This window comes from Anomaloglossus baeobatrachus, chromosome 5 (genome assembly GCF_048569485.1).
Source record: "Anomaloglossus baeobatrachus isolate aAnoBae1 chromosome 5, aAnoBae1.hap1, whole genome shotgun sequence".
NCBI classification, from domain to species: domain Eukaryota; kingdom Metazoa; phylum Chordata; class Amphibia; order Anura; family Aromobatidae; genus Anomaloglossus; species Anomaloglossus baeobatrachus.
Window position 1 is genome coordinate 216,943,871 of NC_134357.1, and position 144,179 is coordinate 217,088,049.

The window sequence follows — 144,179 nt, forward strand, 5'->3', positions numbered from 1 at the left end:
GATGTGCCCTCTGAGCATGCTCAGGCAGATAGTCTGAGCCTGTTGTCCAGGTTACTGAGCATGCTCAGGCACTTGGTATATCAGCGGCTAGGTCCAGTAAGGACCTCACTGAACATGTCCGTGAGGTGGCAGACCCTGATAGGCAGAGGGTGTCGGGTGTCCTGATGACTTGGCCACTCCGGAGTGGCTCGCAGAGGCCTGCCCCTATGATCTGGCACCTCACCATTGGTTGTCAGACAATGACTGGTGAGGTGTTTGGGGCGTGGCTGCCATGAGGTCATCAATGACGTGGCGGTTACGGATAGGCCGCTAGTGACTTCGCTGATGACATGGCACTTTGCTATTGGACCTTGGTGGTTCCATCCTGGGTGCGCAGTCTTCACTTAGAGTTAAAGGTGGCATAAGCTTTGTTGGAAGCGGTAGGTAGGGCTAGGTGAACGGTGCCTGTCACGCCAAGATTCGTGGCTCAGGACATAAGAGTCAGGCGCCGTGCTTCCCTGCTGCCGTTCCAGTTGTGCTATAGCAGTCCAATGGCGTTAACTAGGCTGCGGCTGTTGCGTTACTTGACCGGTTGTGTCATCTACGCACACGGACAGCATACCTACTGCGTCATCTGTCCGAGAGTGCCCTCTAGGCGCACGGACAGCGTATCCCAGAACCCCTGTGAAGTTAACAGGGTGTTCCTGGATTGGGTGTGTGAACCCTATTATCCTCCTTGGCTTCCCAGTCAAATTCTACTGGTGTGACTACCTGGTCTGACGTGTCCTTCACACACCTGGCCAGTCGAGTGGTGACCAGAAACGTTAATCGGAGGACCACTCGGCCTGACGTGTCTTACACACGTGGCCGACAGGGCGATGTCGCAGTGGTCTTCACGGTCAACGCTAACTGGTTACCATCTGGCCTGAAGTGTTCCCTACACACGTGGTCGGAGTAGCATCCACTCCACTGAAACGCTAACTGGGTTGTCGTCCGGTCTGACGTGTCCCTACACACGTGACCGGTTCCCAGGTCTCCCGTGTTATCTCTGAGTCATCAGCTCTATAGTCTCCGCCCAACCCACAGAGTGCCAGCAGCTCCATTGCCATCTGGAGCATGGTGGGCCCCGACTGGCGATTGGGATATATACCCCCTGGTCCTAATCTGCCGGTCCCCCCCCGTAGCAGTTGCAGAGTGAGTGCTCCACCTCTAAGGACGGGCCCGGTGATGCGGCCGGGTCTGGTCGGCCCGGTGTCGGGGTGACCGCTATCGTGACCTGGTTCTGCAGCTGCTTCTTCATAAACGAGGGCTGACTGTTCCGCTGCCATGGTGAAACCAGGCAGCTCTGCGTCGGACGGGGTTGGTGGCGGTGGAGTGATTTCCGGGAGTGGGGGCGGTCCAGATCTCACAGCCGCATTGGCCGGATTAGGGTAATCAACAGGGACTGGGTAACCACTTACCCGCTCTTCACGTGGGATTTCGATCTCCCGGGCTTGCACCGCCAGGCTCCTCATCTCTTCCCTCCAGTGGTCTAATATGAACAGGAAGTGCATCCTCATCCTTCTGCAAAGCTTCTCCATCTCTTCCACAATCCAGGTCGCGGTCCTGGTTCCATTGACCAGCTCCTCTCAGCTGCCATCTTTCCTCTGCGGGGTCCAGGAACGTTAAGGCAGAGTCCTGGCGTCCCTGCTTCTCTTCCGCTGCTACGTGTCGTCACAACTCCTCGGTTTTCGCCCACCACTCATTTTTGTGCTGTTGCCCTCTGGGAACTTCCAATTCCGGCCTGACTCTCAGGATGAAGGGCAGGCTTCTGCTTTGCGCGCTTTTGTGAAGAAGATGGTGTTTTAATGCAAAAAGATGGCGGAATTGGTGGGAAACGAGACTTTTTACTTACGATTTCGACTTCTAAGGCGCATGTCACCCAGGTAAGTGGGTCCTGCTCGTATCCTGTTCATGAGGCCAGGAATTTGAGGTGTGCCGCCCCCGTGCCAGCAGCCGAGCTGCTCGGATCCGGGTTTCTCAGTGGCTCGAGGGTATCCGGACCCGGGGGTCGTGCGGCCACTCAAAGGGGGTGTATTTACAAGGGATGTATTAGAGTTATTGACGCCACCCGTGGTATGTGCTAATTAGGAGTACCACTGCTGCAGTTGGGAGTACCCAGGGGTGATGGAATGGGGCAGCCAGGTGTTGTGACCCTCCACAAGTAGGGGGATGTCCCGGGACTCGGTGAAGATAGGGGGAGTGCCATTGGATGCAAAGGGGTCACGCGTTCTCACTCAGTCCATTAAGCTGACACCGACCACTGGATAAACCTACGTTCTGGACACTGCTGCCACTGTGGGGAGCTTAGTTTGGGTCCTGTCCCCAATGGTGCTGCCTGGTGACCCGTGACCTGCCTCCTGGCACTAAGTTTACTTCTTTGATGGTCCCGGTAGTATGAAACTTGCCGCATCCCGCTTCCCACTATAGCTAGGTGTGGGAGCTTGCTCTCCGGGTTCACGCTTGGGATTTTCTGGACCATTTTGAGTGGAAAGTCCTATCCCCCTCATTGCGCTAGTACCCCGATTTTGTAGTGGTTGGGAACGGCTCTTGAAGACTGTTCTCCTCGGGTAAATTATCGGGTTGCCTGAAGCTACTCACCGACCTAGGGTCCACGTACCCCGTTGTGCCTTGGTCCCAGCCCGGTGATGGTGCAAGGCCGCTGGCTGTCCTCTTCGACAGATCCATGCCCCTTGCCATGATCCCTTGTGACCGGGGGTCCAGCTCCTCTAGGCCCAGACCATCGTCTGCTACCTAGATTGCTTCCCAGGAGCTCCGCTCCTGACCTCCTCTCATTTTCACTTCTCAGACTCGACTCTCTCCTTCTGACACTCCTGACCTCTCCTCTCCAACCCCCCAGGGGGGCGATTCTATTCCACTCTAGCCATCCACTAGTGTGTTTGGTGGGTGTGGTGCAGGGTGTATCTAGGATTTGATTAGCTGATGTAGGCAACACCATGTAGTTAGGGACCCAAAACCCAGAAGGAGGCGGATACTGCATGGGAGGGCAGATTGTGCAATACCATGTGATGATCCGATAGTCCAGGGGCATCACAAGTGGAAAACCGCTTTTAACACACCAGACACTCAAAAACACTCAGGAGCAACAAGCAGTGCGTCCAGAAAGAAAAGAAGAGTGGTAGTTATGGGCGACTCACTACTAAGAGGCACGGAGGCAACTATCTGCAGGCCGGACATAACCGCACGAGAAGTATGCTGCCTCCCGGGAGCAAAAATCAAGGATGTGGCCAACAGGATACCAACTATCCTCGGATCCAAGGACGAATACCCGTTCCTATTGATACATGTAGGAACAAACGACACGGCAAGAAATGATCTACCAACTATTTGTGAAGACTTTGAAATTCTGGGGAAGAAAATTAAGGAACGGAACGTACAGGTTGTTTTCTCATCAATCCTCCCAGTCGATGGCCATGGTGTCAGAAGATGGAATAGGATACTAGATTTGAACAACTGGCTACGACGGTGGTGCAGGCAGCAAGGATTTGGATTCTTGGACCATGGAGTGAATTACCTCTACGATGGACTTCTCGCAAGAGACGGGATACACCTCACAAAACCTGGGAAACACACGTTCGCCAGAAGGCTTGCCACACTCATCAGGAGGGCTTTAAACTAGAAGAAGAGGGGATGGGAGAAAAAACAGCAGACAAGAACATGCAACAGAAGGACAAACTAATCAAGGATACTAGATGCCGTAAAGAGGACCCAAGACAGGGTAATCAGAAGGAAGCTAAGAAAAGGGGAGCAAGACTTCTTTCCTGCATGCTGACCAATGCAAGAAGCCTGACCAATAAGATGGAGGAACTGGAGCTGGTAATGTATGAGGAGAAATACGACATAGTAGGAATAACTGAGACATGGTTAGATGATAGTTATGACTGGGCGGCTAACCTGCAAGGATATGAATTGTTTAGGAGGGATCGTAAAAAAAGGAAAGGGGATGGAGTCTGTCTATATATAAAGTCCAGTTTAAAGCCCAGACTAAGAGAAGATATTCAAGAGGGAAATGAAGAGGTGGAGTCTCTATGGTTGGAGATACAAGGAGGGAAAACTAATAAAATCCTCATAGGGGTTTGTTATAAGCCACCAAATATAACAGAAACTACTGAAAATATATTATTGAAACAAATAGACAAAGCAGCAAATCACAATGAGGTGATTATTATGGGGGACTTCAATTACCCCGATATAGACTGGGAAACTGAAACCTGCGTATCTCAGAAAGGAAACCGGTTTCTGTCACTAACTAAGGATAATTATCTGTCCCAACTTGTGCCGGGCCCAACTAGAGGGGCAGCCCTTCTGGACTTAATTTTAAGCAACAGGCCAGATAGAATAACAGACGTACGAGTGGATGGGCACCTAGGGAATAGTGACCACAATATAATACAATTCCACTTGTCCTTCAGTAAGGTGCCTTGGAGGGGGGTTACAAAAACGCTGAATTTCAGGAAAGCAAAGTTTGATCAGCTTAGAGAAGACCTTCGCCAAATTGATTGGGACAATGTCCTCAAAAATGGGAGCACAGAAAATAAGTGGGAAATGTTTAAATCGGTATTAAACACCCACTGCGAACGAGCCATACCGTACGGAAATAAAAGGGCTAGGAACAGGAGAAAACCAATGTGGCTAAATAAGGATGTAAAAGGGGCAATGAATAATAAGAAAAAGGCATTTAAAAAGCTAAAACAAGAAGGCAGCGAGGAAGCATTAAAAATATATAGAGAAAAAAATAAAATGTGTAAAAAACAAATATATTTAGCAAAAGTAGAAACTGAGAGACTCATTGCTAAGGAAAGCAAAGCAAATCCCAAACTATTCTTTAATTATATAAACAGAAAAAAGATTAAAATTGATGGTGTTGGCCCTTTAAAGAACAATGAGGGTAAAATCATAGAAAGCGATGTGGGAAAAGCAAATGTTTTAAATACTTTTTTCTCAACTGTGTTCACACAGGAAAAGCATATGCCAGGGGAAATGCAGAGTGATCATGTAAATGCCCCATTAAGTATGACCTGCCTAACCCAGGAAGAAGTGCAGAACCGACTTAGTAACATTAAAATTGACAAATCACCAGGCCCTGATGGCATTCACCCTCGGGTATTAAGGGAGTTAAGTAATGTGATAGACAGGCCTCTATTCCTTTTATTTAAAGACTCTATAGAAACTGGGTCTGTTCCACTGGATTGGCGGCTAGCAAATGTGGTACCAATATTCAAAAAAGGGTGCAAAAGGGAACCTGGAAACTATAGGCCGGTAAGCTTAACATCTGTTGTGGGTAAAATGTTTGAAGGGTTTTTAAGGGATACTATTATGGAATGTCTCAATGTTAATAACTGTTTAACTCCATATCAACATGGATTTATGAAGGATCGCTCCTGTCAAACTAACCTGATCAGCTTCTATGAGGATGTAAGCTCTCACATGGACCGAGGAGAATCATTGGATGTCATTTATCTCGACTTCGGTAAAGCATTTGACACTGTCCCACATAAAATACTGATAAGTAAAATGAGAAAGCTTGGGCTCGGGGAAAATGTGTGTAGATGGGTAGGTAGCTGGCTTAGTGGTAGAAAACAAAGAGTGGTTATTAATGGTGCATACTCAGATTGGGCCAGGGTTACTAGTGGGGTGCCACAGGGGTCTGTATTGGGCCCCCTACTATTTAATATATTTATTAATGATCTGGTGGATGGTTTACAGAGTAAAATATCAGTATTTGCAGATGATACAAAACTATGTAAGGTAGTTAACACAAAGGAGGACAGTTTGCAACTACAGATGGATTTGAGTAAATTGGAGAATTGGGCTGAAAAATGGCAAATTAGGTTTAACACAGATAAGTGTAAGGTTATGCACATGGGAAGGAGAAACAGATGCTACGATTACTTACTAAATGGGAAACTGCTGGGGAAATCAGACATGGAAAAAGACTTAGGCATCTTAGTGAATAAGAATCTAAATTGGAGTGCCCAGTGTCAGGCAGCAGCCACCAAAGCAAATAGGGTGATGGGATGCATTAGAAGAGGTCTGGGGGCACGAGATGAAAACATCATTCTCCCTCTGTACAAATCACTCGTCAGACCACACTTGGAGTATTGTGTGCAATTTTGGGCGCCGGTGCTGAAGAAAGACATTACTGAACTTGAAAGGGTTCAGAGGCGGGCTACTAAAATAATAAATGGAATGGGTGCATTACAATACACGGAAAGGTTATCAAAATTAGGTCTATTTACTCTAGAAAAGAGAAGACTTAGGGGAGACCTAATAAATATGTACAAATATATCAGAGGGCCATATAGAGATCTCTCCCATGATCTGCTTGTACCAAGGACTATGACAAGAACAAGGGGGCATTCTTTTCGATTGGAGGAAAGAAAATTCCTACATCAGCATAGAAGAGGGTTCTTCACGGTAAGAGCAGTGAGGCTCTGGAACTCTCTTCCTGAGGAAGTGGTGATGGCCAACTCACTGAATGAATTTAAGAGAGGAATGGATGCATTTCTTGTTAGCAAAAGTATAGAAGGTTATAAATAGCATAATCTTACAGGTAGATAGAAGAGCGACCAAGATTATTAGAGGAATGGGTGGGCTGCAATACCAAGACAGGTTATTAAACTTGGGGTTAGTTAGTTAGGAAAAACAAAGGCTTAGGGGGATCTAATCACAATGTATAAATATATGAGGGGACAGTACAGAGACCTTTCCAAAGATCTCTTTACACCTAGGCCTGTGACTGGAATACGGGGGCATCCGCTACGTCTTGAGGAAAGAAGGTTTAATCATAATCACAGATGAGGATTCTTTACTGTACGAGCAGTGAGACTATGGAGCTCTCTGCCATATGATGTTGTAATGAGGGATTCACTAGTAAAATTTAAGCAGAGCCTGAACGCATTTCTTGAAAAATATAATATTACCAGTTATGTATATTAGATTTTAGGACAGGGTGTTGATCCAGGGAACTAGTCTGATTGCCGTATGTGGAGTCAGGAAGGAATTTTTTTCCCCATTGGAGCTTATTTGACACATTGGGGTTTTTTTGCCTTCCTCTGGATCAACATGTTAGGCTACGGGTTGAACTAGATGGACTTAGAGTCTCCCTTCAACCTTAAAAACTATGAAAACTATGAAACTATGAAACTATGAGGGACTGTCACGAATCGGGGTACAGGGGCACCTCGTTTGTCTTCTGGAGCTGTTCCTCCCTGTACCCGAGGTCGCTCAGCCCAATCTCCTGAGCCACGGATAGAGACCAGGATATTTTGGAATTCTGACAGTGTCAAAAACAGCCTACTGAGCATGTGCAGGATTCCTATGGGTCTTTTGACACTATCTGAGCATGTCAGTAATGTGGCACGTTCCTATTGGCCACCGTGACATCATCTGTGATGTGTAAGGCTCTCATTGGCAAAGGGGGCTGGCTACATGTGGTTCCTCCATCTTGTGGGCGGTACAGAAGTGATAAAAGCCCTGACGCCCACTTGGAGGTGCACACTCGTTTTTGTGCATTCAGCATCACACATCTTTCTTAGGTAGGGATAGGCGGCGAGGTCCAACCGGACTGATTGAGGGTCAGGAGGCAGGTTAGGGTGAGGCGTCGTGGTCACATCTAGACCGAGTTAGGGTCAGAAGCTGGCTAGGCAGGATTCCATAGATATCGGGGTTGTGCCTCTAAGTGACTGGTGGTTAACCGGCTATACCCTAATTAGAGTTGAGCGCGGTTCGCGGTTCGAGGTTCTCCAGTTCTAGGCTCGAGTGATTTTGGGGCCTGTTCTAGATCGAACTAGAACTCGAGCTTTTTGCAAAAGCTCGATAGTTCTAGAAACGTTCGAGAACGGTTCTAGCAGCAAAAAAACAGCTAATTCCTAGCTGGCTTTCCGCTGTAATAGTGTAAGTCACTCTGTGACTCACACTATTATGACATTTCAGTGTATAGTGTGCGTGAACAGCGCCTTCAGATCACTGCTGTTTGTATAATGGCGATCGCCATTTTTTTTTTTTTTTCTTGTCTTCCTTCCCTAAGCGCGCGCGACTTGTGGGGCGGTCCAGCATGTCAGCCAATCCCAGACACACACACAGCTAAGTGGACTTTTAGCCAGAGAAGCAACGGCATGTGTGATAGGATGTCCATGTCACATGTCCCTGCATTATAAAAACGAGTATCTGCCCGTCCGGACGCCATTATCTCTTCTGCGTCCTTGGTGTCAGACATAACTGGCGCAGCTCCGTTCTGAGTCATATCGCCGATACTGCTGTATGCGCTCCATGCACAGCGCTGGACAGCATAGGGATAGCACTTTCCATCAGTCCTTTTTAAGGCCTCGTACGGGCAGGGTCAGAGTTAAGGTGACAGGTCCTGAAAACAGCGACAGCGTCTGTGTAGCCAAGGTCAGGGATTTCCTCCCTGCATTTCCCTATTAGGAGGGAATAGAAAGGCAGGCTTCCTTTCCTCTACCCAGAGCCCCACAATCCTGGCACTGTACCCTCCTGTCCTCTGCACACTCCAACTCATTATAACTAAGCCATTATACTAGCAAACACTCAGTGTACCTAGTGGCATCCTAAACGTGGCTATTGGACTGTTGTCTAGTCACACTAGTGCAAAGACATTTGCAGCACCTCTGCCTGCATTGCACACTCCAACTCATTATAACTAAGCCATTATACTAGCAAACACTCAGTGTACCTAGTGGCATCCTAAACGTGGCTATTGGACTGTTGTCTAGTCACACTAGTGCAAAGACATTTGCAGCACCTCTGCCTGCATTGCACACTCCAACTCATTATAACTAAGCCATTATACTAGCAAACACTCAGTGTACCTAGTGGCATCCTAAACGTGGCTATTGGACTGTTGTCTAGTCACACTAGTGCAAAGACATTTGCAGCACCTCTGCCTGCATTGCACACTCCAACTCATTATAACTAAGCCATTATACTAGCAATTTTTGCTGCCAGTTTAAGGAATGTAGTTGCATTGTCAGGGATATTTATTCTTTATTATTCTGCTGTTAATAAAGCTAGACCACCACTGCAATCTACACCACCTCTCAATTTTTACTACCACATTTTCAGTGCACAATCTTGTCGCAATCAACATGAGTGGGAAAATGACAGATGCTGGTGGAAAGGGGAAGAGGCGTGGTGGAAAAGGCAAAAAAGGTTTTGTCCGTGGGGAAGGTGGCAAAGCTCCATTATCATCTGCTGAAGATTGACCATCTACCAGCAAAAGTAAGATGTCTACTACTTACCGTGGACAATCCGATGTGCTCCCTTTTTTACGGACACGAACAACAGGAACAAAGGTAGATGATGGCCAAAAAAGGAAAATGCTTGAATGGATCTCAAGTGGTCCAACAAGTGCCCTCTCAGCCACGTCAACTACCGCATCCAAAAAACACCAGTCCTCTGAGTTGTCATCCCAATCAAACTTGATTTCTCCCAGCTCTGAAGTCTCCATCAGCCCTGCACAGTATGGTGGAACTGAGATGGCTGAGTCTGCAGAGCTGTTCAGTCACACTATAGCCTGGGAATCAGAGGTCTGCTCCCAAGCTACAGTGAGTACAGAACAGGAAATGGTCTGCAGTGATGCCCAGAACCTTTGTGACTCTGATTCAGGCCGTGAGGACCAAGTTTCTGAGCATAATGTTGACCCTTTGTCACAAACTGTAACACCTGTGGTTATAGACAATGAGGAACATACTGATGAAGATGAGACGCAGATACCCGATTGGGATGACAACTTAAATATTCGGTCAGGGCAAGAAGAGGCTCGGTCTAAAGGGGGAGGGGAGTGCAAACACAACAATTGATGATGAAGTTCTAGATCCCACCTACTGTCAACCCACAGTCAGGCACTCGAGGAGGTCAACAGAGGTGGTGGAGGAGGATGCAACTGATGACGAAGTTACCTTGCGCCTTCCTGGACACAGTCGGAGTACTGGTAGCACGTCTACAACTGCATCCTCAGCCACCACTCTGCCTCTGAGCATTATTCGGGGTGGATCAACAGGTCGCATGGCCTCTAAGCCTTGCCTAGCCTGGTACTTTTTTGACATAGAAAAAGATCGCCCAAATTATGTGATCTGTAAAATTTGTCATGGTTCTCTTAGTAGAGGTCAAAACCTCAGCAGTTTGACAACATCTTGCATGAATCGTCACATGAATAAATATCATATGGCCCGGTGAGAAGCTCACCGTGCTGCAATGCGGCCTAGCGGAGCGAACCATCCACCGCCTGCCCCTTCCAGTGCATCCGCGTGCTCTTCATCTTCTAGGACTGTGGGGACAGCTGTCACACCTGGTTTTCCACCCACAACTTCAACCACTGTAACCGCAACAGGCAGTTTGCTTGGTAGGTCGTCAGTTGGTTTGGAAGGGGAAACAAGTGAGTGTGTACAGCTCTCTCAGACATCGATAGCACCAACGTTGGATGAAGGCAACATCATGTCTCCGCCTGCACTTTCCTCACAAACCTGCATTTTTCCAGGGACACCCTACTCAACACCGTCTACACACAGCAGCCAGATCTCTGTCCCTCAGATGTGATCAAATAAAAGGCCACTTCCTGCGACCCATGACAAAGCTAAGAGGTTGACTCTATCCCTCTGTAAGCTGTTGGCTACTGAAATGCTGCCTTTCCGCCTAGTGGACACACAGGATTTTAGAGACCTTATGTCTGTCGCTGTGCCCCAGTACCAGATGCCTAGTCGCCACTACTTCTCTAAGAAAGGTGTGCCCGCGCTACACCAGCATGTCGCACACAACATCACCGCTTCCTTGAGAAACTCTGTGTGTGAACGGGTGCATTTCACCACCGACACTTGGACCAGTAAGCATGGACAGGGACGTTACATGTCGCTGACTGGGCACTGGGTAACTATGGTGATAGATGGTGAAGGGTCTGCTGCACAAGTCTTGCCGTCCCCACGACTTGTGTGTCAATCCTCTGTCTGTCCAAGTTCCGCCACTGCTTCTGCATCCTCCACCTCATCTGGGTCCTCCACCTCCGCCCCAAGCCTGCCTGGTCAGGCCACCAGCGTTCTCACTGCGCAGAAGGAATCACGCACCCCTCATTACTATGCTGGCAGCAGAGCGCAACGGCATCAGGCGGTCTTTAGCTTGACATGTCTTGGTAATAAGAGTCACACAGCTGAGGAGTTGTGGTCAGCTCTGCGGTCCGAGTTTAATAAATGGTTGTCTCCACTCAACCTGCAGCCTGGTAAGGCCGTGTGCGACAATGCTGCAAACCTGGGTGCGGCCCTTCGCCTGGGCAAGGTGACACACGTACCTTGTATGGCTCACGTGTTGAACCTTGTCGTGCAGCAATTTTTAACACACTATCCCGGCCTAGATGGCCTTCTGAACAGGGCACGAAAACTGTCTGCTCACTTCCGCCGTTCAAGCGCCGCAGCTGAGCGACTTGCATCGCTCCAGAAGTCTTTCGGCCTGCCGGTTCATCGCCTGAAATGCGATGTGGCGACACGCTGGAATTCAACTCTACACATGTTACAGCGACTGTGGCAGCACCGCCGAGCCCTGGTGCAATACATCATGACGTATAGCCTGGGCCAACGAGATGCAGAGGTGGGGCAGATCACCCTGATGGAGTGGTCTCAGATCAAGGACCTATGCACCCTTCTGCACAGTTTCGACATGGCGACGAATATGTTTAGCGCTGACAATGCCATTATCAGCATGACGATTCCAGTCATTTACATGCTGGAGCAGACGCTAAACACTATTCGGAGTCAGGGGGTGGGACACCAGGAAGGGGATGAACTACAGGAGGATTCACATGCGCAAGACACAACAACATCACCAAGGTCCAGACGTTCATCATCACCGAGGCGCCAGGCATGGGACCATGGGGGACAGGGATCAACAAGGGCGCATGGTAGCAGGCGAGATGTTGAGGAAGGTGCAGGAGGACATGAAGAAATGGAGGACGAAGTGTCCATGGACATGGAAGACTCAGCAGATGAGGGAGACCTTGGTCAAATTTCAGTTGAAAGAGGTTTGGGGGGAGATGTCAGAGGAAGAAAGAACGGTTAGCACCTCTATGCCACAAACACAGTGTGGACTTGGTCCGCATGGCTGCGCAAGACACATGAGTGCCTTCTTGTTGCACTACCTCCAACATGACCCTCGTATTGTCAAAATTAGAAGTGATGATGACTACTGGCTTGCCACACTATTAGATCCCCGGTACAAGTCCAAATTTTGTGACATAATTCCAGCCATAGAAAGGGACGCACGTATGCAGGAGTATCAGCAGAAGCTGTTACTCGATCTTAGATCGGCTTTTCCACCAAACAACCATGCAGGTGCAGGGAGTGAATCTCCCAGTTGTAACTTGACAAACATGGGACGGTCTCGTCATCTTCAACAGTCTACCCGTACCAGTAGGACCGTATCTGGTGCTGGTAACAGCAATTTTATGGAATCTTTTCATAATTTTTTTAGACCCTCCTTTGCAAGGCCACCAGAGACAACAAGTCTGACACATAGTCAACGGCTGGAGAGGATGATACAGGAGTATCTCCAAATGAACATCGATGCCATGACTTTGCAAATGGAGCCTTGCTCCTTTTGGGCTTCAAATCTAGAAAAATGGCCAGAGCTCTCCAGTTACGCCTTGGAGATTTTGTCGTGTCCAGCTGCCAGCGTTGTCTCTGAACGTGTCTTCAGTGCTGCTGGGTGTGTGCTGACAGATAAGCGCACGCGTCTGTCCAGTGACAATGTGGACAGACTGACGTTCATCAAAATGAACAAGTCATGGATCCAGAAGGAATTTACTACCCCTGTGTCATCCTGGGGAGAGTAAATGCTTGTGGATTTGGAATGTGCTTGATGCAAATCAAAACATCCTGTTTGCAACTAGGGCACAACTGCTGCCACTGATGGGGTGTGTGTGTGTGTGTGTGTGTGTGTGTGTGGCCCAATTTTTTTAAAAAAGGGAGACTCCGCTTGGAGTAACCCTTGCTTACATTGTTTTTAAAAGAAGCCAAGATGAACAAGTCGTGGTTCAGCAAAGACTTTGCTACCTACCCTGGTGTCATCCTGGGGACGGTTAATTATGGCGTATTTTTGAATGTGCTTGATGCAAATCTAGCTGTGAAGTGTACAACTGGGGCACAACTGCTGCCACTGAAGGGGTGGGTGTTTGTGGGGCCCAATTTTTGGAAAAAAGGGAGACTCCGCTTGGAGTAACCCTTGCTTGATGTGTTTTTAAAAGAAGCCAAGATGAACAGAGCTGGGATCAGGAAAGACTTTGCTACCTACCCCGGTGTCATCCTGGGGACGGATAAGAATGGCGTATTTTGGAATGTGCTTGATGCAAATCTAGCTGTGAAGTGTACAACTGGGGCACAACTGCTGCCACTGAATGGGTGGGTGTGTGTGGGGCACAATTTTTGGAAAAAAGGGAGGCTCCGCTTGGAGTAACCCTTGCTTGATGTGTTTTTAAAAGAAGCCAAGATGAACAGAGCTGGGATCAGGAAAGACTTTGCTACCTACCCCGGTGTCATCCTGGGGACGGATAAGAATGGCGTATTTTTGAATGTGCTTGATGCAAATCTAGCTGCTAAGTGTACAACTGGGGCACAACTGCTGCCACTGAAGGGGTGGGTGTTTGTGGGGCCCAATTTTTGGAAAAAAGGGAGACTCCGCTTGGAGTAACCCTTGCTTGCTGTGTTTTTTAAAAATGATCCAAGATGAACAGAGCTGGGGTCAGGAAAGACTTTGCTACCTACCCCGGTGTCATCCTGGGGACGGATAAGAATGGCGTATTTTGGAATGTGCTTGATGCAAATCTAGCTGTGAAGTGTACAACTGGGGCACAAGTGCTGCCACTGAAGGGGTGTCTGTGTGGCCCAATTTTTGGAAAAAAGGGAGACTCCGCTTGGAGTCACCTTGCAGTGTTTTACATGATTTTAGAAGGGCATGCCATGCCTATATCTGTGTCTCGTCCTCTTTTTCCTTGTAACACTGTTTTGTTTTCACATGAGAATTTGTCCTTGTCACTTTCCCATGTGTTTGTGTTGTGAGTTGTTTGTCACCTTTTGGACACCTTTGAGGGTGTTTTCTAGGTGTTTTTATGTGTTTGTGATTGCCTGCCATTGTTTCCTATGCAGTTCGAGTTCGGTTTGTCGAACGTTCGACGAACCGAACTCGAACGGGACCTCCGTTCGGCGAACCGACCTCGAGCCGAACCGGTTCGCTCATCTCTAACCCTAATACATCCCGATATCGGAGCAGTACCCTACACGCTCACTCCTGCATATACCCAGAGCATATACTAGCAGAATGCAGGTAGTATTCTGCAGGCCCATCCCTATCCATACTGTGTATGCAACATACATTAACTTCTGTGAAGTCACAGGAGAGCATTGCGCCATACCTGGTCCTGTGAGTTAACAGGTCCTGTCCTTTATATATTATTACCCGCTTCAGGCCCTGTGAGTTAACAGGGTTCCGCTATATTATGTTACAGCTTCTGTGTGGCGTAGAACATAGGGACTGCACACGCAGGTTCTGAGCACTTATTATACCTGCGTTAATGCCTGTGTGACCTGTAACACAGGCGTATATTATTACCTGGAGCTTTGTTGAATATCAGTAGAGCCTTATTCTATCAGCTGCAGTTTACCACCACTGCACGGTGGACCGTGACCACTGATATCGGTTTACTCTCATCTTTTACCATATCAGTAGGTTCATCCATAACAGTACGAGTGCGCCAAGGGTCTGGCTGAAATGTCTGATATTCAGCAATTGCACCGGTATATCCAGCAGTTGGAGGCCAGACTTCAAACTGCGGAGGAAGGCACTTCAACTGCTAACCTTGAAACAGTAGCTGCACGTGCAGCCCATCAAGCAGCAGCATTGGTTACTCCTGCAGTATGGCTCGCTCAGGCGCGCCCTAAGTTGGCTCTTCCCCATAAGTTCTCTGGGGAGAGTAAACCGTGCCGTGGTTTCATTAACCAATGTCTCAACCATTTGGTGCTGCTCGAAAAAGACTATCCCACTGAGGAGACCAAAGTGGGATTTATTCTTTCCCTATTGGAAGGAAGAGCTTTAGACTGGGCTACTCCTTTATGGGAGAGAGGATGTAGTAGTTGCCACTGCAGAATCATTTCTTGAGGCCGTAAAAGCAGTATTCATGGGTCCTTAAGTCACTCATGATTCAGCCCAACAATTACTGGAACTCTCCCAGGGGTCCTCTAGTGCCAGCCTATACGCCATTAAGTTCAGGACTTTGGCTGCTGAACTGGATTGGCCTGACAGGGTTCTTGTAGCTATTTTCTGGAAAGGATTAGGTGGGTTCATTAAAGATGCCCTATCCACAAGGGAAATTCCCACTACTCTAGAGTCGTTAATAACCATAGCTACTAGAATTGACGTCAGATGTTCTGAGCGAAAGTTAGAAGTCGCTCAGCCATGTCCTAAGGTGCGACTGGCTCCTTCTTTTTTGACTCTCATAGCTCCTCAGTCGTCTGAGTCTTCTATTACTCCTATGGAGATAGCTCGGATGGGTGCCAGATTTCATCGACAGGCTCTTCCACCTATCTGTTTTGCCTGTCGCCAGTCTGGACACTACGCTAACAGGTGTCCTTCCCGTCAGGGAAATGCTTCCATCTAGTGACCCTTAGGGGGGGTCACTAGATGTGCCTACTTCTACCTCTAAATTGACCCTCACGGGCTCTCTTTCTTTTGACACCTGTAAGATAGAGGTTGTGGCATGTGTGGACTCTGGGGCAGATGGGATTTTTCTATCCTCCCATTTTGCTCTTCAACATGCTATTCCTTTACTTCTACTCCCCAAATCTATTCCCATACGTGTTGTGAATGGTTCGGTGCTACCCGAGATGGTAATCCATAGAACCGTACCCCTTACCCTACGTATGCCTCATAACCATCAGGAGGTAATTTCATTTTTGGTATTACCAGAAGGGGTAGACACCATTCTTTTGGGACTACCATGGCTTAAACTCCATTCTCCACACATAGATTGGGCTTCTGGGAAAATGTTTGCTTGGGGTCCGACGTGCCAAGAAAGTTGCCTGGTTCATACAATAGAGACTATTTCTTCTAGTACCTCTTCTTCTTTGCTCTCTGAGTTACCATCTCAATATCATCAGTTTGCAGATGTGTTCTCCAAAAAGGGTTCTGAAGCACTACCTCCCCATCGTCCATACGATTGTGCTGTTGATCTCATACCAGGGACAGAACCACCTCGGGGTATGGTGTATCCTCTTTCCATTCCTCAGTCTGAGGCCATGTCCGCTTACATTAAGGAGAGTCTTGAGAAGGGGTTTATTAGAAAGTCTGTGTCGCCTGCTGGAGCAGGATTCTTTTTTGCGAGAAAAAAGGAGGGGGACTTGCGTCCGTGCATTGATTATCGGGGACTCAATGCCATAACCATAAAAAACAAGTATCCCTTGCCTTTAATCTGAGTTATACGAGCTCCCCTTAAGCGATTAAATATTCACGAAACTGGACCTGCGGGGGGCATATAATTTAGTACGAATCCGAGAGGGTAACGAGTGGAAAACGGCTTTTAATACTCGTGATGGCCATTATGAGTACCTCGTCATGCCTTTTGGATTGTGTAATGCCCCCGCAGTGTTTCAAGATTTCGTGAATGATGTGTTTCGCGATCTGCTGCTTACATCAGTCGTCGTTTACCTAGTCGACATCCTAATTTATTCCCCAGATCTGGAAACACACCGTCAGGATGTGGCAAGAGTCCTGACCCGTTTGCGAGCTCACTCCCTTTATGCCAAATTAGAGAAATGTGTCTTCGAGCAACTGTCTCTTCCCTTCTTAGGGTATATAGTTTCTCATAAAGGTCTAGCGATGGATCCATCAAAAACCGAGGCAGTGAAGGGCTGGGCAGAGCCAAGGTCGTTGAAAGCTATTCAACGCTTTCTTGGCTTTGTGAATTATTATAGGCAATTTATACCTCATTTCTCAACCCTGGTGGCTCCTTTTGGTGCTCCTTACCAAAAAGGGAGCTAATCCAAAAAATTGGTCACCTGAGACTACAAAGGCCTTTAATGCTATAAAGAAGAGGTTCCCAACTCCAGTCCTCAAGGCACACCAACAGTGCATGTTTTCAGGATTTCCTTAGTATTGCACAGGTGATAATTTTAATCACCTGCAAAGGTGCTGAATCCAACACCCATGCAATGCTAAAGAAATCCTGAAAACATGCACTGTTGGTGTGTCTTGAGGACTGGAGTTGGGAACCTCTGCTATAAAGGACCATTTCGTGAGTTCCCCAATCTTACATCGGCCAGATGTAGAGAAACCATTTTTGATGGAGGTGGATGCTTCTTCAGTAGGAGCTGGAGCAGTGTTATACCAGAAAGATAGCAATGGTAGGAAAAGACCTTGCTTTTTCTTTTCCAAGACGTTTTCTCCAGCTGAAAGGAACTATACAATAGGGGACAGGGAGCTTTTAGCTATGAAGTTAGCGTTTTTCGGAATGGCGTTACCTTCCTGAGTGGGCTAAGCACCCGTTTCAGGTTTTTGCGGACCATAAAAATCTGGTTTATTTGCAAACCGCTCAGAGATTAAACCCGAGACAAGCTCGTTGGTCTCTTTTTTTTTTTATTTTTTTTTTCCTCGGTTTAATTTTTCTCTCCATTTTCTTTTGGGTGAGAAAAATATTAGAGCGGATGCTCTGTCTAGGTCAGGGGTCTCAAACACGCGGCCCCCGGGCCGCATGCAGCCCGCCAGTCTGATTTATGCGGCCCGCAGACACACAGTGCAGAACACTTGATATTTGCCCTCCACTGCCTCCAGTCATTTAGCGGTCGCCAGCCGCACTTTCACATTGCAGCCGCGGCCGGCCGCACTTCCGCATTGAAGAAGCCGCCAGGGAGAAGCAATCAAAGCCGGAGTTCAATCAGATGTCAGGGTGAAGCAATCGACTGCGGCATTCAACTCGAACTCAGCAGCGCGACCCGAGCAGCGCTGACGTCAGCTGCTTTGCCGACGGGTGCAGCGGAAGGAACAAGAGCATAGGGCAAGTTAGAACGTTTGTGGTGTCTGTGTGTGTGTGTGTGTGTGTGTATATGATGATGGCTGTGTGTGTGTGTGTATGATGATGGCTGTGTTTGTGTGTGTGTGTGTGTGATGATGGCTGTGTGATGATGATGGCTGTGTGTGTGTGTGTGTGTGTGTGTGTGATGATGGCTGTGTGTGTGGATGATGATGATGATGATGGCTGTGTGTGTTGATGGTGATGATGGCTGTATGTGTGTGTGGATGATGATGATGATGGCTGTGTGTTGATGATGATGAGGATGATGATAGCGGTGGTGGCTGTGTGCGACTGATCATGATGATGGCGGTGGTGGCTGTGTGTGACTGATGATGATGATGGCGGTGGTGGCTGTGTGGGACTGATGATGATGATGATGGTGGCTGTGTGCGACTGATGATGATGATGATGATGATGGTGATGGTGGCTGTGTGCGACTGATGATGATGGCGGTAGTGGCTGTTTGTGACTGATGATGGCGGTGGTGGCTGTTTGTGACTGGTGGTGGTGGTGGTGGCTGTGTGCGACTGATGATGATGATGATGGCGGTAGTGGCTGTGTGTGACTGATGATGGTGGTGGTGACTGTGTGCAACTGATGATAATGGCGGTGGTGGCTGTGTGTGACTGATGATGATTGTGGTGGTGGCTGTTTGTGAGTGACGACGATGATGATGACGATGGCTGTGTATGATGATGATTGCCGTGTGTGTTTGTATGATGATGATGGTGGCTGTGTGTGTATGATGATGATGATGATAAAAATTATTTTGATGGTGACTGGAAGACCGGAAAATGTTACTTTCAGTCTCAGCCTTCTTGTCGGTCTGGACAGACGCTCATCTGTTCAGAGCGATGAAGCTGAGCTGACATTGACTTTGGACTACGTCAGAGGGAAGCTTTTTTTTTTTTTTTTCTAAAAAAGATGGAGTCCCTAAATGTGTTTTTTGTTTCATTTCTAATAAAAATATTTTTCTCTGTGTTGTGTTTTTTTTACTGTTTACTAAAAATTCATGGTGGTCACATCTAATTTGACATGACACCATGAATTTCGGGTTTACTACCAGCTGAGAATACAAAGCTGGTATTAACCCCATGATTACCCAGCGTGCCACTGCCACCAGGGACGCTGGAAGAGCCAGGTAAAGCACCTGGAAATAGCGCTGTGATGAATGCGCCATTTCCAGGGGCGGTTATGGGCTGCGGGGGGCCCAAAATGCTTGGGCCTTACCACGCTGAGAATCCCAGCCCTCAGCTGTCTGGTTTTACCTGGATGGTGATCAAAATATGACGGGAGCCCACGCATTTTTTTTTCCATTATTTAATTAAAAAAACAATTGGGCTTCCCTATATTTTGATTGCCAGCTAAGGTAAAGCCAGGCAGCTGGGGGTGGCAGCCCGTACCTGTCCGCTTTATCTGCTCTGAGAATCAAAAATACTGCGGAGCGCTATGTAATTTTTTTTAATGCTGTGACAGAGAATGAGTGTCTGTGCTTGGCTGTTGGAATAACCTGTAATCAAGTTATACATTTTGATGCTGATGCCAATCACAGATGCCCACTCTCTTTGACAAATAAATAATATAAAAACATGACGTTTTGCTTCACGGTATTTTTGATTCTCAGCGCATACTAATGTAGCATTGTTATAATAGTTGAAATAATTGATTAGCAATTATATTTTATTGTATTAAATTTGAAAGGAATGCGGCCCTCTGCCTTAATTTTTTTTTATGTGCGGCCCACTTACTCTGACGAGTTTGAGACCCCTGGTCTAGGTCTTGCCTTATGGCAGAAGATGAGGAACCTCGGTTCATTCTACCTCCTTGCTCCATACGTGCTGTGGCACCAGTGACCTTGGACCAGGTACCACCTGGGAAGACGTATGTCCCGCCTGACTTAATTGCGGTATTTGAGCGTCGGAGGGGAGGGGGTGTTAGAGAGGGGGGTACTGTCACGAATCTGGGTACAGGGGCTCCTCGTTTGTCTTCTGGAGCTGTTCCTCCCTGTACCCGAGGTCGCTCAGCCCAATCTCCTGAGCCACGGATGGTGACCAGGATTTTTTGGAATTCTGACACTGTGTCAAAAACAGCCTACTGAGCATGTGCGGGATTCCTATGGGTCTTTTGACACTATCTGAGCATGTCAGTGATGTGGCACGTTCCTATTGGCCACAGTGACATCATTGGTGATGTGGTATGTTCCCATTGGCTGCCGTGACATCGGTGATGTGGCACATTCCTATTGGCCGGTGATGTTATCAGTGATGTGGCACATTCTTATTGGCCACCGTGACATCATCTGTGATGTGTAAGGCTCTCATTGGCCAAAGGGGCTGGCTACACGTGGTTCCTCCATCTTGTGGGCGGTACAGAGGTGATAAAAGCCCTGACGCCCACATGGAGGTGCGCACTCGTCTCTGTTCATTCAGCATCACACATCTTTCTTAGGTAGGGATAGGCGGTGAGGTCCAACCGGACTGATTTGAGGGTCAGGAGGCAGGTTAGGGTGAGGGTCACATCTAGACCGAGTTAGGGTCAGAAGCTGGCTAGGCAGGGTTCCATAGATATCGGGGTTGTGCCGCTAAGGGACTGGTGGTTAACCGGCTATACCCTAATACATCCCGATATCGGAGCAGTACCCTACACGCTCACTCCTGCATATACCCAGAGCATATACTAGCAGAATGCGGGTAGTATTCTGCAGGCCCATCCCTATCCATACTGTGTATGCAACATACATTAACTTCTGTGAAGTCACAGGAGAGCATTGCGCCATACCTGGTCCTGTGAGTTAACAGGTCCTGTCCTTTATATATTATTACCCGCTTCAGGCCCTGTGAGTTAACAGGGTTCCGCTATATTATGTTACAGCTTCTGTGTGGCCTAGAACATAGGGACTGCACACGCAGGTTCTGAGCACTTATTATACCTGCGTTAATGCCTGTGTGACCTGTAACACAGGTGTATATTATTACCTGGAGCTTTGTTGAATATCAGTAGAGCCTTATTCTATCAGCTGCAGTTTACCACCACTGCACGGTGGACTGTGACCACTGATATCGGTTTACTCTCATCTTTTACCATATCAGTAGGTCCATCCATAACCGGGACAATGAGTATCTTGTAATGCCGTTTGGGTTAAGTAATGCGCCGGCTGTTTTTCAGAACTTTGTAAGTAATATCTTTAGCGATATTTGCGGTCAATATGTGGTGGTCTACCTGGATGACATCCTGATTTTTTTTTTTTTTTTTTTTTTTCATCTGATGTTATGTCACATGCCCTACAAGTACGCAATGTACTCCAGAGACTCAGTGATAACTCCCTTATTCGTTAAACTTGAGAAATGTGTATTTTTGGCTAATGAGATAAATTTCCTGGGGTATATCTTGTCTGCAGAAGGCTTCCGTATGGATCCCTCAAAGCTTCAGCCCATTAAGGAATGGGTGCAGCCCAGGTCACTGAAGGCTCTGCCGCATTTTCTTGGATTTGCGAATTATTACCGCAAATTCATTAGAAATTTCTTAAACATCGCCAAACCTTTCACTGATCTGACTAAGAAGGGGGTGGATGTGGTAAATTGGAAGCCGGAGGCAATTCTGGTCTTCGCTAAGCTAAAGTTTTGCCTCAGACCCTATACTGGTTCAGTCTAATCTGGAGTGGCCTTTTATTGTTGAAGTGGATGCAGCTGAAGTTGGAGTGGGAGCGGTGCTATCACAAGGTACCCCATTTCTCCCTCATCTTCGTCCGTTTGCCTTGTTCTCGCGTACATTTTCTGCCACTGAAATGAATTATGACATTGGCAACTGTGAACTGTTGGCTATTAAATGCGCCAAACATAGTCACAGTCATCACGGACCATAATAACTTGACTTATTTGGAATCAGCCAAGAAACTCAATTCTAGGCAAGCTAGATGGGCATTGTTCTTTTCTAGATTCAATTTTGTGGTAACATTCTGGCCGGGTAACAAGAACATAAGAGCAGATGCGCTTTCTCGTAGCTTCTGTCCTTCTTAGCCATACATCTCTGCACCAGTACCTATCTTAGCTGAAGGTATCATTGTATCGTCTGTTTCCTTGGGTCTAGTAGAAAAGATCCGGAATATCAAAGACCTGGCCCCTGATCATACCTTTATCCGTAAACTGTTTGTTGCTCCCCAATTTCGCCTTTGTGTATTTCAGGAGTCTCATGATTCTGTACTGGCAGGTCACACTGGGATAGAAAATACCCTCCGACTCCTCACCAGGAATTTTTGGTGGCCTAACATAGTTAAGGACTGTAAAGAGTGTGTGCTTGCTTCTGAAACTTGCGCCCGAGCCAAGACACTGCATACTCGTCCCTCTGGATTTCTCCAACCACAACCCACTCCAGAGAGTCCGTAGACCCACCTCTCCATGGACTTTATTACCGATCTCCCAGTCTCTGATGGGAAGACTTGTATCTGGATAGTGGTGGATAGATTTAGTACGCAGTGTTTTTTTTTTTTTTTTTTGTCCCCCCCCCCCCCCTGTCTGGATTGCCTAACTCAGAAACCCTAAGCAGATTATTTATTATTCATGTTGTGCGCTTACACTTGGTTCCGAAAAATATAGTCTATGACAGGGATACTCAGTTCGTTTCAAAATTTGAGAGCTTTTTGTAAAAAAAAAAAAAATAGGTATCGACTTATCATTTTCATCTGCCTAACACTGAGACCAATGGGCAGACTGAAAGTTCCAATCAAATTCTCGAGCAATACCTCCGTTGTTACGTTTCAAAACCATATGAGGTTGCAATAAATTGTTATATAAAAAGCCTAAGGTGCAACAATATAAAATCTATAATTTTATTAAAGACCAAACATAAAAACAATAAAACACTACAATGACAAGGGACCAGAGTCACGATCGAGGTATCACAATAAATAAAATGTATACAAGGATATATCATTACATAAGTGCTGCCGATGCCAAAAAAAATTAACAAATATATTATAAATATAATATGATAAATAATGAATAAATATTTTTTGTTCAAAAAGGCAATTCCCATAAGGTAAAAAATTGGCAAATACCCCATATATAGAATGACACTACAGAGTATAGTTAATCAAAATATCAAACCTAAATAATAAGATCAATAATTAAAGTCAGAAACATATTAACTAAATGTAATGTCAGACAACAACCACAAGGTGGCAGTATCAGCCCGAAGGAAAATGCAACTGAACACAATAATTTCCCAGTGTTTGGATGAAATGTAACAGCAGTGCAGTCCAAAGAGCATAATGCAGGTAGATGTTAAATATAACAAAATATAGGCAGTAGTGCTGAAAAGGCTCAAGTTTACCTCAAGAGAAAACAAGTGTCTGTGACCTTGTACCGCGAATCGTCCTTCAACCCAATTTTTCACAATTACTTCGTCAGGGGGCATGTCAAGGAGGGGAAACTACATGGTTTTTATATGAGCGAGGCCCAATGGGAAGTGTCCATGGTTGAGCTATGAACCTGAAGAAAGCCGGCGCCTAGTGGTATTGGTGACGTCACCTCCGGATTAAAAGTGACTTGCGGCGGCAGTGGAACGCAACGTGCGTACCAGCCATCTCAGTGGGAGAATACACACATCACGTACCTGGTGCATTTGTTCGGAAGTCAGTGGAAAATCACAACAGCGCAGGCGCACTCATCGGTCCCAATCCCCACAGTCATGGCATATGTAGGACTGTATGAATGAAAAATAAAGAGACAGTGAATGTGTATTGAGAATCAATTAACTGAAGACTAATTCTCAAATCTGAAAAATGTACATAGTAATAAAAGTGAAAGGTAAAAAAAAAAAAAAAAATGTAATCAAATAAAAAGGATGGTAGATAAACTACAAAAAATCAATACAACTATCCAAATGTCGATAAAGACAAGTATTCTCTATTAAGAAAAATATAATAAAGTACTACCATCCAAAATTTATGTTCATATATACCAATATAAGAACCTACTAACGCAAACGTCCATATGTACGCATGAGTACCCAGGTATAAAAATGTGAATGTGATGTAAACAGTGTAAAAAATGATTTGCTAGCAATGAATTAGTGATATATGATAAAACAACTCGCCATGAAAAATATATATGAATAGAAATGTGTACCATTGGTGCTGTAAAATTCGTGAAAATATATTTTTTAATTAAAACTTGTATATTAGACCCCCTAGAAATTACAAAACATCTCAGACATATAGATAAACTTAAGTACTAACAATAATATGTACAATGAGAAATATATAATAACATTACGTACAAAAAATTAATATTAAAAAAAATAGATTTCTTGGTTGATTAAATCAAAATCAGTCTGTCTTCAAGGAAACTTCCCACAGCCAGACTCCAAATGAAAACAGAGCTAAATGAAAAGCAAAATAACAACAGTTAAAATCAGGTTAAAAAGCATAGAAAATCAATATAAAAATGAAAACAACCCTCCCAAAGTTCAAGATAACATCAGTAAGTGTCATGTGTGTATATACATTAAAGAAAATCATTAAACTCTAGTGTCTCATTCAAACCCCCAGGAGCCAACGTACCTAACTGGTAAATCCATCGACTCTCTAATTTTGCCATTGTTTTTCCTAAATCTCCACCGCGAATGCCCAGGGAAACTTGATCAATGGCTTTCATTTTGAAAACATTGGGATTGCAATTATGAAAACTGCGAAAATGTCTGGGTATTGTTTTCAAAGAAGTCCAATCTGCTATTGTCTTAGCCTTAACATTGTCTCTACAATGTTCTCATACTAGCATCCTCAGCTCACTGGTTGTTAATCCTATATGTATTTTATTGCAAGGACATTGCGATAAAAGCTTAAATGCTTCCTAATACTGAAGCTCTTGTACCTTCTTGATTACAAAAATCTTTTGCCTTAATTAGATTCGCACAGCCCTTGCATAACTCACATGGGAAAAAACCCATGTTGGAAGCTGCCACTGTAGGATTGCGAGCAAATGGCGTAATGTAGTGACTATGCACCAAAGTGTCATGTAAATTCCGAGAATGTTTGGCTACTGTAGATGGTATCTTTGGAAGAAAATGTCTAAGAATTTCATCTGATTTGTAAGATTTACCAGTGTTTACAGATGATGTCCCTCATTTTTTACCACTGATTATGGTAAGTAGTGATGAAACATACTTGGGTATATTCTTCTTTATTACGCAATTCATTATTGAAGTGTATTGGAATTGTATTGGAAGTGTATTGGAAACCTCTCGGAATAGATCTTCGACTGTATCCACGTTCCTCAAACCGTGAAGCCAATCACAAGATTGAGTTCTAAACGAAGTTTCATCCAAACAAATTCTTTTTACCCTAAGGAATTGGCCAGTGGGAATACCTGCAATAGTTGATCTGAGATGTGAAGATTTAGTGTGAAGTAAGGTATTTGTCGCAGTACTTTTTCCTAAAAATTGAAGTTGAGAGAAAACCGTCATTCAAGGTCTCAATATGGATGGCCAAAAAGTCAACAGCTCTCTCGCTACTAAAGGTAAGTTTTAATATTTTTGGTATTGTTGTTTAGACTCTTCATTACATCCTGTAATTCCGTAATGGTGCCCTCCCAAATAAAGAGGACATCATCAATATAGCGCATCCAATTCAAAATTTGATGCGATCCTTGAGTGGTATCATTCAAAACAATGCTCCTTTCCCACGCTCCTAAAAACAAATTCGCATATGACGGGGCACAAAAGGACCCCATTGCTGTACCCTGGATTTGCAAAAAAAACCCCTGATTTTTAAAAGTAAAAACATTGTGTGACAATGCAAAATCCAATAATATTAGAAGTAGTTCAATCATAGAACTGTCAATGGTGCAAAAACCAAGATACTGCTTGCAGACAATCCGCATGGTGAATTGAGGTGTACAGTGATTCAATGTCCGCTGTCACCAAAATCATGTTAGAATTGAGTTGAAGACTGTCTAACCTCTGCAATGCAGATGTAATGTCTTTTATGTAGGATGGAAGTTCGGCCATTAGTGGTTTAAGGTGGAAGTCAATAATATCGCAAATAACTTCACACAGGCCACCATTACCTGCCACTATCGGTCTCCCGGGTAAATCTGCAATGTTCTTGTGTACTTTGGGTAGTAAATAATGCGAACAAATGAAGATCCTTCACTGTTGTGAACGTGTCTGGATAGCATGAAGGAGAAAATGATAGATCCTTTTCCAAAAGAGTAATCAGTAATTTATCAAGTACATGTTCAGATAAATTAATTACCTTAGGTGGAGCAGATGAGTTGGTTCTTTTCTCTTTTTGGAAAATGTTGTAAGTATTATTCACACCATCACGTTTTCACTTCGGATTTGTTTTGTGGTTCACTAGTGATTCTCTATCAGAGGCATTACTCTCCACCGCCGACACTTCAGAAAGAATGGAAGATCTTTTAGACCGATTGGAAAAAGGGTTGGCCCTTTCTGATTTGCCAATGAAAAATCTTGTTACTGTCAATCATTGACATTTTGTTGATATTTATGACTTTTGTCAGAGCTAAACTTGTCTACCTAATTTTCAAAATCTTTATGAAGGCTGGATAATAAACCTTGATAAGATTCGCTTGTCATATTTTTGTAGAAAGCGAAACTTGAATTTCCTGAATATCTTCCTCAATTTTTCGGAGTGACCTTTTATTTTTTTTTCCATGAGGATTTTAACCCCTTTAGCCCCAAGCCTATTTTGACCCTAAAGACCAGGACATTTTTTGCAATTTTGACCAGTGTCACTTTATGAGGTTATAACTCTGGAACGCTTCAACGGATCCCGGTGATTCTGAGATTTTCTCGTGTCATATTGGGCTTCATGTTAGTGGTAAATTTAGACCGATATTTTTTGCGTTTCTTTGTGAAAAAAACGGAAATTTTGTGAAAATTTTGTAATTTTCAAACTTTTAATTTTTATGCTCTAAAACCAACGAGACATATGACACAAAATAATTGATAAATAACAATTCCCACATGTCTACTTTTACATCAGAACAATTTTGGGGAAAAAAAATTAAGGAAGTTATAGGAGTTCAACGTTTATGAGCAATTTCTCATTTTTACAACAAAATTTACAAAGCCACTTTTTTTAGGGACCACATCACATTTGAAGCGATTTTGAAAGGTCTACATGACACAACACCCAAAAGTGACACCATTCCAAAAACGGCACCCCTCAGGCTACTAAAAACCACATTCAAGAAGGTTATTAACCCTTCAGGTGCTTCACAGTAACTAAAGCAATGTGGAAGGAAAAAATGAACATTTTACACTTTGCAACAAAAATGTTAATTTAGCCTTAAATATTGCATATTCACAAGGGTAGCAGGATTAAATGAACCCCCAAAATTTGGGCAATTTCTCCTGAGCACGCAGATACCTCATATGTGGTGAAAACACTGTTTGGGCGCACGGCAGGACTTGGAAAATTAGCTAGAATCGTTAACCGCACCATGTTGCGTTTGGAGAGCCCCTGAGGTGCTGAAACAGTGGAGCTCCCCCACATGTGACCCCATTTTGGAAACTAGACCCCCATGGCATAGAAAAAAAATAGGGCGCACGCACAAATGTTCTTCAAAAAAGGGTGGGGGACTAGGTGGGATGGAAAAAAGAAGTCCTGTCCAAAGTCGATGGATGCAGGAGCGGCAGAGGATGGGAGGGAGGGAGTGTGGGAGGTGAGATTGGGGATAGTTACCCTACAGGATGGATCTAGGCAGCAGGATCACAGGAGATGAAGGAGGCAGCAGATCGGGGAGGGTGAGAGGGTGGGAGAGGGAGCGCAGCGCAGATCACGGAGGAGACAGGTGTGCAGAGCACAGATCACGGGGGTGACAGGGGAGGGAGCACAGATCACAGGGGTGACAGGGGAGGAGGCACAGATCACGGGGGGTGAGAGGTGGGGGGTAGCGGGCAGCACATCGGGGAGGGGGCGAGCAGCACATCACGGAGGGGGCGAGCAGCACATCACGGAGGGGGCGAGCAGCACATCACGGAGGGGGCAGGCAGCACATCACGGAGGAGAGGGGGCGAGGAGCACATCACGGAGGGGGCGGGCAGCACATCACGGAGGAGAGGGGGCGGGCAGCACATAACAGAGGAGAGGGGGCGGGGCAGGGCAGCACATAAGGGAGGACAGGGGGGCGGGCAGCCGATCACGAGTGGAGGGGGCTGGCAGCACATCACGGAGGTGAGGGGGCGGGCAGCAGATCGGGGGGAGCAGTGGCACTGTGGCAGATGGAGGGCGGCAGCGGCGGATCGGGAGGCTTTTCGCCGGTTTCATACAGTGCAATGGCAGCGCAGCAACTTCCGGGTCCCATGCTCCGGTCACATAACAGCATGGGACCGGAGCTTGTCGCGTTGCCATTGCACTGTATACACTCACTGTGCTGGCGTGCTGCAGGGACCGACAAGTGAAGCTGATGGGGGGGCGGTGACCGGCAACAGGTCCACTGTGATTGGAGAGATCGGTCAGAAGGCCGATCTCTCCAATCAGAGCTATTGGAGCTGGGGGCAGCTGATCCAGTGATGTCACCCAGCTCCAGCCAATGGCTAGTGCTACAGCTGCACTGACGATGGCTGGATTTCAATGTTTCAGTCACTTTAAAAGGCTGGAATATTCTAGTGGCTGTGATTGGTTGAGCGGCGTTCGTCAGCCAATCACAGCCTCCATAGGTCCGGGGAGGAGGCACCACCCCTCCTGAGGTCAAGTACAGGTCCCCTCCTCCCCGAATCTCCAGTTTTTGTTAGCCGATCGCAGTCACCGGAGGCTCCGGTGCCGCGATTCCGCCATGACGGAAAGATCCGTCCTTGGTCGTGAAGAGGTTAATGAACTCCAATGAACATATATTTGCAGTCATAATCCATCTATTTAATTAAATCTTCATCTCCCAATTCAAATGCTGGATAAATTTGAACCCGCAAACCTCGTGGAACGATATTTTTTTTTTTTTCTAAATATTTTTCAAGGGAAGTTTGAGTCTACCAGAGTTTGGTCTTATTATACAGTGTGTTTTTATATTTTTTAATAGATTCCTGATGTGATAAAGCTGTACCACCTTGTATTGTAGTTTGTTTGTTTGTTTTTTTTGAAAAATACCTGTAGCTTTGGATTTTGGCCTCCAAAATCCATTATAGAAGAGGACAGTCTGTTAGAAAACAGAAAACACTAAGTATCAAAAAACAAATGCCCAAAATATATTAGGGGTAAATATCCAATCTCACCAAACTTCACAGGATGATTCAAAACCATATGAGAAGTCACAATAAATTCTCATAAATAAAGCATAAGGTGCAACAATATAAAATCAATAATTTTATTAAACACCAAATATAAAAACAATAAAATACTGCAATGACAATAAAGGGACCAGAGTCACGATTGAGGTATCAGAATAAAATACATACAAGGATATAAGTGCTGCCGATGCCAAATTTTTTTTTAATCAGCATATTATAAATATAATATGATAAATAATGAATAAAAAATAATTCTTTATGCAAAAAGGCAATTCCCATGAGGTAAAAAATTGGCAAAAAAATGGTATATAGAATGACACTACAGAGTATAGTTAACAATTAGGGATGATCGAATACCTTATTATTCGCTTCGACGGATATCCGGCGAATACCTCGCCTCTATTCCAGTATTCACGAATATTCGACCCCCAATGTAAGTCTATGGGAAACTCGAATAATTTTACGTCGAACCTGTCAATGACCTGTGGTGACTGAGGAAAAGGCTGAAATGGAAGGGAAAAGGCTGAAACAGTATGGGCACAGCCTGTAGAAGGTGCCTGACTGCATTTTTAGTGTCTTTGAATAACATGCTCAGAGCAGCACTCAACATTTTCGTAGTCGCCAGAACAGCTCTCGAACCAAAGTAAAAGAGGGGAAATGGGTAAGAAACAGTGTCTAGTGCCTAATAACTGTAATAAAACGTCAAATCAAGCCCCAACCTCCAAAAAAACCCAAACACTTTAGCATATGTTCACAAGTTTCGTTTTTTACATTTTTTTCCTTCTTTTTCGATTAGAAAGGGCTGTAACTTATACATTATATTGGTGTCTGTCTCACACCTCCTTTTTTGGGACAAATTTGACAGCACTTTATATAGTCAGCTACAATGTGCCCATTGGGATGTTGACCATGCCCTCCTCCTTCACCTCCACCGGCTCCAGTGACCCTCTATTCAAAAGTCCTCAAATCTCAGACTTCTTAGGGCTCTCAGTTGGGCCCTGTAACATACATTGGGGAGGGATGGCAGTCATTTGTAGTTTTCTGCGTCCCCTATATCATTATTGTGAAAGTTGGAATACGTACTCCATAACACTTTACAGTGCTATTGCCATTGTGGCCATTTGGATGTTGGCCTTGCCCTCTTCTTCCTCCTCCTCCACTAACCCCACCGGCTAAAGTGGTTCTCTATTCAAATTATATTCAAATGATTCAGTAATGTATTTTTTATGGTAAAAATGAACGTCACGCTGGGACATTGAAGCTGATGTCGTTGATGATGATTGCATCTGACCAAAAGCAGGTTGGGAGCAGGAGGCATCATCGCCTGCTTCCTAGGCTGCAGTTTGTGAAGCATGCAGCACCGTGGAAGTGGCAGTTGTTTCACTCTGGAACTCAGGCTTTATTCCACTAGCTAATACCGAGGATTTAAAAAAATTCCATTTCCCCAGAGGGGAATGGTTCAGACACTATGGAGCACTGCATCAGTACGTACTCCCAACAGTTTTTTTTTTTTTTTTTTTTTTTCTTTCAAAAAATTGGTAGGATTTGCAACCAACAGGGCATAACATGCCAAGGAGTTTAATACATCCAGTTCCCCTGGGGTGTTTATGGTTCTCCCTTTACTAAAGGGACAGGCTTTGAAGTCTTCTGGCCTTATTGTGTTGCAGTAGCATATGCAGTGGCGTACCGTCCATAGAGGCAGACCACGCCACTGCTATGGGGCCCGTGAGCTGGAGGCAGGAGGGGGGGCCTGCAGCTGACAGCCCAGGCTCCTTCCCTTTCACCCCCCCAGCTCACTGGGCTCCAGGGTGCGGGGCCGCCATCAGGGCAATAAGGGGGCCCGAGTCGCTCATAGAGAGCTGCCCTCTCTCCTACTCTGCACTGATGTATGTGATCGGTGCAGGACAGGAAATGTACTATGGAGGCTGCGGTGAAGGACCTGTCATCTAACTGATCATGTGCCTGATCACATGACCAGTGAACATCTAGGTTCTGCTATTCAGGTGCAGCAGCCTCCGTGCAAGTCCCCGTGGTTTTTCTCCTGCTCTTCACTGATCAGAAACTGCAGGATGGGGTAATGTATAGTGTGTGTAACTGTGCATGTAGTCTGTGTGTCTGGATGCCTCTCCCTCTCCCTCTCTCTCTCCCTCTCCCTCCCCCTCTCTCTCTCCCTCTCCCTCCCCCTCTCCCACAGAAGCTTCTTAAGCTAGGTTCACACATAGCGACAACGACGTCGCTGCTACGTCACCATTTTCTGTGACGTAGCAGCGACGTCCCAGCGCTGTCGCTGTGTGTGACATCCAGCAATGAGCTGGCCCCTACTGTGAGGTCGCTGCTCGTTGCTGAATGTCCTGCTTCATTTTTTGCTCGTTGCTCTCCCGCTGTGAAGCACACATCACTGTGTGTGACAGCGAGAGAGCGACTAACTGAAGCGAGCAGGGAGCCAGCTTCTGGCAGCCTGCGGTAAGCTGTAACCAAGGTAAATATCGGGTAACCAAGGGAAGCCCTTTCCTTGGTTACCCGATATTTACATTAGTTACTAGCACCGCCGCTCTCCCGCTGCCAGTGCCGGCTCCCTGCTCCCTGCACACGTAGTCGGACTACACATCGGGTAAATAAGCAAAAGTTTGCTTATTAACCCGATGTGTACTCTGGCTAGGAATGCAGGGAGCCATGTGTGCTGGTAACCAAGATAAATATCGGGTAATGGTTACCCGATATTTTCCTTAGTTACCAAGCGCAGCATCGCTTCCACGCGTCACTGCTGGCTGGGGGCTGGTCACTGGTCGCTGGTGAGATCTGCCTGTTTGACAGCTCACCAGCGACCATGTAATGACGCAGCAGCGATCCTGATAAGGTCAGGTCCCCCGTTGTGATCGCTGCTGTGTCGCTATGTGTGAACCCAGCTTTACACTAGCAATGTCCTTTGTTGCCTATAATACCCAATCACAGCTCCTATTAATGACCTCACCTACTAGCTCCATTGACTTTAATGTAAGGAATTTTTTTGGAGAGTAACTGTAAGGGCGGCACGGTGGCTCAGTGGTTAGTACTGCAGCCTTGCAGCGCTGGGGTCCTGGGTTTAAATCCTACCAAGGCCACCATCTGCAAGGAGTTTGTATGTTCTCCCCGTGTTTGCGTGGGTTTCCTCTGGGAACTCCGGTTTCCTCCCACACTCCAAAGACATACAGATAGGTACTCTAGATTGGCAACACTGTCCCCATTGGGGCTCACAATGTATGTAAAGTGCTGTGGAATTAAGGAATTAATAGCGCTATATAAATGAATAAAATTATTATTATTATTATTAATTTAATTATTAAGTTGGCTGGGACCTGTGCTGTGCCATCAATCTGTGTGTGTTGCCCCTGTGCCAATACTGTGTGTTGCCCCTGTGTTGTGCCATCAGTGTGTGTGTGTGTGTGTTGCCCCTGTGCTGTGCCATCACTGTGTGTGTTGCCCCTTTGCTGTGCCATCAGTGTGTGTGTGTGTGTGTGTATTATCCCTGTACTTTGCAGAGTTTTAATATAGATCCTAAGGCTATAAAGAGTCATAATCCTTAACATTAAATGGGGGAGACAGATGTGAAAATGTATATTTTGTGTAGTGAGGGGCACGAAGAAGGACATACTTTAGGCCAAGTTCACATATTGCAGATTTTGTAGGGATTTGTGGTGTGAACCCACTGGTCTTGGTGCAGTGGCCTTTGCTCAGTAACAGGACGGTGGTTATATTCAGACTCTATGTGGTGATATTTGGTCATGGTGTGGCGGCATTATTTTGCAATATAATAATACATTGCAAACCTTTTATATGGTGGGTGTTGTTCAGTAACACTATGTAGTAGTATGTGTTATTTCTGACTATAAGCTGCCCCCAATAATGCATGCCGACCCCCAACAACATGTATCATGATTATTATGATAATGTTTTTTTGTTTGTTTGTTTTTTATCGGTGGGGGGGGCTCTATTCAGACTTTTGCTATGGGGCCCCATGATTTCTATGTATGCCCCTGAGCATATGAGTCTGCATAAGTATAATTATTGTTCAGGCCTGGACATATTTTATAGAATTAACTGTAGCAGCTTTGACTGAGAACAACTACCAGTCTACCTGCTCTACCTGCTATTCTTGTATCTGAACCCGGTTATTTTTAACTGTGTGGTTTAGATAGGCTTCAAAATTGTGTGGAATTGTTATCAAAAATTAATAGTATTTAATAATAAAGGTTATATTTTATTGTACTGTTCACACAGCCAGTGAATTCCCAAGAGCTCCCAACAGCTTATTTAAAATATTTGGTAGGATAAGCAACAGGGCATCAGATGCCAAGGAGTTTAATACATTCAGTTCCCCTAGGGTGTAAAGGTTCAAACATCATGTAGCTAAGCATCACAAGTTGCTCCCAACAGCTTATTTAAAAAAAAAAAAAAAAAAAATGGTAGCATAAGCAACAGGGCATAATATGCCAAGAAGCTAAAAAAATTCTGGTTTTGCAGGGGGCTATGTATAATACACCGTGGAGCACAGCATCAATAAAGAACACAAATAGAGACTGCCTGACCAAGTTTTCTAGACAGTGTAGCCTTGACAATGCTTGTGTCAGTGCATAATGTACAAAGGCTTGAAAAATATTGCCCTGGGTGATTGGTCCAAACAATTACATGGCAGCAGCATAACACGTTACATTAATCATGAGGTGTCATTAGATAATAGCAGACAAAATAGTCTTGAATGAGAAACATTGGAACTTATTTGAACTTAAGAAATACAAATTTTGGGGCTACACTTATTATTGGGTCTTGTTAATAGGCGGCCTGATATACTCTGGGGCAATCCATCTATGGTTCATTTTGATCATGGTCAAACTGTCTGCGCTTTCCGTGGATAGTCGTGTGCGACTATCTGTTATTATTGACCCCGCTGAGCTTAAAACACGCTCAGCAAAACACTCGCAGCAGGGCAAGCTAGCACTTCCAAAGCACATAACGTGAGGTCTGGCCAAGTGTTGAGCTTGGAAACCCAATAGTTAAAGGGAACAGTAGACTCGGAAAGCACGCTGATACGGTCACCTACATAGTCCATCAACCTCTTACTTAACTGTTCCCTCGTTGTCATCATTCCTTCAACTGGTATCTGATTAGCAGTTGACGGTTTGTGGAAAATGGACCAGTTTTGGCACATTAGTCCCCCGCCTGTGTTGCTCCTACTATGCGTAGCCCTTTCTTGTAATCCTGTTGCGTGAGATGACACGCTACCTCTGACGCCAGCATGATCTGAGGGTAATCGTTTCATCAACTGCTCCACTACAGCCCTCTTGAATGTTTCCATAGTACAATCCTTATTTGCCTTGACAAGTAAGGAAGCGAATTTGTCTTTGTAGAGTGGGTCAAGGAAGGTATTAACCAGTATTTGTTGTCTGCCAAAATGTGGACTAGCCGACAGTCATGAGAAAGGCAGTGTGACATGAACTGTGCCGAACTGGAAACCTTTTGTGTGTCACTGCTAAGAATACATTCTGTCTCCCTAAACCTCCTCTCCTCAGTTTCTCTTTTTTTTTTCTCTCTCTTTTCTCTCACTTTTCTCTCTCTCTTCTCTCTCTCTCTTCTCTCTCTCTCTTCTCTCTCTCTCTCTTTTCTCTCTCTCTCTTTTCTCTCTCTCTCTTTTCTTAGTTTTTTTTAAGGTTGAAGGGAGACTCTAAGTCCATCTAGTTCAATCTGTAGCCTAACATGTTGATCCAGAGGAAGGCAAAAAAACCCCAATGTGTCAAATAAGCTCCAATGGGGAAAAAAATTCCTTCCTGACTCCACATACGGCAATCAGACTAGTTCCCTGGATCAACACCCTGTCATAAAATCTAATACACATAACTGGTAATATTATATTTTTCAAGAAATGCATTCAGGCTCTGCTTAAATTTTACTAGTGAATCCCTCATTACAACATCATACGGCAGAGAGCTCCATAGTCTCACTGCTCGTACAGTAAAGAATCCTCATCTGTGATTATGATTAAACATTCTTTCCTCAAGACGTAGCGGATGCCCCCGTGTTCCAGTCGCAGGCCTAGGTGTAAAGAGATCTTTGGAAAGGTCTCTGTACTGTCCCCTCATATATTTATACATTGTGATTAGATCCCCCTAAGCCTTTGTTTTTCCTAACTAACTAACCCCAAGTTTAATAACCTGTCTTGGTATTGCAGCCCACCCATTCCTCTAATAATCTTGGTCGCTCTTCTATCTACCTGTAAGATTATGCTATTTATAACCTTCTATACTTTTGCTAACAAGAAATGCATCCATTCCTCTCTTAAATTCATTCAGTGAGTTGGCCATCACCACTTCCTCAGGAAGAGAGTTCCAGAGCCTCACTGCTCTTACCGTGAAGAACCCTCTTCTATGCTGATGTAGGAATTTTCTTTCCTCCAATCGAAAAGAATGCCCCCTTGTTCTTGTCATAGTCCTTGGTACAAGCAGATCATGGGAGAGATCTCTATATGGCCCTCTGATATATTTGTACATATTTATTAGGTCTCCCCTAAGTCTTCTCTTTTCTAGAGTAAATAGACCTAATTTTGATAACCTTTCCGTGTATTGTAATGCACCCATTCCATTTATTATTTTAGTAGCCCGCCTCTGAACCCTTTCAAGTTCAGTAATGTCTTTCTTCAGCACCGGCGCCCAAAATTGCACACAATACTCCAAGTGTGGTCTGACGAGTGATTTGTACAGAGGGAGAATGATGTTTTCCTCTCGTGCCCCCAAACCTCTTCTAATGCATCCCATCACCCTATTTGCTTTAATGGCTGCTGCCTGACACTGGGCACTCCAATTTAGATTCTTATTCACTAAGATGCCTAAGTCTTTTTCCATGTCTGATTTCCCCAGCAGTTTCCCATTTAGTAAGTAATCGTAGCATCTGTTTCTCCTTCCCATGTGCATAACCTTACACTTATCTGTGTTAAACCTCATTTGCCATTTTTCAGCCCAATTCTCCAATTTACTCAAATCCATCTGTAGTTGCAAACTGTCCTCCTTTGTGTTAACTACCTTACATAGTTTTGTATCATCTGCAAAAACTGATATTTTACTCTGTAAACCATCCACCAGATCATTAATAAATATATTAAATAGTAGGGGGCCCAATACAGACCCCTGTGACACCCCACTAGTAACCCTGGCCCAATCTGAGTATGTGCCATTAATAACCACTCTTTGTTTTCTACCACTAAGCCAGCTACCTACCCATCTACACACATTTTCCCCGAGCCCAAGCTTTCTCATTTTACTTATCAGTCTTTTATGTGGGACAGTGTCAAATGCTTTACCGAAGTCGAGATAAATGACATCCAATGATTCTCCTCGGTCCATGTGAGAGCTTACATCCTCATAGAAGCTGATCAGGTTAGTTTGACAGGAGCGATCCTTCATAAATCCATGTTGATATGGAGTTAAACAGTTATTAACCTTGAGACATTCCATAATAGTATCCCTTAAAAACCCTTCAAACATTTTACCCACAACAGATGTTAAGCTTACCGGCCTATAGTTTCCAGGTTCCCTTTTGCACCCTTTTTTGAATATTGGTACCACATTTGCTAGCCGCCAATCCAGTGGAACAGACCCAGTTTCTATAGAGTCTTTAAATAAAAGGAATAGAGGCCTGTCTATCACATTACTTAACTCCCTTAATACCCGAGGGTGAATGCCATCAGGGCCTGGTGATTTGTCAATTTTAATGTTACTAAGTCGGTTCTGCACTTCTTCCTGGGTTAGGCAGGTCATACTTAATGGGGCATTTACATGATCACTCTGCATTTCCCCTGGCATATGCTTTTCCTGTGTGAACACAGTTGAGAAAAAAGTATTTAAAACATTTGCTTTTCCCACATCGCTTTCTATGATTTTACCCTCATTATTCTTTAAAGGGCCAACACCATCAATTTTAATCTTTTTTCTGTTTATATAATTAAAGAATAGTTTGGGATTTGCTTTGCTTTCATTAGCAATGAGTCTCTCAGTTTCTACTTTTGCTAAATATATTTGTTTTTTACACATTTTATTTTTTTCTCTATATATTTTTAATGCTTCCTCGCTGCCTTCTTGTTTTAGCTTTTTAAATGCCTTTTTCTTATTATTCATTGCCCCTTTTACATCCTTATTTATCCACATTGGTTTTCTCCTGTTCCTAGCCCTTTTATTTCCGTACGGTATGGCTCGCTCGCAGTGGGTGTTTAATACCGATTTAAAAATTTCCCACTTATTTTCTGTGCTCCCATTTTTGAGGACATTGTCCCAATCAATTTGGCGAAGGTCTTCTCTAAGCAGATAAAACTTTGCTTTCCTGAAATTCAGCGTTTTTGTAACCCCCCTCCAAGGCACCTTACTAAAGGACAAGTGGAATTGTATTATATTGTGGTCACTATTCCCTAGGTGCCCATCCACTCGTACGTCTGTTATTCTATCTGGCCTGTTGCTTAAAATTAAGTCCAGAAGGGCTGCCCCTCTAGTTGGGCCCGGCACAAGTTGGGACAGATAATTATCCTTAGTTACTGACAGAAACCGGTTTCCTTTCTGAGATACGCAGGTTTCAGTTTCCCAGTCTATATCGGGGTAATTGAAGTCCCCCATAATAATCACCTCATTGTGATTTGCTGCTTTGTCTATTTGTTTCAATAATATATTTTCAGTAGTTTCTGTTATATTTGGTGGCTTATAACAAACCCCTATGAGGATTTTATTAGTTTTCCCTCCTTGTATCTCCACCCATAGAGACTCCACCTCTTCATTTCCCTCTTGAATATCTTCTCTTAGTCTGGGCTTTAAACTGGACTTTATATATAGACAGACTCCACCCCCTTTCCTTTTTTTACGATCCCTCCTAAACAATTCATATCCTTGCAGGTTAGCCGCCCAGTCATAACTATCATCTAACCATGTCTCAGTTATTCCTACTATGTCGTATTTCTCCTCATACATTACCAGCTCCAGTTCTTCCATCTTATTGGTCAGGCTTCTTGCATTGGTCAGCATGCAGGAAAGAAGTTTTGCTCCCCTTTTCTTAGCTTCCTTCTGATTACTCTGTCTTGGGTCCTCTTTACGGCATCTAGTATCCTTGATTAGTTTGTCCTTCTGTTGCATGTTCTTGTCTGCTGATTTTTCTCCCATCCCCTCTTCTTCTAGTTTAAAGCCCTCCTGATGAGTGTGGCAAGCCTTCTGGCGAACGTGTGTTTCCCAGGTTTTGTGAGGTGTATCCCGTCTCTTGCGAGAAGTCCATCGTAGAGGTAATTCACTCCATGGTCCAAGAATCCAAATCCTTGCTGCCTGCACCACCGTCGTAGCCAGTTGTTCAAATCTAGTATCCTATTCCATCTTCTGACACCATGGCCATCGACTGGGAGGATTGATGAGAAAACAACCTGTACGTTCCGTTCCTTAATTTTCTTCCCCAGAATTTCAAAGTCTTCACAAATAGTTGGTAGATCATTTCTTGCCGTGTCGTTTGTTCCTACATGTATCAATAGGAACGGGTATTCGTCCTTGGATCCGAGGATAGTTGGTATCCTGTTGGCCACATCCTTGATTTTTGCTCCCGGGAGGCAGCATACTTCTCGTGCGGTTATGTCCGGCCTGCAGATAGTTGCCTCCGTGCCTCTTAGTAGTGAGTCGCCCATTACTACCACTCTTCTTTCTGGACGCACTGCTTGTTGCTCCTGAGTGTTTTTGAGTGTCTTTTGTTTCTGCTTTTGTTGACAAAGTAACTTCTTTTGATGATACTGTGTCTTCTCCAGTAGAGACGGTATCATCCTGAGCTGTGCCATTTTCCTTCGACAGCATGAGGGCTTCATATTGGTTGCTAAGCTGTGTGGGTGGTGCCGACCACTTGATCCGCTGGCTTCTTTTGGTCACATGTGTCCACTTTTCAGCCTCTGTATGTGTTCTGAAGCTTTTCTCACTTTCCATATCCTGAATTGTTGCTTCTGCCTCGTCCAAGAAGTCCTCATGTTCTTTAATTAGCTTCAAAGTTGCTATTCTTTCTTCCAGTCCCTGCACCTTTTCCTCTAAGAGGGCAACAAGTTTGCACTTTTGACAGGTGAAGTTGGATTTTTTGTGCGGCAGATCCGTAAACATGTAGCATGTGCTGCAGGTGACCATGTGGATTTTCTTCTCTTCCATAATGCTGATGTAGCGTATGACAGGCGAAAGTCGAGAGTCTCTCTCTCTTTTCTCTCTCTCTCTTTTCTCTCTCTCTCTTTTCTCTCTCTCTCTCTTTTCTCTCTCTCTCTCTTTTCTCTCTCTCTCTCTTTTCTCTCTCTCTCTCTTTTCTCTCTCTCTCTCTTTTCTCTCTCTCTCTTTTCTCTCTCTCTCTTTTCCTTCTCCATCATGCTTCTCCTCATGATGCTGAGCAAAGCTACCATTGTAAAGTCTGGATCCACAGACAACTCGAGTGCATGAACACTTTGGTCAGTCAGACTATCCAGAGAGCGTTTCAATAAACAAATAAGTGGAATGGTAATGCTGATAACAGCATGCTCACAATGTTGGTATAGTAATCAAAATTCTCCAAGACCTGACAAATCTATGCAATCCACACCCACTCAGCAGTACTTATGTCTGGCAGCTGTGTCTGACGGGCATGTTCCAGCTGGAATTGGGATACTGCCCTCTGCTGCTCATGGATCCTGGCCAACATATGATATGTTGAATTCCATCTCATAGGGATGTCACATATTAGTCTGTGACGAGGCAAGTGTAAGCGCTGCTGCAGCACTGCCAGGCCAGCAAAAGAGGGAGATGACTTGCGGAAATGTGCGCTAATACGTCGTTCCTTGGTAAGTAGGTCTAGTATCCCATGGTATTTCTTCAGAAAGTGCTGAACTACTAAATTTACAACGTGGGCCATACAAGGAATGTGTACAAGCTTTAATGCCACCACCAGATTATGACCATTATCGCATTCTACCATCCCTGGACGGAGGTCCAAAGGCTCAAGCCACTCATCTGTCTGCTTAGTTATCGCTTTCAAAAGCTCAGGTGCTGTGTGAGATTTGTCACCGATACAGATTAGCTTCAGTAGAGCGTGTTGCCGCTTAGCCGAGGCAGTGCTGCAGAGATCCCAGCTGGGGAATGATGTCGACGGTTGGACACCGGCAGATGTTGAGGAGGATGGAGAGTAGGAGGAGGGAGTTGTTGCTGTGTAGAAGGCAACTGAAACTGTGATTAAAGTGGGCCCCGCTATTCCGAGTGTGGGAATTATATGGGATGTTTCCAGTCCAGACTCTGTACCAGCCACTTCTTTTCGAACGGCTGTGGTAAGGACAACTGAACAGAACGCTGGGACATTGAAGCTGTTGTCGTTGATGATTGAGTTTGGCCAACATCAGGTTGGGAGAAGGAGGCATCAGCGCCACCTTCTTGCACACCAGTTTGGGAAGCAGGCAGCCCAGGGGAAGTGGCAGAGTTTTGAGTCTGGAAATCGCGTTTTTTTTTAATAATAATTATAATATAATATAATAATTTTATTCATTTATATAGCGCTATTAATTCCACAGCGCTTTACATACATTGGCAACACTGTCCCCATTGGGGCTCACAATCTAGAGTCCCTATCTGTATGTCTTTGGAGTGTGGGAGGAAACCGGAGAACCCGGAGGAAACCCACGCAAACACGGGGAGAACATACAAACTCCTTGCAGATAGTGTCCTTGGTGGGATTTGAACCCAGGACCCCAGCGCTGCAAGGCTGCAGTGCTAACCACTGAGCCACCGTGCCGCCCATTTTTCACCTAGAGCTGTCAACCATCTAGTGGTATGCTTGGCTAACATATGGTTTCTCATGCTGGAGGTGCCCAAGCTGGAAGTATTTTTGCCTCTGCTATGCTTGGTCTGACAGATTTGACAAATGGCAACCGTTTGGTCCGAAGGACTCTTGGGTAAAAAAAACTCCCACACAATCGTACCACAGACCCTTGGACTCTCAGATGGCTGAGGTGGTGCATGGACACTTGGACTCTGAGATGCCACAGGTGGTGGTGTCATGTGCACAGTCGATTGACCTCTGGCAGTGGTCAAAACCCTATGTCTTACAGTCTTTTTGCGGACTATGGGCACATGTTCCTCTGCACTGCTGCTCTTGCAATCCATGCCACCCGTCCATGTTGGATCAGTCACCTCATCATCGACCATGTCATCTTCAAATTCCTGAAGGTCAATATCTTCGGGAATGGAGGTTTCAGGCTGACCTGAGGGCAACTATGTCTCCTCATTAGAGATGAGTGAACCGGCCGCGGTTCGGCTCAAGCTCGGTTCGCCGAACCGAGGTCTGGTTCGAGTTCGGTTCGGCGAACCATTCGAACCCCATAGGAAACAATGGGAGGCAATCACAAACACATAAAAACGCATTATAAATGTACACGTACAGTTAATAAACATTGCCATAACACTTACCTGTCCCCGGGATGCGTCCTGCACTCTGTTTCCCGCAGCTTTTTCCATCGGTAATCGCTGCGTCCTCCGGGAACACCAGCAGTGATGCAGGACCTATCGTGATGTCAAAATAGCCATGTGACCAGTCACGTGTCTATTATCTCATTGGCTACAGACTGGTCACATGACTATGATGCGTCATGCTAAGACCTGTGATTGCATCTCTCTGTTACACGGTGCACGTTTGTGTATCGCGGTGTACCGGCGACATGATCTAGCACACGGTCGACTCCCCGCTCTGCTTCCCCGTTCCCTTAAGGTACCGTCACACTAAGCGACGCTCCAGCGATCCCACCAGCAACCTGACCTGGCAGGGATCGCTGGAGTGTCGCTACACTGGTGAGCTGTCACACAGGCAGATCTCACCAGCAACCAGTGACCAGCCCCCAGCCAGCAGCGACGCGTGGAAGCGATGCTGCGCCTGGTAACTAAGGTAAATATCGGGTAACCAACCCGATATTTACCTTGGTTACCATCGCACACCGCTTAGCGCTGGCTCCCTGCACTCCTAGCCAGAGAACACATCGGGTTAATTGAACCTGATGTGTAGTCTGGCTATGTGTGCAGGCAACGGGAAGCCGGCACTGACAGCGTGAGAGCGGCGGACGCTGGTAACGAAGGTAAACATCGGGTAACCAAGGTAAGGGCTTCTTGGTTACCCGATGTTTACCGTAGTTACCAGCGTCCGCAGAAGCCGGCTCCTGACCGGCTGACACAGCCGGTAAATAACGGATATCACCATTGCCATAGCAATGCGCTTGGTAGCGGTGACGGGGACGTCCTGCTATCAGCACGCAGCGGCATCGGAATCACGTAATCGAAGCAGCGTTGCTATGGCAACCCGTGCCACGCTTACAGCCGGGAGCCTGTGGTCACTCTCAGTGATTTCTGCACGGAGCACAGCGTCTTCCCCCATGCATTGTTGTCTGATGGAGCAGACAGAGCTGCATGTGTTGAAGAAAGAAAGAAGACAGAAGAGCATGGATCGTGGAGGGATGAGAGGGGGTAATAAAGATGGAGTCTCTAAGTGTGCCTGTGTATTTATTTCTATTAAAATATTTTTTTTCTGTGTGGTGTTTTGTTTTTTTTTTTAACCCTTTATTGGAGATTCTTAATGGCCGGGTCAAACATGCCTGACATTAAGAATCTCTGAATTAATACTAGCTAGTAAAACAAAGCCAGTATTAACTCATGATTACCCAACAAGCCACCCGGCTCCAGGGCTGTTGGAAGAGTTGGATACAGCGCCAGATGATGGCGCTTCTATGAGAGCGCCATTTTCTGGGGCGGCTGTGGACTGCAATTAGCAGCAGAGGGGCCCAGAAACTTTGGGCTAACCTGTGCTGTGGATTCCAATCCCCAGCTGCCTAGAGTTACCCGGCTGGACACAAAAATGGGGCAAAGAATATGTCGTTTTTTGTTTTTTTTTTTGTTTTTTTTTAATTATTTCATAAAATTCATGGATTAAGTAAAAAAAAGGGCTTCCCTATATTTTTAGTTCCCAGCCAGGTACAAATAGGCAGCTGGGGGTTGGGGGCAGCCGTACCTGCCTGCTGTACCTGGCTAGCATACAAAAATATGGCGAAGCGCACGTCATTTTTTTTGTAGTTTATTGGCAAAAAAAATAAATGCTTCCCTGGAATTTCCATTGCCAGTGAAGGTAACACCAAGCAGTGGGGGTTAGCAGCCAGTAGCTGCTTGGATTACCCTTAGCTAGCAATACAAAAAATGCAGCGGGAGCCCATATATTATTTTTTTTTTATTATTTATTTAAATAACTAAAAACAAAAAGGGCTTCTCTGTATTTTGATTGCCTGACATGACTGTGCTGTAAAAATAAAGCTTTAAAAAAAATGACGTAGCGCTCCGCGGTATTTTTGATTCTCAGCACAGATAAAGCAGACAGCTACGGGTTGCCACCCCCATCTGCCTGGCATTACCTTGGCTGGCAATCAAAATACAGGGAAGCCCATTAATTTTTTCTGTTTAAAAAATAGTTAAAAAAAAAAATGACGTTGGGTCCCTCCATTTTTGATAGCCAGCTAGGGTAAAGCAGACGGCTGTAGCCTGAAAACCACAGCTGGCAGATTTACCGTGGTTGGGGATCCAATGTGGAGGTCACCCAAGGCTCTTTTTTTATAATTATTTTATAAATATTAATAATTACAAAAAAAGTAGGGTCCCCCCCAAATTGGATCACCTGCCAAGGTAAAGCGGACAGCTGTGGTCTGGTATTCTCAGGGTGGGAAGGTCCATAGTTATTGGGCCTTCACAGCCTAAAAATAGCAGGCTGCAGGCACCCCAGACGTGGTGCATCCACTAGATGCGCCAATCCTGGCGCTTCACCCCAGCTCATCCCGTGCCCTGGTGCAGTGGCAAACGGGGTAATAAATGGGGTTGATACTAGCTGTAAAGTCACCTGACATCAAGCCCAGCAGTTTGTGATGTCATGGCGTCTATCAGATACCCGACATCATAAACTGTCAGTACTAACAAAAATAATCTACAAAAAAAATTTATTTGAAAAAACACTCCCCAAAACATTCCCTCTTTCACCAATTTATTGTAAGAAAAAAATAAGGGGGTCCCACGACTGTCTAGAATATGGGGGGAGACACTCAGGGAACGTATCCCCCATTTTCTAGGAGTGCAGACCCTCCATGTGAGGAGTGTGGGTGCAATGAATCTGCACTCACTCTCCCCGGGGCCACAGCAGCAGAGTCCATGTCGTAATGGTTGCTACCAAAGCTGCAATGCCCTGCTCATGAGGTAAGGGCATGCCTAATCAGGAGAACTATTCTACATTTCTAAATATTGGTATCTGCTGATATTATTGCTATTCCACCTACTATATATTGGGGATAGGATCTTGGAGATGGAATACCCCTTTAAGTCCAGTTATCCAGCTGAATGAATACTAAACAGAGCTCGCTATTTAGACATGTTTTCTTGTGGTGTATAACGGACTCTCATGTTTGGTAGTCTTTCAGCAGGGCAACTATAAAATCAAATACCTCCATTTGTAAATGTAGTATAGCTCTCCTGATTAACTATGTTCCTTACCTCATGAGCAGGGCATTGCAGTAGCTTACAGATGCATGGTTACCACCACTCACTGTGTCTGAACACAGGAATCTGAGCTGACAGCCGCTCTGTGCATGCGGCAGCGTCTATTGTGAAGGAGGGGGCCGCGGGGGGGATCAACGCTGCATAGGTACTGTTGGACACCGGGGAACACCAGTGTGGTTATAGCGGGTGACCTGGCAGGGCCTGGGGAGGCGTTTTCTGTCGCATGTTTCATGGCACATGCGACAGAAATCAGAAGAGTAGGGTGAATGCGGCCGGCGCGCTGCTCTGCGCGCGGCCATCTTGGATTTTCCGGGAGGGGGTCGGGGGGGGGGGGGTACTTTGGCGACACCGGGGGATCGGGGAGGAGATTTATCTCCCATCTGACATGTTTGTTCATGCCAGATGGGAGATAAATAATTTTTTACTGGCGCTGTCATTTACTGTAACGTGATTACCGGTATACGGTGTATACCGGTGATCACGTGAGCGGGGACCAGACAAACCGGCCTGAATCATGATCTCCAGGGTGTCAGCTACCGCTGAAACCCCGGAGATTTTCTGACGCTGGGGGGCACTATTCACTTATTTCTGCCTGCTGTTTATAAACGGCAGATCAGAATAAGGCTACATTCACACGATCGATCCGTTTTTGCGGTCCGCAAAAACTGGTCCGTTTTTGTCATGGGTGCATCCGTGTGGCATCCGTTTCCGTTCCGTATTGTTAGGTCTGGGTGGTGGATCCACTGGGCCGTGCACCCCACCTAAGGCCTGGGTGCACGATAGCCGGAGCACTAGCATGGCAGGGACTGCGTCCCACAGGGGACGGGTAGAACAGTCACTGGGGCTTCAGAGTTCCTGGAGACAGTGCAGGAATCTGGCACAGGTGCCGGGTAGGAATGTCAGGGAATAGTATTGATCACAGGACACGGCACAAGGGGGACCTGAGCACCTAGCTTTCAAGACAAGGCTTACAAGACACGTTGATCAGGCCCTGCCCACATGGAAAGGCCAGTCTTATATACCCAGCACAGCCTCATGTCATATCCTGCTGCAGCAGTGCTAGGCCCATAAGACCAGATGAGTGGGCGCGGCTCGACCCTATACAGAAGCATGAGTCAGACACATGAGACTGGGGACAGGACACAGGAAGGCACGCGCGGGAGCGGCAGCCGTGACCGTTGGACACGTGGACCGGATCAGTGGGTAAGGAGAGGTGCCGTGCAGGTGCGACCAGATCAGTGGGTCAGAAGCTGTGCCATGCAGGTGCGACCCGATCAGTGGGTAAGGAGCGGTGTCGGGATGGTGCGACCGGATCAGTGGGTAAGGAGCGGTGCCGAGGCATCGGGAGCGTGACATGTATACGGTCCGTATGTCATCCGTTTGTCATCCGTGTGCCTTCCGTTTTTTTGGTGTACTGCCAAAAAACTGAAGGAGGGAAAATACATAAATTTACCCAGGATCCATAGCTTCAACCTACATGAGGCGGTCACATGTTCACTCCAGTGCCATTTTCTACTGCTTTTCACAGTGTAGAGCGCTCTGGTGATTTTCCTGTGCCTGTACACTTAATATCAGTCTTTTCTGTCATTATAATGGCAGAAAGACACATAATGTCCCACTCTCCTGCATTTTGTAATTTTGCACCCTTTGGTGCCTTTCATGTGGCACTAAGGGGTGCTTAGCCTTGTATTTACCAAAATAAATAAATACATTTTTAAAAAAAATGACGTGGGGTTCCCCCTATTTTTGTAGCCAGCTAGGGTAAAGCAGATGGCTGCAGCCTGCAGACCACAGCTGGCAGCTTCACCTTGGCTGGTAATCCAAAACTGAGGGCACCCCATGCTGTTATTTTAAATTAAATAAATAATTAAAAAAAAACAAAACAGGGATCCCCAAAAATTGTCATATGCTTCACGATATATGTGTAGATACAGCCCAGCACTAATGTTAATTGTGGTAACAATTAAAAATTAACCTTTATTGGTTCATAGTTAAAAATATTAAACCACACAACACATACGGTTGTATAACAACCAAGTAAAAATGGAGCAAATGTAAAAAGCTCCTAATATCACCATGGAAGGACAAACCTCACACAAGGGGGGAGGATAGCGTAACCTCCCACCACGGTGATAGAGAAACAAACAACCCCAACCAGGTTGTGAAAATTACTGAATTATACACACAAGACAGTATAGTCCAAAAGACAAAATTCAAAACAAGTATGTAGAAAAATTATTTTAGTTGTCCAATATATAGAGGGGGGGGGCCAAACACAACAGCCTCACAATGCCCCTCAATTGGCAACCATCTGACCTGATGTGCTCCTAGACCTCCCAAAGCGATTCCCATGACGATCCACACTGTCCGTCAATGAAGAGCAAGATGTTCTCCATTGGCTGGATGAGCAGTGCAGTGACCTGAGCTAACATCAATAGGTCAGCCCAGGTCACTGCAGGGCATAAGTGCTGCTGTCAGCGAGGTACATTACCTTTGGTGACTATCTGCACTGCTGATACTGCACACTGACTTCTATGACCGCTGAGGCGCTGACTTCACAGCCAAGTATCGCGAGAGCCTAGGAAGTCACCGCTAGTGACAGTCTCGGGTCGCAGTGACAGATGTGAAACGGCAGCCATGGAGGACAGTGTCAGCACTGAGGTCGGGAGGGCGGGACTTCATCACCGCAGGTAAGCCGAGCGGGGTAATGCGTGCGGAGTGTGAGGTGGGCGGAGCCTAGCGGGGTAATGTGGGCGGAGTAATGTGTGCGGTGCAAGGTGGACGGAGCCTAGCGGGGTAATGGGTGCGAGGTGGGTGGAGCCTAGCGGGGTAATGTGTGCGGTGCGAGGTGGGCGGAGCTTAGCGGGGCCATGTGTGCAGGTGGCGGAGTGCGAAGTGGATGGAGCTTAGCGGGGCCATGTGGCGCTGAGGACGTCAGTGCCAGGGACTGCATGGCTGGGGACAGGTGAGGGTGAGTGTGTGTGTACATGCTGAGTGCGGGAGGGGACGGAGCCGAGCGGGTAATGTCGGCTCCCTGCACGCGTAACCAGGGTAAACATCGGGTTACTAACCAAAGCGCTTTGCTTGGATACCCGATGTTTATCTTGGTTACCAGCTTATGGCAAGCTGCCAGCGATGGCTCCCTGCACACTGTAGCTGAAAAAGCCCTGCTTTTTGCTGCTAGAACCGTTCTCGAACGTAACTCGAGCTATCGAGCTTTTAGCAAAAAGCTCGAGTTCTAGTTCGATCTAGAATACCCCCCAAAATCACTCGAACCGCGAACTGGAGAACCTCGACCCACGAACCGTTCTCAACTCTAGTAAACAGTTCCTCAGAGTAACTTGCTTTGGTGTTAATTAAAAAATGAGAAGAAGGGTGTATGCAGAGGTGCTGGAAATTGCTTTGCACATGTGGGGCACAAATGAAGTACAACAGCCACTTGTTGGATGCCACTAAGTTGCAGCATTTTTTGCTATTATTATAGCTTATTAAAAAATGAGCAGGAGGGTGTAATGCAGAGATGCTGGAAATTGCTTTGCACCTGTGGGGCACAAATGGAGTACAACAGCCACTTTTTGGATGCCACTAAGTTGCAGCATTTTTTGCTATTATTATAGCTTATTAAAAAATAAGCAGGAGGGGGTAATGCAGAGGTGCTGGAAATTGATCTGCACCTGTGGGGCACAAATGGAGTGCAACAGCCACTTGTTGGATGCCACTAAGTGGCAGCATTTTTTGCTATTATTATAGCTAATTTAAAAATGAGCAGGAGGGTGTAATGCAGAGATGCTGGAAACTGCTTTGCACCTGTGGGACACAAATGGAGTACAACAGCCACTTTTTTCATGCTACGAAGTTGCAGCATTTTTTGCTATTATTATATTATTATAGCTAATTAAAAATTAAGCAGGAGGGTGTAATGCAGGGGTGCTGGAAATTGCTTTGCACCTGTGGGGCACAAATGGAGTACAACAGCCACTTTTTGGATGCCACTAAGTTGCAGCATTTTTTGCTATTGTAGCTAAATAAAAAATGAGAAGGAGGGTGAAATGCATAGGTGCTGGAAATTGCTTTGCACCTGTGGGGCACAAATGGATTACAACAGCCACTTTTTGGATGCCACTAAGTTGCAGCATTTTTGCTATTATTATGTCTAATTAAAAAATGAGCAGGAGGGTTTAATGCAGAGGTGCTGGAAATTGCTTTGCACTTGTGGGGCACAAATGGAGTACAACAGCCACTTTTTGGATGCCACTAAGTTGCAGCATTTATTGCTATTATTATACCTAATTAAAAAATGAGCAGGAGGGTGTAATGCAGAGGTGCGTGAAATTGCTTTGCACCTGTGGGGCACAAATGGAGTACAACAGCTACTTTTTGGATGCCACTAAGTTGCAGCATTTTTTGCTATTATTATTGCTAATTAAAAAATGAGCAGGAGGGTGTAATGTAGAGGTGCTGGATATTGCTTTGCACCTGTGGGGCACAAATGGAGTACAACAGCCACTTTTTGGATGCCACTAAGTTGCAGCATTTTTTGCTATTATTACAGCTAATTAAAAAATGAGCAGGAGGGTGTAATGCAGAGGTGCTGGAAATTGCTTTGCACCTGTGGGGCACAAATGGAGTACAACAGCCACTTTTTGGATGCCACTAAGTTGCAGCATTTATTGCTATTATTATACCTAATTAAAAAATGAGCAGGGGGGTGTAATAGGAAGGTGCTGGAAATTGCATTGCACCTGTGGGGCACAAATGGAGTACAACAGCCACTTTTTGGATGCCACTAAGTTGCAGCATTTTTTGCTAATATTATAGCTTAATAAAAAATGAGCAGGAGGGTGTAATGCAGAGTTGCTGGAAATTGCATTGCACCTGTGGGGCACAAATGGAATACAACAGCTACTTTTTAGATGCCACTAAGTTGCAGCATTTTTTGCTATTATTATAGCTAATTAAAAATGAGCAGGAGGGTGTAATGCAGAGGTGCTGGAAATTGCTTTGCACCTGTGGGGCACAAATGGAGTACAACAGCCACATTTTGAATGCCACTAAGTTGCAGCGTTTTTTGCTATTATTATAGCTAATTAAAAAATGAGCAGGAGGGTGTAATGCAGAGGTGCTGGAAATTGCTTTGCACCTGTGGGGCACAAATGGAGTACAACAGACACTTTTTGGATGCCACTAAATTGCAGCATTCTTTGCTTCTATTATAGCTTATTAAAAAATGAGCAGGAGGGTGTAATGCAGAGGTGCTGGAAATTGCTTTGCACCTGTGGGGCACAAATGGAGTAAAACAGCCCCTTTTTGGATGCCACTAAGTTGCAGCATTTTTGCTATTATTATGTCTAATTAAAAAATGAGCAGGAGGGTTTAATGCAGAGGTGCTGGAAATTGCTTTGCACCTGTGGGGCACAAATGGAGTACAACAGACACTTTTTGAATGCCACTAAGTTGCAGCATTTTTTTATATTATTATAGCTAATTAAAAATGAGCCGGAGGGTGTAATGCAGAGGTGTTGGAAATTGCTTTGCACCTGTGGGGCACAAATGGAGTACAACAGACACTTTTTGGATGCCACTAAGTTGCAGCATTTTTTCTATTATTATGTCTAATTAAAAAATGAGCAGGAGGGTTTAATGCAGAGGTGCTGGAAATTGCTTTGCACCTGTGGGGAACAAATGGAGTAAAACAGCCACTTTTTGGATGCCACTAAGTTGCAGCATTTTTGCTATTATGTCTAATTAAAAAATGAGCAGGAGGGTGTAATGCAGAGATGCTGGAAATTGCTTTGCACCTGTGGGGCACAAATGGAGTACAACAGACACTTTTTGGATGCCACTAAGTTGCAGCATTTTTTGCTATTAATTTATCTAATTAAAAAATGAGCAGGAGGGTGTAATGCAGAGGTGCTGGAAATTGCTTTGCACCTGTGGGGCACAAATGGAGTACAACAGACACTTTTTGGATGCCACTAACTGGCAGCATTCTTTGCTTCTATTATAGCTAATTAAAAAATGAGCAGGAGGGTGTAATGCAGAGGTGCTGGAAATTGCTTTGCACCTGTGGGGCACAAATGGAGTAAAACAGCCACTTTTTGGATGCCACGAAGTTGCAGCATTTTTGGCTATTATTATAGCTAATTAAAACATGAGCAGGATGGTTTAATGCAGAGGTGCTGGAAATTGCTTTGCACCTGTGGGGCACAAATGGAGTACAACAGACACTTTTTGGATGCCACTAAATTGCAGCATTTTTTGCTTCTATTATAGCTTATTAAAAAATGAGCAGGAGGGTGTAATGCAGAGGTGCTGGAAATTGCTTTGCACCTGTGGGGCACAAATGGAGTAAAACAGCCACATTTTGGATGCCACTAAGTTGCAGCATTTTTGCTATTATTATGTCTAATTAAAAAATGAGCAGGAGGGTTTAATGCAAAGGTGCTGGAAATTGCTTTGCACCTGTGGGGCACAAATGGAGTACAACAGCCACATTTTGAATGCCACTAAGTTGCAGCATTTTTTGCTATTATTATAGCTAATTAAAAATGAGCAGGAGGGTGTAATGCAGAGGTGCTGGAAATTGCATTGCACCTTTGGGGCAAAAATGGAGTACAACAGCCACTTTTTGGATGCCACTAAGTTGCAGCATTTTTTGCTATTATTATAGCTAATTAAAAAATGAGCAGGAGGGTGTAATGCAGAGCTGCTGGATATTGCTTTGCACCTGTGGGGCACAAATGGAGTACAACAGCCACTTTTTGGATGCCACTAAGTTGCAGCATTTTTTGCTATTATTATAGCTAATTAAAAAATCAGCAGGAGGGTGTAATGCAGACGTACTGGAAATTGCTTTGCACCTGTGGGGCACAAATGGAGTACAACAGCCTCTTTTTGGATACCACTAAGTTGCAGCATGTTTTGCTATTATTAAAGCTTATTAAAAAATGAGCAGTAGGGTGTAATGCAAAGGTGCTGGAAATTGCTTTGCACCTCTGGGGCACAAATGGACTACAACAGCCACTTTTTGGATGCCACTAAGTTGCAGCATTTTTTGCTATTATTATAGGTAATTAAAAAATGAGCAGGAGGGTGTAATGCAGAGGTGCTGGAAATTGCTTTGCACCGGTGGGGCACAAATGGAGTACAAAAGCCACTTTTTGGATGCCATTAAGTTGCAGCATTTTTTGCTATTATAGCTAATTAAAAAATGAGCAGGAGGGTGTAATGCAAAGGTGCTGGAAATTGCATTGCACCTGTGGGGCACAAATGGAGTACAACAGACACTTTTTGGATGCCACTAAATTGCAGCATTTTTTGCTTCTATTATAGCTTATTAAAAAATGAGCAGGAGGGTGTAATGCAGAGGTGCTGGAAATTGCTTTGCACCTGTGGGGCACAAATGGAGTACAACAGCCACTTTTTGGATGCCACGAAGTTGCAGCATTTTTTGCTATTATTATATTATTATTGCTAATTAAAAAATGAGCAGGAGGGTGTAATGCAGAGGTGCTGAAAATTGCTTTGCCCCTGTGGGGCACAAATGGAGTACAACAGCCACTTTTTGGATGCCACGAAGTTGCAGCATTTTTGCTATTATTATAGCTAATTAAAAAATGAGCAGGAGGGTGTAATGCAGAGGTGCTGGAAATTGCATTGCACCTTTGGGGCACAAATGGAGTACAACAGCCACTTTTTGGATGCCACTAAGTTGCAGCATTTTTTGCTATTATTATAGCTAATTAAAAAATCAGCAGGAGGGTGTAATGCAGACGTACTGGAAATTGCTTTGCACGTGTGGGGCACAAATGGAGTACAACAGCCACTTTTTGGATACCACTAAGTTGCAGCATGTTTTGCTATTATTAAAGCTTATTAAAAAATGAGCAGGAGGGTGTAATGCAAAGGTGCTGGAAATTGCTTTGCACCTGTGGGGCACAAATGGAGTACAACAGCCACTTTTTGGATGCCACTAAGTTGCAGCATTTTTTGCTATTATTATAGCTAATTAAAAAATGAGCAGGAGGGTGTAATGCAGAGGTGCTGGAAATTGCTTTGCACCTGTGGGGCACAAATGGAGTAAAACAGCCACTTTTTGGATGCCACTAAGTTGCAGCATTTTTGCTATTATTATGTCTAATTAAAAAATGAGCAGGAGGGTTTAATGCAGAGGTGCTGGAAATTGCTTTGCACCTGTGGGGCACAAATGGAGTACAACAGCCACTTTTTGGATGCCACTAAGTTGAAGAATGTTTTGCTATTATTAAAGCTAATTAAAAAATGAGCAGGAGGGTGTAATGCAGAGGTGCTGGAAATTGCTTTGCACCTGTGGGGCACAAATGGAGTACAACAGCCACTTTTTGGATGCCACTAAGTTGCAGCATTTTTTTTTCATTATTATAGCTAATTAAAAAATGAGCAGGAGGGTGTAATGCAGAGGTGCTGGAAATTGCTTTGCACCTGTGGGGCACAAATGGAGTACAACAGACACTTTTTGGATGCCACTAAGTTGCAGCATTTTTTGCTATTAATTTATCTAATTAAAAAATGAGCAGGAGGGTTTAATGCAGAGGTGCTGGAAATTGCTTTGCACCTGTAGGGCACAAGTGGAGTACAACAGACACTTTTTGGATGCCACGAAGTTGCAGCATTTTTGGCTATTATTATAGCTAATTAAAACATGAGCAGGATGGTTTAATGCAGAGGTGCTGGAAATTGCTTTGCACCTGTGGGGCACAAATGGAGTACAACAGACACTTTTTGGATGCCACTAAATTGCAGCATTTTTTGCTTCTATTATAGCTTATTAAAAAATGAGCAGGAGGGTGTAATGCAGAGGTGCTGGAAATTGCTTTGCACCTGTGGGGCACAAATGGAGTAAAACAGCCACATTTTGGATGCCACTAAGTTGCAGCATTTTTGCTATTATTATGTCTAATTAAAAAATGAGCAGGAGGGTTTAATGCAAAGGTGCTGGAAATTGCTTTGCACCTGTGGGGCACAAATGGAGTAAAACAGCCACATTTTGGATGCCACTAAGTTGCAGCATTTTTGCTATTATTATGTCTAATTAAAAAATGAGCAGGAGGGTTTAATGCAAAGGTGCTGGAAATTGCTTTGCACCTGTGGGGCACAAATGGAGTACAACAGCCACTTTTTGGATGCCACTAAGTTGAAGAATGTTTTGCTATTATTAAAGCTAATTAAAAAATGAGCAGGAGGGTGTAATGCAGAGGTGCTGGAAATTGCTTTGCACCTGTGGGGCACAAATGGAGTACAACAGCCACTTTTTGGATGCCACTAAGTTGCAGCATTTTTTTTTCATTATTATAGCTAATTAAAAAATGAGCAGGAGGGTGTAATGCAGAGGTGCTGGAAATTGCTTTGCACCTGTGGGGCACAAATGGAGTACAACAGACACTTTTTGGATGCCACTAAGTTGCAGCATTTTTTGCTATTAATTTATCTAATTAAAAAATGAGCAGGAGGGTTTAATGCAGAGGTGCTGGAAATTGCTTTGCACCTGTAGGGCACAAGTGGAGTACAACAGACACTTTTTGGATGCCACGAAGTTGCAGCATTTTTGGCTATTATTATAGCTAATTAAAACATGAGCAGGATGGTTTAATGCAGAGGTGCTGGAAATTGCTTTGCACCTGTGGGGCACAAATGGAGTACAACAGACACTTTTTGGATGCCACTAAATTGCAGCATTTTTTGCTTCTATTATAGCTTATTAAAAAATGAGCAGGAGGGTGTAATGCAGAGGTGCTGGAAATTGCTTTGCACCTGTGGGGCACAAATGGAGTAAAACAGCCACATTTTGGATGCCACTAAGTTGCAGCATTTTTGCTATTATTATGTCTAATTAAAAAATGAGCAGGAGGGTTTAATGCAAAGGTGCTGGAAATTGCTTTGCACCTGTGGGGCACAAATGGAGTACAACAGCCACATTTTGAATGCCACTAAGTTGCAGCATTTTTTGCTATTATTATAGCTAATTAAAAAATGAGCAGGAGGGTGTAATGCAGAGCTGCTGGATATTGCTTTGCACCTGTGGGGCACAAATGGAGTACAACAGCCACTTTTTGGATGCCACTAAGTTGCAGCATTTTTTGCTTTTATTATAGCTAATTAAAAAATCAGCAGGATGGTGTAATGCAGAGGTGCTGGAAATTGCTTTGCACCTGTGGGGCACAAATGGAGTACAACAGCCACTTTTTGGATGCCACGAAGTTGCAGCATTTTTTGCTATTATTATATTATTATTGCTAATTAAAAAATGAGCAGGAGGGTGTAATGCAGAGGTGCTGAAAATTGCTTTGCACCTGTGGGGCACAAATGCAGTACAACAGCCACTTTTTGGATGCCACGAAGTTGCAGCATTTTTGCTATTATTATAGCTAATTAAAAAATGAGCAGAAGGGTGTAATGCAGAGGTGCTGGAAATTGCATTGCACCTTTGGGGCACAAATGGAGTACAACAGCCACTTTTTGGATGCCACTAAGTTGCAGCATTTTTTGCTATTATTATAGCTAATTAAAAAATCAGCAGGAGGGTGTAATGCAGATGTACTGGAAATTGCTTTGCACCTGTGGGGCACAAATGGAGTACAACAGCCACTTTTTGGATACCACTAAGTTGCAGCATGTTTTGCTATTATTAAAGCTTATTAAAAAATGAGCAGTAGGGTGTAATGCAAAGGTGCTGGAAATTGCTTTGCACCTGTGGGGCACAAATGGAGTACAACAGACACTTTTTGGATGCCACTAAGTTGCAGCATTTTTTGCTATTATTATAGCTAATTAAAAAATGAGCAGGAGGGTGTAATGCAGAGGTGCTGGAAATTGCTTTGCACCTGTGGGGCACAAATGGAGTACAACAGACACTTTTTGGATGCCATTAAATTGCAGCATTTATTGCTTCTATTATAGCTTAATAAAAAATGAGCAGGAGGGTGTAATGCAGAGGTGCTGGAAATTGCTTTGCACCTGTGGGGCACAAATGGAGTAAAACAGCCACTTTTTGGATGCCACTAAGTTGCAGCATTTTTGCTATTATTATGTCTAATTAAAAAATGAGCAGGAGGGTTTAATGCAGAGGTGCTGGAAATTGCTTTGCACCTGTGGGGCACAAATGGAGTACAACAGCCACTTTTTGGATGCCACTAAGTTGAAGAATGTTTTGCTATTATTAAAGCTAATTAAAAAATGAGCAGGAGGGTGTAATGCAGAGGTGCTGGAAATTGCTTTGCACCTGTGGGGCACAAATGGAGTACAACAGCCACTTTTTGGATGCCACTAAGTTGCAGCATTTTTTGCTATTATTATAGCTAATTAAAAAATGAGCAGGAGGGTGTAATGCAGAGGTGCTGGAAATTGCTTTGCACCTGTGGGGCACAAATGGAGTACAAAAGCCACTTTTTGGATGCCATTAAGTTGCAGCATTTTTTGCTATTATAGCTAATTAAAAAATGAGCAGGAGGGTGTAATGCAAAGGTGCTGGAAATTGCATTGCACCATTGGGGCACAAATGGAGTACAACAGACACTTTTTGGATGCCACTAAATTGCAGCATTTTTTGCTATTATTATAGCTAATTAAAAAATGAGCAGGAGGGTGTAATGCAGAGGTGCTGAAAATTGCTTTGCACCTGTGGGGCACAAATAGAGTACAACAGCCACTTTTTGGATGCCACGAAGTTGCAGCATTTTTGCTATTATTATAGCTAATTAAAAAATCAGCAGGAGGGTGTAATGCAGACGTACTGGAAATTGCTTTGCACCTGTGGGGCACAAATGGACTACAACAGCCACTTTTTGGATACCACTAAGTTGCAGCATGTTTTGCTATTATTAAAGCTTATTAAAAAATGAGCAGGAGGGTGTAATGCAGAGGTGCTGGAAATTGCTTTGCACCTGTGGGGCACAAATGGAGTTCAACAGCCACTTTTTGGATGCCACTAAGTTGCAGCATTTTTTGCTATTATTATAGCTAATTAAAAAATGAGCAGGAGGGTGTAATGCAGAGGTGCTGGAAATTGCTTTGCACCTGTGGGGCACAAATGGAGTACAACAGACACTTTTTGGATGCCATTAAATTGCAGCATTTATTGCTTCTATTATAGCTTAATAAAAAATGAGCAGGAGGGTGTAATGCAGAGGTGCTGGAAATTGCTTTGCACCTGTGGGGCACAAATGGAGTACAAAAGCCACTTTTTGGATGCCATTAAGTTGCAGCATTTTTTGCTATTATAGCTAATTAAAAAATGAGCAGGAGGGTGTAATGCAAAGGTGCTGGAAATTGCATTGCACCTGTGGGGCACAAATGGAGTTCAACAGCCACTTTTTGGATGCCACCAAGTTGCAGCATTTTTTGCTATTATTATAGCTAATTAAAAAATGAGCAGGAGGGTGTAATGCAGAGGTGCTGGAAATTGCTTTGCACCTGTAGGGCACAAATGGAGTAAAACAGCCACTTTTTGGATGCCACTAAGTTGCAGCATTTTTGCTATTATTATGTCTAATTAAAAAATGAGCAGGAGGGTTTAATGCAGAGGTGCTGGAAATTGCTTTGCACCTGTGGGGCACAAATGGAGTACAACAGCCACTTTTTGGATGCCACTAAGTTGAAGAATGTTTTGCTATTATTAAAGCTAATTAAAAAATGAGCAGGAGGGTGTAATGCAGAGGTGCTGGAAATTGCTTTGCACCTGTGGGGCACAAATGGAGTACAACAGACACTTTTTGGATGCCACTAAGTTGCAGCATTTTTTGCTATTATTATAGCTAATTAAAAAATGAGCAGGAGGGTGTAATGCAAAGGTGCTGGAAATTGCATTGCACCTGTGGGGCACAAATGGAGTACAACAGACACTTTTTGGATGCCACTAAATTGCAGCATTTTTTGCTTCTATTATAGCTTATTAAAAAATGAGCAGGAGGGTGTAATGCAGAGGTGCTGAAAATTGCTTTGCACCTGTGGGGCACAAATGGAGTACAACAGCCACTTTTTGGATGCCACGAAGTTGCAGCATTTTTTGCTATTATTATAGCTAATTAAAAAATGAGCAGGAGGGTGTAATGCAGAGGTGCTGGAAATTGCTTTGCACCTGTGGGGCACAAATGGAGTTAACCAGCCACTTTTTGGATGCCACCAAGTTGCAGCATTTTTTGCTATTATTATAGCTAATTAAAAAATGAGCAGGAGGGTGTAATGCAGACGTACTGGAAATTGCTTTGCACCTGTGGGGCACAAATGGAGTACAACAGCCACTTTTTGGATGCCACTAAGTTGAAGAATGTTTTGCTATTATTAAAGCTAATTAAAAAATGAGCAGGAGGGTGTAATGCAGAGGTGCTGGAAATTGCTTTGCACCTGTGGGGCACAAATGGAGTACAACAGACACTTTTTGGATGCCACTAAGTTGCAGCATTTTTTGCTATTATTATAGCTAATTAAAAAATGAGCAGGAGGGTGTAATGCAGAGGTGCTGGAAATTGCTTTGCACCTGTGGGGCACAAATGGAGTACAAAAGCCACTTTTTGGATGCCACTAAGTTGCAGCATTTTTTGCTATTATTATAGCTAATTAAAAAATGAGCAGGAGGGTGTAATGCAAAGGTGCTGGAAATTGCATTGCACCTGTGGGGCACAAATGGAGTACAACAGACACTTTTTGGATGCCACGAAGTTGCAGCATTTTTTGCTATTATTATAGTTAATTAAAAAATGAGCAGGAGGGTGTAATGCAGAGGTGCTGGAAATTGCTTTGCACCTGTGGGGCACAAATGGAGTTCAACAGCCACTTTTTGGATGCCACCAAGTTGCAGCATTTTTTGCTATTATTATAGCTAATTAAAAAATGAGCAGGAGGGTGTAATGCAGAGGTGCTGGAAATTGCTTTGCACCTGTAGGGCACAAATGGAGTAAAACAGCCACTTTTTGGATGCCACTAAGTTGCAGCATTTTTGCTATTATTATGTCTAATTAAAAAATGAGCAGGAGGGTTTAATGCAGAGGTGCTGGAAATTGCTTTGCACCTGTGGGGCACAAATGGAGTACAACAGCCACTTTTTGGATGCCACTAAGTTGAAGAAGGTTTTGCTATTATTATAGCTAATTAAAAAATGAGCAGGAGGGTGTAATGCAGAGGTGCTGGAAATTGCTTCGCACCTGTAGGGCACAAATGGAGTACAACAGCCACTTTTTGGATGCCACTAAGTTGCAGCATTTTTTGCTATTATTATAGCTAATTAAGAAATGAGCAGGAGGGTGTAATGCAAAGGTGCTGGAAATTGCTTTGCACCTGTAAGGCACAAATGGAGTACAAAAGCCACTTTTTGGATGCCACTAAGTTGCAGCATTTTTTGCTATTATTATAGCTAATTAAAAAATGAGCAGGAGGGTGTAATTCAAAGGTGCTGGAAATTGCTTTGCACCTGTGGGGCACAAATGGAGTACAACAGACACTTTTTGGATGCCACTAAGTTGCAGCATTTTTTGCTATTATTATAGCTAATTAAAAAATGAGCAGTAGGGTGTAATGCAGAGGTGCTGGAAATTGCTTTGCACCTGTGGGGCACAAATGGAGTTTAACAGCCACTTTTTGGATGCCACCAAGTTGCAGCATTTTTTGCTATTATTATAGCTTATTAAAAAATGAGCAGGAGGGTGTAATGCAGAGGTGCTGGAAATTGCTTTGCACCTGTGGGGCACAAATGGAGTACAACAGCCACTTTTTGGATGCCACTAAGTTGCAGCATTTTTTCCTATTTATTATAGCTTATTAAAAAATGAGCAGTAGGGTGTAATGCAAAGGTGCTGGAAATTGCTTTGCACCTGTGGGGCACAAATGGAGTACAACAGACACTTTTTGGATGCCACTAAGTTGCAGCATTTTTTGCTATTATTATAGCTAATTAAAAAATGAGCAGGAGGGTGTAATGCAAAGGTGCTGGAAATTGCATTGCACCTGTGGGGCACAAATGGAGTACAACAGACACTTTTTGGATGCCACTAAATTGCAGCATTTTTTGCTTCTATTATAGCTTATTAAAAAATGAGCAGGAGGGTGTAATGCAGAGGTGCTGAAAATTGCTTTGCACCTGTGGGGCACAAATGGAGTACAACAGCCACTTTTTGGATGCCACGAAGTTGCAGCATTTTTTGCTATTATTATAGCTAATTAAAAAATGAGCAGGAGGGTGTAATGCAGAGGTGCTGGAAATTGCTTTGCACCTGTGGGGCACAAATGGAGTTAACCAGCCACTTTTTGGATGCCACCAAGTTGCAGCATTTTTTGCTATTATTATAGCTAATTAAAAAATGAGCAGGAGGGTGTAATGCAGACGTACTGGAAATTGCTTTGCACCTGTGGGGCACAAATGGACTACAACAGCCACTTTTTGGATGCCACTAAGTTGCAGCATTTTTGCTATTATTATGTCTAATTAAAAAATGAGCAGGAGGGTTTAATGCAGAGGTGCTGGAAATTGCTTTGCACCTGTGGGGCACAAATGGAGTACAACAGCCACTTTTTGGATGCCACTAAGTTGAAGAATGTTTTGCTATTATTAAAGCTAATTAAAAAATGAGCAGGAGGGTGTAATGCAGAGGTGCTGGAAATTGCTTTGCACCTGTGGGGCACAAATGGAGTACAACAGACACTTTTTGGATGCCACTAAGTTGCAGCATTTTTTGCTATTATTATAGCTAATTAAAAAATGAGCAGGAGGGTGTAATGCAGAGGTGCTGGAAATTGCTTTGCACCTGTGGGGCACAAATGGAGTACAAAAGCCACTTTTTGGATGCCACTAAGTTGCAGCATTTTTTGCTATTATTATAGCTAATTAAAAAATGAGCAGGAGGGTGTAATGCAAAGGTGCTGGAAATTGCATTGCACCTGTGGGGCACAAATGGAGTACAACAGACACTTTTTGGATGCCACGAAGTTGCAGCATTTTTTGCTATTATTATAGTTAATTAAAAAATGAGCAGGAGGGTGTAATGCAGAGGTGCTGGAAATTGCTTTGCACCTGTGGGGCACAAATGGAGTTCAACAGCCACTTTTTGGATGCCACCAAGTTGCAGCATTTTTTGCTATTATTATAGCTAATTAAAAAATGAGCAGGAGGGTGTAATGCAGAGGTGCTGGAAATTGCTTTGCACCTGTAGGGCACAAATGGAGTAAAACAGCCACTTTTTGGATGCCACTAAGTTGCAGCATTTTTGCTATTATTATGTCTAATTAAAAAATGAGCAGGAGGGTTTAATGCAGAGGTGCTGGAAATTGCTTTGCACCTGTGGGGCACAAATGGAGTACAACAGCCACTTTTTGGATGCCACTAAGTTGAAGAAGGTTTTGCTATTATTATAGCTAATTAAAAAATGAGCAGGAGGGTGTAATGCAGAGGTGCTGGAAATTGCTTCGCACCTGTAGGGCACAAATGGAGTACAACAGCCACTTTTTGGATGCCACTAAGTTGCAGCATTTTTTGCTATTATTATAGCTAATTAAGAAATGAGCAGGAGGGTGTAATGCAAAGGTGCTGGAAATTGCTTTGCACCTGTAAGGCACAAATGGAGTACAAAAGCCACTTTTTGGATGCCACTAAGTTGCAGCATTTTTTGCTATTATTATAGCTAATTAAAAAATGAGCAGGAGGGTGTAATTCAAAGGTGCTGGAAATTGCTTTGCACCTGTGGGGCACAAATGGAGTACAACAGACACTTTTTGGATGCCACTAAATTGCAGCATTTTTTGCTATTATTATAGCTAATTAAAAAATGAGCAGTAGGGTGTAATGCAGAGGTGCTGGAAATTGCTTTGCACCTGTGGGGCACAAATGGAGTTTAACAGCCACTTTTTGGATGCCACCAAGTTGCAGCATTTTTTGCTATTATTATAGCTTATTAAAAAATGAGCAGGAGGGTGTAATGCAGAGGTGCTGGAAATTGCTTTGCACCTGTGGGGCACAAATGGAGTACAACAGCCACTTTTTGGATGCCACTAAGTTGCAGCATTTTTTCCTATTTATTATAGCTTATTAAAAAATGAGCAGTAGGGTGTAATGCAAAGGTGCTGGAAATTTCTTTGCACCTGTGGGGCACAAATGGAGTACAACAGACACTTTTTGGATGCCACTAAGTTGCAGCATTTTTTGCTATTATTATAGCTAATTAAAAAATGAGCAGGAGGGTGTAATGCAGAGGTGCTGGAAGTTGCTTTGCACCTGTGGGGCACAAATGTAGTTCAACAGCCACTTTTTGGATGCCACTAAGTTGCAGCATTTTTTGCTATTATTATAGCTAATTAAAAAATGAGCAGTAGGGTGTAATGCAAAGGTGCTGGAAATTGCTTTGCACCTGTGGGGCACAAATGGAGTACAACAGACACTTTTTGGATGCCACTAAGTTGCAGCATTTTTTGCTATTATTATTGCTAATTAAAAAATGAGCAGGAGGGTGTAATGCAGGGGTGCTGAAAATTGCTTTGCACCTGTGGGGCACAAATGGAGTACAACAGCCACTTTTTGGATGCCACGAAGTTGCAGCATTTTTTGCTATTATTATAGCTAATTAAAAAATGAGCAGGAGGGTGTAATGCAGAGGTGCTGGAAATTGCTTTGCACCTGTGGGGCACAAATGGAGTACAACAGCCACTTTTTGGATGCCACTAAGTTGCAGCATTTTTTGCTATTATTATAGCTTATTAAAAAATGAGCAGTAGGGTGTAATTCAGAGGTGCTGGAATTTGCTTTGCACCTGTGGGGCACAAATGGAGTACAACAGACACTTTTTGGATGCCACTAAGTTGCAGCATTTTTTGCTATTATTATAGCTAATTAAAAAATGAGCAGGAGGGTGTAATGCAGAGGTGCTGGAAATTGCTTTGCACCTGTGGGGCACAAATGGAGTACAACAGACACTTTTTGGATGCCACTAAATTGCAGCATTTTTTGCTTCTATTATAGCTTATTAAAAAATGAGCAGGAGGGTGTAATGCAGAGGTGCTGGAAATTGCTTTGCACCTGTGGGGCACAAATGGAGTACAACAGCCACTTTTTGGATGCCACGAAGTTGCAGCATTTTTTGCTATTATTATATTATTATTGCTAATTAAAAAATGAGCAGGAGGGTGTAATGCAGAGGTGCTGAAAATTGCTTTGCACCTGTGGGGCACAAATGGAGTACAACAGCCACTTTTTGGATGCCACGAAGTTGCAGCATTTTTGCTATTATTATAGCTAATTAAAAAATGAGCAGGAGGGTGTAATGCAGAGGTGCTGGAAATTGCATTGCACCTTTGGGGCACAAATGGAGTACAACAGCCACTTTTTGGATGCCACTAAGTTGCAGCATTTTTTGCTATTATTATAGCTAATTAAAAAATCAGCAGGAGGGTGTAATGCAGACGTACTGGAAATTGCTTTGCACCTGTGGGGCACAAATGGACTACAACAGCCACTTTTTGGATACCACTAAGTTGCAGCATGTTTTGCTATTATTAAAGCTTATTAAAAAATGAGCAGTAGGGTGTAATGCAAAGGTGCTGGAAATTGCTTTGCACCTGTGGGGCACAAATGGAGTACAACAGCCACTTTTTGGATGTCACTAAGTTGCAGCATTTTTTGCTATTATTATAGCTAATTAAAAAATGAGCAGGAGGGTGTAATGCAGTGGTGCTGGAAATTGCTTTGCACCTGTGGGGCACAAATGGAGTACAACAGACACTTTTTGGATGCCATTAAATTGCAGCATTTATTGCTTCTATTATAGCTTAATAAAAAATGAGCAGGAGGGTGTAATGCAGAGGTGCTGGAAATTGCTTTGCACCTGTGGGGCACAAATGGAGTAAAACAGCCACTTTTTGGATGCCACTAAGTTGCAGCATTTTTGCTATTATTATGTCTAATTAAAAAATGAGCAGGAGGGTTTAATGCAGAGGTGCTGGAAATTGCTTTGCACCTGTGGGGCACAAATGGAGTACAACAGCCACTTTTTGGATGCCACTAAGTTGAAGAATGTTTTGCTATTATTAAAGCTAATTAAAAAATGAGCAGGAGGGTGTAATGCAGAGGTGCTGGAAATTGCTTTGCACCTGTGGGGCACAAATGGAGTGCAACAGACACTTTTTGGATGCCACTAAGTTGCAGCATTTTTTGCTATTATTATAGCTAATTAAAAAATGAGCAGGAGGGTGTAATGCAGAGGTGCTGGAAATTGCTTTGCACCTGTGGGGCACAAATGGAGTACAAAAGCCACTTTTTGGATGCCACTAAGTTGCAGCATTTTTTGCTATTATTATAGCTAATTAAAAAATGAGCAGGAGGGTGTAATGCAAAGGTGCTGGAAATTGCATTGCACCTGTGGGGCACAAATGGAGTACAACAGACACTTTTTGGATGCCACTAAATTGCAGCATTTTTTGCTATTTTTATAGCTAATTAAAAAATGAGCAGGAGGGTGTAATGCAGAGGTGCTGGAAATTGCTTTGCACCTGTGGGGCACAAATGGAGTACAACAACCACTTTTTGGATGCCACTAAGTTGCAGCATTTTTTCCTATTTATTATAGCTTATTAAAAAATGAGCAGTAGGGTGTAATGCAAAGGTGCTGGAAATTGCTTTGCACCTGTGGGGCACAAATGGAGTACAACAGACACTTTTTGGATGCCACTAAGTTGCAGCATTTTTCGCTATTATTATAGCTAATTAAAAAATGAGCAGGAAGGTGTAATGCAGAGGTGCTGGAAATTGCTTTGCACCTGTGGGGCACAAATGGAGTTCAACAGCCACTTTTTGGATGCCACTAAGTTGCAGCATTTTTTGCTATTATTATAGCTAATTAAAAAATGAGCAGGAGGGTGTAATGCAGAGGTGCTGGAAATTGCTTTGCACCTGTGGGGCACAAATGGAGTACAACAGCCACTTTTTGGATGCCACTAAGTTGCAGCATTTTTTGCTATTATTATAGCTTATTAAAAAATGAGCAGTAGGGTGTAATTCAGAGGTGCTGGAAACTGCTTTGCACCTGTGGGGCACAAATGGAGTACAACAGACACTTTTTGGATGCCACTAAGTTGCAGCATTTTTTGCTATTATTATAGCTAATTAAAAAATGAGCAGGAGGGTGTAATGCAGAGGTGCTGGAAATTGCTTTGCACCTGTGGGGCACAAATGGAGTTCAACAGCCACTTTTTGGATGCCACCAAGTTGCAGCATTTTTTGCTATTATTATAGCTAATTAAAAAATGAGCAGGAGGGTGTAATGCAGAGGTGCTGGAAATTGCTTTGCACCTGTGGGGCACAAATGGAGTACAACAGCCACTTTTTGGATGCCACTAAGTTGCAGCATTTTTTGCTATTATTATAGCTTATTAAAAAATGAGCAGTAGGGTGTAATTCAGAGGTGCTGGAAACTGCTTTGCACCTGTGGGGCACAAATGGAGTACAACAGACACTTTTTGGATGCCACTAAGTTGCAGCATTTTTTGCTATTATTATAGCTAATTAAAAAATGAGCAGGAGGGTGTAATGCAGAGGTGCTGGAAATTGCTTTGCACCTGTAGGGCACAAATGGAGTAAAACAGCCACTTTTTGGATGCCACTAAGTTGCAGCATTTTTGCTATTATTATGTCTAATTAAAAAATGAGCAGGAAGGTTTAATGCAGAGTTGCTGGAAATTGCTTTGCACCTGTGGGGCACAAATGGAGTACAACAGCCACTTTTTGGATGCCACTAAGTTGAAGAATGTTTTGCTATTATTATAGCTAATTAAAAAATGAGCAGGAGGGTGTAATGCAGAGGTGCTGGAAATTGCTTCGCACCTGTAGGGCACAAATGGAGTACAACAGCCACTTTTTGGATGCCACTAAGTTGCAGCATTTTTTCCTATTTATTATAGCTTATTAAAAAATGAGCAGTAGGGTGTAATGCAAAGGTGCTGGAAATTGCTTTGCACCTGTGGGGCACAAATGGAGTACAACAGACACTTTTTGGATGCCACTAAGTTGCAGCATTTTTTGCTATTATTATTGCTAATTAAAAAATGAGCAGGAGGGTGTAATGCAGGGGTGCTGAAAATTGCTTTGCACCTGTGGGGCACAAATGGAGTACAACAGCCACTTTTTGGATGCCACGAAGTTGCAGCATTTTTTGCTATTATTATAGCTAATTAAAAAATGAGCAGGAGGGTGTAATGCAGAGGTGCTGGAAATTGCTTTGCACCTGTGGGGCACAAATGGAGTACAACAGCCACTTTTTGGATGCCACTAAGTTGCAGCATTTTTTGCTAATATTATAGCTTATTAAAAAATGAGCAGTAGGGTGTAATTCAGAGGTGCTGGAATTTGCTTTGCACCTGTGGGGCACAAATGGAGTACAACAGACACTTTTTGGATGCCACTAAGTTGCAGCATTTTTTGCTATTATTATAGCTAATTAAAAAATGAGCAGGAGGGTGTAATGCAGAGGTGCTGGAAATTGCTTTGCACCTGTGGGGCACAAATGGAGTTCAACAGCCACTTTTTGGATGCCACCAAGTTGCAGCATTTTTTGCTATTATTATAGCTTATTAAAAAATGAGCAGGAGGGTGTAATGCAGAGGTGCTGGAAATTGCTTTGCACCTGTGGGGCACAACTGGAGTACAATAGACACTTTTTGGATGCCACTAAGTTGCAGCATTTTTTGCTATTATAGCTAATTAAAAAATGAGCAGGAGGGTGTAATGCAGAGGTGCTGGAAATTGCTTTGCACCTGTGGGGCACAAATGGAGTACAACAGCCACTTTTTGGATGCCACTAAGTTGCAGCATTTTTTGCTATTATAGCTTATTAAAAAATGAGCAGGAGGGTGTAATGCAGAGGCGCTGGAAATTGCTTTGCACCTGTGGGGCACAAATGGAGTACAACAGCCACTTTTTGGATGCCACTAAGTTGCAGCATTTTTTGCTTTTATTATAGCTAATTAAAAAATCAGCAGGAGGGTGTAATGCAGAGGTGTTGGAAATTGCTTTGCACCTGTGGGGCACAAATGGAGTACAACAGCCACTTTTTGGATGCCACTAAGTTGCAGCATTTTTTGCTATTATTATATTATTATTGCTAATTAAAAAATGAGCAGGAGGGTGTAATGCAGAGGTGCTGAAAATTGCTTTGCACCTGTGGGGCACAAATGGAGTACAACAGCCACTTTTTGGATGCCACAAAGTTGCAGCTTTTTTTGCTATTATTATAGCTAATTAAAAAATGAGCAGGAGGGTGTAATGCAGAGGTGCTGGAAATTGCTTTGCACCTGTAGGGCACAAATGGAGTACAACAGACACTTTTTGGATGCCACTAAGTTGCAGTATTTTTTGCTATTTTTATAGCTAATTAAAAAATCAGCAGGAGGGTGTAATGCAGAGGTGCTGGAAATTGCTTTGCACCTGTGGGGCAAAAATGGAGTACAACAGCCAATTTTTGGATACCACTAAGTTGCAGCATTTTTTGCTATTATAGCTAATTAAAAAATGAGCAGGAGGGTGTAATGCAGAGGTGCTGGAAATTGCTTTGCACCTGTGGGGCACAAATGGAGTACAACAGCCACTTTTTGGATGCCACTAAGTTGCAGCATTTTTTCCTATTTATTATAGCTTATTAAAAAAATGAGCAGTAGGGTGTAATGCAAAGGTGCTGGAAATTGCCTTGCACCTGTGGGGCACAAATGGAGTACAACAGCCACTTTTTGGATGCCACTAAGTTGCAGCATTTTTTGCTATTATTATAGCTAATTAAAAAATGAGCAGGAGGATGTAATGCAGAGGTGCTGGAAATTGCTTTGCACCTGTGGGGCACAAATGGAGTACAACAGCCACTTTTTGGATGCCACTAAGTTGCAGCATTTTTTGCTATTATTATAGCTTATTAAAAAATGAGCAGGAGGGTGTAATGCAGAGGTGCTGGAAATTTCTTTGCACCTGTGGGGCACAAATGGAGTACAACAGCCACTTTTTGGATGACACTAAGTTGCAGCATTTTTTGCTATTATTATAGCTAATTAAAAGATCAGCAGGAGGGTGTAATGCAGAGGCGCTGGAAATTGCTTTGCACCTGTGGGGCACAAATGGAGTATAACAGCCACTTTTTGGATGCCACGAAGTTGCAGCATTTTTTGCTATTATTATAGCTTAATAAAAAATGAGCAGGAGGGTGTAATGCAGAGGTGCCAGAAATTTATTTGCACCTGTGGGGCACAAATCGAGTACAACAGCCATTTTTTGGATGCCACTAAGTTGCAGCATTTTTTGCTATTATTATGGCTAATTAAAAAATAAGCAGGAGGGTGTAATGCAGAGGTGCTGGAAATTGCTTTGCACCTGTGGGGCACAAATGGAGTACAACAGACACTTGTTGGATGCCAATAAGTTGCAGAATTTTTTGCTATTATTATAGCTTAATAAAAAATAAGCAGGAGGGTGTAATGCAGAGGTGCCAGAAATTTCTTTGCACCTGTGGGGCACAAATCGAGTACAACAGCCATTTTTTGGATGCCACTAAGTTGCAGCAGTTTTTGCTATTATTATAGCTAATTAAAAAATGAGCAGGAGGGTGTAATGCAGAGGTGCTGGAAATTGCTTTGCACCTGTGGGGCACAAATGGAGTACAACAGCCACTTTTTGGATGCCACTAAGTTGCAGCATTTTTTGCTATTATTATAGCTTATTAAAAAATGAGCAGGAGGGTGTAATGCAGAGGTGCTGGAAATTGCTTTGCACCTGTGGGGCACAAATGGAGTACAACCGCCACTTTTTGCATGCCACTAAGTTGCAGCATTTTTTGCTATTATTATAGCTAATTAAAAAATGAGCAGGGGGGTGTAATGCAGAGGTGCTGGAAATTGCTTTGCACCTGTGGGGCACAAATGGAGTTCAACAGCCACTTTTTGGATGCCACTAAGTTGCAGCATTTTTTGCTATTATTATAGCTTATTAAAAAATGAGCAGGAGGGTGTAATGCAGAGGTGCTGGAAATTGCTTTGCACCTGTGGGGCACAAATGGAGTACAATAGACACTTTTTGGATGCCACTAAGTTGCAGCATTTTTTGCTATTATTATAGCTAATTAAAAAATGAGCAGGAGGGTGTAATGCAGAGGTGCTGGAAATTGCTTTGCACCTGTGGGGCACAAATGGAGTACAACAGCCACTTTTTGGATGCCACGAAGTTGCAGCATTTTTTGCTATTATTATAGCTAATTAAAAAATGAGCAGGAGGGTGTAATGCAGAGGTGTTGGAAATTGCTTTGCACCTGTGGGGCACAAATGGAGTACAACAGCCACTTTTTGGATGCCACTAAGTTGCAGCATTTTTTGCTATTATTATAGCTAATTAAAAAATGAGCAGGAGGGTGTAATGCAGAGGTGCTGGAAATTGCTTTGCACCTGTGGGGCACAAATGGAGTACAACAGCCACTTTTTGGATGCCACTAAGTTGCAGCATTTTTTGCTTTTATTATAGCTAATTAAAAAATCAGCAGGAGGGTGTAATGCAGAGGTGCTGGAAATTGCTTTGCACCTGTGGGGCACAAATGGAGTACAACAGCCACTTTTTGGATGACACTAAGTTGCAGCATTTTTTGCTATTATTATAGCTAATTAAAAGATCAGCAGGAGGGTGTAATGCAGAGGCGCTGGAAATTGCTTTGCACCTGTGGGGCACAAATGGAGTATAACAGCCACTTTTTGGATGCCACGAAGTTGCAGCATTTTTTGCTATTATTATAGCTTAATAAAAAATGAGCAGTAGGGTTTAATGCAGAGGTGCCAGAAATTTATTTGCACCTGTGGGGCACAAATCGAGTACAACAGCCATTTTTTGGATGCCACTAAGTTGCAGCATTTTTTGCTATTATTATGGGTAATTAAAAAATAAGCAGGAGGGTGTAATGCAGAGGTGCTGGAAATTGCTTTGCACCTGTGGGGCACAAATGGAGTACAACAGACACTTGTTGGATGCCAATAAGTTGCAGAATTTTTTGCTATTATTATAGCTTAATAAAAATTGAGCAGGAGGGTGTAATGCAGAGGTGCCAGAAATTTCTTTGCACCTGTGGGGCACAAATCGAGTACAACAGCCATTTTTTGGATGCCACTAAGTTGCAGCAGTTTTTGCTATTATTATAGCTAATTAAAAAATGAGCAGGAGGGTGTAATGCAGAGGTGCTGGAAATTGCTTTGCACCTGTGGGGCACAAATGGAGTACAACAGCCACTTTTTGGATGCCACTAAGTTGCAGCATTTTTTGCTATTATTATAGCTTATTAAAAAATGAGCAGGAGGGTGTAATGCAGAGGTGCTGGAAATTGCTTTGCACCTGTGGGGCACAAATGGAGTTCAACAGCCACTTTTTGGATGCCACTAAGTTGCAGCATTTTTTGCTATTATTATAGCTTATTAAAAAATGAGCAGGAGGGTGTAATGCAGAGGTGCTGGAAATTGCTTTGCACCTGTGGGGCACAAATGGAGTACAATAGACACTTTTTGGATGCCACTAAGTTGCAGCATTTTTTGCTATTATTATAGCTAATTAAAAAATGAGCAGGAGGGTGTAATGCAGAGGTGCTGGAAATTGCTTTGCACCTGTGGGGCACAAATGGAGTACAACAGCCACTTTTTGGATGCCACTAAGTTGCAGCATTTTTTGCTATTATAGCTTATTAAAAAATGAGCAGGAGGGTGTAATGCAGAGGTGCTGGAAATTTCTTTGCACCTGTGGGGCACAAATGGAGTACAACAGCCACTTTTTGGATGACACTAAGTTGCAGCATTTTTTGCTATTATTATAGCTAATTAAAAAATCAGCAGGAGGGTGTAATGCAGAGGCGCTGGAAATTGCTTTGCACCTGTGGGGCACAAATGGAGTACAACAGCCACTTTTTGGATGCCACTAAGTTGCAGCATTTTTTGCTATTATTATAGCTAATTAAAAAATCAGCAGGAGGGTGTAATGCAGAGGTGCTGGAAATTGCTTTGCACCTGTGGGGCACAAATGGAGTTCAACAGCCACTTTTTGGATGCCACTAAGTTGCAGCATTTTTTGCTATTATTATAGCTTATTAAAAAATGAGCAGGAGGGTGTAATGCAGAGGTGCTGGAAATTGCTTTGCACCTGTGGGGCACAAATGGAGTACAATAGACACTTTTTGGATGCCACTAAGTTGCAGCATTTTTTGCTATTATTATAGCTAATTAAAAAATGAGCAGGAGGGTGTAATGCAGAGGTGCTGGAAATTGCTTTGCACCTGTGGGGCACAAATGGAGTACAACAGCCACTTTTTGGATGCCACTAAGTTGCAGCATTTTTTGCTATTATAGCTTATTAAAAAATTAGCAGGAGGGTGTAATGCAGAGGTGCTGGAAATTTCTTTGCACCTGTGGGGCACAAATGGAGTACAACAGCCACTTTTTGGATGACACTAAGTTGCAGCATTTTTTGCTATTATTATAGCTAATTAAAAAATCAGCAGGAGGGTGTAATGCAGAGGCGCTGGAAATTGCTTTGCACCTGTGGGGCACAAATGGAGTACAACAGCCACTTTTTGGATGCCACTAAGTTGCAGCATTTTTTGCTATTATTATAGCTAATTAAAAAATCAGCAGGAGGGTGTAATGCAGAGGTGCTGGAAATTGCTTTGCACCTGTGGGGCACAAATGGAGTACAACAGCCACTTTTTGGATGCCACGAAGTTGCAGCATTTTTTGCTATTATTATAGCTAATTAAAAAATGAGCAGGAGGGTGTAATGCAGAGGTGTTGGAAATTGCTTTGCACCTGTGGGGCACAAATGGAGTACAACAGCCACTTTTTGGATGCCACTAAGTTGCAGCATTTTTTGCTATTATTATAGCTAATTAAAAAATGAGCAGGAGGGTGTAATGCAGAGGTGCTGGAAATTGCTTTGCACCTGTGGGGCACAAATGGAGTACAACAGCCACTTTTTGGATGCCACTAAGTTGCAGCATTTTTTGCTTTTATTATAGCTAATTAAAAAATCAGCAGGAGGGTGTAATGCAGAGGTGCTGGAAATTGCTTTGCACCTGTGGGGCACAAATGGAGTACAACAGCCACTTTTTGGATGCCACGAAGTTGCAGCATTTTTTGCTATTATTATAGCTAATTAAAAAATGAGCAGGAGGGTGTAATGCAGAGGTGTTGGAAATTGCTTTGCACCTGTGGGGCACAAATGGAGTACAACAGCCACTTTTTGGATGCCACTAAGTTGCAGCATTTTTTGCTATTATTATATTATTATTGCTAATTAAAAAATGAGCAGGAGGGTGTAATGCAGAGGTGCTGAAAATTGCTTTGCACCTGTGGGGCACAAATGGAGTACAACAGCCACTTTTTGGATGCCACGAAGTTGCAGCTTTTTTTGCTATTATTATAGCTAATTAAAAAATGAGCAGGAGGGTGTAATGCAGAGGTGCTGGAAATTGCTTTGCACCTGTAGAGCACAAATGGAGTACAACAGACACTTTTTGGATGCCACTAAGTTGCAGTATTTTTTGCTATTTTTATAGCTAATTAAAAAATCAGCAGGAGGGTGTAATGCAGAGGTGCTGGAAATTGCTTTGCACCTGTGGGGCAAAAATGGAGTACAACAGCCAATTTTTGGATACCACTAAGTTGCAGCATTTTTTGCTATTATTATAGCTAATTAAAAAATGAGCAGGAGGGTGTAATGCAGAGGTGCTGGAAATTGCTTTGCACCTGTGGGGCACAAATGGAGTACAACAGCCACTTTTTGGATGCCACTAAGTTGCAGCATTTTTTCCTATTTATTATAGCTTATTAAAAAAATGAGCAGTAGGGTGTAATGCAAAGGTGCTGGAAATTGCCTTGCACCTGTGGGGCACAAATGGAGTACAACAGACACTTTTTGGATGCCACTAAGTTGCAGCATTTTTTGCTATTATTATAGCTAATTAAAAAATGAGCAGGAGGGTGTAATGCAGAGGTGCTGGAAATTGCTTTGCACCTGTGGGGCACAAATGGAGTACAACAGCCACTTTTTGGATGCCACTAAGTTGCAGCATTTTTTGCTATTATAGCTAATTAAAAAATCAGCAGGAGGGTGTAATGCAGAGGAGCTGGAAATTGCTTTGCACCTGTGGGGCACAAATGGAGTACAACAGACACTTGTTGGATGCCAATAAGTTGCAGAATTTTTTGCTATTATTATAGCTTAATAAAAAATGAGCAGGAGGGTGTAATGCAGAGGTGCCAGAAATTTCTTTGCACCTGTGGGGCACAAATCGAGTACAACAGCCATTTTTTGGATGCCACTAAGTTGCAGCAGTTTTTGCTATTATTATAGCTAATTAAAAAATGAGCAGGAGGGTGTAATGCAGAGGTGCTGGAAATTGCTTTGCACCTGTGGGGCACAAATGGAGTACAACAGCCACTTTTTGGATGCCACTAAGTTGCAGCATTTTTTGCTATTATTATAGCTTATTAAAAAATGAGCAGGAGGGTGTAATGCAGAGGTGCTGGAAATTGCTTTGCACCTGTGGGGCACAAATGGAGTACAACAGACACTTTTTGGATGCCACTAAGTTGCAGCAGTTTTTGCTATTATTATAGCTAATTAAAAAATGAGCAGGAGGGTGTAATGCAGAGGTGCTGGAAATTGCTTTGCACCTGTGGGGCACAAATGGAGTACAACAGCCACTTTTTGGATGCCACTAAGTTGCAGCATTTTTTGCTATTATTATAGCTTATTAAAAAATGAGCAGGAGGGTGTAATGCAGAGGTGCTGGAAATTTCTTTGCACCTGTGGGGCACAAATGGAGTACAACAGCCACTTTTTGGATGACACTAAGTTGCAGCATTTTTTGCTATTATTATAGCTAATTAAAAAATCAGCAGGAGGGTGTAATGCAGAGGCGCTGGAAATTGCTTTGCACCTGTGGGGCACAAATGGAGTACAACAGCCACTTTTTGGATGCCACGAAGTTGCAGCATTTTTTGCTATTATTATAGCTAATTAAAAAATGAGCAGGAGGGTGTAATGCAGAGGTGCTGGATAATTCTTTGCACTTGTTGGGCACAAATGGAGTACAACAGCCAATTTTTGGATGCCACTAAGTTGCAGCATTTTTTTGCTATTATTATAGCTTATTAAAAAATGAGCAGGAGGGTGTAATGCAGAGGTGCTGGAAATTGCTTTGCACCTGTGGGGCACAAATGGAGTACAACAGCCACTTTTTGGATGCCACTAAGTTGCAGCATTTTTTGCTATTATTATAGCTAATTAAAAAATGAGCAGGAGGGTGTAATGCAGAGGTGCTGGAAATTGCTTTGCACCTGTGGGGCACAAATGGAGTACAACAGCCACTTTTTGGATGCCACTAAGTTGCTCCATTTTTTGCTCTTATTATAGCTAATTAAAAAATGAGCAGGAAGTTGTAATGCAGAGGTGCTGGAAATTGCTTTGCACCTGTGGGGCACAAATGGAGTACAACAGCCACTTTTTGGATGCCACGAAGTTGCAGCATTTTTTGCTATTATTATAGCTAATAATAAATGAGCAGGAGGGTGTAATGCAGAGGTGCTGGAAATTGCTTTGCACCTGTGGGGCACAAATGGAGTTCAACAGCCACTTTTTGGATGCCACTAAGTTGCAGCATTTTTTGCTATTATTATAGCTTATTAAAAAATGAGCAGGAGGGTGTATTGCAGAGATGCTGGATAGAGATGAGCGAACCGGTCGTGGTTCGGCTCGAGTTCGGTTCGTCGAACGGAGGTCCCGTTCGAGTTCAGTTCGTCGAACGTTCGCAGAACCAAACTCGAACCGCATAGGAAACAATGGCAGGCATTCACAAACACATAAAAACACCTAGAGAAAGACTTCCGGTTCCGGCGCTGTGATGTGAGGATGCGGGAGACAGAGCTCCGCACGTTCCTCAGCCCCACACACCGACTACAGGAGCCCCACGGCCGGGGGAGGAGGCGGAGAAGGGGAGGCGAGGAGCTGGAGGTTACCTACCGTGCATGGAGCAGTACCTCCTCCGGAGTGGTGGCAGACAGCTGGAGCAGGGTGCTGCAGAGAAAGCAGTGCACATGGAGCGCAATATATCAGCCGTGGGCCGCGGCGGTATGCAGGGAGGTGAGCGGGGACGGATGGAGGAGGAGGAGTGGGAGCAGCTGAGAGAGCAGCAAAGAGCTCGGCAACACGTGCAACAGGCAGCCGAGCAGCACGAACAGCAGGCAGCCGAGCAGCACGAGCAGCAGACAGCCCAGCAACTCCAGCAGCAGACAGCCCAGCAACTCCAGCAGCAGACAGCCCAGCAACTCCAGCAGCAGACAGCCCAGCAACTCCAGCAGCAGACAGCCCAGCAGCACCAGCAGCAGACAGCCCAGCAGCACCAGCAGCAGACAGCCCAGCAGCACCAGCAGCAGACAGCCCAGCAGCACCAGCAGCAGACAGCCCAGCAGCAGCAGACAGCCCAGCACTATGAGCAGCAGACAGACCAGCAGCAGATAGCCCACCAGCAGCAGACAGCCCAGCAGCACGAGCAGTTCCCAGGCCTGCAAATTGATTATGACCGTCTGGCTGGAGCAGTGGCAGTGCACCTGGCAGACAAGATCAAAGACTCTCTAGAGGCTATGGTGGGGGCAGTGCTAGCACCCTTAAAGGAACAGATCGCACAGCAGGGTGCCAGGATGTCAGAGATGGAGCAAAGAATCTCTGACACAGAGGACGAGGTGGCAGCATTAAAGGGGCAGCTGCAGGAGATGGTGGAGGGATCCCAGGCCATGAGAGACAAACTAGAGGATCTGGAAAACCGCTCCAGAAGAAGCAATTTAAGGCTGGTGGGTTTGCCGGAATCTATAAGCATGCGGCACTTGGACAACATATGTGAAGCAGAGCTCCCCAAGGCGCTAGGTCTAACGCACAAATGCAGGGTGGAAAGAGCGCACAGAGTGGGCCCTGTAAGAGAGCGTCCAGGCACAGGAGGAACAAATGGGAAGGAAGACAGCACGGGAGTGACAGGACCAGCCAGGCCGCGCTAAGTGATAATAAAATACTTGGAATACAAAGACAAAGAAGAGATACTGCGAGCGTTTAGAGGAAGGAGGACCCCACTGTCTCTACAAGGGCATAAGGTGCTGATCTTCGGTGACTACTCGGCGGAGGTTACACGCAAAAGGAAAGCCTTTAGTAAGATTTGTACTGCGCTGTATCGTAAAGGCATAAAATTCCAACTGCTGTATCCTGCAATACTGAGAGTAACAAGACGTGATGGATCCCTTTTTGCGACGAAAGACTTGAGTGAGGCGGAGAGATGGATGGAGAAGATGGAGAACAGAAAGCAGACGGAGGACTTCCTGGAGAGGCAACATACTCGGCAAGGAAGAGAGAAGGAGAGCCGGGCATCGGGCCGGAACGACTGGATGGAGGGGAAGGAGATACATGCAGGAAGTCCAAAAGCAAGGAGGTCGCCGTCGCGTTGGCCTGGAGGCCAGAAGAAGGGAGCGCCATGAGAGAGGCTGCAGGGGGAAGAATCGATATTTTTGAACTGAACTGAGGGGCCCAAGAGAGAGGGGACTGACGGAATGCAGGGGATGAGTAACATCTACTGTTTATTATTGCATCTTTACTTTCTGCATCCGCTTCCTACTTCCTCTTCCGCCTCCCCTTCCGCTTCCTGCTTCCCCTTTCACTACCTCTTTCGCTTCCTACTTCCTCTTCCACTTCTCTTGCACTTCCTTTACCATCCCATCTACCTCTTCCTACTTCTTTTTCCACTTCCTCTTCTAATTCCTACTTCCTCTTCCACTTCCCACTTCCTCTTCCACCTCCTACTTCCTCTTCCACTTCCTACTTACTTCCACTTTCACCTCCTGTCCCACTTCCTCTTTCACTTCTTACTTCCTTTTCCACTTCCTACTTCCTTTCATTTCCTCTTCCACTTCCTATTTCCTCTTCCACTTCCTCTTTCACTTCCTTTTCCACTTCCTACTTCCACTTCCACTTCCTTTTCCACTTCCTTTTCCACTTCCTACTTCCTCTTCCTCTTCCACTTCCTCTTCTACTTCCTCTTCCTTTTCCACTTCCTCTTCCACTTCCTACTTCCTCTTCCACTTCCGACTTCCTTTTCAACTTCCTTTTCAACTTCCTCTTCCACTTCCTTTTCCACTTCCTACTTCCTCTTCCACTTCCTTTTCCACTTCCTACTTCCTTTTCCACTTCCTTTTCCATTTCCTACTTCCTCTTCCACTCCCTTTTCCACTTCATACTTCCTCTTCCACTTCCTTTTCCACTTTCTACTTCCTCTTCCTTCCCCCCCCCCCCTCTTGTAGGCTTTTCCTTTCTTTTCTCTTCAGTTCCCCTCGCCTCTTCAATCTATATGGACCAAGGTGCCCTGCCCCATCGGGGGTGTAGGGGATCCTAACATCTCTGGGGGACCGGGTTTCTCTCTTTTTAGTATCTACTGATAAATCGCTCTTCTGGTAGCCAGGTCACTTATGCTGATGGGAGGTGAAGTGAAATTGAGACCAGAGGTAACAAATAATAGGTATGGGCAATGAGGGAGGGAGTATTGTATGCTGGCACGGTTATTGACCAGGAAGGCCTTGCTCTGGTGTGTTAGATAACAGAACAATGGGGGACAGGCCATATGTAAATGTTAATTAGGGGGCTGAGAGGGGATTGCGGAGCCAGGAGCATCACAGAAAAAATGGAAGTGACGAGACGATTGATTGTAAAGGGCGGGACAGTTGAGGGGTTGCTAGTTGACCATAGATTTAGGTTGAATAGTTGGGTTCAGGGAAAGCAACGCTATAAGAACACCGAAAGAAAACTGAGGGCAGTTGGGGGGGGTATCCAACAGGTTTATAGTTAATGCCAAGAAGAGGACACAAGGTTGCGCCCAGGCAATACATAGTTGTCAGTACGCAGCGGAGTTAAGGCAGGGAAAAGACCAGGGAAAGGCGCCAAGACACACACAAGTTAGAACATATAGCGACATAAATGTCCCAAGATGTTGGGATAATGGTTAAATTAGTCACTTGGAACGTAAAAGGTTTGAAGTCTCCACATAAGCGCATGATGATATTACGACACCTTAAAAGACTGAAGGTAGATATTGCACTACTGCAGGAGACCCACCTGCAAAAAGGGGATTTTTTTCGTATGCAAAAATTATGGGTGGGGACGGTAGTCGGGTCAGGATCCCAGGGAAGGAAGGCAGGGGTAATGATCTTAATAAACAAACACTTTACTCACGAAATAGTGTCCCAAGACAGTGATGATGGTGGGAGGTACATACATATCAAATTAACTAGCCCGCAGGGAGAGTTTAGTATACACAATATATACGCCCCTAATACCGAACAAAAAGCCTTCTTTGACTTTATCACCAACAAATTGGGAGTGGATGTAGACCCAAATAAGATAGTGGGGGGAGATTTTAATGCAGTAGTTTCTAAAGAGGAGGATAGGAGGTATGGCAAGGAACAAGGTAGGCAGAGTAGGAATATAAAGGGTTTGATGGCCAAATTACTGGAAGACACAAATCTGCAGGACAGTTGGAGAACGCAACACCCATATGAACGTGAATTTACACACTACTCACACCCACACGAAGCATGGTCAAGGATTGACTTTGTTAGTAGACCAAAGACTCTGGCACAGGGTCAAGGATGTAGACATAGAGAACATGGTTATATCCGACCACAGCCCGGTGACCTTAGATTTAAATGACAGAATACAGAGGGGCTCGGATTATATATGGAGATTTCCATCATTCTTACTCAAAGATAAAGATTTTATTAAAACATTAAAGGAGTGGTGGAAGGAATATTGCGGCACTAACAGCGGGCACGAGGAAGAGGCAATGCTATTCTGGGAAACCGCGAAAGTAGTATTAAGGGGGAGACTGATGGGGCATGTAGCCAAAATCAGGAAACAGACGCAAAAACATTACCAGGAGGCAAGCACTAGTTTGAGAGAGAAATACACAAGGTACCTAGAAAACAAATCCCAAAAAGCAAAAGAAGAGTGGAAGGAAGCAAACCAAGAGTTTGACATGTGGGTAGGAAAATGAGAAGAACTAGTAAGGTCTCAGCAGGAGGTTGACTTGCACCGATTTGGCAATAAGGCAGGTAAACTGCTGACTAACCTGGCAAAGGGAAGACGACCGTTGACGTTGCCTTCTGGGATAAGTGAAGAGTCACCGCGAGCTCAAGGAGAACCGGGTTTTGGCCGTTACAGCCGGAAGGAAGACTTCTGAAAGCCAGGGAAGGAGTCTTGCGAGGATAATTTGCATATTCCCAGTGCCTTCTGGGATAAGTGAAGAGTCACCGCGAGCTCAAGGAGAACCGGGTTTTGGCCGTTACAGCCGGAAGGAAGACTTCTGAAAGCCAGGGAAGGAGTCTTGCGAGGATAATTTGCATATTCCCAGTGCCTTCTGGGATAAGTGAAGAGTCACCGCGAGCTCAAGGAGAACCGGGTTTTGGCCGTTACAGCCGGAAGGAAGACTTCTGAAAGCCAGGGAAGGAGTCTTGCGAGGATAATTTGCATATTCCCAGTGCCTTCTGGGATAAGTGAAGAGTCACCGCGAGCTCAAGGAGAACCGGGTTTTGGCCGTTACAGCCGGAAGGAAGACTTCTGAAAGCCAGGGAAGGAGTCTTGCGAGGATAATTTGCATATTCCCAGTGCCTTCTGGGATAAGTGAAGAGTCACCGCGAGCTCAAGGAGAACCGGGTTTTGGCCGTTACAGCCGGAAGGAAGACTTCTGAAAGCCAGGGAAGGAGTCTTGCGAGGATAATTTGCATATTCCCAGTGCCTTCTGGGATAAGTGAAGAGTCACCGCGAGCTCAAGGAGAACCGGGTTTTGGCCGTTACAGCCGGAAGGAAGACTTCTGAAAGCCAGGGAAGGAGTCTTGCGAGGATAATTTGCATATTCCCAGTGCCTTCTGGGATAAGTGAAGAGTCACCGCGAGCTCAAGGAGAACCGGGTTTTGGCCGTTACAGCCGGAAGGAAGACTTCTGAAAGCCTGTCTTCTTCATTGTGAGCGTAAGTGAGCAAAGTGTGAGCAAAAGTAAGTGTGAGTAGAATTGTTTGTATTTAGTTGTTTAATTACTTAACATTTGTTTAGTGCTATCCCCATTAGAAAATGTGCTCCACTATTGCTAATGCGATCCAGTGTACATCTTGTCTCATGTATGCAGTCCTTGAAAAGCCGTTCGAGGGTGGATACTGTTGTTCGAGATGTGCGCAAGTTGCACATTTGGAAGCCCAGATACTGGATCTAAATGAGCAGCTGGCAACTCTGAGATGCATTAGCAATATGGAAAGGAGTGTGCTGCTCACTGAGCAGCAGCTTGCTGGGTCAGATGTGGGGGAGGATCGTAGTAGGGAGCGGCAGGACGGTGAGGTAGGTAGCTGGGTGACAGTTAGAAAGGGGGGTAAAGGGAAAAGTGCTAGGGAGGCTAGTCCTGAACTGACACACCCCAATAGGTTTGCAAACTTGGCAGATGAGGGGGATGTCATTACAGGGGTAGCATTGCTGCAGCAAGGCATGACCTCTGAACGCCAGAGGAGTGTCTGCTCCAGTAAGGGGGGGAATAGGAGTGCAGGGCAGGCAAGACAGGTACTGGTAGTGGGGGACTCAATTATTAGGGGGACAGATAGGGCAATCTGTCACAAAGACAGGGATCGCCGAACAGTGTGTTGTCTTCCTGGCGCTCGAGTTCGGCACATCGCTGATCGGGTTGACAGATTACTGGGAGGGGCTGGGGAGGACCCAGCGGTCATTGTACATATTGGCACAAATGACAAAGTTAGAGGTAGGTGGAAGGTCCTTAAAGATGATTTCAGGGAATTAGGTTGTAAGCTTAAAGCATGGACCTCAAAGGTGGTATTTTCGGAAATACTACCTGTGCCACGAGCCACACCAGAGAGGCAAAGAGAGATCAGGGAGGTTAACAGGTGGCTCAAGAATTGGTGTAGGAAAGAGGGTTTTGGGTTCCTGGAGAATTGGGCCGACTTTTCAGTTGGCTACAGATTCTATGCTAGGGATGGGCTGCATCTTAATGGGGAGGGTGCAGCTCTGCTGGGGCAGAAAATGGCTAGAAGGTTGGAGGAGTGTTTAAACTAGGAATGGGGGGCGAGGGTATTCACTTTATAGAAGGGGAATGTAGTGCAGATAGTGACCAGGGCACAAGTAATGAAATTGGGGGTGGTACGGGGGGAAGGGTTAGGACAGTCAATACAGTAAGCAGGAATATAGGTACAGAGTCATACGTAACGTGCATGTACACTAATGCCCGAAGCCTCACAAATAAGGTGGAGGAATTAGAATTAATATTGTTGGAAGAAAATTATGATATAGTGGGGATATCAGAGACATGGCTGGATGAGAGCTATGACTGGGCTGTTAATTTACAGGGTTATAGCCTATTCAGGAATGACCGTACAAATAAGCGAGGGGGAGGTGTGTGTCTATATGTAAAATCATCCTTAAAACCCATCCTGCGTGACAACATATGTGAGGGTACTGAGAATGTAGAGTCCCTATGGGTGGAGATAAGGGGGGGGGAGAATGAATAATAAAATACTGATAGGGGTGTGTTATAAGACGCCGAATATTATGGAAGAGGTAGAGAATCTCCTCATAAAGCAAATTGATAAAGCAGCGAGTCTCGGAGAGGTAATTATTATGGGGGACTTTAACTATCCTGATATAAATTGGGGAACAGAAACTTGCAGTTCCAGCAAAGGAAATAGATTTTTGATAACAATGAAAGATAATTACCTTTCACAAATGGTACTGGACCCCACAAGAGGGGGAGCACTACTAGACCTTGTACTAACCAATAGGCCAGACCGCATATCAAATATACAAGTTGGGGGTTACTTGGGGAATAGTGATCACAAAATAATAAGTTTTCATGTATTCTTTAGTAAGATGTATAGTAGAGGGGCTACAAGGACACTAAACTTCAGGAAAGCAAATTTTAAACGGTTGAGAGATGATCTTAGTGCAATAAACTGGGATGATGTACTAAGTAATAAAAGTACACAAAGCAAATGGGAGACTTTTATGAGCATCCTGAATAGGGCTTGTGCAGAAAATATACCCTATGGGAACAAACATGCTAGAAATAGGAGGAAACCCCTATGGCTAAATAGAGCTGTAAGGGAAGCAATAAAAGAAAAACAGAAAGCCTTAAAAGAATTAAAGAGGGTAGGTAGTGATGAGGCATTATATAATTATAGAAAATTAAATAAAATATGTAAAAAGCAAATTAAGTTAGCTAAGTTTGAGACAGAGAGACTCATTGCGAGAGAAAGTAAAAATAATCCTAAAATATTCTTTAACTACATAAACAGTAAAAAACTGAAAAGCGATAGTGTTGGCCCCCTTAAAAATAGTCTTGGTGAAATGGTGGAAGGGGATGAGGGTAAAGCTAACCTGCTGAATGACTTTTTTTCTACGGTTTTTATACAAGAAAATGCCATGGCAGATGACATGACCAGTGATGCCATAAATTCACCCTTGAATATTACCTGCTTAACCCAGCAGGAAGTACGCCACCACCTCGAAATCACTAAGGTTGACAAATCTCCGGGCCCGGATGGCATACACCCCAGAGTACTACAGGAATTGAGTTCTGTGATAGATAGACCATTATTTTTAATCTTCTCAGATTCCTTAATAACAGGGTCGGTACCGCAGGACTGGCGCATAGCAAATGTGGTGCCAATATTCAAAAAGGGGACAAAAACTGAGCCGGGAAATTATAGGCCGGTAAGTTTAACCTCTACGGTTGGTAAAATCCTTGAGGGTTTCTTGAGAGATGCTATACTGGAGTATCTCAAGAAAAATAACCTTATGACAGAGTATCAACATGGGTTTATGAGGGATCGATCCTGTCAAACTAATTTGATCAGCTTCTATGAAGAGGTAAGTTCAAGCCTGGACCAGGGAAATGCAGTGGATGTTGTGTATATGGACTTTTCAAAAGCTTTTGATACGGTGCCACACAAAAGGTTGGTACATAAAATGAGAATAATGAGGATAGGGGAAAATATGTGTAACTGGGTTAAAAACTGGCTCAGTGATAGGAAACAAAGGGTGGTTATTAATGGTACGTACTCGGACTGGGTCTCAGTTCATAGTGGGGTACCACAGGGGTCAGTATTGGGCCCGCTTCTTTTCAACATATTTATAAATGACCTTGTTGGGGGCATGCGGAGTAGAATTTCAATATTTGCAGATGATACTAAACTCTGCAGGGTAATCAATACAGAGGAGGATAATTTTATATTACAGGGAGATTTATGTAAATTGGAGGATTGGGCTGAGAAGTGGCAATTGAAGTTTAATGTAGATAAATGTAAGGTCATGCACTTGGGTAGAGGAAATAACATTTATGATTATGTACTTAATTGTAGAACACTGGGTAAAACAGACACAGAAAAAGACTTGGGTGTATGGGTGGATGGTAAACTTCACTTTAGTGGACAGTGTCAGGCAGCTGCTGCCAGGGCTAATAAAATAATGGGATGTATTAAAAGAGGTATAAGTGTTCATGAAAAAATATAGTTCTACCTCTGTACAAGTCACTAGTGCGACCGCACTTAGAATACTGTGTACAATTCTGGTCACCGATATATAAGAAGGACATAGCTGAACTGGAGAGGGTGCAGAGAAGAGCGACCAAGATTATTAGAGGAATGGGGGGGCTGCAATACGAAGACAGGTTATTAAACTTGGGGTTATTTAGTCTGGAAAAACGAAGGCTTAGGGGAGATCTAATCACAATGTATAAATATATGAGGGGACAGTACAGAGACCTTTCCAAAGATCTATTTACACCTAGGCCTGCGACTGGAACACGGGGGCATCCGCTACGTCTTGAGGAAAGAAGGTTTAATCATAATCACAGACGAGGATTCTTTACTGTACGAGCAGTGAGACTATGGAACTCTCTGCCGCATGATGTTGTAATGAGTGATTCACTACTAACATTTAAGCAGAGACTGGACGCCTTTCTTGAAAAATTTAATATAACCAGTTATGTATATTAGATTTTATGACAGGGTATGATCCAGGGAACTAGTCTGATTGCCGGATGTGGAGTCAGGAAGGAAATTTTTTCCCCATTGGAACTTGCTTGCCACATTGGGGTTTTTTTTGCCTTCCTCTGGATCAACATGTTAGGCTACGGGTTGAACTAGATGGACTTAGAGTCTCCCTTCAACCTTAAAAACTATGATACTATGATACTATGACGTTAATAGCTAGTATGACAAGACAGGATGGGACCAAATCGACGAATCCACAGGAGATCAACCAGATCTTGGGGGAATACTATGCCAAACTATATAGTAAGGGGGATGAAAATGGAGAAGGAGGGAGTGGCTAAAGACATTAGGACTTACACAAATAACCGAGGACGAACTGACTAGACTGAACGCGGACATCACAATAGTGGAAGTGCAAACAACAATAGGAGAACTGAGTATACATAAAGCACCGGGGCCTGACGGGTTCAATGGGGAATTCTATAAAGTACTAAAGGAGGAAATATCACCGACGCTGACACGTATGTTTAATAAAATGTTAGGGGGTACGGGAATGTCTAGCCACCTTAACACTGCATATATAAAACTTTTACCCAAAGGAGACAAAAATTTGGACAATCCAACGAATTATAGACCAATCTCACTAATCAACCAAGACCTTAAACTAGTGGCCAAATTGATGGCCAATCGATTAGCAGAGGTATTACCAAGGCTAATTTCTCCCGCCCAATCGGGGTTTGTAAAGGGGAGAGCAGCCGTGACGAACGTAAGAAAGGCCATGATAGTAATGGACGCCATCAGACACCGGGATCTACAAGGAGGGGATTTTCCAGCCATGATCACGTTGGATGCTGAAAAAGCGTTTGATAATGTGCAGTGGCCATGGCTGGAAACAGTCCTAGATAATATGGGCTTCAGGGGAGCATTCAGAACATTTATAGGTATACTATATGCAAACCCTCAGGCAAGAGTGGCGACACCCGGATTTTTGTCACGACCCTTCTCTTTGACCAAAGGGACGAGACAGGGGTGCCCGCTATCTCCTCTCTTGTTCAATCTAGCCATTGAGTCATTATCAAAACTGATCAATGGAGGAGACTGCTTTGAGGACATTAACATTGGAACGGAAAAAGTACATTCAGCTCTATTCGCGGACGATATCATATTATTCATGAATAGACCACAGAATGACCTTTTAAAAACAATACAACAGAGAGAGATTTGGGTCTATGGCAGGTTTTAAATTGAACAAGACAAAATGTGAAACACTGTTTCTGAATGAGCGAACCATGTCATCCCTGAAAACCTATGGAATAGGGGATAACATATGTGGGATACCAATAGCAAAAACTCACCTTAAATACCTGGGGATCCAGAAGGGATGCCAGCCTGCCTCCATTTATGAATTAAACTTCAAACCGTTGATACAGAAAATAGAACGAGAGCTAAAGATGTGGGAGGGGCTGCCGCTATCCCTGCTAGGTAGAAACCACCTCTTAAAAATGATGAGTTTCTCGAAGCTGTTATACCCGATGCAGACTATCCCTATATTATTAAAGCATGCGGATGTAAATAGACTGAATAAAGCATTTACAAGCTTCCTATGGAAGAGAAAAAGACCAAGAATTAGGGCGGAAAAACTAATGCTACCACTGGAAAAGGGAGGAATCAAGATGCCAAATGTGAGAGGCTACAACCTTGCATGCTTGATGAGGCACGTAATAGACTGGCTGAGGAAGACAAATAGCTATTCTGACATAAAATTGGAAAGTGAGTACTGTAGACCATGGGACTTGGGGGCAATATTACACACGTCATTGGCCAATATTCCGAGGAAAATTAAGCACTCCCTGGTATGTAGGGATACGATAATGGCGTGGAAAGCAGTGAGGAAAAAGTTTAACCTGTCCTGGCATATCTCCAAATACCTAAATATCTGGAATTTTCCGGAATTCCCAGCAGGGAGGGAAAACAAACTATTTCTAGAATGGAGAAATAAGGGGATCAGTGGGGTGAAGGATCTGCTCCATGAAACGGAACATAGGTGGTTGACCCTTGAGGAGATGGTGAACAGGTACGGGCTTTCCCCCTTCCAAATCATACAATACAAACAGGTGGAAAAGGGAATAATGGGATTATTGAGGGATGTTAGAAAAGAACAGGTAATGAATGAAATGGACCAATTTATAATGAAGGATAAACAGGAGATTACTATCTTCTCCCTGTACAAAGATCTGAGAACAACACTGGTACCACTGCACTCGGACCAGGTCTGGGGAGCATGGGCACGACAACTAAAAGATACAGAGGCAGGGGAAAAGATAAAGCAGGGATGGATGAGGATGAGGAAGGAGGTGATTAATGAGGGCTGGAGGGACACACAGTTTAGATTAATGCACAGAGCAATTTATGGTTTTAACATCCCCACCAAGCAGACTATGAATAAAATAGAACATTGCCCCAAATGTAAACAGTAGAGATGAGCGAACCGGTCCCGGTTCGGCTCGAGGTCGGTTCGCCGAACGGAGGTCCCGTTTCAGTTCGGTTCGTCGAACGTTCGACGAACCGAACTCGAACTGCATAGGAAACAATGGCAGGCAATCACAAACACATAAAAACACCTAGAAAACACCCTCAAAGGTGTACAAAAGGTGATAAACAACTCACAACACAACACAAACACATGGGAAAGTGACAAGGACATGTACTCATGCGAAAACAAAACAGCTGGACAAGGAAAAAGAGGAGGAGACACAGATATATGAGTATATGCAAGGAAACATCGATGCCATTACTGTGCAACTTGAGCCCTGCTCATTTTAGGCTTCCAATCTGGATAAATTGCGTGAGCTTGCCACATACGCCTTGGGGATCTTGTCGTGTCCTGCAGCCAGCGTTCTCTCGGAACCTGTCTTCAGTGCTGCTGGGGGTCTGCTGGCAGATAAGCACACGCGTCTGTCCACTGACAATGTGGACATGGCTCTCAGAGGACTTTTCTTCCCCTGGGTCAGCCAGGGGAGGCGAAAGGCACGCGTATTTTTGAGAGTGCTTCATGCAAAGCATCTTTTTCATTTTGAAAACGGGCATCAACTGATGTCAGTCAAGTGGGGTGTGTGTGGCCCAATTAGTGGCAACGAGGGAGACTGTGGTTGGTGTCCCCTCGCTGTGTTTCTAAAAGAACCAAAATGAACAAATTATGGCTATCAGAGGACTTTTCTTCCCCTGGTTGAGCCAGGGGATGGGAAAGGCACGCGTATTTTTGAGAGTGCTTCATGCAAAGCATCTTTTTCATTTTGAAAAGGGGAATCAACTGATGTCAGTCAAGTAGGGTGTGTGTGGCCCAATTAGTGACAACGAGGGAGACTGTGGTTGGAGTCCCCTCGCTGTGTTTCTAAAAGAACCAAGATGAACAAGTCATGGCTCTCAGAGGACTTTTCTTCCCCTGGGTCAGCCAGGGGACGGGAAAGGCACGGGTATTTTTGAGAGTGCTTCATGCAAAGCATCTTTTTCATCTTGAAAATTGGGTCAACCGATGCCAGTCAAGTGGGGTGTGTGTGGCCCAATTAGTGGCAACGAGGGAGACTGTGGTTGGAGTCTCCTGGCTGTGTTTCTAAAAGAACCAAGATGAACAAGGCATGGCTCTCAGAGGACTTTTCTTCCCCTGGGTCAGCCAGGGGACGGGAAAGGCACGCGTATTTTTGATAGTGCTTCATGCAAAGCATCTGTTTTATTTTGAAAAGGGGGATCAAGTGATGCCAGTCAAGTGGGGTGTGTGTGGCCCAATTAGTGGCAATGAGGGAGACTTTGTTTGGAGTCCCCTCGCTGTGTTTCTAAAAGAACCAAGATGAACAAGTCATGGCTCTCAGAGGACTTTTCTTCCCCTGGGTCAGCCAGGGGACGGGAAAGGCACGCGTATTTTTGATAGTGCTTCATGCAAAGCATCTGTTTCATTTTGAAAAGGGGGCTCAACCGATGCCAGTCAAGTGGGGTGTGTGTGGCCCAGTTAGTGGCAACGAGGGAGACTGTGGTTGGAGTCCCCTCGCTGTGTTTCTAAAAGAACCAAGATGAACAAGTCATGGCTCTCAGAGGACTTTTCTTCCCCTGGGTCAGCCAGGGGACGGGAAAGGCACGCGTATTTTTGAGAGTGCTTCATGCAAAGCATCTTTTTCTTTTTCAAAAGGGGGGTCAACTGATGCCAGTCAAGTGGGGTGTGTGTGGCCCAGTTAGTGGAAACGAGGGAGACTGTGGTTGGAGTCCCCTCGCTGTGTTTTACATGCTTTTAGAAGGGCATGACATGGCTTGGAGGTTGACTTTCAGCATCTGCAAACTGTTGGCTACCAAAATGCTGCCTTTCCAACCTTTTTAACCGAGGATTTTTGCGACCTTTTTGCCCATCGCAGTGCCCCAAGAGCCGATGCCCAGGCGCCACTCCTTCTCCAACAAAGGCGTGCACGCGCTACACCAGCATGTCGCACTAAACATCACTGATTCCTTGAGAAACTCTGTGTGACAGGGTGCATTTCACCACAGATAATTGGCCCAGTAAGCATGGACAGGGGCGTTACATGTCGCTGACTGGGCAATGGGTTACTGTGGGGAGAGATGGAGAAGGGTCTGCTGTTCAAGTCTTGCCGTCCCCACGAGTTGTGTCAATCCTTCTGTATGTAGAAGTTAATACACTGCTTCTGCCTCTTCAACCTCGTGTGGGTCCTCCACCTTGGCCCAAACCCTGTGTGGTCAGGCCACCCTTCCTTGTAACTGCGCACAAGGAATACCACACACCTCCTTACTATGCTGGCAGCAGAGCTCATCAGGCGGTAAAAGGTATACTTTGAAATGTATGGGAAATGTGAGTCACACCGCTGAGAAGTTGTGGACGGTTAGCTCTGGAGACCGAGTTTCATCAATGGTTGTCTCCACTCAACCAGCAGCCAGGGAAGGCCGGGTGCGACAATGATGCAAAAATGGCTGCGGCCCTTCGCTGTGACAATGTGACACACGTGCCTTGTGTGGCTCACGTGTTGAACCTGGTTGTCCAGCAATTTTTAAAGCACTATCCTGGCCCACATGGCCTTCTGCAGAGAGCACGGTGTAACGCCTTCCTTGATCCACACACTCAGATGGGCTGTAAATGATAGGCTAGAGGGAAGCCACTCACCAAGCAGGACCCCTAGAACCCTGAAACCCTTTAACCCCTATACAGGGATTAGGAATTACACAGGGCCCAAGATGATCAATACCTGTGGAAAGCTGCAGTTCCAGAGAATAGTAGTCAGGCAGGGTCAAAACATTAATTGAGGAACAGGAACAGAATGGGACGGCCTGGACTTAATCAGAAAACAAGCAGAGGTGAAATGCGGATCGGCCAACAAGGTACATAAAAAGCAAGCAGGAAAAGTAGTCAGGTAACAAGCACACAAAATCATAAAACTGAACTGGGGGTAAAAGTAACCAGAGGTTCATAGCTATGTCTGGCAGTGGTCTGCAGACAGGATGGGCATAAAAAAGGGTGTGGTGTCTTCCCATTGGTTGTATCTGAATGATGGTACTTCATCTGTGAGATACCCACCAGCTACATTAAGCCAGAGATTCTGCATCTGTCAAGGTAATGCAGCCCAGTGGGTGAGCATAACCTGCGTCCACCTGCGCCGCTGGCATCGACTCCTCTCCCATCATCAGCACTATGCATGAAAGGAACACGTTGTCACCTGGCGACCGGAGTACAAATTGACGGAGCGGACTCCGTTGGTGACTTAACAGCCGTGTGCGGCAATGATGCAAACCTGGCTGCGGGCCATCGTCAGGGCAATGTGACACACGTGCCTTGTATGGCTCACGTGTTGAACCTAATTCTCCAGCAATTTTTAAAACACCATCACGGCCTACATGGCCTTGTGCAGCGGGCACGCTCGCTATGTGCTCACTTCCATCGTGCGCACACAGCAGCTCAACAACTTTCGTCGCTACAGAAGTCTTTAGGTCTGGTGGTTAAACGCCTGAAATGCCATGTGCCGACACGCAGGAATTTGAATCTGCACATGTTGCAGCGTTTGTGGCAGCACCGCCGAACCCTGCTGCAATACGTTATGACATATAGCCTGGGATAACTTGATCCAGAGGTGGTGCAGATCACGCTGCTGGAGTGGTGTCAGATCAAGGACCTATGCACCCTGCTACACAGTTTACAAATGTCGACGAAGATGTTTAGCACTGGCAATGTCATTCTCAGCGTGACAATTCTGGTCATCTACATGATGGAGCACACTGTAATTATTATTCGGAGTCAGGTGTTGGGACAAGAGGAAGGGGAGGAAGTACAGGAGGAGTCATATGCGGAAGGGATAACAAGATCTAAGAGGTCCAGATGGTCAGCGGCACCTAGGCGGCAGTCATGGTGAGGGAGAGGGATTAACAAGGGCGCATAGTATCAGCAAAAAGTGTTGAGGAAGGTGCAGAAGCCCATGAAGAAATGGAGGACGAACTGGCGATGGGCATGGAAGACTCAGCAGATGAGTGAGACCTTGCTCACATTTCGGTTGTGCGAGGTTGTGGGGAGAGGGCAGAGGAAGGAGGCACGATTCTCACCTCTCTGCCACCAACACACCAAGGACTTGGTCCTCCTGGATGCACAAGACACATGAGCGCCTTCTTGCTGCACTACCTACAACATGACCCTCGGATTGTACGAATTCAAAGTAATCCTGACTACTGGGTTGCCACACTGTTAGATCCCCGGTACAAGACAAAATTTGGCGAAATAATTCCTGCCATAGAAAGGGACGCACGTATACAGGAGTATCTGCAGAAGGTGGTACGGATTCTTAGATCTGCTTTTCCAGTAAACACCAGTGCTGCACAGAGTGAATCTCAACGCTTTGTCATGGATAGGAGGAAATGGTCTTTTACTTGTCCACATCTGAGGGACCGAGGGCTGGCTGCTGGGCTGAGATGGCGTTGAGTACGGTGTCCCTGCAGAGTTGCACTTTTGGTCATATACCAAAATGAGTTGAAAAAGGACAGATGCTGGTGGAAAGGGGAACAGGTGTGTTGGAAAGGGGAAAAAAGTTTTGGTCCGTGGATTTGGTGGTTAAGCAACAGTAACATTTGCTGAAGAAACACCATCTGTTACAGTGGGACTGGCAGATTTGGATAAAGTGGTATATACTATGTTACCGCTATATAACGAAAATTAATAAGAAAAGAAAGAGAAAGGTATATATCCCCATCAGCAGTCAGTGTCCACCGTGCTCCCAGTTGGAAAAGGAGAGGTTGGCAACTGGAAGGTTTGGTGGAGGATACAGAGCTGTGTGGCTATGAAACTAATAGTAGCCTGAACCGAGTTAGACGCCATTCGGATGTGGAGACTGGGAGCCCTGTTAGCGTCACAGGGTCCACATGCCCACCCAGCCCAGGAACTCCCTGTTAACAACACAGTGGCCATTGAGTACGCTGACCGTGTGCGTAGGGGCACACCTGTGGACAGCAGGCGCATCAGCAGCAGCAGGCCTGTTAATGCCACTGGGCTGCACAAGCAGGACTGGTAGGACAGGAGCTGGTCTTAACCGTTCTGCGTTACCAACTGTGGTGGTGGCCTGCATCGACACCCTATCCCTGCCTACCTGTGGCCTAAAGCCGCAATGGGTTCAACACATGGAGGTGTGCTCTTTCGGAGCATAATAGAAGACTGCGCACCTCCTTGTTGGCTCCAGCCCCTTTTATAACCTGGGTCCGCCCCAAACCAGGGTGAACCACAATGCACCTCCTGGAGACAAAAGTAGAGTGACACGTCATGAGTGGCATAACTAGCGTCCTATTTGGAACCGCAACTTCAATGATGACCTCATGGCTGCCATGACCCAAACACCTCACCAGTCATCGTCTGACCATCAATAATGCGGTGACAAGTCATAGGGGCGGGCCTCTGCAAGCCATTTGGGAGTGGCCTGGCCACATCGTCAGGACACCTGATGCCCTGTGGTCTAAATGGGCCCCCCACATCAGGGGCAGGGCCAAAGAGTTCATTACCGGACCTAGTTTCTGATGCAGTAAGTGCCTGACCATGGTCAGTTGCATGAAATACAGTCTCTGAAAAAAGACTATCAGCTTTAGCATGGTGTCTAGGCACAACACAGGACTTAGACCCGGCACGGAGTGCAAGTACCTGTGCAAAGAGGCTTTTCGCACTAAGCGTGGGAGCATGCGCTGTAGCCCGAAATGAAGACTTAGCCTCAGGAATGGCACAGTCAGGCTGAGCATACTCACTAGGCGAAACACTGGAGTTAGGCTGCGGCTGTGGTAAATCGGCACACGCATGCGCACTAGCTGCCTCTCCACACTTAGACGTGGAGGAGAAAGCAGCCAGCTGGACAACCCGAGGCACAGGTCTAAATGGCAGCTGATGCCTGGGCGCAACTGAAACCGCAGCAGGCTGCTTGCGTTTAAGGCGTCACCGTTTTGTAACAACAAATACCATCCAAAAGAACAGGTGTACTTCTTCCCATGGATAATCTGATATGATCCCTTTTTTCATGGACACGACCATCGCTAACAAATGTAGATGAGGCCAAATCAGCAGCTGCTTCAATGGATCTGAATTGCTCCATAAAGTGGCCTCTCCTCCACCACAATTTCAAGATCCCAAATACTCCATTCCTCTGTGGTGTCAATCCAATCGCACTTGCTTCCTAACAGCTCTCAAGTTTCCACCAGCCCTGCTGAGTATGGGGTGACAGAGATGGTTGAGTTTGCATAGCTGTTCAGTCGCACTATAGCCTGGGAATCAGAGGTCTGCTCCAAAGCTGCAATGAGTACAGACAAGGAAGTTATTATTATTTTTATTATTATTGATTTATAGAGCACCATTGATTCCATGGTGCTGTACATGAGAAGGGGGTTACATACAGAATACATATACAAGTAACTATAGACAGACTGGTACAGAGGGAAGAGGGCCCTGCCCTTGCGGGATTACATTCTAAAGGATTTTTGGGAGGAGACAGTAGGAGTTGTTTAGGTTGAGCGTCAAGTACGTATGGTGGTGGTGTCATTGAAGGTTATAGTCATTTCTGAACAGATGAGTTTTCAGATTCAGTTTGAAGCGTGTGCGTGTGTAGCATATAATCTAACGTGTTGAGGTAGCGAGTTCCATGAGACAGGGGAAATGATCTGCGCAGATAGCCTGAAGCTTTGTGACTGGGATCCAGGCCCCGATGAAGAAGGTGCTGTGCCTAATCTACACCCTCATTTCCAAAAATTAAATCCTCCTGGTGGAGACAATGGGGAACATGATGAGGAGCACAGATACCTGATTGGAAGGACAACTTTACTATTCGGTCAGGGCAGGAAGAGGTTGTCTCGGAGGACTCAGGACGAGGGGAATGAAAACACACAGGGTTATTGATGAGGTTGGAGACAACACTTACTGTCAAACCAAAGTCAGCCAGTCGATGAGGTCAGCAGAGGAGGTGGAGGAGGATGCTACTGACGACGAGGTTACGTTGCGTCTTCCTGGTCAGAGACAAAGTACTGGAAGCACTTCAACAACTGAATCCTGGACCACAACTTTGACTCTGAGCAGATGTCGTGTTGGCTATGCAGGTCGCATGAGCTGTAAGCCTTTCCTAGCCTGTGAATTTTTGGACATCGCAAAGGATCACCAAAGTCATGTAATCTGTAAGATTTGTCAACAATCTGTAAGTAGAAGGCAAAAACTCACACTTTTGAGTAACTTCCTCCATGAAGTATCACATGGATATGAATTGACAGCGTGAAGGTGTATTGCTCAGCTTTAGCAACTGTCAACGCAATATGCTTATTTGCCGTTCATTGCATGCATTGTTGCAGACTACACACAAGGAGCTGCTGTGTTTTTGGATCTGCCTTTGGTCACTATAGCAATATAAAATTGCTCTTCGGGTGTGGACTTGTAGATGCTGTCTATGAACAAAAGGAAAAGCTAAAGGTGTGTGTTACAGCAAGGCGCCACCGCGGAAACACTTCGTTCAATTGTGAGGGGAGTTGTGTTGTACTTTGATGATGAGCACTGTAACGTCAGTGAGCAGCATCCTGTGCCACAGACCAACATTCTTACGGTGCTGTCTATACTGTTTACCGTGAGAGGAGCGTAAAGTCTGTATTTCTGGCAACTGGACATCACAGTACCCGGGTACGGTAGGCTGTGCCCAGACAATAATGCGAGCATGCAACACTTTGTTTTATTAGCAAAACACATATCTGTTCTGGGTAGGCCGACTATATAGACAATAAGACTTGCTGCCTCTGCACTGTCAAATTGTCACGTACAGTTTAAATCATAGAGGGACAGCAACACATGTTTGCATTGACTGTTGCTTTTCAAGATTTCCATGATTGTGTTGCAGAGCTGTGTGGTTTGCATTCACACTGTTATCATCTGCAATATCTGTGAGGCTTCAGCTAACAAGGGTATTCAGGGGGGGGTCATGTGTTTTGTGTATGTTTAGGTAGATAACTTGTAAGCTCTTGTGATGCGCCACTGGTAAGTCGTGTTCGCACACACACACACACGCACAAACACACAATTACTGCTACACAGAGGGATTAGCAGGTAGTAGGCAACAGAATAGATTGTTCAATTATTTTAACTGTATGCATGGTTCTTATTGTTTGTTTTGGTAAAGTTAAACAATCATTTATCAACTCAACTGCCTAGAGTCCTTTTCCTTTTGCCTAGTTTTGCTGCATACTGGGGAGCCCACCCTATACACGACTTTAAATGAAGCATAAGTCGCAATGTGAATTTCACTGTGCTACAATGCGGCCTAGCGTGCCTGTGCAACCACCGCCTGCCCCATCAAGTGCATCTGCGTGCTCTTCATCCTCTGTGACTGTGGGGACAGCAGTCACACATGGTTTTTCACACTGAACTTCCACTCCTTAACCCGCAACAGGGAGTGTGATTGGCAGGTCATCACTTGTGTTGGAAGTGGAAACAGTACGTATTGTTGAGCTGTCAGACATCGAGAGAACCATAATTGGATGCAGGCTACATTATATCCACGCCTGCACCTTCGTCACAGATTGCCTGGACTACCTGCAGTTAATAATTGCATTCCAGAAATGGAAAGGAGTGTAGAATGCACATGTGTTGTACCTTGCTTGGCAGCAAAGGAACACTAACTTAGTATTCCAGACAATTTTAGGAAGGCAGAAAAAGAGTCAGCTCTTTGTGCAAATTAAATAGCGTGGCAAAAGTGGACAGATGGGTACAGTGGCCGTGTTCTGTGGGTACCAGGACAGAAAAGAAGCCTCACTTTCTATCCATCCTAATGATCAAATGCAGCAAGGAATTCCCTGAGTTTGCTATAAAATTAGCATAGCTAAATGTGCAGGAGGGTGTCATGCAGAGGTGCTAGAAATAGCTTGGCACCAGTGGGGCACTAATGGAGTACAACAGCCACTTCTTGTATGCCACTAGGTACACTGAGTGTTTGCTAGTATAATGGCTTAGTTAAAAAGAGTTTGAGTGTGCAATGCAGGCAGACATGCTGCAAATATCTTTCCACTAGTGTGACTAGACAAAAGTACAATAGCCACGTTTAGGATGCCACTAGGTACACTGACTGTTTGCTAGTATAATGGCTTAGTTAAAAAGAGTTGGAGTGTGCAATGCAGGCAGACGTGCTGCAAATATCTTTGCAATAGTGTGACTAGACAAAAGTACAATAGCCACGTTTAGGATGCCACTAGGTACACTGACTGTTTGCTAGTATAATGGCTTAGTTAAAAAGAGTTGGAGTGTGCAATGCAGGCAGACATGCTGCAAATATCTTTCCACTAGTGTGACTACACAAAAGTACAATAGCCACGTTTAGGATGCCACTAGGTACACTGACTGTTTGCTAGTATAATGGCTTAGTTAAAAAGAGTTGGAGTGTGCAATGCAGGCAGGCGTGCTGCAAATATCTTTGCAATAGTGTGACTAGACAAAAGTACAATAGCCACGTTTAGGATGCCACTAGGTACACTGACTGTTTGCTAGTATAATGGCTTAGTTAAAAAGAGTTGGATTGTGCAATGCAGGCAGTCATGCTGCAAATATCTTTCCACTAGTGTGACTACACAAAAGTACAATAGCCATGTTTAGGATGCCACTAGGTACACTGACTGTTTGCTAGTATAATGGCTTAGTTATAATGAGTTGGAGTGTGCAGAGGACAGGAGGGTACAGTGCCAGGATTGTGGGGCTCTGGCTAGAGGAATGGAAGCCTGCCTTTCTATTCCCTCCTAATAGGGAAATGCAGGGAGGAAATCCCTGACCTTTGCTACACAGACGCTGTCGCTGTTTTCAGGACCTGTCACCTATGGATCTGACCCTGCCGGTTTGAGCCCTTAAAAGGACTGATAGAAAGTGCTCTCCCTAAGCTGTCCAGCGCTGTGTATGGAGCGCATACAGCTGTATCAGCGATAGGACTCAGGACGGAGCTGCGCCAGTGATGTCTGACACCAAGGACGCAGAAGAGATAATGGCGTCCGGACGGGCAGATACTCGTTTTTATAATGCAGGGACATGTGACATGGACATCCTATCACACATGCCGTTGCTTCTCTGGCTAAAAGTCCACTTAGCTGTGTGTGTGTCTGGGATTGGCTGACATGCTGGACCGCCCCACAAGACGCGCGCGCTTAGGGAAGGAAGACAAGGAAAAAAAAAAATGGCCATTATACAAACAGCAGTGATCTGAAGGCGCTGTTCACGCACACTATACACTGCAAACACTATATTTGCAAAAAGCTCGAGTTCTAGTTCGATCTAGAACAGGCCCCAAAATCACTCGAGCCTAGAACTGGAGAACCTCGAACCGCGCTCAACTCTAGTAAACAGCCGAAAATGGACTTATACCACGGGATTTGGCAGTGCCCACAAAGTCAGAAATTTTGGGGAAAAATGAAGACACTTATAGAAAAAGTATGGGAAGTGGAAATGGAAATAGACCCATTGTTATGGATTTTCCACCACAGGACTAGAGATGAGCGAACCGGTCGCGGTTCGGCTCGAGGTCGGTTCGCCGAACGGGGGTCCCGTTTGAGTTCGGTTCGTCGAACGTTCGACGAACCGAACTCGAACCAATAGGCTATAATGGGAGGCAATCACAAACACATAAAAATGCATTATAAATGTACACAAACAGTTAATAAACATTGCCATAACACTTACCGGTCCCCGCGATCCCTTCTGCACTCTGTCTCCTGCCGCTATTCCATCCGATGATCGCTGAATCCTCCCGGTGACTGGCACTGCAGTAGTGATGCAGGACCTATCGTGACGTCAAAATAGCCATGTGACCAGTCACGTGGCTATTATCTCATTGGCTACAGACTGGTCACATGACTATGACGAGTCATGTAGGACCTGCGAGTGCATCTCTCCGGTACACGGTGCACATATGTGTATCGCCGTGTACCGGCGACATGCTCTAGCACACGGTCGACTCCCCGTTCCGTTAGGGACCGGCTGACACAGCCGATCATTAACGGAGGTTGCCATAGCAACGCAGTTAGCGGTGACGTCACCGCTAACCGCGGCTCCGAGAGCACCGTTGCTATGGTAATGCGTCTGTCAGCGTCTGAGAGCAGGGAGCCAGCGCTAAGCGGTGTGCGCTGCTCCCTGCTCTGTGCACATGTAGCTGCAGCACACATCGGGTAATTAACCCGATGTGTGCTGTAACTAGGAGAGCAGGGAGCCAGCGCTCAGTGTGCGCTTCTCCCTGCTCTCTGCACGTGTAGCTGCGTGCGCTGGTAACCAAGGTAAATATCGGGTTGGTTACCCGATATTTACCTTAGTTACCAAGCGCAGCATCTTCCACGCGGCGCTGGGGGCTGGTCACTGGTTGCTGGTGAGCTCACCAGCAACTCGTGTAGCCACGCTCCAGCGATCCCTGCCAGGTCAGGTTGCTGGTGGGATCGCTGGAGCGTCGCTAGTGTGACATCTCACCAGCAACCTCCTAGCAACTTACCAGCGATCCCTATCGTTGCTGGGATCGCTGGTAAGTTGCTTAGTGTGACGGGGCCTTTACCGCTGTTACCGCTGTTACCGCTGACAGCCAGCACTGATCTGCACGCTGCACGCTGCTTCCCGTTTGTAGTGATGATTGTAGTTAGGATGAGGTTCCCCAGCCCCAAGTGATGAGCTGGGTAAACTCATCCTCACTACAATCGTGACTACTACTACACTAGAAAGAAAGAAGACAGAAGAGCAGGATCGTGGAGGGCTGACAGGGGGTAATAAAGATGGAGTCTCTAATGTGTCTGTGTATTTATTTCTATTAAAGTATTTTTTCTCTGTGTGGTGTTTTTTTTTAACCCTTTATTGGAGATTCTTAATGGCCGGGTCAAACGTGCCTGACATTAAGAATCTCTGGCTTAATACTGGCTAGTAAAACAAAGCCAGTATTAACTCATGATTACCCAACAAGCCACCCGGCTACAGGGCTGTTGGAAGAGTTGGATACAGCTCCAGATGATGGCGCTTCTATGAGAGCGCCATTTTCTGGGACGGCTGCGGACTGAAATTCGCAGCAGAGGCGCCCAGAAACCTCGGGCTAACCTGTGCTGCGGATTCCAATCCCCAGCTGCCTAGTTGTACCCGGCTGGACACAAAAATGGGGCGAAGCCCACGTCATTTGTTTTTTAATTATTTCATGAAATAAGTGAAATAATTAAAAAAAACGGGCTTCCCTATATTTTTGGTTCCCAGCCGGGTACAAATAGGCAACTGGGGGTTGGAGGCAGCCCGTGGCTGCCTGCTGTACCTGGCTAGCATACAAAAATATGGCGAAGCCCACGTCATTTTTTTGGCGGGAAAAAAATTCTGCATACAGTCCTGGATGGAGTATGCTGAGCCTTGTAATTCTGCAGATGCTGTCTGCTCTTCTCCATACAGACAGACAGCAGCTGCAGAACTACAAGGCTCAGCATACTCCATCCAGGACTGTATGCAGAAGTTTTTGCCCCCTGAAAAAATTATGTGGGCTTCGCTATATTTTTGTATGCTAGCCAGGTACAGCAGGCAGGTACGGCTGCCCCCAACCCCCAGTTGCCTATTTGTACCCGGCTGGGAGACAAAAATAAAGGGAAGCCCTTTTTTTATTATTTCATGAATTTCATGAAATAATTAGAAAACAAATGACGTAGGCTTCGCCCCATTTTTGTGTCCAGCCAGGTACAACTAGGCAGCTGGGGATTGGAATCCGCAGCACAGGTTGGCCTGAGATTTCTGGGCACCACTGCTGCGAATTGCAGTCTGCAGCCGCCTCAGAAAATGGTATTTTCATAGAAGCGCCATCTTCAGGTGCTGTATCCAACTCTTCCAGCACCTGCTTGCTATACCTGGCTAGCATACAAAAATATGGCGAAGCTCACGTCCTTTTTTTTGTAGTTTTTTGGCAAAAAAAATAAAAAATGCTTCCCTGGATTTTCCATTGCCAGTGAAGGTAACATCAAGCAGTGGGGGTTAGCAGCCAGTAGCTGCTTGGATTACCCTTACCTAGCAATACAAAAAATGCAGCGGGAGCCCATATATATTTTTTTTAATTATTTATTTAAATAACTAAAAACAAAATGGGCTTCCCTGTATTTTGATTGCTGGACATCACAGTGCTGTAAAAATAAATCTTTAAAAAAATGACGTAGCGCTCCGCGGTATTTTTGATTCTCAGCGCAGATAAAGCAGACAGCTATGGGTTGCCACCCCAGTCTGCCTGCCGATACCTTGGTTGGCAATCAAAATACAGGGAAGCCCATTAATTTTTTCTATTTAAAAAATAGTTAAAAAAAAAATGACATTGGGTCCCCCCATTTTTGATAGCCAGCTAGGGTAAAGCAGACGGCTGTAGCCTGAAAACCACAGCTGGCAGCTTTACCGTGGTTGGGGATCCAATGTGGAGGTCCCCTCAGGCTCTTTTTTATAATTATTTTATAAATATTAATAATTACACAATAAAAGTAGGGTCTCCCCCAAATTGGATCACCAGCCAAGGTAAAGCGGACAGCTGTGGTCTGGTATTCTCAGGGTGGGAAGGTCCATAGTTATTGGGCCTTCACAGCCTAAAAATAGCAGGCCGCAGGCACCCCAGACGTGGCGCATCCACTAGATGCGCCAATCCTGGCGCTTCACCCCAGCTCATCCCGTGCCCTGGTGCAGTGGCAAACGGGGTAATAAATCGGGTTGATACTAGCTGTAAAGTCACCTGAGATCAAGCCCAGCAGTTTGTGATGTCATGGCGTCTATTAGATACCCAACATCATAAACTGTCAGTACTAACAAAAAAAAAAAAATCGACAAAAGAAATTTATTTGAAAAAACAGTCCCCAAAACATTTCCTCTTTCACCAATTTATTGTAAGAAAAAAAATAAAGGGGTCCCACGACGACTCTGGACCGTCTAGAATATGGGGGGGAGACACTCAGGGAACGTATCCCCCATTTTCTAGGAGTGCGGACCCTTCATGTGAGGAGTGTGGGTGCAATGAATCTGCACTCACTCTCCCCGGGTCCACAGCAGCAGAGTCCATGTCGTAATAGTTGCTACCAAAGCTGCAATGCCCTGCTCATGAGGTAAGGGCATGCCTAATCAGGAGAACTACTGTAGAGGAAGCTCTGCTCACTGGTATATAGATGCTCAGAGGTAATAATAGATAAAATTAGTGAGTAACCTCGGCACTCTAAATCTCCCAGACTAAGTCAGTAAGTCACAACGGATAGTAATGCAAAATCACTCTTTATTGGTCCGTATTAAGAAAATAATTTTTTTCATAAGCATATATGTTTTTGTCCAAAACAAGTTACAAATGACGTTTCGGCCTGAGCCTTCGTCAGATTGGACTTATCTGCATGTAATCATGAAAAATGACAATAATCAGTATCACATAAGAGTGAGAGAACAATAACATAAACTCGAACAATGTAGAGGTACAATTGGGATGCAGCAAAAAAATTGCAACACAGCAAGAAATGAAACACATGATACAAATGTCATAATACAGTACAAGGACAATATAGTAATGACAAATATGGGGTCAGAGTAGGCTTAGACAGCTCTGGTACGAAAAAGATGTCAATCATAAAGTAACATGTGCAGTAGGTGTAGAGCTACAGTATGCATGGCAGAGCTAATGGGTAGACCGACCATAGAAAAAGAACGGAGAAAAAGTGGAGAAAAAGTGGAGAAAAAGTGGAGAAAAAAGTGGAGAAAAAAGTGGAGAAAAAAGTGGAGAAAAAGTGGAGAAAAAAGTGGAGAAACAGTGGAGAAAAAGTGGAGAAAAAGTGGAGAAAAAGTGGAGAAAAAGTGGAGAAAAAGTGGAGCACGCTTTGGTGCCTTTCATGTGGCACTAAGGGGTGCTTAGCTTTGTATTTAGCCAAAAAAATGAAAAAAAAAATGACGTAGGGTTCCCCCTAGTTTTGTAGCCAGCTAGGGTAAAGCAGACGGCTGCAGCCTGCAGACCACAGCTGGCAACCTCACCTTGGCTGGTAATCCAAAACTGAGGGCACCCCATGCTGTTATTTTAAATTAAATAAATAATTTAAAAAAAAAACACGTAGGGGTCCCCCAAAATTGGATCACCAGCCAAGGTAAAGCAGACAGCTGGGGCCTGATATTCTCAGACTAGGGAGGTCCATGGTTATTGGACTCTCCCCAGCCTAAAAATAGCAGGCCGCAGCCGCCCCAGAAGTGGCGCATCCATTAGATGCGCCAATCCTGGTGCTTCGCCCCAGCTCATCCCGCGCCCTGGTGCGGTGGCAAACGGGGTAATATATGGGGTTAATACCAGATGTGTAATGTCACCTGGCATCAAGCCCTGGGGTTGGTGAGGTCAGGCGTCTATCAGATACCCGACATCACCAACCCAGTCAGTAATAAAAAAAAATAGACGACAAACACATTTTTATTTGAAAAAACACTCCCCAAAACATTCCCTCTTTAACCAATTTATTAGAATGAAAAACAAATCCAGGTCTGCTGTAATCCAAGGGGTTGCCATGACGATCCACACTGTCCCAGTCAATGAAGAGCAGGATGTTCCCCATTGGCTGGGAGAGCAGTGCAGTGACCTGAGCTAACATCAATGGGTCAGCCCAGGTCACTGCAGGGCATGACAAGTGCTGCTGTCAGCGAGGTACATTACCTGCGCTGATCTCCAGCACACTGACAGCCCCTGTCACTGAGTTCAATGACCGCCGCCTTCACACCAAGTCTCGCAAGAGGCCCGTGACGTCACCGCTAGTCAGTCTCGGGTCGGAAGCGAGAGGGTGATGTGACAAGCGGCGGCCATGGAGGACAGTGACAGCGCTGAGGTCGGGATGGCGGGACTTCATCACCGCAGGCAGGGCCGGCTCCAGGTTTTTGTGGGCCCCGGGCGGAAGAGTCCCAGTGGGCCCCATAAACACGGAGACACACACACATACACAGATACATACACGTACATATACATATTTAAAGACAAACTCACAAAAATACATATAAACAGACAAATCTATACAGTCATATACACTGACATACATAGATACACATCATACATGCATACATACAGAGACACACACTGCTATGCTGCATACATACATACATACAGACACACACATACTGCTCTGCTGCATACATACATATAGACAGACACACACACTGCTCTGCTACATACATACATATAGACAGACACACACATACTGCTCTGCTGCATACATACATACAGACACACACACACACTGCTCTGCTGCATACATACAGACACACACACACTGCTCTGCTGCATACATACATACAGACAGACACGCATACTGCTCTGCTGCATACATACATGCATACATACATACACGCATACTGCTCTGCTGCATACATACATGCATACATACATACACGCATACTGCTCTGCTGCATACATACATGCATACATACAGACACGCATACTGCTCTGCTGCATACATACATGCATACATACAGACAGAAAGTCTCCTTAAGGAGAATAGTGTTCCCCCGTGGTCCCCACATAGCTTTCTCATGAGCCAGATCAGACACCCCCATACTTTGCACTGACGAGGGGCAAGCACCCCGAAACACCGTGTCTGCAAATTGGGATTCTGATCTGGCTTATATATCCTGAGTCATATTGCAAAGGATTGTCGAAAATCCACTTGTGACTTTTAGGATCGCTACTTCCAATAGGTGGCGCTGTGCTAGAGTTTGTCTCCTTTACTGGAGAGACAATTTGAATATTTCCCAGAGGGGCATTGCAGCTATAAGTCCCCTTACCTGGCAGCCAGACTGGCTTGCAAAGTCTCCTTAAGGAGAATAGTGTTCCCCCGTGGAATTTTAGGGGCATTGCAGCTATAAGTCCCCTTACCTGGCAGCCAGACTGGCTTGCAAAGTCTCCTTAAGGAGAATAGTGTTCCCCCGTGGTCCCCACATAGCTTTCTCATGAGCCAGATCAGACACCCCCATACTTTGCACTGACGAGGGGCAAGCACCCCGAAACACCGTGTCTGCAAATTGGGATTCTGATCTGGCTTATATATCCTGAGTCATATTGCAAAGGATTGTCGAAAATCCACTTGTGACTTTTAGGATCGCTACTTCCAATAGGTGGCGCTGTGCTAGAGTTTGTCTCCTTTACTGGAGAGACAATTTACATACAGACAGACACGCATATTGCTCTGCTGCATATATATATATATACATACATACAGACACGCATACTACTCTGCTACATATATACATACATACATACAGACACGCATACTGCTCTGCTGCATACATACATACATACATACATACAGACACGCATACTGCTCTGCTGCATACATACAGACAGACACGCATATTGCTCTGCTGCATATATATATATACATACAGACACGCATACTACTCTGCTACATATATACATACATACATACAGACACGCATACTGCTCTGCTGCATACATACAGACAGACACGCATATTGCTCTGCTGCATATATATATATATACATACAGACACGCATACTACTCTGCTACATATATACATACATACATACAGACACGCATACTGCTCTGCTGCATACATACATGCATACATACAGACACGCATACTGCTCTGCTGCATACATACATGCATACATACAGACACGTATACTGCTCTGCTGCATACATACATGCATACATACAGACAGACACGCATATTGCTCTGCTGCATATATATATACATAAATACAGACACGCATACTGCTCTGCTGCATACATACATGCATACATACAGACACGCATACTGCTCTGCTGCATACATACATACATACAGACACGTATACTGCTCTGCTGCATACATACATGCATACATACAGACACGCATACTGCTCTGCTGCATACATACATGCATACATACAGACACGTATACTGCTCTGCTGCATACATACATGCATACATACAGACAGACACGCATATTGCTCTGCTGCATATATATATACATACATACAGACACGCATACTGCTCTGCTGCATATATACATACATATAGACACGCATACTGCTCTGCTGCATACATACATGCATACATACAGACAGACACGCATATTGCTCTGCTGCATATATATATATACATACATACAGACACGCATACTGCTCTGCTGCATATATACATACATATAGACTCGCATACTGCTCTGCTGCATATATACATACATATAGACACGCATACTGCTCTGCTGCATATATACATACATATAGACACGCATACTGCTCTGCTGCATATATACATACATATAGACACGCATACTGCTCTGCTGCATATATACATACATATAGACACGCATACTGCTCTGCTGCATATATACATACATATAGACACGCATACTGCTCTGCTGCATATATACATACATATAGACACGCATACTGCTCTGCTGCATATATACATACATATAGACACGCATACTGCTCTGCTGCATATATACATACATATAGCCACGCATACTGCTCTGCTGCATAGATACATACATATAGACACGCATACTGCTCTGCTGCATATATACATACATATAGACACGCATACTGCTCTGCTGCATATATACATACATATAGACACGCATACTGCTCTGCTGCATATATACATACATATAGACACGCATACTGCTCTGCTGCATATATACATACATATAGACACGCATACTGCTCTGCTGCATATATACATACATATAGACACGCATACTGCTCTGCTGCATATATACATACATATAGACACGCATACTGCTCTGCTGCATATATACATACATATAGACACGCATACTGCTCTGCTGCATATATACATACATATAGACACGCATACTGCTCTGCTGCATATATACATACATATAGTCACGCATACTGCTCTGCTGCATATATACATACATATAGACACGCATACTGCTCTGCTGCATATATACATACATATAGACACGCATACTGCTCTGCTGCATATATACATACATATAGACACGCATACTGCTCTGCTGCATATATACATACATATAGACACGCATACTGCTCTGCTGCATATATACATACATATAGACACGCATACTGCTCTGCTGCATATATACATACATATAGACACGCATACTGCTCTGCTGCATATATACATACATATAGACACGCATACTGCTCTGCTGCATATATACATACATATAGACACGCATACTGCTCTGCTGCATATATACATACATATAGACACGCATACTGCTCTGCTGCATATATATATACATATAGACACGCATACTGCTCTGCTGCATATATACATACATATAGTCACGCATACTGCTCTGCTGCATATATACATACATATAGTCACGCATACTGCTCTGCTGCATATATACATACATATAGTCACGCATACTGCTCTGCTGCATATATACATACATATAGACACGCATACTGCTCTGCTGCATATATACATACATATAGACACGCATACTGCTCTGCTGCATATATACATACATATAGACACGCATACTGCTCTGCTGCATATATACATACATATAGACACGCATACTGCTCTGCTGCATATATACATACATATAGACACGCATACTGCTCTGCTGCATATATACATACATATAGTCACGCATACTGCTCTGCTGCATATATACATACATATAGACACGCATACTGCTCTGCTGCATATATACATACATACAAACACACACCTTGCTCTGCGGGGCCCACACACGCGGCTCCGGGGGTCACACACACGGCTCTGCGGGGCCCACACACGCGGCTCCGGGGGCCACACACACGGCTCTGCGGGGCCCACACACGCGGCTCAGGGGGCCACACACACGCACGGGGGGACAGGGAGGGGCGGGGAGGGAGTGATGTCCCACATACTGATCAGGTCACGGTGCAGATGGGGCCCACACAGCGCCGGAGGGAAGCGATGTGCTGGGGGTCGCTGGCTGGCACTGTGACTCCTTCATCTGTGCGACCGAGCAGGACGCCGGGCGGTAGCTCCGCCCACAGATGATGCTCAATGAAGGAGAACACACCCTTAAAGGGCCGGCAGCCACAGTTTCCAGTGCCAAGGACTGCTGCCTCCGGACCGACCGCAGGTAAGCCGAGCGGGACCGTGTGTGTGTGTGTGTGTGTATGTGTGTGTGTGTATGTGTGTGTGTGAGTGTGTGTGTGTGTATGTATGTATGTGTACATGCCGCGGGCAGGAGGGGGCGGAGCGAGCTGAGCGGGAAAGTGTGGGCTTCCTGCACGTAACTAGGATAAACATCGGGTTACTAACCAAAGCGCTTTGCTTGGATACCCGATGTTTATCTTGGTTACCAGCTTGTGGCAGGCTGCCAGCGATGGCTCCTGCACACTGTAGCTGTAAAAAGCCCTGCTTTTTGCTGCTAGAACCGTTCTCGAACGTTTCTAGAACTACCGAGCTTTTAGCAAAAAGCTCGAGTTCTAGTTCGATCTCGAACAGCCCAAAAATCACTCGAGCCTAGAACTGGAGAACCACGAACCGCGAACCGCGCTCAACTCTACACAGGACTAAAGAAAAGGAAGGAGGAGGAGATACACGGGGGACCACGATTCCAAGACTCTTTCATAATATTGCTTTGATAGGGAAAAAGGCCCTACTACGCAGATGGCTCGAGGAATCTGTTCCATCAGAGGAGGAGGTGGTCAATCAGATTTAAAAGCTGCTCAATATTGAACAGTTGAAGCCGAAAGAAATAAGGACGAACTAACGGGAAACTTTTTTAAAAAATGGAAGAGATTTATAGTACAACAGTATGGAGTTGCAGAAATACGGAAAGTGGTATCTCCTTTCACTAATACGGAATGGTATCTACTGGGAGACTTGCAAGGCACATTGGGAAAGCTGAAAATACACACGCAGTAGAGACACAACAGTAGGGCGAGACGAGGGTTTCAGAGAAATAGGGCTTCAAACGGGAATCAGAATATAGAGGAGCTGTGTGTTCTTTTGCGACTTATACCTGGTGTAAAGCGTATTAAAAATGTTGGGGGGGATAAAGTGGGAATAAAAGAGGGTGGGTTAAGACAAGGGTGGGTAAATTGGTAAGGTGAATTTATTCTTGTTCAAATGTTAGACATATTGTAATAATTCTGAAAAATGCAATAAAAACTTATGTTTAAAAAAAAACACCTAGAAAACACCCTCAAATGTGTGCAAAAGGTGACAAACAACTCACAACACAACACAAACACATGGGAAAGTTAAAAGGACATATACTCATGTGAAAACAAAAGAGCTAGACCAGGAAAAAGAGGAGAACACACAGATATAGGCATGGCACGCCCTTTTAAAATCATGTAAAACACCGCAAGGTGACTCCAAGCGGAGTCTCCCTTTTTTCCAAAAATTGGGCCACACACACACACCCACCCCTTCAGTGGCAGCAGTTGTGCCCCAGTTGTACACTTCACAGCTAGATTTGCATCAAGCACATTCAAAAATACGCCATTCTTAAATGTCCCCAGGATGACACCGGGGTAGGTAGCAAAGTCTTTCCTGATCCCAGCTCTGTTCATCTTGGCTTCTTTTTAAAAACACTGTAAGCAAGGGTTACTCCAAGCGGAGTCTCCCTTTTTTCTAAAAATTGGGCCCCACAGACACTAACCCCTTCAGTGGCAGCAGTTGTGCCCCAGTTGTACACTTCACAGTTAGATTTGCATGAAGCACATTCAAAAATACGCCATCCTTAACCGTCCCCAGGATGACACCGGGGTAGGTAGCAAAGTCTTTGCTGAACCATGACTTGTTCATCTTGGCTCCTTTTAAAAAACACAGCAAGCAAGGGTTACTCCAAGCGGAGTCTCCCTTTTTTTCCAAAAATTGGGCCACACAGACACCCCATCAGTGGCAGCACTTGTGCCCTAGTTGCAAACAGGATGTTTTGATTTGCATCAAGCACATTCCAAATCCACAAGCATTTACTCTCCCCAGGATGACACAGGGGTAGTAAATTCCTTGTGGATGCATGACTTGTTAATTTTGATGAACGTTAGTCTGTCCACATTGTCACTGGACAGACGCGTGCGCTTATCTGTCAGCATACACCCAGCAGCACTGAAGACACGTTCAGAGACAACGCTGGCAGCTGGACACGACAAAATCTCCAAGGCGTAACTGGAGAGCTCTGGCCATTTTTCAAGATTTGAAGCCCAAAATGAGCAAGGCTCCATTTGCAAAGTCATGGCATCGATGTTCATTTGGAGATACTCCTGTATCATCCTCTCCAGCCGTTGACTATGTGTCAGACTTGTTGTCTCTGGTGGCTTTGCAAAGGACGGTCTAAAAAAATTATGAAAAGATTCCATAAAATTGCTGTTACCAGCACAAGATACGGTGCTACTGGTACGGGTAGACTGTTGAAGATGACGAGACCGTCCCATGTTTGTCAAGTTACAACTGGGAGATTCACTTCCTGCACCTGCACGGTTGTTTGGTGGAAAAGCCGAGCTAAGATCGAGTAACAGCTTCTTCTGATACTCCCGAATACGTGCGTCCCTTTCTATGGCTGGAATTATGTCACAAAATTTGGACTTGTACCGGGGATCTAATAGTGTGGCAAGCCAGTAGTCATCATTACTTCTAATTTTGACAATACGAGGGTCATGTTGGAGGTAGTGCAGCAAGAAGGCGCTCATGTGTCTTGCGCAGCCATGCGGACCAAATCCACGCTGTGTTTGTGGCATAGAGCTGCTAACCGTTCTTTCTTCCTCTGACATCTCCCCCGAACCTCTTTGAACTGAAATTTGACCAAGGTCTCCCTCATCCGCTGAGTCTTCCATGTCCATGGACAGTTCGTCATCCATTTCTTCATGTTCTTCTGCACCTTCCTCAACATTTCGCCTGCTACTATGCGCCCTTGTTGATCCCTGTCCCCCATGGTCCCATGCCTGCCGCGTTGGTGATGATGAACGTCTGGACCTTGGTGATGTTGTTGTCCCTTGCACATATGAATCCTCCTGTAGTTCCTCCCCTTCCTGTTGTCCCACCCCCTTACTCCGAATAGTGTTTAGCGTGTGCTCCAGCATGTAAATGACTGGAATTGTCTTGCTGATAATGGCATTGTCAGCGCTAAACATATTCGTCGCCATGTCGAAACTGTGCAGAAGGATGCATAGGTCCTTGATCTGAGCCCACTCCATCAGGGTGATCTGCCCCACCTCTGCAGCTCGTTGGCCCAGGCTATACGTCATGACGTATTGCACCAGGGCTCGGCGGTGCTGCCACAGTCGCTGTAACATGTGGAGAGTCGAATTCCAGCTTGTCGCCACATCGCATTTCAGGCGATGAACCGGCAGGCTGAGAGACTTCTGGAGCGATGCAAGTCGCTCAGCTGCGGCGGTTGAACGGCGGAAGTGAGCAGACAGTTTCCGTGCCCTGGTCAGAAGGCCATCTAGGCCGGGATAGTGGGTTAAAAATTGCTGGACAACAAGGTTCAACATGTGAGCCATACAAGGCACGTGTGTCACCTTGCCCAGGCGAAGGGCCGCACCCAGGTTTGCAGCATTGTCGCACACGGCCTTACCAGGCTGCAGGTTGAGTGGAGACAACCATTTATTAAACTCGGACCGCAGAGCTGACCACAACTCCTCAGTTGTGTGACTCTTATTCCCAAGACATGTCAAGCTAAAGACCGCCTGATGCCGTTGCGCTCTGCTGCCAGCATAGTAATGAGGGGTGCGTGATTCCTTCTGCGCAGTGCGAACGCTGGTGGCCTGACCAGGCAGGCTTGGGGCGGAGGTGGAGGACCCAGATGAGGTGGAGGAGGCAGAAGCAGTGGCGGAACTTGGACAGACAGAGGATTGACACACAAGTCGTGGGGACGGCAAGACTTGTGCAGCAGACCCTTCACCATCTATCACCATAGTTACCCAGTGCCCAGTCAGCGACATGTAACGTCCCTGTCCATGCTTACTGGTCCAAGTATCGGTGGTGAAATGCACCCGTTCACACACAGAGTTTCTCAAGGAAGCGGTGATGTTGTGTGCGACATGCTGGTGTAGCGTGGGCACACCTTTCTTAGAGAAGTAGTGGCGACTGGGCATCTGGTACTGGGGCACAGCGACAGACATAAGGTCTCTAAAATCCTGTGTGTCCACCAGGCGGAAAGGCAGCATTTCGGTAGCCAAGAGCTTACAGAGGGATAAAGTCAACCTCTTAGCTTTGTCATGGGTCACAGGAAATGGCCTTTTATTTGTCCACATCTGAGGGACAGAGAACTGGCTGCTGTGTGTAGACGGTGTTGAGTAGGGTGTCCCTGGAAAAATGCAGCTTTGTGAGGAAAGTGCAGGCGTAGACATGATGTCGCCTTCATCCAACGTTGGTGCTATCGATGTCTGAGAGAGCTGTACACACGTACTTGTTTCCCCTTCCAAACCAACTGACGACCTACCAAGCAAACTGCCTGTTGCGGTTACAGTGGTGGAAGTTGTGCGTGGAAAACCAGGTGTGACAGCTGTCCCCACAGTCGTAGAAGATGAAGAGCGCGCGGATGCACTAGAAGGGGCAGGCGGTGGATGGTTCACTCCGCTAGGCCGCATTGCAGCACGGTGAGCTTCCCACCGGGACATATGATATTTATTCATGTGACGATTCATGGAAGAAGTTGTCAAACTGCGGAGGTTTTGCCCTCTACTAACAGAATCATGACAAATTTTACAGATCACATAATTTGGGCGATCTTTTGCTATGTCAAAAAAGGACCAGGCTAGGCAAGGCTTAGAGGGCATGCGACCTGCTGATCCACCCCGACTAGTGCTCAGAGGCACAGTGGTGGCTGAGGATGCAGTTGTAGACGTGCTACCAGTAATCCGACTCTGTCCAGGAAGGCGCAAGGTAACTTTGTCGTCAGTTGCATCCTCCTCCACCGCCTCTGTTTACCTCCTCGAGGGCCTGACTGTGGGTTGACAGTAGGTGGGATCTAGAACTTCCTCATCAATTGTTGTGTTTGCACTCCCCTCACCCTCAGACCGAGCCTCTTCTTGCTTTGACCGAATATTTAAGTTGTCATCCCAATCTGGTATCTGCGTCTCATCGTCATCACTATGTTCCTCATTGTCTATAACAGGTGTTACAGTTTGTGAAAAAGGGTCAACATTATGCTCAGAAACTTGGTCCTCACGGCCTGAATCAGAGTCACAAAGGTTCTGGGCATCACTGCAGACCATTTCCTGGTCTGTACTCACTCTAGCTTGGGAGCAGACCTCTGATCCCAGGCTATAGTGTGACTGAACAGCTCTGCAGACTCAGCCATCTCAGTTCCACCATACTATGCAGGGCAGATGGAGACTTCAGAGCTGGGAGAAAGCAAGTTTGATTGGGATGACAACTCAAAGGACTGGTGTTTTTTGGATGCAGTAGTTGAGGTGGCTGAGAGAGCACTTGTTGGATCACTTGAGATCCATTTAAGCATTTTCCTTTTTTGGCCATCATCTACCTTTGTTCCAGTTGTTCGTGTCCGTAAAAAAGGGAGCACATCGGATTGTCCACGGTAAGTAGTAGACATCTTACTTTTGCTGGAAGATGGTCTATCTTCAGCAGATGTTAATGGAGCTTTGCCCCCTACCCCACGGACAAACCCTTTTTTTCCTTTTCCAACACGCCTCTTCCCTTTTCCACCAGCATCTGTCAATTTGCCACTCATTTTGATAGCGACAAGATTGTGGACTTAAAATTTGGTAGTAAAAATTGAGAGGTGGTGTAGATTTCAGCGGTGGTCTAGCTTTATTAACAGCAGAATAATAAACAATAATTATCCTTGACAATGCAACTACGGCCCTTAAACTGGCAGCAGTGTTTGCTAGTATAATGGCTTAGTAACAATGAGTTTGAGTGTGCAATGCAGGCAGAGGTGCTGCAAATATCTTTGCACTAGTGGGACAATACAGAAGTCCAACAGCCACGTATAGGATGCCACTAAGTTCACTCAGTGTTTGCTAGTATAATGGCTTAGTAACAATGAGTTTGAGTGTGCAATGCAGGCAGAGGTGCTGCAAATATCTTTGCACTAGTGGGACAATACAGACGTCCAACAGCCACAATTAGGATGCCACTAAGTTCACTCAGTGTTTGCTAGTATAATGGATTAGTAACAATGAGTTTGAGTGTGCAATGCAGGCAGAAGTGCTGCAAATATCTTTGCACTAGTGGGACAATACAGAAGTCCAACAGCCACGTTTAGGATGCCACTAAGTTCACTCAGTGTTTGCTAGTATAATGGCTTAGTAACAACGAGTTTGAGTGTGCAATGCAGGCAGACGTGCTGCAAATATCTTTGCACTAGTGGGGCAATACAGAAGTCCAACAGCCACGTTTAGGATGCCACTAAGTTCACTCAGTGTTTGCTAGTATAATGGCTTAGTAACAATGAGTTTGAGTGTGCAATGCAGGCAGAGGTGCTGCAAATATCTTTGCACTAGTGGGACAATACAGAAGTCCAACAGCCACGTTTAGGATGCCACTAAGTTCACTCGGTGTTTGCGAGTATAATGGCTTAGTAACAATGAGTTTGAGTGTGCAATGCAGGCAGAGGTGCTGCAAATATCTTTGCACTAGTGGGACAATACAGAAGTCCAACAGCCACGTTTAGGATGCCACTAAGTTCACTCAGTGTTTGCTAGTATAATGGCTTAGTAACAATGAGTTTGAGTGTGCAATGCAGGCAGAGGTGCTGCAAATATCTTTGCACTAGTGGGACAATACAGAAGTCCAACAGCCACAATTAGGATGCCACTAAGTTCACTCAGTGTTTGCTAGTATAATGGATTAGTAACAATGAGTTTGAGTGTGCAATGCAGGCAGAGGTGCTGCAAATATCTTTGCACTAGTGGGACAATACAGAAGTCCAACAGCCACGTTTAGGATGCCACTAAGTTCACTCAGTGTTTGCTAGTATAATGGCTTAGTAACAAGGAGTTTGAGTGTGCAATGCAGGCAGACGTGCTGCAAATATCTTTGCACTAGTGGGGCAATACAGAAGTCCAACAGCCACGTTTAGGATGCCACTAAGTTCACTCAGTGTTTGCTAGTATAATGGCTTAGTAACAATGAGTTTGAGTGTGCAATGCAGGCAGAGGTGCTGCAAATATCTTTGCACTAGTGGGACAATACAGAAGTCCAACAGCCACGTTTAGGATGCCACTAAGTTCACTCGGTGTTTGCGAGTATAATGGCTTAGTAACAATGAGTTTGAGTGTGCAATGCAGGCAGAGGTGCTGCAAATATCTTTGCACTAGTGGGACAATACAGAAGTCCAACAGCCACGTTTAGGATGCCACTAAGTTCACTCAGTGTTTGCTAGTATAATGGCTTAGTAACAATGAGTTTGAGTGTGCAATGCAGGCAGAGGTGCTGCAAATATCTTTGCACTAGTGGGACAATACAGAAGTCCAACAGCCACAATTAGGATGCCACTAAGTTCACTCAGTGTTTGCTAGTATAATGGATTAGTAACAATGAGTTTGAGTGTGCAATGCAGGCAGAGGTGCTGCAAATATCTTTGCACTAGTGGGACAATACAGAAGTCCAACAGCCACGTTTAGGATGCCACTAAGTTCACTCAGTGTTTGCTAGTATAATGGCTTAGTAACAACGAGTTTGAGTGTGCAATGCAGGCAGACATGCTGCAAATATCTTTGCACTAGTGGGGCAATACAGAAGTCCAACAGCCACGTTTAGGATGCCACTAAGTTCACTCAGTGTTTGCTAGTATAATGGCTTAGTAACAATGAGTTTGAGTGTGCAAAGGGCAGGAGGGTACAGTGGCAGGGTTGTGGGTCTCTGGGTAGAGGAAAGGAAGCCTGCCATTCTATCCCTCCTAATGGGGAAATGCAGCGAGGAAATCCCTGACCTTAGCTACACAGACGCTGTCATCTTGTGTAGCTTTTAAATTCTGTTTTCACGGACCTGTCACCTATGACTCTGACCCTGCCGGTATTAGCCCTTAAAAGGACTGATAGAAACTTCTATCCCTATTCTGTACAGCGCTGTGTATGGAGCGTACACAGCAGTATCGGAGATAGGAGCTGCGCCAGTGATGACTGACACCAAGGACGCAGAAGGCAGATAATGGCGTGTTGGAGGAAAATGTCCGTTTTTATAATGCAGGGACATGTGACATGGACATCCTATCACACATGCCGTTGCTTCTCTGGCTAAAAGTCCACTTAGCTGTGTGTGTGTCTGGGATTGGCTGACATGCTGGCCCGCCCCATTACACGCGCGCGCTTAGGGAAGGAAGACAAGGAAAAAAAAAAAAATGGCGATCGCCATTATCCATACAGCAGTGATCTGAATGCGCTGTTCCCGCACACTATACACTGAAATTTCATAATAGTGTGAGTCACAGAGTGACTTACACTATTACAGCGGAAAGCCAGCTAGTAATTAGCTGGTCTTTTTGCTGCTAGAACCGTTCTCGAACGTATCTAGAACTATCGAGCTTTAGCAAAAAGCTCGAGTTCTAGTTCTATCTAGAACAGCCCCCAAAATCACTCGAGCGCGGAACTGAAGAACCTCGAACCGCGAACCGCGCTCAACTCTAGTGCTGGATATTGCTTTGCACCTGTGGGGCACAAATGGAGTACAACAGCCAATTTTTGGATGCCACTAAGTTGCAGCATTTTTTGCTATTATTATAGCTAATTAAAACATGAGCAGGAGGGTGTAATGCAGAGGTGCTGGAAATTGCTTTACACCTGTAGGGCACAAATGGAGTACAACAGCCACGTTTTGGATGCCACTAAGTTGCAGCATTTTTTGCTATTATTATAGCTAATTAATAAATGAGCAGGAGGGTGTAATGCAGAGGTGCTGGGAATTGCTTTGCACCTGTGGGGCACAAATGGAGTACAACAGCCACTTTTTGGATGCCACTAAGTTGCAGCATTTTTTGCTATTATTATAGCTAATTAATAAATGAGCAGGAGGGTGTAATGCAGAGGTGCTGGAAATTGCTTTGCACCTGTGGGGCACAAATGGAGTACAACAGGAGAGGGAAGAAGGTGTTTCAGGGAGGGTTTGAGAAAGCATACTATAGACAAGGAGAGGGAAGAAAGTGTTTCAGGAAGGGCATAGGAAATATACTACAGACAAGGAGAGGAAAGAAAGTTTTTCAGGGAGGTCAGAGAAAATATACTACAGACAAGGAGAGGGAAGAAAGTGTTTCACGGAGGGCAGAGAAAACATACTATGGACAAGGAGAGGGAAGAAAGTGTTTCAGGGAGGGCAGAGAAAATATACTACAGACAAGGAGAGGGAAGAACGTGTTTCAGGGAGGGCAGAGAAAACATACTATGGACAAGGAGAGGGAAGAAAGTGTTTCAGGGAGGGCTGAGAAAGCATACTATAGACAAGGAGACGGAAGAAAGTGTTTCAGGGAGCGCAGAGAAAACATTCTATGGACAAGGAGAGGGAAGAAAGTGGTTCAGGGAGGGCAGAGAAAATATACTACAGACAAGAAGACGGAAGAAACTGTTTCAGAGAGCGCAGAGTGTTGTGAATGTTAGTTATGTCTTGGCTGCTGGGAGGCTCCCTCTTGTGGCCAGGAAGGGTTTGGACAGAGACCAGGTGGGTTGTGCAGTGGGTGTTTCCTTTCCTAATTCTCTGCTTATTTAAGTCCTGGTCTGATTGCAGGCTGTTGCCGGATGTCAGTTGTTCTTTGTATCTTCAGCCTGCTTAATCCTGCTCTACATCACATCCACTCCAGATAAGTTCTTGCTCTTTATTTATTGCCTGGTTCTTTTGCTTATCTGGGTTTGTCATTTGTTTTGGTTGGTTTCAGTTTATTTCCTTCCAGGGATTTTTCCCCTCAGTGGATTGTTGAGGAACTCCCTGCAGTTCTGTGTGGAGTATAGCTCCTTTGAGTCCATGTGTTTATGGCTTGTTGAATTTGTTATAATTCTTGTTTTCTGTTCATTGGTATGACAAGGGCACCTTGTATAGGACGGAGTTCAGATCGAGCAATCTGAGGGCCTTTTTGTACTATCAGGAAGTTGGTATTTTGCAGGGTTTTTCTCTGGCTACCATCAGTCCCTTTCCTGTCCTTTTCTATTTTAGTCAGCGGGGGCCTCACCTTTTGCTAATCCTGTCATCTACCTGTGTATTGTGTTTTTCCTATATCACCGCAGTCTTTGAATGTGGGGGGCTTGCTATTCTTGTCTATTTTCTGAGGCAAAGAGTTATTCATCTTTCCTACCTTTAGGATAGTTAGTTCTCCGGCTGGGTTCGCGGTGCACAGGATGTTAGTTCACCCCTCGGCTACTTCTAGTTGTGTTGGTCAGTAAGGGGATGGCGGCCAGATTAGTTGCCAAGGCTCTTGTCACCTTTTTGCCAATGATTTGTGGTGATCTTCCATGGTTCCGGATCATAACAGTACATCCGGCCTCCAAGGGGCGGATTTTCAACTTGTCTGTGCCCGAACATGATGCCATGCGGTCATACATCAGAGAATCATTGGAGAAGGGGCACATTCGGCCCTCATCTTCTCCTTTGGGTGCTGGCTTCTTCTTTGTTGCTAAGAAAGATGGTTCGTTGAGGCCTTGTATTGATTACCTTCTTCTTAATAAAATTACAGTCAAATATCAGTACCCTTTGCCTCTGATGTCTGATCTGTTTTCTAGAGTGCAGAGTGCCAAATGGTTTATGAAACTGGATCTCAAGGGTGCGTATAATCTCATCCGTATTAAGGAGGGTGATGAATGGAAGACGGCTTTTAATACTCCTGAGGGGCATTTTGAGTACCTAGTGATGCCTTTTGGGCTCACTAATGCACCCTCCGTCTTCCAGGCCTTCATGAATGATATTTTTCGGGACCTTATTGGTAAATTTTTGATTGTGTATTTGGATGACATCTTGATTTTTTCTGATTGGGACTCTCATGTGGGGCAAGTACGGGAGGTTTTTCAGATACTTAAGGATAATGCACTGTACGTTAAGGGGTCAAAGTGCCTCTTTGGGGTGCAAAGGATTTCCTTTTTGGGCTTCATCCTGTCTCCCTCCGCTATTGAAATGGACCCGGTTAAGGTTCAGGCTATTTACGACTGGGTGCAACCAACTTCTCTAAAATCCCTGCAGCGGTTTTTGGGGTTTGCTAATTTTTACCGTAAATTTATAGCCAATTTTTCTGCCGTTGTCAAACCTCTGACAGATTTGACGAAGAAGGGAGCTGATGCTAAGCATTGGACCCCAGAGGCGATTGTGGCCTTCCAGGAGCTTAAAAGGCGATTCACTTCTGCCCCAGTTCTGCAGCAACCTGATGTGTCTCGCCCATTTCAAGTTGAGATCGATGCCTCAGAGATCGGAGCAGGTGCTGTTCTGTCTCAACGAGACGCTACTTCGGGTAAACTTAAGCCCTGTGCCTTTTTCTCTCAGAAGTTTGCTCCTTCTGAACGGAATTATGATGTGGGGAACCGGGAATTATTGGCTATGAAGTGGGCATTTGAAGAGTGGAGGCATTGGTTGGAGGGGGCTAGGCATCAAGTTGTGGTGCTTACGGACCACAAGAATCTCATCTATCTGGAATCGGCCAAGAGGTTGAATCCTCGGCAGGCCAGGTGGGCTTTGTTTTTTACCCATTTTAATTTTGTGGTCTCTTTTTTGCCGGGTACCAAGAATGTTAAGGCCGATGCCCTTTCCAGGAGTTTCTGCGCTGACTCTTTGGAGGTTGTCGAACCGTCTACTATACTGAATGATGGTGTAGTTTTCTCGGCTATTTCGCCTGATCTGCGGTTGGCACTGGCGGAATTTCAGGGGGATAAACCTGAGAGATGTCCTACAGGGAAACTGTTTGTCCCAGACCAATGGAGAGACCGAGTTGTCTCTGAAGTTAATTGCTCTGTTTTGGCGGGTCATCCTGGCATTTTTGGTACTCGGGATCTTGTGAGACGCTCTTTTTGGTGGCCTTCCCTGTCCCGAGATGTCCGTCGTTTTGTGCAGTCGTGTGGAGTTTGTTCTAGGTCCAAGCCCTGTTGTTCACGTTCTAGTGGGCTATTATTGCCTTTGCCTGTACCTAAGAAACCTTGGACGCACATCTCTATGGATTTTATTTCAGAGCTTCCCGTCTCTCAGAAAATGACTGTGATTTGGGTGATCTGTGACAGATTCTCCAAGATGGTCCACTTGGTTCCCCTATCTAAGTTGCCGTCTTCATCAGAGTTGGTGCCTTTGTTTTTGCAACATGTTGTCCGTTTGCATGGTATTCCCGAAAACATTGTTTCTGACAGAGGGGTGCAGTTTGTATCCAGGTTTTGGAGGATTTTTTGCTCCAAATTGGGTGTTCAGCTGTCTTTCTCCTCGGCGTTTCATCTTCAGACCAACGGTCAGACTGAAAGGGCTAATCAGACCCTGGAGACATATTTACGGTGTTTTGTTTCTGCGGATCAGGATGACTGGGTTTCGTTTTTGCCTTTGGCTGAATTTGCCCTTAACAATAGAGCTAGCTCTACCACGTTGGTGTTCCCCTTTTTCTGCAATTTTGGGTATCACCCTAGGTTCCTCTCAGGGCAGCTTGAGGCATCTGACTGTCCGGGGGTGGATTCGGTGGTCGACAGAATGCAGCAGATTTGGGGGCAGGTAGTGGATAAATTGTTTCAGTCCCAAGAAACTGCCCAAAAGTTCGCCAACCGGCGTCGGACTGTTGGTCCCCGGTTTAAAGTAGGGGACATGGTGTGGTTGTCCTCTAAAAATATTCCTATGAGAGTTCCGTCTCCTAAATTTAAGCCCAGATTTATTGGACCTTATAAGATTTCGGAGATTATTAATCCTGTATCTTTCCGTTTGACTCTGCCTGCGTCATTTAAGATTCACAATGTCTTCCATAAGTCCTTGTTGAAGAAACATGTGGAGCCGGCAGTTCCTGCAGCAGTGCCTCCTGACCCTGATTTAGTACAAGGGGATCTGGAGTATGAGGTTGAAAAAATTCTGGATTCCCGTCGCAGTAGGCGTCAGCTTCAGTACCTTGTGAAATGGAAGGGTTATGGGCAGGAGGATAACTCTTGGGTTGTGGCTTCTGACATTCATGCGGACAGGTTGGTTCGCGCCTTCCATCATGCTCATCCCGAGCGTCCCGGTGGCGTGGGTGAGGGTTCGGTGACCCCTCCTCAAGGGGGGGTACTGTTGTGAATGTTAGTTATGTCTTGGCTGCTGGGAGGCTCCCTCTTGTGGCCAGGAAGGGTTTGGACAGAGACCAGGTGGGTTGTGCAGTGGGTGTTTCCTTTCCTAACTCTCTGCTTATTTAAGTCCTGGTCTGATTGCAGGCTGTTGCCGGATGTCAGTTGTTCTTTGTATCTTCAGCCTGCTTAATCCTGCTCTACATCACATCCACTCCAGATAAGTTCTTGCTCTTTATTTATTGCCTGGTTCTTTTGCTTATCTGGGTTTGTCATTTGTTTTGGTTGGTTTCAGTTTATTTCCTTCCAGGGATTTTTCTCCTCAGTGGATTGTTGAGGAACTCCCTGCAGTTCTGTGTGGAGTATAGCTCCTTTGAGTCCATGTGTTTATGGCTTGTTGAATTTGTTATAATTCTTGTTTTCTGTTCATTGGTATGACAAGGGCACCTGGTATAGGACGGAGTTCAGATCGAGCGATCTGAGGGCCTTTTTGTACTATCAGGAAGTTGGTATTTTGCAGGGTTTTTCTCTGGCTACCATCAGTCCCTTTCCTGTCTTTTTCTATTTTAGTCAGCGGGGGCCTCACCTTTTGCTAATCCTGTCATCTACCTGTGTATTGTGTTTTTCCTATATCACCGCAGTCTTTAAATGTGGGGGGCTTGCTATTCTTGTCTATTTTCTGAGGCAAAGAGTTATTCATCTTTCCTACCTTTAGGATAGTTAGTTCTCCGGCTGGGTTCGCGGTGCACAGGATGTTAGTTCACCCCTCGGCTACTTCTAGTTGTGTTGGTTAGTTAGGGGATGGCGGCCAGATTAGTTGCCAAGGCTCTTGTCACCTTTTTGCCAATGATTTGTGGTGATCTTCCATGGTTCCGGATCATAACAGCAGAGAAAACATACTATGGACAAGGAGAGGGAAGAAAGTGGTTCAGGGAGGGCAGAGAAAATATACTACAGACAAGGAGACGGAAGAAACTGTTTCAGAGAGCGCAGAGAAAACATACTATGGACAAGGAGAGGGAAGAAAGTGGTTCAGGGAGGGCAGAGAAAATATACTACAGACAAGGAGACGGAAGAAAGTGTTTCAGAGAGCGCAGAGAAAACATACTATGGACAAGGAGAGGGAAGAAAGTGGTTCAGGGAGGGCAGAGAAAATGTACTACAGACAAGGAGACGGAAGAAAGTGTTTCAGGGAGGGCTGAGAAAGCATACTACAGACAAGGAGAGGGATGAAAGTGTTTCAGGGAGGGCACAGAAAACATACTATTTTATAATATAAATATTATTTGTTTATATTTATAATTGTATTTAATTATGCACTAAGGGGAGGAGCCGGACATCAGCTGTGAGCCGCGGGACACACCTCTAAAATCGGAGCAGTTCACGGAATGAGGCTGCATTGCTCTCTCCTCTCTCTCCTTTCTTTCCTCTCTCTCTACTCTCTCTCTTCTCTCTTTCTCTCTCTCTCTCTTTCTCTGTCTCTCTTTCTCTTTCTCTCTTTTTCTCTCTCTCTCTTTTTCTCTCTGTCTCCCAAGGAGAAGGAAGAAAGTATTTCAGGGAGGGCTGAGAAAGCATACTACAGACAAGGAGAGGGAAGAAAGTGTTTCAGGGAGGGCACAGAAAACATACTATATTGTAATATAATTATTATTTATTTATAATTATAATTGAATTTAATTATGCACTAAGGGGAGGAGCCGGACATCAGCTGAGAGACGCGGGACACACCTCTAAAATCGGAGCAGTTCACGGAATGAGGCTGCATTGCTCTCTCCTCTCTCTCCTTTCTCTCCTCTCTCTCTACTCTCTCTACTCTCTCTCTTCTCTTTTTCTCTCTCTCTTTCTCTGCCTCTTTCTCTTTCTCTCTCTTTCTCTCTCTTTCTCTCTCTCTCTCTTTTTCTCTCTGTCTCCCAAGGAGAGGGAAGAAAGTATTTCAGGGAGGGCTGAGAAAGCTTACTACTGACAAGGAGAGGAAAGAAAGTGTTTCAGGGAGGGCTGAGAAAGCATACTACAGACAAGGAGAGGGAAGAAAGTGTTTCAGGGAGGGCAGAGAAAATATACTACAGACAAGGAGAGGGAAGAAAATGTTTCAGGGAGGGCAGAGAAAACATACTATGGGCAAGGAGAGGGAAGATGGTGTTTCAGGGAGGGTTTGAGAAAGCATGCTACAGACAAGGAGAGGGAAGAAAGTGTTTCAGGAAGGGCAGAGAAAATATACTACAGACAAGGAGAGGAAAGAAAGTGTTTCAGGGAGGTCAGAGAAAATATACTACAGACAAGGAGAGGGAAGAAAGTGTTTCACGGAGGGCAGAGAAAACATACTATGGACAAGTAGAGGGAAGAAAGTGTTTCAGGGAGGGCTGAGAAAGCATACTACAGATAAGGAGAGGGAAGAAAGTGTTTCAGGGAGGGCACAGAAAACATACTATATTATAATATAATTATTATTTATTTATAATTATAATTGAATTTAATTATGCACTAAGGGGAGGAGCCGGACATCAGCTGTGAGCCGCGGGACACACATCTAAAATTGGAGCAGTTCACGGAATGAGGCTGCATTGCTCTCTCCTCTGTCTCCTTTCTCTCCTCTCTCTCTACTCTCTCTCTTCTCTTTTTCTCTCTCTCTCTCTTTCTCTGTCTCTCTTTCTCTTTCTCTCTCTTTCTCTCTCTTTCTCTATCTCTCTTTTACTCTCTGTCTCCCAAGGAGAGGGAAGAAAGTATTTCAGGGAGGGCTGAGACAGCTTACTACAGACAAGGAGAGGGAAGAAAGTGTTTCAGGGAGGGCTGAGAAAGCATACTACAGACAAGGAGAGGGAAGAAAATGTTTCAGGGAGGGCAGAGAAAACATACTATGGACAAGGAGAGGGAAGATGGTGTTTCAGGGAGGGTTTGAGAAAGCATACTACAGACAAGGAGAGGGAAGAAAGTGTTTCAGGAAGGGCAGAGAAAATATACTACAGACAAGGAGAGGAAAGAAAGTTTCAGGGAGGTCAGAGAAAATATACTACAGACAAGGAGAGGGAAGAAAGTGTTTCACGGAGGGCAGAGAAAACATATTATGGACAAGGAGAGGGAAGAAAGTGTTTCAGGGAGGGCAGCGAAAATATTCTACAGACAAGGAGAGGGAAGAACGTGTTTAAGGGAGGGCAGAGAAAACATACTATGGACAAGGAGAGGGAAGAAAGTGTATCAGGGAGGGCAGAGAAAATATACTACAGACAAGGAGACGGAAGAAAGTGTTTCAGGGAGCGCAAGGAAAACATACTATGGACAAGGAGAGGGAAGAAAGTGTTTCAGGGAGGACTGAGAAAGCATACTACAGACAAGGAGAGGGAAGAAAGTGTTTCAGGGAGGGCAGAGAAAACATACTATATTATAATATAATTATTATTTATTTATAATTATAATTTAATTTAATTATGCACTAAGGGGAGGAGCTGGACATCAGCTCTGAGCCGCGGGACACACCTCTAAAATCGGAGCAGTTAACGGAATGAGGCTGCATTGCTCTCTCCTCTCTCTCCTCTCTCTCTTCACCTCTCTCTCTCCCTCCTCTCTCTCTCTCTTTTCTCTCTCTCTTTTTTTCTCTCTGTCTCCCTCTCTCTCCTCTCTCTTTCTCTCCTCTCTTCTCTCTCTCTTCTCTCTCTCACTTCTCTCTCCTCTCTCTCCTCTCTTTTTCTCTTTCTCTCTCTCTTTCTCTCTCTCTTTCTCTCTCTCTTTCTCTCCTCTCTCTCCTCTCTCTCCTCTCTCTCCTCTCTCTTCTCTCTCTCCTCTGTCTGCTCTCTCCTCTCTCTCCTCTCTCCTCTCTCTCCTCTCTTTTTCTCTTTCTCTCTCTCTCTCCTCTCTCTCCTCTCTCCTCTCTCTCCTCTCTCTCCCCTCTCTCCCCTCTCTCCCCTCTCTCCCCTCTCTCCCCTCTCTCCCCTCTCTCCCCTCTCTCCCCTCTCTCCCCTCTCTCCCCTTTCTCTCTCAGACCTGCGGAGGTGGATTCTTTATTTCAATAAAGATGGAGTCACTAATTGTGTTGTGTTTTTTTTATAATAAAAATATTTTTCTGTGTGTTGTGGTTTTTTTTATCGGTACTAGAAATTCATGGTGGCCATGTCTAATATTGGCGTGCCACCATGAATTTCGGGTTTAGGACCAGTTGATAATATACAGCTAGCCCTAACCCCATTACTACTCAGTGAGCCACCCATCACCAGGGCAGCTGGAAGAGTTGGATACAGCACCAGAATATGGCGCTTCTATGAAAGCGCTATTTTCTGGGGCGGCTGCGAACTGCAATTCGCAGCAGGGGTGCCCAGAAAGCTTGGGCACTCTGAGCTGCGGATTCCAATCCCCAGCTGCCTAGTTGTACCTGACTGGACACAAAAATTGGGTGAAGCCCACGTCATTTTTTTTAAAATTATTTCTGCAATTTATGAAATAATTTAAAAAAAACGGCTTCCCTATATTTTTGGTTCCCAGCCGGGTACAAATAGGCAGCTGGGGTTTGAGGGCAGCCCGTAGCTGGCTGCTGTTCCTGGCTAGCATACAAAAACATGGCTAAGCCCAAGTAATTTTTTTGGGGGGCTACTGCATACAGCCCAGGATGGAGTATGCTGAGCCTTGTAGTTCTGCAGCTGCTGTCTGTCTGTATGGAGGAGAGCAGACAGCAGCTGCAGAGCTACAAGCCTCAGCATGCTCCATTCACTAGTACAGGAGAACAGACAGCAGCTGCAGAACTACAAGGCTCAGCATACTCCATCTGTATTCAATTCTTCCAGCTGACCTGATGCTGGGTGGCTTGCTGGGTAATTATGAGTTAATACTAGCTTTGTTTTACTAGCTAGTATTAAGTCAGAGATTCTTAATGTCAGGCAAGTTTGACGTGGCCATTAAGAATCTCAAATAAAGGGTTAAAAAAAACACACCAAACAGAGAAAAAATACTTTAATAGAAATTAATACACAGACACACTTAGAGACTCCATGTTTATTACTCCCTGTCAGCCCTCCACGATCCTGGTCTTCTGTCTTCTTTCTCCTTCAACCCATGCAGCTCTGCTACATCAGCAGCGATGCATGGGGGAAGACGCTGCTTCCCATGCAGTTTATATCACTCAGTGAGTGAGCAGCAGCTGTGTGCTGTAAGCGGTGACATCACCGCTGACAGGCACATTGCTATAGCAACGGTGATCTCCGTTATTGACTGGCTGTGGCAGCCGGTGAATAACGGAACGGGGAGGCAGAACGGGGAGCTAACCGATACACTGGGATGCACAAACGAGCACCGCGTACCGGACAGATGCATTGACAGGACCTAGCAATGACGTCTAGCCATGTAACTAGTCTGTAGCTAATGAGATAATAGACACGTGACTGGTCACATGCTTTTTTGACGTCACGAAAGGTCCTATCATCAGTGCTGGTTACCGGGAGGACGCAGGGATTATCGGAAGGAAAAGCGTCGGGAGACAGAGTGCAGAATGTGTCGCGGGGACAGGTAAGTGTTATGGCAATGTTTATTAACTGTATGTGTACATTTATTATGTGTTTTTATGTGTTTGTGTTTGCCTCCCATTGGTTTCAATGGGGTTCGAGAGGTTCGTCGAACAGCTCGCCGAACCAAACTCGAACGCAGCCTCTATTCGACGAAGTGAACCGAACTCGAGCCTCTAGAGGCTCGCTCATCTCTAGTCCCTATTGTCCTGGGGGGGGTGACTAGGCTTTGTGGCTGGCGTTTGTACCTGTGTGGGGGGTTGTGTTGGTAGGGCCAGGAGGAGAGAGTCCAGCATCTGTAGGATGGATGCAGTCTCCTGTGACAACCAGGTTTTGCAAGGGCATGACACTATTGCTGTTCAAAAAATTGCTAGGCCTCTGTAGACAGTGCATGTTGGCAATTATAATTGCCTTTAGAAAAATTTCAAAAACACAGATCTAGTTACAGTCAAACTAGACACATATTATTGATGGTCTCTAAAAAAATTTAGTGCAGCATGCCCATGACCATGCCCTGCATCTTGCCAATTTAAATTGCCTCTAGAAAATTAAAAAAAAACAGCGATCTAGGTATAACCACATATTATTGGTGGTCCTAATAAAGATTTTAGTGCAGTATCTAAAAAGTGTTTATTACTACTTTTCTGGGTCTGCTCCACAAGGGCTAAATGAAAATTTGGGCTTCAGTGCTTTTCTGTAATATCAATACATTCATGATGTAGATTGTCCATTGAATTTCTTTTATGGGTGGAAATTAAGTTTTTTTTAGAAGCTGTTGTTTTTTTTTTGTTTTTTTAAATGTTTTAACCCTATTCTTTTGTTGTAACCTTAGAATGCTGCTTTCTTCTCTGGTGTCGGTGACACGTTGATGTCTTTATAGCCCTGGTGGTTTACATCAATGAGATTGTGGAGGACTTAGCAAATATTTTTTTTTCTCCTTTCACTTGCACCTTAATAATAATAATAATAATAATAATAATCATAATAATTATTATTATTATGATTATTATTATTATTATTATTATTATTATTATTATTATTATTATTTATGTATGGCATTTCTTAATAATTTATATTTCATATTCTGTACTTTAATATATTCAATAGTTTTGGATATATCGCACTGTATATTTATATATTTATCATAATATTACTCTGTAGTTATAATTCTATAAATTGGTGGTCTAATTGGTTTGGTATTGCACAATTTGATTCTGTACCCATGTTATTTTCTCTTTATTTATTATTCCAAATCCTTCTGTCAGTGGGTGTGCGCATGCATTTGTTATCTGGCATCCGAACTTTCTGATGTGCGCATTAAGTAATGGCATGTGTATCATGGCGCGCAATCTGGAAGTTCAATTGTATAGATGGTCTGTCTACTGACGCATGCGCCGTACGTACCCCTGGCAGTGCATCTGGCCATGGTGAGATCTTTTGTCACAGGCAGTGCGCATGCGTGGTCAGCGGCTCCTTATCTTCCTGTAATGCGCTCACGTGACCACTTGTATGCCAAGCATATCGAGTGTACAGTTCATTGCAAGTTACCAGGAAGTCTTTTCTTGTATGGGGAGAAGCTGGCTTATGCTGGTTTCACGTCAGCGTTTTTTTGCCTTGAGGCAAAAAAACGCAAACTGCATGTGACTGGATCCTGTTGAGTTGAACGCATGCAAACGCAAGTGTTATTTACTGGATCCTGTGGCTTGCAGTTTGAGTCATGTGATCGGGAATGAGCTGAATGGGGCTGGGCGGGCATTAAATTCATGATCGGGAGTGAGCTGAATCTGCCATGAAAGGGTGGATGCAGCTCTGGATGAGAGTGAGTGTGTAAGTGTGAGTATGTGTGAGTGAGTGTGACTGAGAGTGTGAGTGAGAGAATGAGAGAGTGATAGAGTGAGTGTGAGTGTACATGTGAGTGTGAGTGAGTGTGAGTTTGTGTGTGAGTGTGGGTATGTGTGAGTGCGAGTGAGTGTGATAGAGTGAGTGAGTGTGACTGATAGAGTGAGTGTGAGTGTACATGTGTGAGTGAGTGTGCATTTGTGTGAGTGAGAGTGAATGAGAGAGTGAGAGTGAGTGTACATGTGAGTGAGTGTGAGTGTGTGTGTGTGAGTGCATGTGAGTGAGTGAGTGAGAGTGATAAAGTGAGTGTGAGTGAGTGAGAGTGAGTGACAGTGATATTCAGGCCATGTTCTGTACAGCAAACAGGATCCTTCCTGCAGCATACAACCGCAACTGTTAAAACTGGATCCGGCTCCCATTGAAATACATTGCAGCTACTGCCGCAATGTACAAGATCCAGTGAGCTGCAGTTTTTGAATGGAGGTGAAAAATGTAACAAGTTGCGTTTTTGATAAAAGGTAAAAAACTGCAACTCACCGGATCCTGACACTACCGCACACAAACGCATGCAAACGCATGTTGCCGCAAGTCCATTGACGTTGCATTGAGCAGACAACAGATCCAGTAAGATGCGTTTTGCGTTTTTTTGCCGACCGGCAAAAAAACGCTGATGTGAAACCAGCCTAAACTATGCGCTTACGATCCCGTTGAGAAAATTAATACACCAGAGGATGCTTATTACACCAATGAGGTATACTGATAGGGCACGGCATACTATGTAAGGTTAGCATTTTCCCCACCCTGATACGCCCCCTGGAAGAAGCTAGGTGCGAAACGGCCATCAGGGTGGAGGGATGCCTGAGCAGGAGCTCCTTGCACTGCTAATTACTATTATGGTATGATTAATATTTTACATTAAGTGCAGGGGGTAACTAACGTTGTGTATAGAACTTTGTATGTAAACAGATATTATTCTCCTATTGACTACAACAATGGTCCTGCTGTAGACACATACTTTAGATGACTTTATATAAACTAGTTGATTGCCCTACATTGTAATATGTATATGGGGCTATTTACTTAGTTTGGATTTATGCATTTTTGTCTGTAATAGACAGTATTTTTTTGTCTTTATTGCAGTGCAATATTTAATATCACTGTACTGCAATATACATATGACAAAAATCATTTAGATTAATGCACTTTATCTTTTGCCTGGAAATGTGAATTTTTTCATACCTTTACTATAGTGTAATATATGTATATACTAACTTTTATAGTGCAATATCTATTTAGTTTGTCTTTTGTTATCTAAACACATGCATTATATATTTATTGATTAATACCCTTTCGAAAAAGACGTCTCAGAGGAGATCTCATTTATATGTATCCAGGAAAAGTTATAATAGGCTGCACTCAGCGGGATCCAAATGCAGAATTTCTTTATTCTGAATTCATACAGGTGGTGGGGGAGGGTGAAGACAAGCATACAGCGCCGGACGACGGCGAGCCGTTTCGCACCTTTGTACTTCCACAGGTCCAGTGATTTGAGAAAAAAGATCTGTCTCTTTTACAGAGTAAAACGGATCTTGCGTCATTAGGTGATTAAAATATATTTAAATAATCAACACCAGTTGCAAATTACAAGGATGGACATACATTTTTTAGAACGGGCACAAATATTATTAAGTAAAAATATACTTAATATTATCTGGAGAGTAACAATCTAGTTCTATTAATCTAGTTTTTATAAGAAAACGGATAGATCATTCTTATCATTCATACCGAGGGGGCCAAGAGCTTTTAAGTCCATAATAAGTCTGGACTCCTTCTGAAGTAGGAAGCGATGGGTGTCACCTCCTGTAATGCGAGGGTTAATTTTTGTTATACTGGCAAACCTTAGGAGCCAAGGGTTGCCTCCATGACAATCCTGCATATGTTTTATTAAACGAGGTGAACCCATCCCAGACGTAATAGACTTAAAGTGCTCCCTGAACCTGACATAAAGTGGCCGAATTGTTTTTCCTATGTAAAAATGCTGGCACGGACAAAAAATAACGTAAACTAAAACATTAGATTTACATGTAATAAAGTCATTCACTTTAATAAATTCATTACCAATTTTTACGGTGTCACCTGTACAGCGATATTCACAAAAGGGGCAATTGCCACATTTAAAATTACCTGTGACTCTTTTGTAATCTAACCAAGTTTTTTCTTTTTTGGTAACATAACGATTTTTTACTAATATGTCACTTAGATTTTTGCTCCTTCTATAGGAGGTTAAAGGACCATCAGCGGCTACATCCGCAAGATCTTTATCATTTTTTATTAAATGCCAGTTTTTTCTGTTGCTGGATTTAAAAGCATCGTACATGGGGCTAAACTTGAAATTAAAAACGCATCTGCCTGCAGTCAGAGAATTTTTATTTTTGTTTTTGTGTTGTATTGGTGTATCAATCAATGTTTTTTTCATAGGCTGCGTTAATTACTGAAGCAGAATAACCGCGCTCTGATAGACTTTTTTTGTGCTGAGGATATTAATGGGAGGTAGTTTTCACCTCCATCTTTATCCTCAGCACATCCCGCACCTATTTGTGAGTTATTGAATGATGACACAGACACCTTCTCCACCGCTCGGGTTGAACGCATGCGCTGTGTCTTTTTTCCCACGCCTTTGAACTTACTTACCCTGCCTGCCCCTGATACATATCCTTGGCGCAGGTGCGGTTTACTTTTTTCCCACGCTTCTAAACTCTGGTGAACCGCTGTCAGTACATGAGGATCTGTAGCGGTTTCACACACTGTTGGCACTATTTTTACTCCTGGTTCTCTTTAGTCGGGAAAGGGTTTTTTTCCTTGTTTCACATCCTCCCATAGGTTTTCTCATCCCCGGGCTTATAGTTGGTCCCTTTCAGTAATGTTTCTTTCTTTCTAAAAAAGATCACATGTCTTGGTGGCTGCAGTGGATCTTATTTCTATCTGACAAGTCCTTAATGTTCTGCACTCACACAAATGTATGTGAGTTCTGGTCTCTATACAGACTTATAGTGGAACACACATTTACATGTAATACACATTTGTATATTATATATGTATATATTTTTCTCACACACATCACAATAAATACACAGGTTTTAAACAAATTTTAATATTTATTTTTCACACAATCTCTGTATGTATAATCATTACACCGTTTCTTTATTTTTAATTATGCAGATGTATATATTACGTCAAGATTTTACTGCATTGCACTCTTTCCCGCCCATTTTTTCTAAAAAAGGGATGGTCCTTGTGACGTCACTGTGGCTATTTAATGTATGTCTGCCTCCACATTTGTAGATTTGATGTTTCTTTGGTACTTCACGGTCCTGAGGAAGGGAGCAGAGCTCCTGAAACGCGTAGACCTATGCCAACAATAAAGACACATTAATCCGACATTTGAACAGTGATCATTTGGCGCGGCATTATTAACCTCTCTCTACTCCTCTCTGTTATAGTTTCATATATCTAATAACTGATGGACTGGATATTTCTGGATTGAAATGAGGTTTATTGTACTTACAGAAAATGTGCAATCCGCATTTAAACAAAATTTGACCGATGCAAAAGTATGGGCACCCTTATCAATTTCTTGATTTGAACACTCCTAACTACTTTTTACTGACTTACTAAAGCACTAAATTGGTTTTGTAACCTCATTGAGCTTTGAACTTCATAGGCAGGTGTATCCAATCATGAGAAAAGGTATTTAAGGTAGCCACTTGCAAGTTGTTCTCCTATTTGAATCTCCTATGAAGAGTGGCATCATGGGCTCCTCAAAACAACTATTAAATGATCTGAAAACAAAGATTATTCAACATAGTTGTTCAGGGGAAGGATACAAAAAGTTGTCTCAGAGATTTAAACTGTCAGTTTCCACTGTGAGGAACATAGTAAGGAAATGGAAGAACACAGGTACAGTTCTTGTTAAGCCCAGACGTGGCAGGCCAAGAAAAATATCAGAAAGGCAGAGATGAAGAATGGTGAGAACAGTCAAGGACAATCCACAGACCACCTCCAAAGACTTGCAGCATCATCTTGCTGCAGATGGTGTCAATGTGCATCGGTCAACAATACAGTGCACTTTGCACAAGGAGAAGCTGTATGGGAGAGTGATGCGAAAGAAGCCGTTTCTGCAAGCACGCCACAAACAGAGTCGCCTGAGGTATGCAAAAGCACATTTGGACAAGTAAGTTACATTTTGGAAGAAGGTCCTGTGGACTGATGAAACAAATATTGAGTTGTTTGCTCATACAAAAAGGCGTTATGCATGGAGGCAAAAAAACACGGCATTCCAAGAAAAGCACTTCCTACCCACAGTAAAATTTGGTGGAGGTTCCATCATGCTTTGGGGCTGTGTGGCCAATGCTGGCACCAGGAATCTTGTTAAAGTTGAGGGTCGCATGGATTCAACTCAGTATCAGCAGATTCTTGACAATAATGTGCAAGAATCAGTGACGAAGTTGAAGTTACACAGGGGATGGATATTTCAGCAAGACAATGATCCAAAACACCGCTCCAAATCTACTCAGGCATTCATGCAGAGGAGCAATTACAATGTTCTGGAATGGCCATCCCAGTCCCCAGACCTGAATGTCATTGAACATCTAAGGGATGATTTAAAGAGGCTGTCCATGCTCGGTGACCATCAAACTTAACTGACCTGGAATTGATTTGTAAACAGGAGTGGTCAAATATACCTTCATCCAGGATCCAGGAACTCATGAAAAGCTACAGAAAGCGACTAGAGGCTGTTATTTTTGCAAAAGGAGGATCTACAAAATATTAATGTCATTTTTATGTTGAGGTGCCCATACTTTTGCACCGGTCAAATTTTGTTTAAATGCAAATTGTACATTTTCTGTTAGTACAATAAACCTCATTTCAATCCAGAAATATTACTGAGTTCATCAGTTATTAGCTATATAAAACTGAAAGGGATCTGTGCTTGGACCGATTCTTTTTAATCTCTTTATTAATGACCTTGTGGATGGGATTGATAGTACAGTGTCACTCTTTGCCGATGACACCAAACTATGTAGGATATTAAAAACTGACCTGGATAGTACAATATTACAAAAAGATCTGGATAAGATGTCAGAATGGGCAGATACTTGGCAAATGAGATTTAATGTTGATAAATGTAAAGTAATGCACCTAGGACGGAGTAATCCTATAGCTGCGTATACATTAAATGGAAGTAAACTCGGGACTACAGAACAGGAGAAGGACTTAGGTATTCTCATTACAAATAAGCTGAGCAGCAGCACTCAATGTCAAGCAGCAGCTGCTAAAGCAAACAAGATTCTAGGGTGTATAAAAAGAGAGATTAGATCGCGTGATCCCAACGTATTGTTACCCCTCTATAAATCACTTGTAAGGCCACATCTGGAATACGGGATCCAGTTTTGGGCTCCACATTTTAAAAAGGACATTCAGAAGTTAGAGTCAGTTCAAAGGCGGGCAACTAGACTATTACAAGGAATGGAAGGCCTCCCATATGATGACAGGTTGAAAAAGTTAGATATGTTTAGCTTAGAAAAAAGATGTCTCAGAGGAGATCTCATTTATATGTATAAATACATGTGTGGTCAATATAAAGGACTGGCACATGACTTATTTCTTCCAAAGACAGTACTAAGGACCAGGGGGCACTCACTGCGAGTGGAAGAAAAGCGATTCCAACAGCTAAATAGGAAAGGGTTCTTTACAGTTAGAGCAGTCAGACTGTGGAATGCCCTACCACAAGAGGTAGTAATGGCAGATACTATAACAGCTTTTAAAAAAGGGCTGGATGATTTCCTCAGTACACAAAACATTGTTGGTTATAAATGACTTAGTGACTAAATGTAGAACTGGTGGAGGAAGGTTGAACTAGATGGACCTAGGTCTTTTTTCAACCTAAGTAACTATGTAACTATGAAATAGCTGTTGCAAAAACCCAAATTGTTATAAAGAAAAAAGGTTAACATTTATAGGGGTGCCCAAACATTTTTGTATGACTGTATAGATTAGTGCAGTTTAAATATGTCACGAAGTCTGTGAATTGTTGTTCAGTCCCGTCCCACACCAGAAAAGCGTCATCCACATATCTTGCGTATTTTTTTATATGTTTCAAAAAGGATTTTTTATGTTATAAATAAGATCTTGCGAAAATGCAAGTTGCGGGGGTACCCATCACGGTACCCCCGCATTGCAAAAACTATTGATCCTCAAATTTGAAAGCATTATGATGTAAAATAAAATTAAATGCTTCATTTATAAAGTCTATCAGAGCGGGATTCTGGTTAAAATTAATCAGTACTCTTTTAATAGTTTTTACCCCTAGATCCTGTGGGATACGAGTATACAGGCTTTCTATATCTAGCGATGCTAGATGAAAGCCTTCTTGCGACTGAAAGTCTTTCAGCATATTAATGAAATCTCCTGTATCTTTTAAAAATCATGGAATTAATTTCGTTAAAGGTTTCAAAAACCATTCAAGGTAGTGTGATAAAGGTTCAGTAACTGAGCCTAACCCCGATATAATGGGGCGACCAGGGGGGGTGACACTGTTCTTGTGAATTTTTGGCAAATAGTATCAATGGGGTTTTGTTGGATGCAAAGGGAGCAGTTTTTCAGCTGTTTTTTTAGTCAGGATGCCTGCACTAACACTTTTGAGTAGGAAGCTCCTCAGTTTATTAATATATGACCATGTAGGATCACTAGATAGTTTTTTTTTTTATACACATTGGTATTAAGCTGTTTTTTGCTTCCGTTTCATATGCCTCTCTAGTCAGAAGAACAGTGGTGCCCCCCCTTGTCCGCCCTGCGGATTACAATGTGATGCCATGATTTCAAAGTATTCAATGCGATTTTTTCTTTTATAGTTAGATTTTGGGTGGGTAAAAGATATCTTAGAGCTTCCAAATCCTTTATTACCAGCTCTTGGAATAGGTCAACGTTATTACCTGGTGTCACAGGGGGACAGAAAGTGGATTTTAATCCTTTTTTAAAAAAAAGAGGGTAATTCTTTTTCTTTATTAATTTCTGTCACCATGTTCTCCAGTAAAGGATACTCAGTATCTATATCTATAGGGTCTGAAAGGCTTAGGGTACCGTCACACTTTAGTGACACAGCAGCAAACTGACCTGGTCAGGATCGCTGCTGCGTCGCTACATGGTCGTTGGTGAGCTGTCAATCAGGCAGATCTCACCAGTGACCAGCCCCCAGCCAGCAGCGACGTGGAAGCGATGCTGCGCTTGCAGGGAGCCAGCGTCTGGAAGCTGCGGACACTGGTAACCACGGTAAACATCGGGTAACCAAGTGCTTGTTTCCCGATATTTACCTTGGTTACTAGCGCACACCGCTTAGCGCTGGCTTCCTGCACTCCTAACCAGAGTACACATCGGGTTAATTACCCGATGTGTACTCCAGCTACATGTGCAGGGAGCAGGGAGCCGGCACTGGCAGCGTGAGAGCAGCGGACGCTGGTAACTAAGGTAAATATAGGGTAACCAAAGAAAGGGCTTCCTTGGTTACCCGATATTTACCATGCTTACAGCTTACCGCAGGCTGCCAGATGCCGGCTCCTTGCTCCCTGCACATTCAGGTCTTTGCTCTCTCGCTGTCACACACAGCGATGTGTGCTTCACAGCGGGAGAGCAAAGACCAAAAAATGAACCAGCACTGTGTGTAACGAGCAGCAATCTCCCAGCAGGGGCCAGATCGCTGCTCCGTGTCACACAAAAACCGTGACTCAGCAACGATCTCAATAGCGATCTCGCAATGTGTGAAGCACCCCTAAGAAGCAGTAAGGCATCCTTATTAATCATCGGGGAATCTACATTGTCCCCGAAGAAACCCAGGTGACCTATTGTGCATTGTGTTTCTCCTATCCCAATGTTTTTTTTAATTTGCTTTTGATTTTTATAGAATTTATTCAAGTGCAGCTTTCTGAAGCCCTTGAATAAAGCGATTTGAAAATCAGTCAGGTCAAAGCTCTCCGGCAGACAGAAATTCAAACCTTTTTCAAGCAAGGACAACATATCAGATGTTAAAGCGTGTGAGGTAAGGTTATATATTCTATGTGAACGCAAATCACTATTCACCAGTGAATGACTATGAACATCAAATTTTTTCATAGAACTTAAAGTCTCTAAGTTCTCCATGAGACCTGTTCTTGTTTCCCTGGAGTTGGTTTCCCTTCTATGTCTCCGTCTTCCTCCTCTCCTGGTGTGTCTCTCAAAGGGGGGATGGTGGATGTAGAGGCTTGTTGATCAGCAGGTGTTATTGCTTTTTTCGTTGGTGCACTGTCCTCCGCTCCGCTCGAGTCGAAGTCAGTAGTCCAAGCACCTTTCTTAAAGCCTCTGTTCATATTTTTCTTTTGATTTTTGTGAAAATGAAATCTTGTATTCATTGCAACATTAGGATGGTATTTTTTCCAGGTAAAAATGTGTTGGTTTTCATAGTCAAACTTATATCTTATGAATTTCTCTTTTTTATTTTCTTTAATCATAGATTGGAAAGGTAGTAATTTCTTGTCTAGTTTTTTAAGGAAATGTTGCCATGTTTCTTTGAAGATACGACCTTCCAGTTCTTTTCTTAATCTTCAAAGCTCATTGGTGATTTTTAGATGTTCTTCTTCATTCTTTTTTAGGGAGGATAGCAAGTATGTAAGAGGCTAAAATATAACTTTTAATCTATTCACATAAAATCTTAGATTAAAACACAAGGGTAACCTATAGCTCTCTGGATTATACAGTTAGGTCCAGAAATATTTGGACAGTGACACAAGTTTTGTTATTTTAGCGGTTTACAAAAACATGTTCAGAAATACAATTATATATATAATATGGGCTGAAAGTGCACACTCCCAGCTGCAATATGAGAGTTTTCACATCCAAATCGGAGAAAGGGTTTAGGAATCATAGCTCTGTAATGCATAGCCTCCTCTTTTTCAAGGGACCAAAAGTAATTGGACAAGGGACTCTAAGGGCTGCAATTAACTCTGAAGGCGTCTCCCTCGTTAACCTGTAATCAATGAAGTAGTTAAAAGGTCTGGGGTTGATTACAGGTGTGTGGTTTTGCATTTGGAAGCTGTTGCTGTGACCAGACAACATGCGGTCTAAGGAACTCTCAATTGAGGTGAAGCAGAACATCCTGAGGCTGAAAAAAAAGAAAAAATCCATCAGAGAGATAGCAGACATGCTTGGAGTAGCAAAATCAACAGTCGGGTACATTCTGAGAAAAAAGGAATTGACTGGTGAGCTTGGGAACTCAAAAAGGCATGGGCGTCCACGGATGACAACAGTGGTGGATGATCGCCGCATACTTTCTTTGGTGAAGAAGAACCCGTTCACAACATCAACTGAGGTCCAGAACACTCTCAGTGAAGTAGGTGTATCTGTCTCTAAGTCAACAGTAAAGAGAAGACTCCATGAAAGTAAATACAAAGGGTTCACATCTAGATGCAAACCATTCATCAATTCCAAAAATAGACAGGCCAGAGTTAAATTTGCTGAAAAACACCTCATGAAGCCAGCTCAGTTCTGGAAAAGTATTCTATGGACAGATGAGACAAAGATCAACCTGTACCAGAATGATGGGAAGAAATAAGTTTGGAGAAGAAAGGGAACGGCACATGATCCAAGGTACACCACATCCTCTGTAAAACATGGTGGAGGCAACGTGATGGCATGGGCATGCATGGCTTTCAATGGCACTGGGTCACTTGTGTTTATTGATGACATAACAGCAGACAAGAGTAGCCAGATGAATTCTGAAGTGTACCGGGATATACTTTCAGCCCAGATTCAGCCAAATGCTGCAAAGTTGATCGGACGGCGCTTCATAGTACAGATGGACAATGACCCCAAGCATACAGCCAAAGCTACCCAGGAGTTCATGAGTGCAAAAAAGTGGAACATTCTGCAATGGCCAAGTCAATCACCAGATCTTAACCCAATTGAGCATGCATTTCACTTGCTCAAATCCAGACTTAAGACGGAAAGACCCACAAACAAGCAAGACCTGAAGGCTGCGGCTGTAAAGGCCTGGCAAAGCATTAAGAAGGAGGAAACCCAGTGTTTGGTGATGTCCATGGGTTTCAAACTTAAGGCAGTGATTGCCTCCAAAGGATTCGCAACAAAATATTGAAAAAAAAAATATTTTGTTTGGGTTTGGTTTATTTGTCCAATTACTTTTGCCTCCTAAAATGTGGAGTGTTTGTAAAGAAATGTGTACAATTCCTACAATTTCTATCAGATATTTTTGTTCAAACCTTCAAATTAAACGTTACAATCTGCACTTGAATTCTGTTGTAGAGGTTTCATTTCAAATCCAATGTGGTGGCATGCAGAGCCCAACTCGCGAAAATTGTGTCACTGTCCAAATATTTCTGGACCTAACTGTATAGGACACACGGAGCCCAGATCCAGGAGCCAGTAATATATAACATAATTAACAAAAAAACACAACACACATAACAAATAATTGAGCATGATAAATATTACTCCAAGAGGGACAGTGCTCCCATAAATGAGTGCCTAAAAAATTATAAAAAAATAACTCAATATAATAAACATATAGTGCATAGTGATCCTCAAAGAGGAAATCACTCAAATCAAGATTCTAGAATGAGTTGGAATCGATCTCACCCATTCCTCGCAGCTTGAGGTATACAGGATTTTCTCCACACGGGTCCGCACAGCATCCAGCTGGCCCTACAATGACCCTAGGAAATCTTAGTAATACCTAATACCCCAATAGCTCTGGCCCTTACAAGGGAAGACCACATCTAACCCTCTCTTAGTGCCCCTATAATGTTCCAGGCCTTCGTCCCGACGCGTTTCATCACTTTAGAATCATCAGGGAACTCCGGTAACACATTAGAGGTCAGAGATCCTATACCCAAGCTCACATAGATACATTAAGGAGCCGAGGCACACATAGCGGAGGGTATATAAACATAGTAGAACCAATCATGGCTTACACTCAATTAAATAACTCACCAATGGCCAGTATCATCCCCAGGTGTTCATACTCAGTTAATGTTATTGCTCTCCATAGATGTAAAAATCCGCGCTGTATACAAGCACATGGTGAGTGGATGTAGCGTGCATTCCAAACAAACTCCCATATCCGGTGTATACATCACATCCGGGATCGTGCAGGATGTATGCCAGAAAACCTATCAGGCAGCGCTTAACATGCGCGCCTATCAGGAGCTCCAATCCATATAGCTCCTCCAGACATGTCCAAAGAAAGGGGCGTAACCTTTACGCCCCTTTCTTTGGACAGGTCTGGAGGAGCTATATGGATTGGAGCTCCTGATAGGCACGCATGTTAAGCGCTGCCTGATAGGTTTTCTGGTGCTATATAAGTTCAGGAGCTGGTGTTTCAGAAAAAACAGAGGTTTATATAGAAGTTTCCAGGAGAAGCCATGCTCCTGGGGATGACCTCATCACCCCATGACTCATAGCCACGAGGAGTAGAGCTACATCATAATAGAAAAAAAACCGCACAACCTACATGATGTTGCACATTTAACTGAAAAAAACTTTTCTTCAATCAAATTAGAATGAGAAGTATACCCTCAGTAAAATGAATTTTACCAGAACGGAATTAGTGTCTTTTTTTATAAAAAAACGAGAGAAAAAGGGAGAAGAAGCAAAAAGAAAAAAAGAATGGAGCTTTGGTCAGCCTTGAACCTGAGAAGGAAGTGTCAGGGAACAATGGGAGGGAGCTTCCTTAACCATTATTCTGTTCTAGAAGGGTACTAGAGAGCAGTGGCTGAGGGAGATCTAAAGAATTTTATTATATATGTGAATAAATATATATTTCTCTATTTTATTTTATTGTATTTGTGTATGTGATTTATTAAATCTAGGGTGCTGGGACTCCCGCTTTTTCTCGGGAAAAAACAGTATGAGTGGTGTAAAAAGTCGGGTTTCTCCCTGAAAAGCAGTGTGAATAATGCTATGGAGCGAGAGTAAATGGTGATCAAGACGCATGCGTGGGGAGCAGGTTTCCCCTTAGTGAAAGGGTGATACGAGTTCAAACCGTGGGAAAAATGTGTAGAACACATGCGCAGTGCAAAGAGAGTGAGCGGTTTTCTATAATGAAAGGTAATGTAAGTTCAGACCGTGGGAAGAATCAGTACAGCGCATGCGCTGAGTGAGAGTGAGAGAAAGTGATCAGGGGTGCCACTGTATACAGGGCGAAGACGTGAAAAAGAACCTTTAACCGTGTTGAGAAGATTCATGATTTGATCTTTTTGTTTTGAGGCTAAATGAACTGATGCAGATTGCTCTATATTAAACAGTTCATGCAAGAGGGAGAATATAATGGAAAATGATTATCATGGCTCGTTACTAAAGGGAGAGAAGGGGAGAAAAAACAAACAGAAAGGTTTATTCTGTAGTATATTTTCTAGGGTGAGGAGGGGATTACAAAAGATTTCAAACATATGAGCCTGTGTATGAGATTGGTGTAAGCGAATGATCATGTATGAAAGGAGAATATTAGAAACAGCGGAGATGAGATTTGTGTGCTTAGTCGCAAATTGGACAGATGAAAGATAGGGATATAGAATTAAAAACGCGCTGGAGCAAGACTAAAAAAATACATCAATTTCATAAATCGCATAAAAGCAGGTTACATATATAGAGTTAAAAGAATGGTAATTGGTAAAAATATTAATAAATATTAATTATTAATAAAAAATACTATCAATATCAATATTAGAAATATACTTGAAACATGAGGAATAAAAATAAGCAGCATAAAGATAAAATTATAAGTATATGAATCTACGGGTATATGAATTTTACCCTTTCTTAAAAATGGACTTCTAATAAATTAGACGGCAGACAGACAAGGGGTTCTTTAAAAAAAATAGGGGAATATTACTGATGGGTGTACAGACCTTACAAAATACCTTGAACAACATATACAAAAGGTGGCAGGTATTTGATGGAAAAACTATAAGAGGAAATTCAGTAAAAAAAGATCCTTGATTTAATTTAGTCCAAACGGTTTGAGGGTGTTGAGTCTATGTATCCAATAGGTCTCTTTCCTACTGAGGGCTTCCATCCTATTGTTGGTGTTCGGGGGATCTGTTCAATCGGTGTGATCTTGAAATCAAAGGCCCTATTGTGCTGGATTGTGCAGTGCTTTGAGAGTCCATGCAACATGAAGCCAGTCCTTATGTTGTGGCGATGCGAATTTAGTCTATTATGGAGGGGCTGGCTGGTCCTCCCTATGTATTGCTTACCACACATGCAGTCCACCAGATAGATTACATAATCAGATTGACAAGTCAAATGGTTTTTAATGTGAAAAATCTCAGAACCCCCCAAGGAGCAAAAATTATTTTTCCTATGGTGTATACTTTTGCAGCATAAACAATTTTTTTTGTCGCATTTGTATGAACCCCCTGAAAGGGTTGGTTTGGGCCCCACTGGTTTGGTTCTCAACCTGCTGGGTGCCACAATGTTCTTGATTGTTGGTTCTCGTCTAAAGGTGACTCCCGGTTTGGTGGGTAGTACAGGTTTAAGTATGGGATCGTTCTGCAAGATGCCCCAATGTTTTAAAAGAACATCTCTTATTACCTTATTGTCTCTACTGTACGTGGTAATGAAATTTAGAGCGAAATTTGCTGTTTCTCTATTGGCAAAGTGCTCTGAGGTGGATGGATCTTTCCTGGGCATGATGAGATCAGTTTGTTTGATTTTGCAGGTCTCCTGATAAGCTCTCTGAATTAGGGTTTTGGGGTATTTTTTCTCCAAAAAACGCCCTTTAGGGTCCCCACTTGTTCCTTGAAGTCAGTATCCTGTGAACAATTTCTCCTAATACTTTTATATTGATTTAGAGGAACGTTTTGTAGCCACTTATCATAATGTTCACTATTGAAGTGAATATACCCATTTGCGTCGACTTTCTTGAAATAGGTTTTCGTGTGGATTCTGTCATTATAATGAAAAATAGTGAGATCTAAAAAGTTGATTTCCTCTTTATGCATGCATGGTTGATGTGAAAACCAAACCCCAGTCATTCTTATTTAGATTGTCCAGAAATATTCCAACATCAGAGTGATCACAATCCCAGATGATAAATAAATCGTCAATATACCTTTTATATATGACGATACTTTCATCATACAGGCCATTTACTATAAAGATCGTTTCAAAAAGGCCCATGAAAAGATTGGCGTACATACATGCTGCTTTGGACCCCATTGCCGTACCGAGGCGTTGATGGTATAATTCATTATCAAAAGTGAAATAATTATTATGGATAATGAAGCTCATTCCCTCTGTTAAGAAATCTTTTTGAGCCCGGGGAATCCTGTTATCATTTTCCAAAACAAAATGTAAAGCAGGACAAGCCCAGGTAATGACGTATGTTTGAGTACAATGCTGCCACATCTATAGTGATGAACATATATGATTTTTTCCATGGAATGTCATTCAGTTGTTCTATAAGGTGGACCGAGTCTCTGAGATAGCTATTCAGACTAAGGACATGTGGCTGCATCAATGTATCAATATAATGGGCTAGATTCGCTGTTAGTGAGTCGATGCCCGATATGATGGGCCTCCCAGGTAGAGATGAGCGAACCGGTCGCGGTTCGGCTCGAGGTCGGTTCGCCGAACGGGGGTCCCGTTCGAGTTCGGTTCATCGAACGTTCGACGAACCGAACTCGAACCAATAGGCTATAATGGGAGGCAATCACAAACACATAAAAATGCATTATAAATGTACACAAACAGTTAATAAACATTGCCATAACACTTACCGGTCCCCGCGATCCCTTCTGCACTCTGTCTCCTGCCGCTATTCCATCCAATGATCGCTGAATCCTCCCGGTGACTGGCACTGCAGCAGTGATGCAGGACCTATCGTGACGTCAAAATAGCCATGTGACCAGTCACGTGGCTATTATCTCATTGGCTACAGACTGGTCACATGACTATGACGAGTCATGTAGGACCTGCGAGTGCATCTCTCCGGTACACGGTGCACATATGTGTATCGCCGTGTACCGGCGACATGCTCTAGCACACGGTCCGCGTTCCGTTAGGGACCGGCTGACACAGCCGGTCATTAACGGAGGTTGCCATAGCAACGCAGTTAGCGGTGACGTCACCGCTAACCGCGGCTCCGAGAGCACCGTTGCTATGGTAACGCGTCTGTCAGCGTCTGAGGGCAGGGAGCCAGCGCTAAGCATTGTGCGCTGCTCCCTGCTCTGTGCACATGTAGCTGCAGCACACATCGGGTAATTAACCCCATGTGTGCTGTAACTAGGAGAGCAGGGAGCCAGCGCTCAGTGTGCGCTGCTCCCTGCTCTCTGCACGTGTAGCTGCGTGCGCTGGTAACCAAGGTAAATATCGGGTTGGTTACCCGATATTTACCTTAGTTACCAAGCGCAGCATCTTCCACGCGGCGCTGGGGGCTGGTCACTGGTTGCTGGTGAGCTCACCAGCAACTCGTGTAGCCACGCTCCAGCGATCCCTGCCAGGTCAGGTTGCTGGTGGGATCGCTGGAGCGTCGCTAGTGTGACATCTCACCAGCAACCTCCTAGCAACTTACCAGCGATCGCTATCGTTGCTGGGATCGCTGGTAAGTTGCTTAGTGTGACGGGGCCTTTACCGCTGTTACCGCTGACAGCCAGCACTGATCTGCACGCTGCACGCTGCTTCCCGTTTGTAGTGATGATTGTAGTTAGGATGAGGTTCCCCAGCCCCAAGTGATGAGCTGGGTAAACTCATCCTCACTACAATCGTGACTACTACTACACTAGAAAGAAAGAAGACAGAAGAGCAGGATCGTGGAGGGCTGACAGGGGGTAATAAAGATGGAGTCTCTAATGTGTCTGTGTATTTATTTCTATTAAAGTATTTTTTCTCTGTGTGGTGTTTTTTTTTAACCCTTTATTGGAGATTCTTAATGGCCGGGTCTTAATGGCCTGACATTAAGAATCTCTGGCTTAATACTGGCTAGTAAAACAAAGCCAGTATTAACTCATGATTACCCAACAAGCCACCCGGCTACAGGGCTGTTGGAAGAGTTGGATACAGCTCCAGATGATGGCGCTTCTATGAGAGCGCCATTTTCTGGGACGGCTGCGGACTGAAATTCGCAGCAGAGGCGCCCAGAAACCTCGGGCTAACCTGTGCTGCGGATTCCAATCCCCAGCTGCCTAGTTGTACCCGGCTGGACACAAAAATGGGGCGAAGCCCACGTCATTTGTTTTTTAATTATTTCATGAAATAAGTGAAATAATTAAAAAAAACGGGCTTCCCTATATTTTTGGTTCCCAGCCGGGTACAAATAGGCAACTGGGGGTTGGAGGCAGCCCGTGGCTGCCTGCTGTACCTGGCTAGCATACAAAAATATGGCGAAGCCCACGTCATTTTTTTGGTGGGAAAAAAAATTCTGCATACAGTGCTGGATGGAGTATGCTGAGCCTTGTAGTTCTGCAGCTGCTGTCTGCTCTTCTCCATACAGACAGACAGCAGCTGCAGAACTACAAGGCTCAGCATACTCCATCCAGGACTGTATGCAGAAGTTTTTTGCCCCCTGAGAAAATTATGTGGGCTTCGCTATATTTTTGTATGCTAGCCAGGTACAGCAGGCAGGTACGGCTGCCCCCAACCCCCAGTTGCCTATTTGTACCCGGCTGGGAGACAAAAATAAAGGGAAGCCCTTTTTTTATTATTTCATGAATTTCATGAAATAATTAGAAAACAAATGACGTAGGCTTCGCCCCATTTTTGTGTCCAGCCAGGTACAACTAGGCAGCTGGGGATTGGAATCCGCAGCACAGGTTGGCCTGAGATTTCTGGGCACCACTGCTGCGAATTGCAGTCTGCAGCCGCCTCAGAAAATGGTATTTTCATAGAAGCGCCATCTTCAGGTGCTGTATCCAACTCTTCCAGCACCTGCTTGCTATACCTGGCTAGCATACAAAAATATGGCGAAGCTCACGTCCTTTTTTTTGTAGTTTTTTGGCAAAAAAAATAAAAAATGCTTCCCTGGATTTTCCATTGCCAGTGAAGGTAACATCAAGCAGTGGGGGTTAGCAGCCAGTAGCTGCTTGGATTACCCTTACCTAGCAATACAAAAAATGCAGCGGGAGCCCATATATATTTTTTTTAATTATTTATTTAAATAACTAAAAACAAAATGGGCTTCCCTGTATTTTGATTGCTGGACATCACAGTGCTGTAAAAATAAATCTTTAA